Source organism: Eptesicus fuscus, chromosome 1 (assembly GCF_027574615.1).
Source record: "Eptesicus fuscus isolate TK198812 chromosome 1, DD_ASM_mEF_20220401, whole genome shotgun sequence".
Taxonomy (NCBI): Eukaryota; Metazoa; Chordata; class Mammalia; order Chiroptera; family Vespertilionidae; genus Eptesicus; species Eptesicus fuscus.
In genome coordinates, this window is record NC_072473.1 from 2,070,584 (window position 1) to 2,212,313 (window position 141,730).

At 59.4% G+C, this 141,730-nt stretch overlaps 1 protein-coding gene across 1 annotated transcript; it reads right to left on the reverse strand.

Annotated features, from left to right (window-relative positions):
• Positions 1-35,681: 35,681 nt before the first annotated feature.
• On the reverse strand, positions 35,682-114,904 carry ANOS1 (anosmin 1). The gene is made up of 14 exons (XM_054715401.1): positions 114,618-114,904; positions 88,591-88,638; positions 70,108-70,170; positions 68,484-68,706; positions 67,407-67,591; positions 64,206-64,335; positions 59,455-59,660; positions 56,123-56,267; positions 49,216-49,365; positions 47,206-47,303; positions 43,955-44,120; positions 41,361-41,581; positions 37,724-37,862; positions 35,682-35,840 (listed from the first exon to the last, which is right to left on the reverse strand). Exons 1-14 carry the CDS (start codon positions 114,819-114,821, stop codon positions 35,782-35,784), a joined length of 2,037 nt encoding a protein of 678 aa, XP_054571376.1. The 5' UTR covers positions 114,822-114,904; the 3' UTR covers positions 35,682-35,781.
• Positions 114,905-141,730: the final 26,826 nt, after the last annotated feature.

Here is a 141,730-nt window from a genome sequence, read left to right on the forward strand (position 1 = left end):
TATATCTATATCTATATCTATATATATATCTATATACTGAGTGGCCAGGTTATTATGCATTCAGAGATCATAATAATCCAGCCACTCAGTGTATATATTTTTTAAAAAAACGTCTGACTGTGAAACACGTCGGATTCCTACCAGATGAAAATCCACTGACATCATAGGACAAACATGCCTGGGCACCGCGATCACGTGGAATTAGAACATGTTATTTCTCTAAGGAGCCCGGTCTTTACTGTGGCCCGAAATCTCCGAGAACTGTCTTGCATTCCTAAGGAAATACAATCCCTCGGCTATTCCTACGTCCTGTGGCTATTGCCGTGTGTGTGTGTGTGTGTGTGTGTGTGTGTGTGTGTGTGTGCGTGTGTGTGTGTTAAGCAACCTCCGTGTTCTTCTTAGGCTGGTCCGGAGAGCCGCGTGGTTTTCCTACCTGGATGCCGGGCTCTATCAGACGTGTTACGAACGTGTCATCTCCTGGAAACGCAGAAAGAGCTGGGACGAACTCCCGGGCCCTGACCCCCAGCCCCCCCGAGAGCCGAATGAGTTTTCTTCGGGGTCTTGAAAGCGAGTGAAAACGCCTGCCGTGTGCTGGCGGGGGTATTTGTTCTAGATGTAATCTCACGTCCCCTGAGGGGAAGAGTGAACTCGGCGGGAACATGTCACCCGATATACACGGAGGGGCCAGATGACTATGACCTCTGAACGCATAATCATCTGGCCACTCAGTGTGTGTATATATATTCATGCACCGGGCCTCTAATATATATACTAGAGGCCCATTGCACAATATTCGTGCATGAGGCGGGGGGAGGTGTCCCTCAGCCCAGCCTGCACCCTCTCCAATCTGGGACCCCTCGAGGGATGTCCAACTGCCCGTTTAGGCCCGATCCCACCGGGAATCCTGTCCCCAACTTTGCTGAAAAGAACGACGCAACTTGAGAGGGGCAGAGACAGAGGAGTGGGGACCAGCTAGAACTGTGAGACATAGGAGTCCTGCCCTGTGAGCCGGGGCAGTGTTGTTCTGATGCAAGAAGGCACCTGCTCACCTGGCTGGGAGTGGCACGTGGGACCTGGGAGCTCACCTGGACATGCGGCCCAGCCTCCCCATCCGGCCGCTGCCTCTTAGGACAGAAAGATTGAAAAACCTTGTTGCAGAAAACGGAGCCACCAGCCCTTTGCAAACCCCCAGCCCTTTGCAAATCCCCAGCCCTTTGCAAACCCCCAGCCCTTTGCAAACCCCCAGCCATTTGCAAACCCCCAGCCCTTTGCAAACTCCCAGCCCTTTGCAAACCTCCAGCCCTTTGCAAACTCCAGCCCTTTGCAAACCCCCAGCCCTTTGCAAACCCCCAGCCCTTTGCATACCCCCAGCCCTTTGGGGTCCCCACCACCAGGCCACCATTGTCAGCCACGGCCGAGTTCCGTGAAACGCTGGCTTCCAACATTCCCAGTCAAAATCCGTCCGGAGCCCGGGACGTTGGCAGGCGCCTGATGAATGGGACCGGGACAGAGACAATGCCCGGGCGGCCGAGAGCCGGGGACGCGTGGAAAACGAAGGAGAGCTGAAACAGGCGGGCGGGAGCCAAGGCCAAGGACGCCGGAGCGTACCCAGCAGAACAAGGCCATCATCCCGGGAAGAAAATACAGCTGGGCCGCAAAGTGCTCGGGGGGGATTGAAGAGAAAACCCTTAGCGACGTCCTCATAGGAGAACCAAGAGGTAAAAAGTTAGAGTCCTCATTCTCAGAATTGGAGCGCGTGGAATTGTGACCGGACAGTGAGTGGATCCGGGACAGTGAGTGGATCCGGGACAGTCAGTGGATTCGGGCCGCCTGTCGCTACCTGAGACGATTCAGCAGAGACGGGGTGCAGTCCTATAGGAGCGTTGATTCCACTCCTGCCGGCAGCTGGGAGAGCAGCAGGTCACCCACAAACACCTGCTCTGCAGCCCCCCCATAAGCCAGCTGCTTATATGGGTAGAAGGAGAAAGATGACATGGGGAAGTGGGCCAAAGGGATAGGAATGGGTATGCAAAATGGGCAGTTTACAGGGAATGCGGGGCTGTGGTATGCAAAGGGCTGAGGGTTTGCAAAGGGCTGAGGGTTTGCAAAGGGCTGGGGGTTTGCAAAGGGCTGGGTGTTTGCAAAGGGCTGGGGGTTTGCAAAGGGCTGGAGGTTTGCAAAGGGCTGGGGGTTTGCAAAGGGCTGGGGGTTTGCAAAGGGCTGGGGGGCACGTTGGCTCCCACCTCACAGGGCACCACCAAGCTCCACAGCCCCCCCCCCCCCCCCGCCTCAACTCCCAGCCTCCCAGCCAGCACGTCGGCCTCCCATTCCGTTGGCCTGAACCCCAGAAGTCTGACTCCCGGCCAGCGGGGCTGAATGGGCCCTGTGTCCGGGTGCTGGCCTGCTCCCCAGCATGCTGACACGCCGGTGAGGGGTGCAGACAGACGCCCCTTTCATTCACTACCAGGGTGGGCATGGGGTGCGGGAACACGGCTGGGTGGTACCACACAGTACGGGTGGTGGGCCCTGGAGGTGAGCGAGGCAGGGAGGCGGGGGCGGGGGGGGCAGGTGCATGAGAGAGAGGCTGCAGGTGGCTGCGAGGTGGGCACGAGGGCCAGGCACGGGCCACCTCCTGGGAGTCACGGCTGAGACACAGGCGTGCGTGGGCATCTCCGAGGGCAGGGTGGTGAGCCTGGCAGAGGCTGTTGGGTGGCTTTCTTTGCTAAATATGTTTTTACTAGAGGCCCGTTGCATGAAAATTCGTGCAAGAATAGGAATTCCTTGCCCTGGCTTTGCTCCCGGCTGCCCCGGAGCCTGCAAGTCCTCGTTCCCAGCCGGACTGCCATTCCTGTAGCTCCCTCCGCAGCCCCCCAACCCTCCCCCTCATAGCAGGTGTCCCGCCCCACCTGGCTGCTCCGTGCCTGTGTATGCAAATTAACCCGCCATCTTTGGTGTGTTAATTTGCATACTCACTCCTGATTGGCCGATGAATGTCGTGGAGGTATGGTCAATTTGCATATTTCTCTTTTATTAGTGTAGATTGATTCCAGAGAGGGAAGGAGAGGGAGAGAAACATCCATGATGAGAGAGAATCTTAGATTGTCAAGTAAAAATATGACAACAGCCCGGCCGGCGTGGCTCAGCGGTTGGGCATCGACCTAGGAACCAGGAGATCCCGGTTCGGTTCCCGGTCAAGGGCACATGCCCGGGTTGTGGGCTTGATCCCCAGTAGGGGGCGTGCAGGAGGCAGCTGATCCATGATTCTCTCTCATCATGGATGTTTCTCTCTCTCTCTCTCTCTCTCTCTCTCTCTCTCTCCCTCTCTCCTCTCCTTCCTCTCTGAAATAAATTAAATAAATATATTTTAAAAGATGACAACAGCCCTAGCCAGTTTGGCTCCATGGATAGAGCGTCAGCCTGCAGACTGAAGGGTCCTGGGTTCGATTCCAGTCAAGGGCACATACCTCGGTTGCAGGTTCGATCTCCGGCCCTGATCGGGGCCAGTGCAGGAGGCAACCAATCAATGTGTCTCTCTCTCATCAATGTTTCTCTCTCTCTCTCTCTCTCTCTCTCTCTCTCTCTCTCCTCTGTCTAGATGCAAACATCATCCCTGAGACAAGGGCATAGGCCATCCGTGGAGGTCCCTGGAGGTGGCCCTGAGAGCCATGGACTGTGTGTGGGTTTTTCTCTTTCTCACACGTCACTTTCCCAGGAATTTATGTGTCTGGATCCATTCGGGTATTTTGTTTGCGTTTCATTCTTGTTCCTCTTCTTTCTCCAAAGGGAGGGAACACAGGTAGGTCTCTCAGGAGGGTTTTTTTTTTTTTTTTTTTTTAATATATTTTATTGATTTTTCACAGAGAGGAAGAGAGAGGGATAGAGAGTCAGAAACATCGATGAGAGAGAAACATCGATCAGCTGCCTCTTGCACACCCCCTACTGGGGATGTGCCCGCAAAGGTACATGCCCTTGACCGGAATCGAACCTGGGACCCTTCACAGGCCGACGCTCTATCCACTGAGCCAAACCTCTCAGGAGGGTTTTGATGAGACGCAGAATCAGTCAAGAAATACCGTGGGGCCCTGACCGGTGTGGCTCAGCGGATAGAGCATCGGCCTGCGGACTGAAGGGTCCCGGGTTCGATTCCAGGTCAAGGGCATGTACCTTGGTTGCGGGCACATCCCCAGTAGGGGGCATGCAGGAGGCAGCTGATGGATGTTTCTCTCCCATCGATGTTTCTAACGCTCTATTCCTCTCCCTTCTTCTCTGTAAAAAAAAATAATAATAATAAAATATATTTTTAAAAATAAATTTTAAAAAATTTTTTTCTTTTTTTTAAATAAGGAAGAACGAGTTTCCAAGCAGGTTGGGCATGGAAACCCAACCCACACCGTGGGCCGTAGCTTTGGATGGATTCCTGGCAAACGGAACCCGCCATCTGTAATAAATCACATGCGGACAATTTTTGGACATTGAGCCGCTTATAAAAATATATATATTTATTTTTTCTGAGCCGGGCGGAGGAATGCGTGCCATCCGATATACATTTCCCGAAAGCCCTCTCCGGTCCGAAGTCCAAGCAATGCCGACATGGGCACCACGCGTCTCAGAGCTGGCTGAGCCGAGCGCGGTTCAGAGACAAATTCCGAAATAGTCCTGACACGGGTGGGTTTTTCTGCTTCTTTCCGCCAGCCTTAACAGCGTGTCTTCGTTTTCTCAGACGTTTTAATGCTTTTTTTTTTTTTTTTAAATATATCTGTATTGATTTCAGAGAGGAAGGGAGAGGGAGAGAGAGAGAAACATCGATGAGGGGAGAGAATCGTGGACCGGCTGCCTCCTGCACGCCCCCCACTGGGGACTGAGCCCGGGACTCAGACCCTGACCCCCTGGTTCACAGGTCTGGGTCCCGTGGAATCAGGGTTGGTCTGTCTATATAAGGGACGAACTCTTGCCCGGCCAGTGTGGCTCAGTGGTTGAGCATCGACCTATGAACCAGGAGGTCACGGTTCAATTCCCTGTCATAGCACATGCCCCAGTTGCAGGCTCGATCCCCAGTAGGGGGCGTGCAGGAGGCAGCCGGTCCGTGATTCTCTCTCCTCATGGATGTTTCTCTCGCTCTCCCTCTCCCTTCCTCTCTGAAATCAATAAAGACATTTTTTTTTTTAAGTTTGGAACTAGCTTAGCCCGTGGCTGGCCAAGGCGAGGCAGGCCGCTGTGCCCACTGGAATGGCGGCTCAAAATGCTCTCTCGATGCCGAGGAGCCAGACTTCTCGGGGAGGCAGCCTTGTTTCGAGGAAAGGGCTTAACGTTCCAACTTTTAAACATATTTCAAGTGTCACATCTAACAACCTTCAAAATTCATTGCACTTTTTTTTTTTTTTAAAATGAGTGCAAGAAGCAAAACACAACGTGAGCTCATGGGAGCATTGCCTGCAGTGATCAGCTGCCCCGGCAGCAGCGAGAAGGATCTTTTTAGAATATGACTTGGGGGTGGGGGTGGGGGTGGGGGTGGGGGGCAGGTTGAGCCAGCCGAGAGAGCACAGGGGACTCTTAGGGCGGGGGGACGACTGGTGAAGCTGAAAGGTTGGGTGTTTGCTCCCACCCCTCGGGGTCAGCTGTGGGCTTGGGGTGAGGGGGACGTGTCCCTGCAGGGGCGGCCTTGGTCACCAATGTGCCATGTGGTGGGGGTGCTGATTGTGGGGGAGTTGTGCATGCGTGGGGGAGCTGCTGGGCATGAGTGGGGAGGGGCTGTGCATGAGCGGGAAGGGGCTGTGCATGAGTGGGGGAGGGGCTGTGCATGGGTCGGGGAGGGGCTGTGGGTGAGTGGGGGAGGGGCTGTGCATGAGTGGGGGAGGGGCTGTGGGTGAGTGGGGGAGGGGCTGTGCATGAGGGAAGGAGGGGGCTGTGCATGAGTGGGGGAGGGGCTGTGCATGAGTGGGGGACGGGGCTGTGCATGAGCGGGAAGGGGTTGTGCATGCATGGGGGAGGGGGCTGTGCATGAGTGGGGGAGGGGGCTGTGCATGAGTGGGGGGAGGGGCTGTGCATGTGGGGGAGGGGGCTGTGCATGAGTGGGGGAGGGGCTGTGCATGTAGGGGAGGGGCTGTGCATGTGGGGGAGGGGGCTGTGCATGTGGGGGAGGTGGCTGTGCATGAGTGGGGGAGGGGGCTGTGCATGAGTGGGGGAGGGGGCTGTGCATGAGTGGGGGAGGGGGCTGTGCATGAGTGGGGGAGGGGCTGTGCATGAGGGAAGAGGGGGCTGTGCATGAGTGGGGGAGGGGCTGTGCATGAGGGAAGGAGGGGGCTGTGCATGAGCAGGGGAGGGGGCTGTGCATGCCTGAGGGAGGGGGCTGTGCATGAGTGGGGGAGGGGCTGTGCATGAGTGGGGGAGGGGATGTGCCTGAGTGGGGGAGGGGGCTGTGCATGAGTGGGGGAGGGGCTGTGCATGAGGGAAGAGGGGGCTGTGCATGAGTGGGGGAGGGGCTGTGCATGAGGGAAGGAGGGGGCTGTGCATGAGCAGGGGAGGGGCTGTGCATGAGCGGGGGAGGGGGCTGTGCATGAGTGGGGGAGGGGCTGTGCATGAGTGGGGGATGGAGCTGTGCATGAGTGGGGGAGGGGCTGTGCATGAGGGAAGGAGGGGGCTGTGCATGAGTGGGGGGGCTGTGGATGAGCAAGGGAGGGGCTGTGGATGAGCGGGGGAGGGGCTGTGCATGAGTGGGGAAGGGGGCTGTGTATGAGTGGGGGAGGGGGCTGTGCATGAGTGGGGGAGGGGCTGTGCATGAGGGAAGAGGGGGCTGTGCATGAGTGGGGGAGGGGCTGTGCATGTGGGGGAGGGGCTGTGCATGTGGGGGAGGGGGCTGTGCATGTGGGGGAGGTGGCTGTGCATGAGTGGGGGAGGGGGCTGTGCATGAGTGGGGGAGGGGGCTGTGCATGAGTGGGGGAGGGGGCTGTGCATGAGTGGGGGAGGGGCTGTGCATGAGGGAAGAGGGGGCTGTGCATGAGTGGGGGAGGGGCTGTGCATGAGGGAAGGAGGGGGCTGTGCATGAGCAGGGGAGGGGCTGTGCATGAGCGGGGGAGGGGGCTGTGCATGAGTGGGGGAGGGGCTGTGCATGAGTGGGGGATGGAGCTGTGCATGAGTGGGGGAGGGGCTGTGCATGAGGGAAGGAGGGGGCTGTGCATGAGTGGGGGGGCTGTGGATGAGCAAGGGAGGGGCTGTGGATGAGCGGGGGAGGGGCTGTGCATGAGTGGGGAAGGGGGCTGTGTATGAGTGGGGGAGGGGGCTGTGCATGAGCGGGGGAGGGGCTGTGCATGAGGGAAGAGGGGGCTGTGCATGAGCGGGGGAGGGGGCTGTGCATGAGTGGGGGAGGGGCTGTGCATGTGGGGGAGGGGCTGTGCATGAGTGGGTGAGGCACTGTGCATAAGGGGGATGTGCATGAGTGGGGGAGGGGCTGTGCATGAGTGGGGGAGGGGGCTGTGCATTAGTGGGGGAGGGGCTGTGCATGTGGGGGAGGGGGCTGTGTATGAGTGGGGGAGGGGGCTGTGCATGAGTGGGGGAGGGGCTGTGCATGAGTGGGGGAGGGGGCTGTGCATGAGTGGGGGAGGGGCTGTGCATGAGTGGGGGAGGGGGCTGTGCATGAGTGGGGGAGGGGGCTGTGCATGAGGGAAGGAGGGGGCTGTGCATGAGTGGGGGAGGGGGATGTACATGAGTGGGGGAGGGGCTGTGCATGTGGGGGGAGGGGGCTGTGCATGAGTGGGGGAGGGGCTGTGCATGTGGGGGGAGGGGCTGTGCATGTAGGGGAGGGGGCTGTGCATGAGTGGGGGATGCGCTGTGCATGAGTGGGGGAGGGGCTGTGAATGAGTGGGGGAGGGGGCTGTGCATGAGGGAAGGAGGGGGCTGTGCATGAGTGGGGGAGGGGCTGTGAATGAGTGGGGGAGGGGGCTGTGTATGAGTGGGGGAGGGGGCTGTGCATGAGTGGGGGAGGGGCTGTGCATGAGGGAAGAGGGGGCTGTGCATGAGTGGGGGAGGGGCTGTGCATGAGTGGGGGAGGGCTGTGCATGAGTGGGGGAGGGGGCTGTGCATGAGTGGGGGAGGGGGCTGTGCATGAGTGGGGGAGGGGCTGTGCATGAGTGGGGGAGGGGCTGTGCATGAGTGGGGGAGGGGCTTGCATGAGGGAAGGAGGGGGCTGTGCATGAGTGGGGGAGGGGCTTGCATGAGTGGGGGAGGGGCTGTGCATGAGTGGGGGAGGGGGCTGTGTATGAGTGGGGGAGGGGGCTGTGCATGAGGGGGGGAGGGGGCTGTGCATGAGTGGGGGAGGGGGCTGTGCATGAGGGAAGGAGGGGGCTGTGCATGAGTGGGGGAGGGGCTGTGAATGAGTGGGGGGAGGGGGCTGTGTATGAGTGGGGGAGGGGGCTGTGCATGAGTGGGGGAGGGGCTGTGCATGAGGGAAGAGGGGGCTGTGCATGAGTGGGGGAGGGGCTGTGCATGAGTGGGGGAGGGGCTGTGCATGAGTGGGGGAGGGGCTGTGCATGAGTGGGGGAGGGGGCTGTGCATGAGTGGGGGAGGGGGCTGTGCATGAGTGGGGGAGGGGCTGTGCATGAGTGGGGGAGGGGCTGTGCATGAGTGGGGGAGGGGCTGTGCATGAGGGAAGAGGGGGCTGTGCATGAGTGGGGGAGGGGCTGTGCATGAGTGGGGGAGGGGCTGTGCATGAGCGGGGGAGGGGGCTGTGCATGAGCGGGGGAGGGGGCTGTGCATGAGCGGGGGAGGGGCTATGCATGAGGAAAGGAGGGGGCTGTGCATGAGCGGTGGAGGGGGCTGTGCATGAGCGGGGGAGGGGGCTGTGCATGAGCGGGGGAGGGGCTGTGCATGAGTGGGGGAGGGGGCTGTGCATGAGTGGGGGAGGGGGCTGTGCATGAGTGGGGGAGGGGGCTGTGCATGAGGGAAGGAGGGGGCTGTGCATGAGTGGGGGAGGGGGATGTGCATGAGTGGGGGAGGGGCTGTGCATGTGGGGGGAGGGGGCTGTGCATGAGTGGGGGAGGGGCTGTGCATGTGGGGGGAGGGGCTGTGCATGTAGGGGAGGGGGCTGTGCATGAGTGGGGAAGGGGCTGTGCATGTAGGGGAGGGGCTGTGCATGTGGGGGAGGGGGCTGTGCATGAGTGGGGGAGGGGGCTGTGCATGAGCGGGGAGGGGCTGTGCATGAGTGGGGGAGAGGATGTGCATGAGTGAAGGAGGGGCTGTGTATGAGTGGGGGAGGGGGCTGTGCATGAGTGGGGGAGGGGGCTGTGCATGAGGGAAGGAGGGGGCTGTGCATGAGTGGGGGAGGGGGATGTACATGAGTGGGGGAGGGGCTGTGCATGTGGGGGGAGGGGGCTGTGCATGAGTGGGGGAGGGGCTGTGCATGTGGGGGGAGGGGCTGTGCATGTAGGGGAGGGGGCTGTGCATGAGTGGGGGAGGGGCTGTGCATGTAGGGGAGGGGCTGTGCATGTGGGGGAGGGGGCTGTGCATGTGGGGGAGGTGGCTGTGCATGAGTGGGGGAGGGGGCTGTGCATGAGTGGGGGAGGGGGCTGTGCATGAGTGGGGGAGGGGGCTGTGCATGAGTGGGGGAGGGGCTGTGCATGAGGGAAGGAGGGGCTGTGCATGAGTGGGGGAGGGGGCTGTGCATGAGTGGGGGAGGGGGCTGTGCATGAGTGGGGGAGGGGCTGTGCATGAGTGGGGAGGGGCTGTGCATGAGTGGGGGAGGGGGCTGTGCATGAGGGAAGGAGGGGCTGTGCATGAGTGGGGGAGGGGCTGTGCATGAGTGGGGGAAGGGGCTGTGCATGAGTGGGGAGGGGCTGTGCATGAGTGGGGGAGGGGGCTGTGCATGAGTGGGGGAGCGGGCTGTGCATGAGTGGGGGAGGGGCTGTGTATGAGTGGGGGAGGGAGCTGTTCATGTGGGGGAGGGGCTGTGCATGAGGGAAGGAGGGGGCTGTGCATGAGTGGGGGAGAGGGGGCTGTGCATGAGTGGGGAGGGGCTGTACATGAGTGGGGGAGGGGCTGTGCATGAGTGGGGGAGGGGCTGTGCATGAGTGAAGGAGGGGCTGTACATGAGTGGGGGAGGGGGCTGTGCATGAGTGAAGGAGGGGCTGTACATGAGTGGGGGAGGGGGCTGTGCATGAGTGAAGGAGGGGCTGTGCATGAGTGAAGGAGGGGCTGTACATGAGTGGGGGAGGGGCTGTGCATGAGTGGGGGAGGGGCTGTGCATGAGTGAAGGAGGGGCTGTACATGAGTGGGGGAGGGGGCTGTGCATGAGTGAAGGAGGGGCTGTGCATGAGTGGGGGAGGGGCTGTACATGAGTGGGGGAGGGGGCTGTGCATGAGTGAAGGAGGGGCTGTGCATGAGTGAAGGAGGGGCTGTACATGAGTGGGGGAGGGGGCTGTGCATGAGTGAAGGAGGGGCTGTGCATGAGTGAAGGAGGGGCTGTACATGAGTGGGGGAGGGGCTGTGCATGAGCCGGGGAGGGGCTGTGCATGAGCCGGGGAGGGGCTGTGCATGAGTGGGGGAGGGGCTGTGCATGAGCGGGGGAGGGGCTGTACATGAGCGGGGAAGGGGGTGTGCATGAGCGGGGGAGGGGATGTGCATGAGTGGGGGAGGGGGCTGTGCATGAGCGGGGAGGGGCTGTGCATGAGGGAAGGAGGGGGCTGTGCATGAGCGGGGGAGGGGATGTGCATGAGTGGGGGAGGGGCTGTGCATGAGTGGGGGAGGGGCTGTGCATGAGGGGGGGAGGGGCTGTGCATGAGCGGGGAGGGGGCTGTGCATGAGGGAAGGAGGGGGCTGTGCATGAGCGGGGGAGGGGATGTGCATGAGTGGGGGAGGGGCTGTGCATGAGTGGGGGAGGGGCTGTGCATGAGCGGGGAGGGGCTGTGCATGAGGGAAGGAGGGGCTGTGCATGAGTGGGGGAGGGGGCTGTGCATGAGCGGGGAGGGGCTGTGCATGAGGGAAGGAGGGGGCTGTGCATGAGCGGGGGAGGGTTCCATGGGAAATCTCTATTTGCCGCTCCGTTCTGCTCTGAGAGCTAAAACTGCTGTAAACATAAAGCGCATTTATACGTGTGTGCGTGAGCGGGGGAGGGGGGGTGGGGGTGAGGGGCCAGGACCGCTCTGTCTGTGAAGCCCCAGACCCGCCTTCCGTCCTCCCTGCTCCGTCTTCCACGGACGCAGGCGCAGCTCCAGCGCGTGGGGCCCTGAAATTATTCCGTTTCAGGATCGAACGTTAAACGCAGCATCTGAACTTGGGGTGGGGGTCGGGGGCGGGGGTCGGGCAGGTCTCGGCCTGGGAGGAGTCCGGAGATCCTGGGTTTGTTTTAACAGCTGATCTCGGGCCAGAAAGGCCGTTTCCGTCCACGGAGCAGCCAACCGATGGAGGCAGGTGCCCCCAGCTCCGGGCAGCACCCGCTCCTCCTGCGCCTGAAGGTCCCCGTGCCCAGAGCCGGGCCCGGGCGCACCCAATGCACCCACACCCAGTGCACCCTCACCCAATGCACCCACTCAAAATGCACCCTCACCCAGTGCACCCTCACCCAATGCACCCTCACCCAATGCACCCTCACCCAATGCACCCACTCAAAATGCACCCTCACCCAATGCACCCTCCCCCAATGCACCCTCACCCAATGCACCCAGCCCCAATGCACCCTCACCCAATGAATGCACCCACACCCAATGCACCCTCACCCAATGCACCCTCACCCAATGCACCCTCACCCAATGCACCCACACCCAATGCACCCTCACCCAGTGCACCCTCACCCAATGCACCCACACCCAATGCACCCTCACCCAATGCACCCTCACCCAATGCACCCTCACCCAATGCACCCACACCCAGTGCACCCTCACCCAATGCACCCTCACCCAATGCACCCTCACCCAATGAATGCACCCTCACCCAATGCACCCTCACCCAATGCACCCTCACCCAGTGCACCCTCACCCAGTGCACCCACACCCAATGCACCCTCACCCAATGCACCCTCACCCAATGCACCCACCCCTAATGCACCCACACCCAATGCACCCTCACCCAGTGCACCCTCACCCAATGCACCCTCACCCAATGCACCCACACCCAATGCACCCTCACCCAATGCACCCTCACCCAATGCACCCACCCAATGCACCCTCACCCAATGCACCCTCACCCAATGCACCCTCACCCAATGCACCCAGCCCCAATGCACCCTCACCCAATGCACCCTCACCCAATGCACCCTCACCCAATGCACCCACACCCAGTGCACCCTCACCCAATGCACCCACACCCAATGCACCCTCACCCAATGAATGCACCCTCACCCAGTGCACCCTCACCCAATGCACCCTCACCCAATGCACCCACACCCAGTGCACCCTCACCCAGTGCACCCTCACCCAGTGCACCCTCACCCAGTGCACCCTCACCCAATGCACCCACACCCAATGCACCCTCACCCAGTGCACCCTCACCCAGTGCACCCTCACCCAATGCACCCTCACCCAATGCACCCTCACCCAATGCACCCTCACCCAATGCACCCTCACCCAATGCACCCACACCCAGTGCACCCTCCCCCAATGCACCCTCACCCAATGCACCCTCACCCAATGCACCCACACCCAATGCACCCTCACCCAATGCACCCTCACCCAGTGCACCCACACCCAATGCACCCTCACCCAATGCACCCTCACCCAATGCACCCTCACCCAATGCACCCTCACCCAATGCACCCTCACCCAATGCACCCACACCCAGTGCACCCTCACCCAGTGCACCCTCACCCAGTGCACCCTCACCCAATGCACCCTCACCCAGTGCACCCTCACCCAATGAATGCACCCTCACCCAGTGCACCCTCACCCAATGCACCCACACCCAATGCACCCTCACCCAATGCACCCTCACCCAATGAATGCACCCTCACCCAGTGCACCCTCACCCAGTGCACCCTCACCCAATGCACCCTCACCCAATGCACCCTCACCCAGTGCACCCTCACCCAATGAATGCACCCTCACCCAGTGCACCCTCACCCAGTGCACCCTCACCCACTGCACCCTCACCCAATGCACCCTCACCCAATGCACCCTCACCCAATGCACCCTCACCCAATGCACCCTCACCCAGTGCACCCTCACCCAATGCACCCTCACCCAGTGCACCCACCCCTAATGCACCCTCACCCAGTGCACCCTCACCCAATGCACCCTCACCCAATGCACCCTCACCCAGTGCACCCTCACCCAATGAATGCACCCTCACCCAATGCACCCTCACCCAATGCACCCTCACCCAATGCACCCTCACCCAATGCACCCTCACCCAATGAATGCACCCTCACCCAATGCACCCTCACCCAGTGCACCCTCCCCCAATGCACCCTCACCCAATGCACCCTCACCCAATGCACCCTCACCCAATGCACCCACCCCTAATGCACCCACACCCAATGCACCCTCACCCAATGCACCCTCACCCAATGCACCCTCACCCAATGCACCCTCACCCAATGCACCCACACCCAATGCACCCTCACCCAATGCACCCTCACCCAATGCACCCTCACCCAATGCACCCTCACCCAATGCACCCTCACCCAATGAATGCACCCTCACCCAATGCACCCACACCCAATGCACCCACACCCAATGCACCCACCCCTAATGCACCCTCACCCAATGCACCCTCACCCAATGCACCCTCACCCAATGCACCCTCACCCAATGCACCCTCACCCAATGCACCCTCACCCAGTGCACCCTCACCCAATGCACCCTCACCCAGTGCACCCTCACCCAGTGCACCCTCACCCAATGCACCCACACCCAATGCACCCTCACCCAATGCACCCACACCCAATGCACCCTCACCCAATGCACCCTCACCCAGTGCACCCTCACCCAATGCACCCACACCCAATGAATGCACCCTCACCCAATGCACCCTCACCCAATGCACCCACACCCAATGCACCCTCACCCAATGCACCCTCACCCAATGCACCCTCACCCAATGCACCCTCACCCAGTGCACCCTCACCCAATGCACCCTCACCCAATGCACCCTCACCCAATGCACCCTCACCCAGTGCACCCTCACCCAATGCACCCTCACCCAGTGCACCCTCACCCAATGCACCCTCACCCAATGCACCCTCACCCAGTGCACCCTCACCCAATGCACCCTCACCCAATGCACCCTCACCCAATGCACCCTCACCCAATGCACCCTCACCCAATGCACCCTCACCCAGTGCACCCTCCCCCAGTGCACCCACCCCCAATGCACCCTCACCCAATGCACCCTCACCCAGTGCACCCACACCCAATGCACCCTCACCCAATGCACCCACACCCAATGCACCCTCACCCAGTGCACCCTCACCCAATGCACCCACACCCAATGCACCCTCACCCAATGCACCCTCACCCAATGAATGCACCCTCACCCAATGCACCCTCACCCAATGCACCCTCACCCAATGCACCCTCACCCAATGCACCCACACCCAATGCACCCTCACCCAATGCACCCACACCCTATGCACCCACACCCAATGCACCCTCACCCAATGCACCCACCCCCAATGCACCCTCACCCATTGCACCCACACCCAATGCACCCTCACCCAGTGCACCCTCACCCAATGCACCCTCACCCAATGCACCCACACCCAATGCACCCTCACCCAGTGCACCCTCACCCAATGCACCCTCACCCAATGCACCCTCACCCAATGCACCCTCACCCAATGCACCCACACCCAATGCACCCTCACCCAATACACCCACACCCAATGCACCCTCACCCAGTGCACCCTCACCCAGTGCACTCTCACCCAATGCACCCTCACCCAATGCACCCTCACCCAATGCGCCCTCACCCAATGCACCCTCACCCAATGCACCCTCACCCAGTGCACTCTCACCCAATGCACCCTCACCCAGTGCACCCTCACCCAATGCACCCACACCCAATGCACCCTCACCCAATGCACCCTCACCCAGTGCACCCTCACCCAATGCACCCTCACCCAATGCACCCTCACCCAATGCACCCACCCCTAATGCACCCACACCCACCCCGTGCCCTGGCCACCTGGGGGACCCTGGGTGATTCTGCAACCTGTTCCCAGCACATTAATTAGCTTTGGTCACGTTCCGCCACTTACGTCACTATTATTTAGATTAGGTTGCCTTACTTCAACTAGATTACATTATGTCAGGTTCTAACAAGTTACATTATGTTAATTAATTACGTTAGGTCACTTTAATTAGATTACCTTACGTCATGTCACGTCATTTTACGTTAGTTTCTCTGCGTTATACCACATCGCTTTACGTTAAAATGGTTTCATTTACGTCACGCACGTCATCTTACGTTAAGTTACTTTACGTTAAAGCAGGTGTATTTACGTTGTGTCACGCCACTCTGCGTTAATTAGGTTACTTTACGTTAAGTCACGTCACTTTACGTTAATTGGATTGCTTTTACGTTAAGGCACGTCATTTTATGCTAAGTAAATTCCGTCATACTACATTGCTTTACGTGAAAGTAGGTTCATTTACGTTTTGTCACACCAATTTGTTAATTTATTACTTTACGTTACCATACCACGTCACTTTACGTTAAAGTAGGTTTATTTACATTGTGTTACGTCACTTTACGGCAATCAGATTACTTTTTCATTAGGTCCCGTCATTTTACATTAATAAGATTACTTTTACGGTATGTTCTATCACTTTACGTTACGTTATGTTAATTAAGGTCATTTACGGCATGTCACGTCATTTTACGTGGATTATACTCCTTTACGTTATGCCACATCGCTTTACGTTAAAGCGGGTTCATTTACGTTGTGTTACGTCACTTTACGTCAATTAGATTACTTGTCCTCAGGTCCCGTCATTTTACGTTAGATTACTTTTACGTGTTGCTATATATATCACATGGCTTTAGTTAGGTTGCATCACTTTACGTTTAAGTCACATCGCTTTACGTTAATTAGTTGCATCACTTTACATTAAGTCACATCGCTTTACTTTACGTTATGTTACGTCCCCTGAAGTTACTTTACGTTATGTTAATTAGATGGCATCAGGTTGCGTTACGTCTCATGCGGTTGGTTAGGTTGCATTGCGTTGCATGGCGTCCCCACGTTGCATGACCTCCTATTGCATGGCGTCCCCATGTTGCACGACCCCCCATTGCATTGTGTCACCACATTGCATGACCTCCCATTGCATTGTGTCACCACGTTGCATGACCCCCCATTGCATGGCGTCACCACGTTGCATGACCTCCCATTGCATTGTGTCCCCACGTTGCATGACCTCCCATTGCATTGTGTCCCCACGTTGCATGACCTACCGTTGCATGGCGTCCCCACGTTGCATGACCCCCCGTTGCATGGCGTCCCCACGTTGCATGACCTCCCGTTGCATGGCGTCCCCACGTTGCATGACCTCCCATTGCATTGCGTCCCCACGTTGCATGACCTCCCATTGCATGGTGTCACCACGTTGCATGACCTACCGTTGCATGGCGTCCCCACGTTGCATGACCTCCCGTTGCATGGCGTCCCCACGTTGCATGACCCCCCATTGCATGGCGTCCCCACGTTGCATGACCTCCCGTTGCATGCAGGCCTTGGGATGGAACCGTGTGTGCAGGTGGCCACGTCAATGCCGGATGCACCTGCCTGCCCGTTCACACCCCACCCCCACTGCCCGCTGTGCAGACCTAGGAGGGTCCGGATTAACGTCGGTCCACAGGTTGGGGAGGCTGGCCCTGAGGACCCCATCAAGGCCACCAGCTGCGGTCGCCCCTGCGCACCGTGACCTCGGGGAGAGGCCGGCGCTGGTTGGAATAAAGTCCTGGGTGAAATCAGAGGGGATTCCTGCTTCTTCATCGGGGAGGTGCCCGGGCCTGGAGCTGGGCCGGCAACAGCGGCCGTGGAGCTGAGAAGGTCCGAGGAGACCTGCCCGGTGGTCACCCCAGGGACGAGCGTTACTCCCACAGCCCCGGGGAGGAGCCGCCACCACACAGTGTCACAGAGGGGTGCGAGGGGTGAGAAAAACACAAGAACTCGCTCCTGAGCGGAATCCACGAAATAAAAGTTTCCAGGCCCAAATCACACTCAGGAACAGGATGCAGGCAAGAAACACTGCTTTCCTAGCAGAAAGCACAACCGAGGCATTTCCTGGGTTACACCTGGCAAGTTCCACGAATGAAAAGGAGGGTTGGGGCAGAAATGGAATATTGGGGACGAGCTAGGAAGTGAAATAAGATGTGTCAGGCCTGCTCTGTTCACCCGGATTGCCCCGTGCTGGTTAGAGAGGGCATATTCTGGCCTGGGAGTTGTACACCCCGAGGCCTGGGAGTCAGCCTCGGACCTGGGAGTCAGCCTTGGACCTGGGAGTCAGCCTTGGACCTGGGAGTCAGCCTTGGACCTGGGAGTCAGCCTTGGACCTGGGAGTCAGCCTTGGACCTGGGAGTCAGCCTTGGACCTGGGAGTCATCAGCCTTGGACCTGGGAGTCAGCCTGGGACCTGGGAGTCATCAGCCTTGGACCTGGGAGTCAGCCTTGGACCTGGGAGTCAGCCTCGGACCTGGGAGATAACCTCAGACCTGGGAGTCAGCCTTGGACCCGGGAGTCAGCCTTGAACGCGGGAGTCAGCCTTGGACCCGGGAGTAAACTTCTGACTTGGGAGCCAGCCTCTGACCTTGGTGTCAGCCTTGGACATGGGAGTCATCAGCCTGGGACCTGGGAGCCATCCTCAGACCTGGGTTCAGCCTCGGACCTGGGAGTTAACCTTGGACCTGGCAGTTAGCCGTTGACCTGGGAGTCAGCCTTGGACCTGGGAGTCATCAGCCTTGGACCTTGGAGTCAGCTTTGAACCTGGGAGTCAGCCTCGGACCAGGGAGTCAGCTTCTTACCTGGGAAGCCAGCCTTGGACACGGGAGTCATCAGCCTCGAACCTGGGAGCCGGGCCTTAGACCTGGGATTTAGCCTGGGATCTGGGAGTCAGCCCTGGACCTGGGAGCCAACCTCAGACCCGGGAATCAGCCTTGAACCTGGGAGTCAGCCTTTGACCTGGGATTTAGCCTTGGACCTGGGAGTCAGCCTTGACCTGGGAGTCAGCCTTGGACCTGGGAGTCAGCAGCCTCGGACCTGGGAGTCAGCCTCAGACCTGGGAGTCAGCCTTGGACCTAGGAGTCAGAATCATAGACCTGGGAGTCAGAGACTAGTACCCGGGAGTCAGCCTTGGACCCGGGAGTAAGCATCTGACCTGGGAGTCAGCCTTGAGCCTCGGACTCTGGAGTCATCTTCTGATCTGGGAGTCAGCCTTGGACCGTGGAGTCATCAGCCTTGGACCTGGGAGTCAGCCTTGGACCTGGGAGTCAGAGTCTCGGACCTGAAAGTCAGTTGGACCAGGGAGTCGGCCTGGACTGGGAGTCATCAGCCTTGGACCTGGGAGTCATAGCCTTGGACCTGGGAGTCAACCATGGACCTGGGAGTCAGCCTTGGACCGAGGTGCCATCAGCCTCGAACCTGGGAGCCAGCCTCGGACCTGGGAGTCAGCCTCGGACCTGGGAGTCATCAGCCTCGGACCTGAGAATCAACCTCAAACCTTAGAGTCAGCCTTGAACCTGAGAGTCAGCCTTGGACCTGGGAGTCAGAGCCTTGGACCTGGAAGTCAGAGCCTTGGACCTGGGAGTCAGAGATTTGGACCTGGGAGTCAGTCTTGGACCCCAGAGTCAGCATTGGACCCGGGAGTCAGAGTTGGACCTCAGACCAGGAGTCAGCTTCTGATCTGGGAGTCAGCCTTGGACCATGGAGTCCTCAGATTTGGGCATGCGAGTCAGAGCCTTGGACCTGGGAATCAGCATTGGACCTGGGAGTCAGAGTTGGACCTCGGACCAGGAGTCAGCATTGGACCTGGGAGTCAGCCTTGGACCTGGGAGTCATCAGACTCATACCTGGAAGTCAGAGCTCGGGCCTTGAGTCAGAGCCTTGGACCTCGAAGTAATCATCCATGGACCTGGGAGTCAGAGATTTGTACCTGGGAGTCATCAGCCTTGGACCCTGGAGTCAGCATTGGACCCGGCAGTCAGCTTCTGATCTGGGAGTCAGCCTTGGACCATGGATTCTTCAGCCTTGGACATGCGAGTCAGAGCCTTGGACCTGGAAGTCAGAGCCTTGGACCTGGGAGTCAGCCTTGGATTTTGGAGTCATCAGCCTTGGACCTAGGAGTCAGAACATTGGACCTGGGAGTCAGAGCCTCGGAGCTGGGAGTCAGCCTGGGAACTGGAAGTCATCCTCGGACCCAGGAGTCATCTTCTGATCTGGGAGTCAGCCTTGGACCTCGGACCCAGGAGACATCTTCTGATCTGGGTGTCAGCCTTGGACCATGGAGTCCTCAGCCTTGGGCATGCGAGTCAGAGCCTTGGACCTGGAAGTCAGTTGGACCTGGGAGCCAGCCTCGGACTTGGGAGTTGGTGTCGGACCTTGGAGTCATCAGCCTCATACCTGGAAGTAAGAACTCGGGCTTGGGAGTCAGCCTTGGACCAGGGATTCAGCCTTGGACCTGGGAGTCAGCCTTGGATTTTGGAGTCATCAACCTTGGACCCTGGAGTCAGCATTGGACCCGGCAGTCAGCTTCTGATCTGGGAGTCAGCCTTGTACCATGGATTCTTCAGCCTTGGACATGCGAGTCAGAGCCTTGGACCTGGGAGTCAGAGCCTTGGACCTGGGAGTCAGAGCCATGGACCTGGGAGTCAGCCTTGGATTTTGGAGTCATCAGCCTTGGACCTAGGAGTCAGAACATTGGACCTGGGAGTCAGAGCCTTGGACCTGGGAGTCAGAGCCTTGGACTGGGAGTCAGAGCCTTGGACCTGGGAGTCAGAGATTTGGACCTGAAAGTCAGTTGGACTAGGGAGTCAACTTTGGACCTGGGAGTCATCAGCCTTGGACCTGGGAGTCATCAGCCTCGGACCTGGGAGTCATCAGCCTCGTACCTGGAAGTCAGAGATCGGGCTTGAGAGTCAGCCTTGGACCTGGGAGTCAGAGCCTTGGACCAGAGATTCAGCCTTGAACCTGGGAGTCAGCCTTGTACCTTGGAGTCAGAGTTGGACCTCGGACCAGGAGTCAGCTTCTGATCTGGGAGTTAGCCTTGGACCATGGAGTCCTCAGCCTTGGGCATGCGAGTCAGAGCCTTGGACCTGGGAGTCAGAGCCTCAGACCTGAAAGTCAGTGGGACCAGGGAGTCGGCCTTGGACCTGGGAGTCATCAGTCTTGGACCTGGGAGCCAGCCCCGGACCTGGGAGTTGGCCTCAGACCTGGGAGTCATCAGCCTCAGACCTGGGAGTCATCAGCCTCAGACATAGGAGTCATCAGCCTTGTACCTGGAAGTCATAGATCGGGCTTGGGAGTCAGCCTTGGACCTGGGAGACAGCCTTGGATCTTGGAGTCAGCCTTGGACCTGGGAGTCATCAGCCTTGGACCAGGAAGTCATCAGCCTTGGACCTTGGAGTCAGCCTTTGACCTGGGAGTCATCAGCCTCGGACCTAGGAGTCATCAGCGTCGTACCTGGGAGTCAGCCTCTGAGCTGGGAATCAACCTTGAACCTGAGAGTCAGCCTTGGATATGGGAGTAAACCTTGGACCTGTGAGTCAGTGCCTTGGACCTGGGAGTCAAAGCCTTGGACCTGGGAGTCAGAGCCTTGGACCTGGGAGTCATCAGCCTTGGACCTGGGAGTCAGATCCTTGGACCTGGGAGTCATCAGCCTTGGACCTGGGAGTCAGCTTTGGACCTGGGAGTCAGCCTTGGACCTGGGAGTCAGCCTTGGACCTGGGAGTCTTCAGCCTTGGACCTGGGAGTCAGCCTTGGACCTGGGAGTCATCAGCCTTGGACCTGGGAGTCTTCAGCCTTGGACCTGGGAGTTAGAAATTTGGACCTGGGAGTCAGGCTTGGACCCAGGAGTCAGAGTTGGACCTCGTAACAGGACTCAGCTTCTTTCTGGGACTCAGCCTTGGTCCATGGAGTCTTCAGCCTTGGACATGCGAGTCAGAGCATTGGACCTGGGAGTCAGAGCCTCAGACCTGAAAATCAGTTGGACCAGGGAGTCATCACACTTGGACCTGGGCGTCAGCCTCTGATTTTGGAGGCAGCCTCAGACCTGGGAGCCAGCCTGGGACCTGGGAGTTGGCCTCGGACCTGGGAGTTGGAGTCGGAGCTGGGAGTCATCAGCCTCGGACATGGGAATCATCTGCCTCATACCTGGATGTCAGAGCTCGGGCTTTGGAGTCATCCTTGGACCTGGGAGTCAGCCTTGGACCACGGCGTCATCACACTTGGACCTGGGAGTCAACCTTGGACCTGCGAGTCAGCCTCGGACCTCAGAGTTGGCGTTGGACCTGGGAGTCAGCTTCTGGTCTGTGAGTCAGACTTGGACCTGGGAGTCAGCTCTGGCCTGGGAGTCAGTCTTGGACCTGGGAGTCAACAGTCTTGGACCAGGGAGTCAGCCTCAGACCCAGGAGCCAACCTCTGACCCAGGAGTAAGCCTCAGACCTAGGAGTTAGCCTTGGACCTCGGAGTCACCCTTGGATTTTGGAGTCATCAGTGTTCGACCTGGGAGTCAGAACATTGGGCCTACGAGTTAGAGCCTTGGACTGGGAGTCAGAGCCTCGGACCTGAAAGTCAGTTGGACCAGGGAGACAGCCTTGGACCTGGGAGTCATTTGCCTCGTACCTGGAAGTCAGAGCTCGGGCTTGGGAGTCAGCCTGGGACCTGGGAGTCAGCCTGGGACCTGGGAGTCAGGCTTGGACCTGGAAGTCAGCTTCTGGCCTGGGAGTCAGCCTTGGACCTGGAAGTCAGCTTCTGGCCTGGGAGTCAGCCTTGGACCTGGGAGTCATCAGCCTTGGACCTGGGAGTCTGCAGCCTCGGACCTGGGAGTCATCAGCCTCGGACCTGGGAGTCATCAGCTTCGGACCTGCGAGTCAGCCTCGGACCTGGGAGCCAGCCTTGGACCTGGGAGTCATCAGCTTCGGACCTGGGAGTCATCCCTGGACCTCGCAGTCAGCCTTGGACCTTGAAGTCAGCCTTGGACCTGGGAGTCAGCCTGGGACCTGGGAGTCATCAGCCTTGGACCTGGGAGTCATCAGCCTTGGACCTGGGAGTCATCAGCCTCGGACCTGGGAGTCATCAGCTTCGGACCTGCGAGTCACCATGAACCCTGGAGTCAGCCTTGGACCTTGAAGTCAGCCTTCGACCTGGGAGTCAGCCCTGGGACCTGGGAGTCAGCCTTGGACCTGGGAGTCAGCCTTTGACCTGGGAGTCAGAGCCTTGGACCTGGGAGTCAGAGTCACGGACCTGAAAGTCAGTTGGACCAGGGAGTCGGCCTTGGAGCAGGGGGTCATCACACTTGGACCTGGGAGTCAGCCTCGGAACTGGGAGTCAGCCTCCGACATGGGAGCCAGCCTCACACCTGGGAGTTGGCCTGGGACCTGGGAGTCATCATCCTTGGACTTGGGAGTCATCTTTGGACCTGGGAGTCAGCCTTGGACCTGGGTGTCATCAGCCTTGGACCTGGGAGTCCTCAGCTTAGGACCTGGGAATCAGCTTTGGACCTGGGAGTCAGCCTTGGACTTGGGTGTCATCAGACTTGGATCTGGGAGTCAGCCTCGTACCTGGGAGTCATAATCCTCATACCTGAGATTCAGCCTTGGACCTGAGAATCAACCTTGGACCTGAGAGTCAGCCTTGGACCTGGGAGTCAGAGCCTTGAACCTGGGAGTCAGAACCTTGGACCTGGGAGTCAGCCTTGGACCTGGAAGTCAGTTTCTGGCCTGGGAGTCAGCCTTGGACCTTGGAGTCAGTCTTGACACGGGTGTCATCAGCCTCTGACCTGGGAGTCAGAGCCTTGGACCTGAGAGTCAGAGATTTGGACCTGGGAGTCAGCCTTGGACTCCGGATCAGCATTGGACCCAGAAGTCAGAGTTGGACCTCGGACCAGGAGTCAGCTTCTGATCTGGGAGTCAGCCTTGGACCATGGAGTCTTCAGCCTTGGACATGTGAGTCAGAGCCTTGGACCTGGGAGTCAGAGTCTCGGACCTGAAAGTCAGTTGGACCAGGGAGTCAACCTTGGACCTGGGACTCATCAGCCCTGGACCTGGGAGACAGCCTCGGACCTGGGTGTTGGCTTCGGGCCTGGGAGTCATCAGCCTCGGACCTGGGAGTCAGCCTGGGACCTGGGAGTCATCAGCCTCAGACCTGGGAGTCCTCAGCTTAGGACCTGGGAATCAGCTTTGGACCTGGGAGTCAGCCTTGGACTTGGGTGTCATCAGACTTGGATCTAGGAGTCAGCCTCGTACCTGGGAGTCATAATCCTCATACCTGAGATTCAGCCTTGGACCTGAGAATCAACCTTGGACCTGAGAGTCAGCCTTGGTCCTGGGAGTCAGCTTTGGACCTGGGAGTCATCAGCCTTGGACCTGGGAGTCAGCCTTGGACCCCAGAGTCAGCATTGGACCCGGGAATCAGAGTTGGACCTCGGACCAACACTCAGCTTCTTTCTGGGACTCAGCTTTGGTCCATGGAGTCTTCAGCCTTGGGCATGCGAGTCAGAGCATTGGACCTGGGAGTCAGAGGCTCGGACCTGAACATCAGTTGGACCAGGGAGACAGCATTGGATCTGGGAGTCATCTGCCTCGTACCTGGAAGTAAGAGCTCGGCTAGGGAGTCAGCCTCAGACCTGGGAGTAAGCCTGGGACATGGGAGTCAGGCTTGGAATGGGAGTCAAATTCTTTACCCTTGAGTCAGCCCTGGACCTGAGAGTCAGCCTTGGATATGGGAGTCAACCTTGGACCTGTGAGTTAGTGCCTTGGACCTGGGAGTCAGAGCCTTTGACCTGGGAGTCAAAGCCTTGGACCTGGGAGTCAGAGCCTTGAACCTGGGAGTCAGAACCTTGGACCTGGGAGTCAGCCTTGGACCTGGAAGTCAGCTTCTGGCCTGGGAGTCAGCCTTGGACCTTGGAGTCAGTCTTGACCCGGGTGTCATCAGCCTCTGACCTGGGAGTCAGAGCCTTGGACCTGAGAGTCAGAGATTTGGACCTGGGAGTCAGCCTTGGACTCCGGATCAGCATTGGACCCAGGAGTCAGAGTCGGACCTCGGACCAGGACTCAGCTTCTGATCTGGGAGTCAGCCTTGGACCATGGAGTCTTCAGCCTTGGACATGCGAGTCAGAGCCTTGGACCTGGGAGTCAGAGTCTCAGACCTGAAAGTCAGTTGGACCAGGGAGTCAACCTTGGACCTGGGACTCATCAGCCCTGGACCTGGGAGACAGCCTCGGACCTGGGAGTTGGCTTCGGGCCTGGGAGTCATCAGCCTCGGACCTGGGAGTCCTCAGCTTAGGACCTGGGAATCAGCTTTGGACCTGGGAGGCAGCCTTGGACTTGGGTGTCATCAGACTTGGATCTGGGAGTCAGCCTCGTACCTGGGAGTCATAATCCTCATACCTGAGATTCAGCCTTGGACCTGAGAATCAACCTTGGACCTGAGAGTCAGCCTTGGTCCTGGGAGTCAGCTTTGGACCTGGGAGTCATCAGCCTTGGACCTGGAAGTCAGCCTTGGACCCCAGAGTCAGCATTGGACCCCGGAGTCAGAGTTGGACCTCGGACCAACACTCAGCTTCTTTCTGGGACTCAGCTTTGGTCCATGGAGTCTTCAGCCTTGGACATGTGAGTCAGAGCATTGGACCTGGGAGTCAGAGCCTCAGACCTAAAAGTCAGTTGGACCAGGGAGACAGCCTTGGACCTGGGAGTCATCTGCCTCATACCTGGAAGTCAGAGCTCGGCTTGGGAGTCAGCCTCAGACCTGGGAGTCAGCCTGGGACCTGGGAGTCAGGCTTGGACCTGGAAGTCAGCTTCTGGCCTGGGAGTCAGCCTTGGACCATGGAGTCTTCAACCTTGGACTGGGAGTCAAATCCTTTACCTGAGAGTCAGCCCTGGACCTGAGAGTCATCCTTGGACCTGGGGTCAGTGCCTTGGACCTGGGAGTCAGAGCCTTTGACCTGGGAGTCAGAGCCTTTGACCTGGGAGTCAGAGCCTTGGACCTGGGAGTCAGAACCTTGGACCTGGGAGTCAGCCTTGGACCTGGAAGTCAGCTTCTGGCCTGGGAGTCAGCCTTGGACCATGGAGTCTTCAGCCTTGGACTGAGATTCAAAGCCTTTACCTGAGAGTCATCCTTGGACCTCGTAGTCAGCCTTGGACCTGAGAGTCATCAGCCTTGGACCTGGGAGTCATCAGCCTTGGACCTGGGAGTCATGAGCTTCAGACCTGCGAGTCACCATGAACCCTGGAGTCAGCCTTGGACCTTGAAGTCAGCCTTGGACCTAGGAGTCAGCCCTGGGACCTGGGAGTCCTCAGCCTTGGACCTGGGAGTCAGCCTGGAACCTGGGAGTCATCAGCCTTGGACCTGGGAGTCCTCAGCCTTGGACCTGGAAGTCAGCTTTGGACCTGGCAATAAGCCTTGGATCTGAGTGTCATCAGCCTTGACCTGGGAATCAGAGATAGAGATTCCCAGGTTGTCAGCCTCGTACCTGGGAGACATTAACCTCATACCTGGGATTCAACCTCGGATCTGAGAGTCAACCTAGGTCCTGAGAGTCAGCCTTGGACGTGGGAGTCAAAGCCTTGGGCCTGGGAGTCAGCCTTTGACCTGGGAGTCAGAGCCTTGGACCTGGGAGTCATCAGCCTCGTACCTGGAAGTCATCAGCCTCTTACCTGGAAGTCAGAACTCGGGCCCCAGAGTCAGAGTCTTGGACCTGGGAGTCAGCCTTGGACCTGAGAGTCATCAGCCTTGGACCTGGGAGTCAGAGATTTGGATTTGGGAGGCAGCCTTCGATCCCGGAGTCAGCATTGGACCCGGGAGTCAGAGTTGGACCTCGGACAAGGAGTCAACTTCTGAAATGAAAGTCAGCCTTGGACCATGAAGTCTTCAGCCTTGGACATGTGAGTCAGAGCCCTGGACCTGGGAGTCAGAGCCTCAGACCTGAAAGTCAGTTGGACCAGGGAGTCAAAGCCTTTACCTGAGAGTCATCCCTGGACCTCGGAGTCAGCCTTGGACCTGGGAGTCATCAGAGTTGGACCTGGGAGTCATTAGCCTCATACATGGGATTCAGCCTTGGATCTGAGAGTCAACCTTGGTCCTGAGAGTCAACCTTGGATCTGGGAGTCATCAGCCTTGGACCTGGGAGTCAGAGCCTTTGACTTGGGAGTCATCAGCCTTGGCATGCGAGTCAGAGCCTTGGACCTGGGAGTCAGAGTCTCAGACCTGAAAGTCAGTTGGACCAGGAAGTCAACTTTGGACCTGGGAGTCATCAGCCTTGGACCTGGGAGTCAGCCTCGGACCTGGGAGTCAGCCTGGGACCTGGGAGCCAGCCTCGGACCTAGGAGTTGGCCTCGGACTTGGGAGTCATCAGCCTCATATCTGTAAGTCAGAGCTCGGGCCCCGGAGTCATAGCCTTGGACCTGGGAGTCAGCCTTGGACCTGGGAGTCATCAGCCTTGGACCTGGGAGTCAGCCTCGGAACCGGGAGTCAGCATCTGACCTCGGAGTCAGCCTTGGACCCTAGAGTTAGCCTTGGACCTGGAACTCAGCCTTGGACCTAGGAGTCAGAACCTTGGGCCTGGGAGTTAGAGCCTTGGACATGAGAGTAAGAGCTTTGGACCTGGGAGTTAGACTCAGACTCAGGAGTCAGCCTCTGATCTGGGAGTCTTCAGCCTTGGACTTGTGAGTCAGAGCCTTGCACCTGGGAGTCAGAGCCTTGAACCTGGGAGTCAGCCCTGTTCCTGGGAGTCAGCCTTGGGCCTGGGACCCAGGAGTCAGCTTCTTATCTGGGAGTTAACCTTGGACCATGGAGTCTTCAGCCTTGGGCATGCGAGTCAGAGCCCTGGACCTGGGAGTCAGAGCCTCAGACCTGAAAGTCAGTTGGACCAGGGAGTCAAAGCCTTTACCTGAGAGTCAGCCCTGGACCTCGGAGTTAGCCTTGGACCTGGGAGTCATCACTTTGGACCTGGGAGTCATCAGCCTCGTACCTGGGAGTTATCAGCTTCGGACCTGGGAGTCACCATGGACCCGGGAGTCAGCCTTGGACCTTGAAGTCAGCCTTGGACCTGGGAGTCAGCCCTGGACCTCAGAGTCAGCCTGGGACTTGGGAGCCATCAGCCTTGGACCTGGGAGTCATCAGCCTTTGACCTGGGAGTCAGCCTTGGACCATGGAGTCTTCAGCCTTGGGCATGCGAGTCAGAGCCTTGGACCTGGAGACAGAGTCTCAGACCTGAAAGTCAGTTGGACCAGGAAGTCAACTTTGGACCTGGGAGTCATCAGCCTTGGACCTGGGAGTCATCAGCCTCGGACTTGGTAGTCAGCCTCGGACCTGGGAGTCAGCCTCAGACCTGGGAGCCAGCCTCGGACCTGGGAGATGGCCTCGGACCTGGGAGTCAGCCTTGGACCTGGGAGTCATCAGCCTTGCACCTGGGAGTCAGCCTCACACCTGGGAGTCATTAGCCTCTTACCTGGGATTCAGCCTCGGATCTGAGAATCAACCTTGGTCCTGAGAGTCAGCCTTGGACCTAGGAGTCAGAGCCTTTGACCTGGGAGTCTTCAGCCTCGGACCTGAGAGTCAGCCTCGGACCTGAGAATCAACCTTGAACCTGAGAGTCAACCTAGGATATGGGAGTCAACCTTGGACCTGTGAGTCATCATCCTTGGACCTGGGAGTCAGAGCCTTTTACCTGGGAGTCAGCCTTGGACCATGGAGTCTTCAGCCTTGGGCATGCGAATCATCACACTTGGACCTGGGAGTCAGCCTCAGACCTGGGAGTCAGCCTCAGACCTGGGAGTCAGCCTCAGACCTGGGAGTCATCAGCCTCAGACCTGGGAGTCAGCATCTGACCTCGGAGTCAGCCTTGGACCCTAGAGTTAGCCTTGGACCTGGGAGCCAGCCTTAGACCTGGCAGTCATCAGCCTCGGATCTGGGAGCCAGCCTCGGACCTGCGAGTCAGCCATGGACCTGGAACTCAGCCTTGGACCTAAGAGTCAGAACCTTGGGCCTGGGAGTTAGAGCATTGGACATGAGAGTAAGATCCTTGGACCTGGGAGGCAGCCTTGGACCCGGGAGTCAGCTTCTGACCTGGGAGTCATCAGCCTTGGACCTGGGAGTCAGCCTTGGACTTCAAAGTCATAATCCTTGGACCTAGGAATCAGAACCTTTGACCTGAAGGTCAGAACCTTGGACCTGGGAGTCAACCTCGGACCATGGCGTCAGCATTGTACATGGGAGTCATTCTTGGACCTGGGAGTCATCAGCCTTGGACCTGGGAGTCATCAGCCTGGGACCTGGGAGTCAGAGCCTCGGACCTGGGAGTCAGCCTCGGACTAAGGAATCAGCCTTTGACCTGGGAGCCATCAGCCTCGGACCTGGGAGTCAGCCTCGGACTAAGAAGTCAGCCTTGGACCTGAGAGTCATCAGCCTCAAACATGGGAGTTAGCCTCTTACCTGGGCATCATCTTCGGATCTGGGAGTCAACCTCGGACCTGTGAGTCAATCTTCGACCTGGGAGTCATCAGCCTCGCACCTGGGAGTCAGCCTTGAATCTGGGAGTCAGAGCCTTGGACCTGGGAGTCAGGGCCTTGGACCTGAGTGTCGGGGCCTCGGACCCGGGAGTCAGCTTCTGACCTTGGAGTCAGCCTTGGACCAGGGAGCCAGCCTTGGACCTGGGAGTCAGCCTTGTACCCGGGAGTCAGCCTTGGACCTGGGAGTAATCAGTGTTGGACCTAGTAGTCAGAACCTTGGACCTGGAAGTCAGCCTTGGACCTGGGATTCAGACTTGGATCTTGGTGTCAGCTTTAGACCAGGGAGTCAGCATTGGACCTGGGAGTCAGAGCCTCGAACCTGGGAGTCAGCCTCTCACCTGGGAATCAGCCTGGGACCTGGGAGTCATCAGCCTTGGACCTGGGAGACAGCCTGGGACCTGGGAGTCTGCCTCGGACCTGGGAGCCATCAGCCTTGGACCTGGGAGTCAGAACCTTGTATCTGGGAGTCAGAGCCTTGGACCTGAGAGTCAGCCTCGGACCTGGGAGTCATCAGCCTTGGTCCTTGGAGTCAGCCTCTTACCTGGGAGTCAGCCTCTCACCTGGGAGTCAGCCTGGGACCTGGGAGTCATCAGCCTTGGACCTGGGAGTCAGCCTAGGACATTGGAGTCAGCCATGGACCTGGGAGTCATCATCGTGGGACCCAGGAGTCAGCCTAGGACCTGGGAGTCAGCCTGGTACCTGGGAGTCAGCCTGGTACCTGGGAGTCATCAACCTTGGACCTGGGAGCCAGCCTTGGACCTGGGAGCCATTAGCCTAGGACCTGGGAGTCAGCCTAGGACCTGGGAGTCAGCCTTGGACCTGGGAGCCATCAGCCTAGGACTTGGGAGTCATCAGCCTTGGACCTGGGAGTCAGCCTCCAACCTGGGAGATGGCCTCTTACCTGGGAGTCTGCCTCGGACCTGGGAATCATCAGCCTTGGACCTGGGAGTCAGAACCTTGTATCTGGGAGTCATAGCCTTGGACCTGGGAGTCAGCCTCGGACCCAGGAGTCAACTTCGGACCTAGGAGTCAGCCTTGGACCTGGGTGTCAGCCTTGGACCTGGGAGTCATCAGCCTTGGACCTCAGAGTCAGCCTCTTACCTGGGAGTCAGCCTCTTTCCTGGACAGCCTGGACCTGGGAGTCATCAGCCTGGGACCTGAGATTCAGTCTGGTACCTGGGAGTCATCAACCTTGGACCTGGGAGCCAGACCAGGACCTTGGAGTCAGCCTTGGACCTGGGTGTCATCAGCCTTGGACCTCAGAGTCAGCCTCTTTCCTGGACAGCCTGGGACCTGGGAGTCAGCCTGGGACCCGGGAGTCAGCCTGGGACCTGGGATTCAGTCTGGTACCTGGGAGTCATCAACCTTGGACCTGGGAGTCAGCCTTGGACCTGGGAGCCATCAGCCTAGGACCTGGGAGTCAGCCTGGCACCTGGGAGTCAGCCTTGGACCTGGGAGTCAGCCTGGCACCTGGGAGTCATCAGCCTGGGACCTGGGAGTCAGCCTGGGACCTGGGAGTCAGCCTTGGACCTGGGAGCCAGCCTGGGACCTGGGAGTCAGCCTCGGACCTGGGAGTCAGCGCCTCGGAATGTTGTCCATTCTCACTCCAGAGCTGCCTGTTGTCATGGGAACAGTAACCTTGTTGCCCAAACAATGGAATCGGGCCCCAGCCCCATAGCCTCCTTCCCCAGGCCTGTGATTCCTGCTTCCCCGTGTAATCTTTGTCCTGCTGCCCAATATAAGCAGCTGGCTTATGGGGTGGGGGCGCGGGGAGACCAGATTTTGTGGGTGAATCAACACGCGTCTAGGATCCCACCCTGTCTCTGCTGAATTGTCTCAATTCGTGACAGGCGCCCCCCCCCCCCCGCCGCCGCCCCCTAAAGTGAGGAAAAGCGAGGTACCTCGGGGAATGGAGGCCTCGTTGTCACAGAGAGGGCTCCTTGCTATAAAATGCGGATGCTCCCTGAATTAATTTATAAACACCCCAAACCATGGCAGCAGATTCCCTTTGTGGATTTTTTAAAATTCATCTGGAGGGAAACAGACAGCTGGAAAAATACTGACAAGGGAGGTGAGGGGGCATTGCGACCCTCAGGGGTGTACACCTGAAGCCATAAACTCAGGCCAGAATAGACGGGTGAGGAAACCGAGAACGGACCCGCCGGCGTGGCTCAGTGGTTGAGCGTCGACCTGTGAACCCAGAGGTCAGGGTTCGATTCCCGGTCAAGGGCACATGCCGGGTTGCAGGCTCCATCCCCAGTCGGGGGCGTGCAGGAGGCGGCTGATCCATGATTCTCTCTCATCATGGATGTTTCTCTCTCTCTCTCTCTCTCTTCTCTCCCTTCCTCTCTGAAATCAATACAAATATACACTGAGTGGCCAGATTATTATGATCTCTGAACACATAATAATCTGGCCATTCAGTTTATATATATATATATATATATATATATATATATATATATATATAGAGAGAGAGAGAGAGAGAGAGAGAGAGGAGAGAGAGAGATAGATATAAAGATATAGATGATATAAATATAGATATAGATGATATAGATATAGATATAGATGATATAGATATAGATATAGATGATATAGATATAGATATAGATGATATAGATATAGATATAGATATAGATATAGATATAGATATAGATATAGATATAGATATAGATATATAGATATATAGATATATAGATATATATATAATAGAGGCCCGGTGCATGAATTCGTGCATGGGTGGGGTCCGGCCAGCCTGGCCAGGGGTAGGGGACATGGGCAGTTGGCCGGCCTGCCTGCTGGTCGCACTCCTGGTCGAGGGGACCATTTGCATATTAGCCTTTTATTCTACAGGATAGACACCGAGCGGCCAGATGATTATGCGTTCAGAGATCATCATCATCGGGCCACTCAGTGTATTTTTAAAAAATATATATTTTATTGCTTTTTTTACAGAGAGGAATAGAGAGCTAGAAACATCGATGAGAGAGAAACATCCATCAGCCGCCTCCTGCACACTCCCTACTGGGGATGTGCCCGCAACCAAGGTACATGCCCTTGACCGGGATCGAACCCGGGACCCCCCCAGGCCCCAGGCCGACGCTCTATCCACTGAGCCACACCGGTCAGGGCTATTTTTGTTTTTTTTAAAAAATAGAACAGACCGATCGCCGAGGAGAGCGGGCTGGGGAATCAAAGAGGTGCGGAGAGAACAGGGACCCAGACAAGGGGGTGGGGAAGGCCTGGGGCGGGCTCGGCGTGGGCTAGAAGGGCCTCATGCGGAAACACCTGCCATCCTATCAGGATAAAGACACATGTTTTAAAGACTGGAACATCCGAGCCTGCCTTTGACTGGCCCCCGCGTGTCCGCATGCCCCCCGATCCATTCCACCCGCAGGGACACGGAGTGGCCATGTCTGTGTCCGCACTCAGAGCCACAGCTGGATCCGGAGGCATCGTCTGGTGGAGCCCACGGCTGGGGCTGGGGGGGCGAGGGGCGGGGGGGAGGTCCAGGTCCCTGGGGCCCAATGAAACGGCCGCTTCCGTGCGACACTGAGCCTCCTCGGTCTGCAGGGGGGACGTGTGTGCCGGACCGTCCGCCCCGTATCTCTTTGCGGTCTGCAGCCCTGCCCGCGTGTCCCAATTACCCTGGACCAGCGGTCGGCAAACTCATGAGTCCACAGAGCCAAACATCAACAGGACAACGACTGAAATTCCTTTTGAGAGCCACATTTTTTAAACTTAAACTTCTTCGAACGCCACGTCTTCAACACAGACTCGCCCAGGCCGTGGTCTTTTGTGGAAGAGCCACACTCCGGGGGCCAGAGAGCCGCATGTGGCTTGCGAGCCGCGGTTTGCCGACCACGGCCCTGGACCCTTCAGGACAGCGAGGGCTCCACGCGTCACTCAGAGCCGGAGGAGGCGGGAGTCACGGCTCTTCCTCAAAGCTCCCGGACCCGGGCACTGGGCACGGAGGGGCCGCGGTTTGGGGAGCCTCTGACCTGCCCAGTCTCCCAGCGTCACATGAATGGGAGACTCCGGACCGAGTCCCAGCAGCAATGAACGATCTTCTTTCCTTCTTCCTCCCACCCACGTCTCCGGGGTTTCTCACGGGGTCTTGGTTTGTTAGATGTTACCGCTTTTTAAAAACACGTTTTTATTGATTTCAGAGAGGAAGGGAGAGGGAGAGAGAGAGAAACATCCATGAGGAGAGAGAATCATGGCCCGGCTGCCTCCTGCACGCCCCCTGCTGGTTGGGGATCGAGCCTGCAACCCTGGCGTGTGCCCTTGACCGGGAATGGAACCTTGACCTCCTGGTTCACAGGTCGACGCTCAACCGCTGAGCCTCACCAACCGGGCTATAGATGGTAATTTCTTTTCTTTTTCTTTTTTTTAACACATTTGTATTGATTTCAGAGAGGAAGGGAGAGGGAGAGAGAGAGAAACATCCATGAGGAGAGAGAAGCATGGCCCGGCTGCCTCCTGCACGCCCCCTCCTGGGGATCGAGCCCACAACCCGGGCCTGTGCCCTGAGCGGGAATCGAACGGTGACCTCCTGGTTCCGAGGTCAATGCCCAACCACTGAGCCACGCTGGCCGGGCGTTTTTTGTGGGGTTTTTTTAGCCAATAAATGGACACAGCCCACCGTGCGTTGCAGGAGACTTTATTGAGGCGTCCGTATGTACAAACTCTCCAACGTGAAAATAACGTATCAGAGCACATTGGGTTATTTACAATCACTTTTTGGGTTGTTGTGGGTTTTTTTTTTTTTTTACAATTTTTTTTTTACAAGATGACGTCTCTAGATAACATGACACACACACACACACACACACACGCCCACGCACACGCACACACACGAAACATCCTAATTACAGACATAAATAAATTATGGGGTTTACGTGGCCCCTGGGAGGGACGAGAGTCCCATGGACGCTCTTGGTGAGCGGTGGCCGGCGGTGACCTGCGCACTACGATTAAGTGACGTTTAAGGCTGGGTTCGCCGCTCCAGCCGCGGGGGGACGTGCCGAGATATTCGTTAGACGGGAAACCGGGAGTCTGGCCAACGGAAGCTCATAGGAAGTCGCCGTCTGAGTTTGGTGGTGTTTTTTTGTTGTTGTTGTTTAATATACACGGAGTGGCCAGATGATGATGATCTCTGAACGCATAATAACCTGGCCACTCAGTGTGTGTATATATATATATTAGAGGCCCGGTGCATGAGTTCGTACATGGGTGGGGTCCGGCCAGCCTGGCCAGGGGGAGGGGACGTGGGCGGTTGGCCAGCCTGCCTGCTGGTCGAACTCCTGGTCGAGGGGACCATTTGCATATGAGCCTTTTATTCTATAGGACAGACACGGAGTGGCCAGATGGTTATGCGTTCAGAGATCATCATCATCTGGCCACTCAGTGTGGACATGTGTATATTAGAGGCCCAGTGCATGAATTTGTGCGTGGGTGGGGTCTGGCCAGCCTGGCCAGGGGGAGGGGACATGGGCGGTTGGCCGGCTTGCCTGCTGGTCGCACTCCCGGTCAAGGGGACCATTTGCATATTAGCCTTTTATTCTATAGGATAGACACTGAGTGGCCAGATGATTATACGTTCAGAGATTATCATCATCTGGCCCCTCCGTGTATTTTTTTTAAATATATTTTATTGATTTTCCACAGAGAGGAAGGGAGAGGGATAGAGAGCTAGAAACATCGATGAGAGAGAAACATCGATCAGCTGCCTCCTGCACACCCCCCACTGGGGATGTGCCCGCAACCAAGGTCCATGCCCTTGACCGGAATCGAACCCGGGACCCTTCAGTCCGCAGACCGACGCTCTATCCACTGAGCCAAACCGGTTTCGGCTCACTCCGTGTATTTTTTATTGATCTCAGAGAGGAAGAGAGAGGGAGGGAGAGAGAGAGAGAGAAACATCAATGATGGAGGGAATCATGGATCGGCTGCCTCCCGCACGCCCCCCACTGGGGATCGAGCCCGCAACCCGGGCATGTGCCCTTGACCGGGAATCGAACCGTGACCCCCTGGTGCAGGAGGCAGCCGGTCCCTGATTCTCTCTCATCATGGATGTTTCTTTCTCTCTTTCTCTCTCTCTCTCTCTCTCCCCGTCTCTGATCAATAAAAATATATTTTTTTTAAAAAGAACAGGGCCATCCCAGTAGAGATGTGAGAGCATGCATTCCCTGGGAGGCTTTCCATTCCGGCGAGAGTCTGGGTGGATTCTTAAGAGTCACGTGAGCGCGTGAACAACACCCAGCGGCCGGGGCCTCGTGGAGGAAAGGGGGAGATCTAAATAAGAAACCGGGACCCTCTCTCGCCGCACTCTAGGGTGCAATTGTAAAAATGCAGCCGGGAAAGGAGTTTTCGTTCCTCCAGGGGGCGCTGTGGGGAGCAGCGTGGCGTGAGCGATCGTGTACCGGCCGAACCCTCGCTTGTCTGGGCATGAAATGAATCTGACGGGACGTCACGTGGGGGCCCCTGCAGGTGGGTGTCCACTGGGTGTATTTCAGGTTAAAATGTCCAGCTGGAATTCACACGCCATAAAAAAAAAAATCATCTTGTGCAGGATTTCAACTACGGGAGCCTACGCGTAGTGGGCTTTGCGAATGGAATCGGTCATTTAGTGTAAGACGTTCCATCGGGGCCCGGCCGGCGTGGCTCCGTGGTTGAGCGTCGACCTGTGAACCAGGAGGTCAGGGTTCGATTCCCGGTCAAGGGCACGTGCTCGGGTTGCGGGCTCGATCCCCAGTAGGGGGCGTGCAGGAGGCAGCCGGTCCAGGATTCTCTCTCCTCATGGATGCTTCTCTCTCTCTCTCTCCCTCTCCCTTCCTCTCGGAAATAAAGGAATATGTTAGAAAGTAAATGAAAACATTGCCCTGGAGGGAGGGTGAGCTGGATGTGGGTCCCAGGAGCCCGCGGTTCTGTGACGACACGGTGTCGGCTGGCCACGCCACGCGTGGACACGGAATTCGCAATTGGCTGGGCCGCGTGTTCGTCCTCTCCGCTGCCGTGGGCGGTGGCTGACGCCGACGCAGGCCTCCGTGGGGCGCTGGGTCCCGAGGCCTCGGGTGGAGAGCGGGTGCCTGGGGGTGAGGCCGGGGCACACCTGTGGCTACGGGCCCAGGGCGGCTCAGGGCCTCCGGGGAGCCGAGCGGTGGTGGTGTGGGTGGCGGTGTTTAAGGGGGGGCCCTGGGGAGAGACGGAAACACCTGTGAGTCCCTGCGCCGCCCCCCTCGGTTCCCGCCTGACCCCGAAAGGACGCAGACCGCTCCGTCCCCTCTCTCCCTGCCCCCGGGTCTCCCCTCGTCCCTTCTTTGTTCGGTAAAAGCATGAGTCGCAGGAAAGGGGAGACCAGCTCCTTCCCGGGACCCTACACTTCCGTCAGCGACCCCCCAAATTCTGCGTCCGGCTCAGACGTTTAAAAAATGAACCAATTTGCAAAAAGCAAATGCAAATTCTTTTAATAAAAAAAATTTTTTTTATTTCAGAGAAGAAGGGAGAGGGAGAGAGAGATAGAAGCAGCCATGATGAGAGAGAATCATGGACTGGCTGCCTCCTGCACACCCCCCCGACCTGGGGATGGAGCCCACAACCCGGGCGTGTGCCCTTGACCAGGAATCGAACCGTGACCCCTTGGGTCATAGGTCGACCCTTAACCACTGAGCCACGCCGGCCGGACTGATCCGTCATTTTTAAAACATCGGGAGTTAATCTAGGATTACTTCTCCATGATTTTAAACTGGAGGCCCGGTGCACGAAATTCGTGCACTCGGGTGGGGGGGGTCCCTCAGCCTGGCCTGCACCCTCTCGCAGTCCGGGAGCCCTCGGGGATGTCTGACTGATGGCTTAGCCCCGCACCCCCCCGGGCACCAGCTCAGGGCTTCTGGCTGAGGGGCGCTCCCCCTGTGGGAGCGCACTGACCACCAGGTGGCAGCTCCTGCACTGAGCGTCTGCCCCCTGGTGGTCAGTTCATGTCGCAGCGACCGGTCGTTCTGCCATTCAGTCGATTTGCATATTAGCCTTTTATTATACAGGATCGACACACACCTTTAGACATGGTTCTTTATATATATATATATTTTTTATTGATTTCAGAGAGGAAGGGAGAGGGAGAGAGAGAAATATCAATGAGGAGAGAGAATCATTGATCGGCCTGCCTCCTGCACGCCCCCTACTGGGGGTCGAGCCCGCAACCCGGGCATGTGCCCTTGACCGGAATCGAACCCGGGACCTCTCAGTCCGCAGGCCGACGCTCTATCCACTGGGCCAAGCCGGCTAGGGCTAGACATGGTTCCTAAGGTTACCTGGATGACAGCAAAATGGTATTGGAAAATCAGCAAGATGCTCATTAAATAGTCGGTAACACTATTTCACGACACTGTCACTAGATTCGGCTAATTCAATTGGGGTCGTATTTTGAAGAAAACGCACATCATATATTACAGTAAAATGTACATAATAAAAAAATAAGCTTCCTCGCCGAATATTATCTCCTGTACTTCATATGTGAAAATCTTAATTTCGAGAACATTTCTGATTCCTATTGATTATAGATTTTTTTCCATATGTATTTATGGTTTAAAAGACAGACAAGCCCTGGCCGGTGTGGCTCCGTGGATAGAGTGTCGGCCTGCGGACTGAAGGGTCCCGAGTTCGATTCCCGGTCAAGGGCACATGCACAGGTTGCGGGCTCGATCCCCACTAGGGGGCGTGCAGGAGGCAGCCGATCCGTGATTCTCTCTCATCGTGGATGTTTCTTCTCTCTCTCTCTCTCTCCCTTCCTCTCTGAAATTAATAAAAATATATTTTAAAAAGACAAAGAAAAGCATGCATTCTATGTAAAATAAAAGGAAGGTAAAAGGGAGAAGAAAGGAAGGAAGAAGACGAAGAGGGCGGGGGGAAAAGGAGTTAAACTTCGACCCTACGATGGATGCTAGAATAAACCCCCGTGAGCAGACGTGAATGCAGAGGACGACTCCCGGGGGACTCGAACCCCATCTCACAGGCCTGCTGCGATGGGTGATGGGTTTCCCCCAGGACTGTCCCGTGTGGGGAAGGGAGGCGGCTCTTACCGTGCACCGGGGGCGGGCGGTCGGGCGTCCGGAAGGTCCGCAGGGAGGCCGGCCCCTCCCCCGCGGCGGTCAGCACCTGGACCTCCAGCCGGTACAGGGTGGACGGCCTCAGGTTGGGCACCGTGAGGCGGGGGTGGCTCTGAGGGGGACACCAAGCGAGAGGCTCGTCAGAGATGACCGGGAAGGAAGACACCCCCCACGGCCCGCCCGGCTGGTGCGGCTCAGTGGGTTGCGCACCGACCTGGGAACCGGGCGGTCGCGGCTCGACGCCCACGTTGTGGGCTCGGCGCCCAGGAGGGGGCGTGCAGGAGGCAGCCGACCCATGATTCCCTCTCCTCGTGGATGTGTCGCTCTCTCTTGCCCTCTCCCTTCCTCTCTGCAATCACATTTAAAAGAAAAAGAAGAAGCCCTCACCGGTGTGGCTCAGTGGATAGAGCGTCGGCCTGCGGACGCAAGGGTCCCGGGTTCGATTCCGGTCAAGGGCATGTACCTGGGTTGCGGGCACATCCCCAGTGGGGAGCGTGCAGGAGGCAGCTGGTCGATGTTTCTCTCTCATCGATGTTTCTAACCCTCTCTCCCTCTCCCTTCCTCTCTGTAAGAAATCAATGAAATATATTTTAAAAAATAAAATAAGAAGACACGCAATGCCAGTGCACGCTGGGGGCCTATGACCTCCCCATAGCACATGGTCTGAGGCGTCTGGCTCCCCAGGTGACGGAGAGTCTGGCCCTGGTTTCTGGGGTCCCCTGCTGAGAGGTGACCCCCCGCATCCGGCTCACACTCTGGCAGCCCAACACCCTTGGCAGAGCTCACCCCTGGGGCCAGTCCCGGGTCACCCTTGGACCCCACGGCCCAGCCCTGGACCGGAGGCTCTGCCACGGCCTCTCGCGATCACGGGCAGGTCTCGCCATGGGAATTCCTGACCATCCCGACTTCCGGGAGCCAGCCAACTGCGTTCCTCAGAACACACGATTCCCATCAGCCCCCAGGGCCAAGGGGGTGTATTTTTATGTCAACACGTGCTTCTCAAACTCACCCACACCCAGCCCACTCCCAGCATCCCTTTCTCATGCCTCACCCACACCCAGCCCACTCCCAGCATCCCTGGTTTCTCATGCCTCACCCACACCCAGCCCACTCCCAGCATCCCTTTCTCATGCCTCAGCCACACCCAACCCACTCCCAGCATCCCTTCCTCACGCCTCACCCACACCCAGCCCACTCCCAGCATCCCTTTCTCGTGACTCATCCACCCCAGCCCACTCCCAGCATCCCTGGTTTCTCATGCCTCACCCACACCCAGCCCACTCCCAGCATCCCTTTCTCATGCCTCACCCACACCCAGCCCACTCCCAGCATCCCTTTCTCATGCCTCACCCACCCCAGCCCACTCCCAGCATCCCTTTCTCATGACTCACCCACACCCAACCCACTCCCAGCATCCCTTTCTCGTGCCTCACCCACACCCAGCCCACTCCCAGCATCCCTGGTTTCTCATGCCTCACCCACACCCAGCCCACTCCCAGCATCCCTTTCTCATGCCTCACCCACACCCAGCCCACTCCCAGCATCCCTTTCTCATGCCTCACCCACACCCAGCCCACTCCCAGCATCCCTTTCTCATGCCTCACCCACACCCAGCCCACTCCCAGCATCCCTTTCTCATGCCTCACCCACCCCAGCCCACTCCCAGCATCCCTTCCTCCTGCCTCACCCACACCCAGCCCACTCCCAGCATCCCTTCCTCATGCCTCACCCACACCCAGCCCACTCCCAGCATCCCTTCCTCCTGCCTCACCCACACCCAGCCCACTCCCAGCATCCCTTTCTCACGCCTCAGTCACACCCAGCCCACTCCCAGCATCCCTTTCTCATGCCTCACCCACACCCAGCCCACTCCCAGCATCCCTTCCTCATGTCTCACCCACACCCAGCCCACTCCCAGCATCCCTTTCTCATGCCTCACCCACACCCAGCCCACTCCCAGCATCCCTTTCTCTTGACTCACCCACACCCAGCCCACTCCCAGCATCCCTAGTTTCTCATGCCTCACCCACACCCAGCCCACTCCCAGCATCCCTGCCTTCTCACGCCGTGGGACTTTCCTTCCGGGATTTGGGTTCTTTCTTTTCATTTGGACCTGGCGTTGGCAATCATGAGGGCATTTGAGAAGAGGGTGAAAGCCCACAGGGGGGTTGGGGGGTGTTTTTCACGCCAAGTCACCGAGTGTGCGGGAGACGGGCCAGCTCATTAGGGGCCTGAGCGGATCGGAAGGCGGCACAGGAAGAGGGACGACAGCTTCTTTTTGCTCTTTTCTCCCCAATTAAGACCACTCGCTGTGCGTGTGCACTGGGGCGAGAGCGACACGGGAGAGTGACGGTAGTAAGAAAGGGTCTAACACTCGTACAGTCACGATGGGAGAAGGGGCTCGGGTCCCAGAACCTGTCTAGAGGGCAGTTTATTCTTTTTTAAAAATATATACATATTTTTATTGATTTCAGAGAGGAAGGGAGAGGTAGAGACATCAATGATGAGAGAGAATCATGGGTCGGCTGCTTCCTGCACGCCCCACACGGGGGATCCAGTGTGCCCGGGCATGTGCCCTGACATGGAATCAAACCGTGACCTCCTGGTTCATGGGTAGATGCTCAAGCCCTGAGCCACGCCGACCGGGTTGACCGTTTTCTTGCAAAATAAAACACTCATGCCCCGGATAGTGCTGCTCCGTGGTTAGAGCATTGGCCCGTGCCACCAAGGGTCTTGGGTTCTACCTCCAGTTAAGGGCACGTGCCTGGATTGCAGGGTCCAGAGCCGGCCCCGGTTGAGGTGCATTTGGGAGGCCACCAATCCATATCTCTCTCTCTCTCTCTCTCTCTCTCTCTCTCTCTCTCTCTCTTTCTCTCTCTCTCTCCCCTTTCCACTCTCTCTAAATATCAATGGGCTTGGCAGACTCAGCTCAGTGGTTGAGCATCAACCTAGGAACCAGGAGGTCATGGGTTCGATTCCTGGTCAAGGACACATGCCTGGGTTGCAGGCTCGATCCCCAGTAGGAGGCGTGCAGGAGGCAGCTGATCCATGATTCTCTCTCATCATGGATGTTTCTCTCTCTCTCTCTCCCTCTCCCTTTCTCTCTCTAAAATCAATAAAAATATAGATTTTTAAAAAATCAGTGGAGCCGAGACCGGTTTGGCTCAGTGGATAGAGCGTCGGCCTGCAGACTCAAGGGTCCCGGGTTCGATTCCGGTCAAGGGCATGTGCCTTGGTTGCAGGCACATCCCCAGTAGGGGGTGTGCAGGAGGCAGCTGATCGATGTTTCTCTCTCATCGATGTTTCTAACTCTCTATCCCTCTCTCTTCCTCTCTGTAAAAAATCAATAAAATATATTTTTAAAAAAATTAAAAAAATCAATGGAAAAATACCCTTGGGTGAGGATTATCAACAATAAATAAATAAATAAGTAAACGAAACATTCAGAAGGAGAAAGGTGGGAATAAGACTCTGTCATACAGCACGAGGCGTGGCGGACATGCCTAACCCTGGCTGCCATTAGAACCGCGTAGTGAGTGTGGGGGGGCAGAGAAATGGAGGGAACACGGACATGGCGGGGTGGGGACACGGACATGCCGGGGGCACCTACCGCGGGCAGGATCTGGGACTGCGAGATGATGCTGTTGGGCAAGCTGTTCTGCCGGCTCTCCGTCGTCACCTCGGCCCACGTGACCTGGAAGCCGGTCACGGGCTGGTGGAGGTTGGCCTTGGCCGTCTTCCAGGCGAAGTGGCCCGTGACGTTCCCGTCCTGGACCGTGAAGGAGGCGGAGAGGTCCTCGGGCGTGGCCAGCACTTTGGGGAGGACGTGACCTGTAGGGGTGGGGAGGTGGAGGGTGTGGGAAGCCACCATTGTCTTCACTATCAGAGAAGTGTAGACAAGGATCCCGGAGCGCTGGTGGACCTTAAGCCCCTGGCAAGGGCCGGAGCTATGCACCGATTGTTTAGTCGTCCAGACAATGGGGCTCAAGTTATTTCCTGACCAAACAGGATCGCTGGTGGACCTTAAGCCCCTGGCAAGGGCCGGAGCTATGCACCAATTGTTTAGTCGTCCAGACAATGGGGCTCAAGTTATTTCCTGACCAAACAGGATCGCTGGTGGACCTTGAGCCCCTGGCAAGGGCCAGAGCTATGCACCGATTGTTTAGTCCAGACAAAGGGCTCAAGTTATTTCCTGACCAAATAGGATCGCTGGTGGACCTTGAGCCCCTGGCAAGGGCCAGAGCTATGCACCGATTGTTTAGTCGTCCAGACAATGGGGCTCAAGTTATTTCCTGACCAAATAGGATCGCTGGTGGACCTTGAGCCCCTGGCAAGGGCCGGAGCTATGCACCAATTGTTTAGTCGTCCAGACAAAGGGCTCAAGTTATTTCCTGACCAAATAGGATTGCTGGTGGACCTTGAGCCTCTGGCAAGGGCCGGAGCTATGCACCGATTGTTTAGTCGTCCAGACAATGGGGCTCAAGTTATTTCCTGACCAAACAGGATTGCTGGTGGACCTTAAGCCCCTGGCAAGGGCCAGAGCTATGCACCGGTTGTTTAGTCGTCCAGACAAAGGGCTCAAGTTATTTCCTGACCAAATAGTCTCAGAGTAAATCTTTCTAATATTTACTGATCTTTAAGATAGTCTGTCTGTTACCGAAATTTCCTCCCTAAGAGAGAGATGCGCATCCAAAATTGAATAAGAGGTTGGTGAGGCCTGGGCACTGGTGAAAGTCCTTTCTCTTGCACTGGGCTTGCCCGTCTGGCCCCTAATATTTCCAAATTATTATTTCTTTTTTAAAATATATATATATTTTATTGATTTTTTTACAGAGAGGAAGGGAGAGGGATAGAGAGTTAGAAACATCGATGAGAGAGAAACATCGATCAGCTGCCTCCTGCACACCTCCCTACTGGGGATGTGCCCGCAACCAAGGTACACGCCCTTGACCAGAATCGAACCCGGGACCCTTCAGTCCGCAGGCCGACGCTCTATCCACTGAGCCAAACCGGTCAGAGCCAAATTATTATTTCTTGTCTCATCTCTGTCATTGGCGTGCGGCCCCTTCTCCAGATCCCGAACCCCGAACCACGCGGGACGTGGGTCTTCGCAAGGGGGACCGGGCACAGCGGGTGCCTTTTGGATGGGGGTGTGTAGGCAGCCTTATGTGGGGAAGGCTGATGTGGTGTGAGCTGCATCTCGGCTCGTCTCTAAGCGCGGTCTCCAAGGACCAGCTCTGTGATGGACAGGGATTGCGATGGAGCCGGCCCCGAGTCACGCCACCCCGTGCAAAGGTCAGAGCAATGGTCAGAACCTCTCAATGGTCAGAATAACCCCTGGAGGTTATTCTCAGAATCCGGGGATGGGAGACGGAGGAAGGATTTTGAAATCGGTGAGGAGGTGGCCGTTTCTCAGAGAAGAGAAGGATTGCCATGGAGAGGGTCAATGTGGAGATTGTTAGAAGCTTCTAGAAGGAGGTTAGGGGACTGCATGGGAGAGGCCTGGGATGGTTGTCTGCCTACAGGACATATGCCCTGGTTGAAGGCTGCATCCCCAGTAGGGGGCGTGCAGGAGGCAGCCAATGCATGATTCTCTCTCATCATGGATGTTTCTATCCCTATCTCCCTCTCTCTTCCTCTCTGAAATCAATATATATATATATATCTTCCTCTCTGAAATCAATATATATATATATATATATATATATATATATGTATACATACTAGAAGCCGACTGCATGAAATTCGTGCACTGGGGTGGGGGGTCCCTCAGCCCAGCCTGCACCCTCTCGCAGTCCGGGAGCCCTCGGGGGATGTCCGACTGCCACGGAGGCGGGAGAGGCTCCCGCCACCACCGCTGTGCTCGCCAGCCGTGAGCCCGGCTTCTGGCTGAGCGGCGCCCCCCCCTGTGGGAGTGCACTGACCGCCAGGGGGCAGCTCCTGTGTTGAGTGTCTGCCCCCTGGTGGTCAGTGCGCGTCATAGCGACCGGTGGTTCTGCCGGACGATCGATTTGCATATTAGCCTTTTATTCTATAGGATATTTAAAAGTGTGTGTGTGTACATTTTCGGGACGGCCTGTACACGGTACGTCCCGGGTAGACAGAGGATGCTGCCGGGGTTGAGGGCTCTGTGCGGAGCAGCTTGGAAACACGCGCAACGTGGCCGACCTCGCGGCCTGCGCCTGGGAGCTCCGGTCCCCGCACCTGCTTCCCCGGGGCAGCTGGCGTGCGAGCGGCTCTTCCCCCGCAGCGCGGCGCAGGGCGGGGTCCGGAAGAACAGCGTCTCGGCGTGGCCCCGCGGCCGCGCCGGCTGCACGGTCACCTTGTACTTGCAGGCAAACGCCAGGTCTCGGAGGATCATGTAGTTTTCCTAGAGCGAGAGAGAGAGAGGAACGTGGCGGCGAGACCGCTCGCCGGACGTGGGAACCGCGGCAGGAGACGAGAGGGTCCCCCCGCCGGGGTGTTGCCAGACATCGGCGGGGGGTGGTGTCATGTGGCTTCTGCAAGGAGCACCGGGCATCCTGTCCAGGCTTTTTATTTTATGAACTAGAGGCCCGGTGCACGAAATTCGTGCATGGGGGGGGTGTCCCCCAGCCCAGCCTGTGCACTCCCTCAATCTGGGACCCCTCGGGGGGATGTCTGACTGCCGGTCAGACATTCCTCTTGCAATCTGGGATGCTAACTCCTAACCGCCGGCCTGCCTGCCTGCCTGATCGCCCCTAACCGCTCACCTGCCTGCCTGATCGCCCCTAACCGCTCACCTGCCCGCCTGATCGCCCCTAACCGCTCACCTGCCCGCCTGATCGCCCCTAACCGCTCACCTGCCCGCCTGATCGCCCCTAACCGCTCGCCTGCCTGCCTGCTCAGTGCATGTCATGGCAATCGGTGGTTCCACCGTTCAGTCTACTTGCATACTACCCTTTTATTATATAGATATACTAGAGGCCTGGTGCACGGATTTATGCACTGGTGGGGGGCGTGGCCTGCAGGGATCGGCGCGCCGTGGGAGAGCCACTCATCCCTGTCAGCCGAGCAGGGCTCCCGCTGTGGGAGCGCACTGACCACCAGGGGGCAGCTCCTGCGTTGAGCGCCTGCCCCCTGGTGGTCGGTGCGTGCCATAGCGACTGGTCCACCGGTCGTTCTGGTCGTTCCACCGTTCTGTCTCTGGGCTTTTATATAGAGAGACTAGAGGCCCGGTGCACAGAATTCGTGCAGGGAGGGAGGGGTTGTCCCTCAGCCCAGCCTGCACCCTCTCCAATCTGGGACCCCTCGAGGGATGTCTGGTGGGATCGGGCCTAAACGGGCAGTCGGAAATCCCTCTCACAATCCAGGACTGCTGGATCCCAACCGCTCGCCTGCCTGCCTGCCTGATTGCCCCTAACCGCTTCTGCCTGCCAGCCTGATCACCCCCTAACCACTCCCCTGCCAGCCTGATTGATGTCTGACTGCTCCCCTGCCAGCCTGTTTGCCCCTAACTGCCCTCCCCTGCAGGCCTGGTCACCCCTAACTGCTCTCCTCTGCAGGCCTGGTCCCCCACAACTGCTCTCCACTGCAGGCCTGGGTCACCCCCAACTTCCCTCCTCTACCGGCCTGGTCACCCCTAACTGCCTTCCCTTGCAGGCTTGATCGCCCCCAACTGCCCTCCTTGCAGGCCTGGTCCCTCCCCTGCTGCCCATCTTGTGGTGGCCATCTTGTGGTGGCCATATCTTGTGTCCACATGGGGGCAGCCATCTTGTGTGTTGGAGTGACGGTCAATCTGCATATTACTCTTTTATTAGATAGGACTTTTATTGATCTCAGAGAAGAAGGGAGAAGGAGAGAGAGAGATAGAAACCTCCATGAGGAGAGAGAATCATGGATCGGCTGCCTCCTGCACGCCGCCTACTGGGGATGGAGCCCGCAACCCGGGCAGGTGCCCTTGCCCGGAATCGAACCCGGGTCCCTTCGGTCCGCAGGCCGACGCTCTATCCACTGAGCCACACCAGCCGGGGCCCTGCCCAGGCTTTGAGGAGTCACCGCGGAGCCCTCCCGGGCCTGGGCAGCCGCCTCTGGAATCGCACGGAAGCAGCCGCCGCGCACCTTCCCGCGAGTGTGGGCTGTGGACGCTGACCCTTTGGAATGGACGAGAGCTCACGCGGCGCCTCCGGGACCCAGGCCGCGTGCACGCATGTGCTTCTTATTTTTTAAAAAGTGAGGACCTCTCCCGTCCTATTTTTCCCCCTTTCCGGAGCTCTGCTACTACTTCCTGTCCAACGTGGCGCTGAAACAGTAACACGGGCAGCAGCTGACGTCCCGGGGAAGGAGAGGCTCGGAGGTGACCGTCCGGCCCCAGGACAGGGGACCCCGAGGGCTCCCACGGGCGTGGGTGACGCTCGCCCTCTCTCGTCGGCGGTCCCCAGGGCTGGGGCGTGGAAGAGGCGGGTGGGAGGGTCAATCCATGATTCTCTCTCATCCTGGATGTTTCTCTCTCTCTCTCTCTCTCCCTCTCCCTTCCTCTCTGAGATCAATATATATATATATTATCTATTGATTACATTTTATACTAGAGGCCCGGTGCACGAAATTTGTGCAAGGGGCTCGGCCCTCACAGCTGCGGCTTCATCCAGAAGGTCGTCCGGCTTCCCAGTTTTGTTAGCATATTATGCTTTTATTGCGATAGGTATGACATATATACATAATAAACAAATAATCCTATATAATAAAAGCCTAATATGCAAATCGACCAAATGGTCGCTATGACACTCACTGACCACCAGGGGGCAGACGCGCAATGCAGGAGCTGCCCCCATCCCACAAGCCCCAGGCTGGCCAGGGCGGGTGCCAATGGGGGGAGCCCCGATTACACCAACGGTCACCCCGCAGAATGGCCTTGATCACTGGCCAGGCCTAGAGACTCTACCTGTGCACGAATTTCGTGCACCGGGCCTCTAGTAGAGATTATAAGTAAATAAATAAAGTTAAGGGCCACGTCACCGATGCGTGGCATGGACGGGTAACGCCTGTTGCTGCTGGGTGACTTGGTGGCACGTAGGGACGCAGCCGCGTGAGGCACTCAATCAGAGGACCGTATAGAAGGTCCCTTCGAAGGCAACACCTTTAGACGTGCAGCCAAGTCAGCATTCAGAGGACAATTCAAAGCTTTTGTCCAATTACATGGAACGCCGAGCCCTTCCAGGTGGGGTGGGTGTCCCTGAAGGACGGACGTCGCGCCTGCCCGTGGACCGGCATGAGTGACATGTCGGCGAGCTCTCGAGGGGACGCGGTGTCGGGTGAGAGGAGGCGTGAACGGGGACCCTTACCTGGTCGGTCTTCGCCCGGCATCTGCTCGATAGGGGATTTGTGAGAACAACGTACCCACAAGACAGATGACTTACACATCTCTCGGTCCAATTCTATAGACACGTTGGGTGAGTCTAATGTCTATTCGGGATGGAGCCGCGGGGTCGCGGACTCACCTGCGTCGTGGCGGATGCCGCCGCCGCTGGCCGGGCGGTGTCATTGTGGGCACAGGCTTCCGGGACCCACTGCACGTGGTAGCCACTGGCGCCGGGGTCTGTGATGGAGAACAGTCCGGGGTCACATTGAGAACAGACCCAGGTCCCCAACATGTGGCCAAACAGGAAGGAAGGAACTGAAATTGCACAGGTGACCCCCAAATGCATGCAAAGGGGGCACGTGGGTAGTGCAGATCCCGACTATTATTTCAGGATATAGTGGTTGAGTATCGACCTAGGAGCCAGGAGATCAGGGTTCTATTCCCGGTCAAGGGCACATGCCTGGGTTGCGGGCTCGATCCCCAGGAGGGGGCGTGCAGGAGGCAGCCGATCCATGGTTCTCTCTCCTCGTGGGTGTTTCTCTCTCTCTCTCTCTCTCTCTCTCTCTCTCTCTCTCTCTCTCTCTTTTTTCTGCCAGAAGCCAATTCCAGCATGTCATAATTGCAAGAGTTTCATTGAAAGATTGATGGAACTTGGGGACTCAACAAGGGCTGAGTCACATATGTTATCGCCTGCTGGGAATGGCTAAAGGCATTTCCCCAAACCTGAAAAGGATGATTGTTTGCTGCCAGACAGCTCAGGGCATCTCAATCTACATGTTACTGCCTCCTGCTGGCCAAACACCTGAACAGCCGTAGGCTATTCCCCAATCTGACAATGACTCTGTATGAAACCCTACCCTTTGAAGTGTATTATCTCCACCTTGCCTTGGGACAAATTGTGTTAATAAAAAGCAAGGGGTCCTGAGACAAGGAGAACTTAGCTCCTTCAGCTAGGCTCCTCTGACCCCCAATGCCTTTCAAAATTACCTTTCATCACTGGACTCTTTCTTAATCTACGCACAGCCTTTCTCCAGATTCCAGAACCCTTCTAGATGCCGGATCAAGACCCACCGGTGTTAAATGATGCCCCAATATCTGACACCCTTCCTCTCTGAAATCAATTTAAAAAAAATTTTTTTAAATTGACGTGCAGCCAAATCAGCATTCAGAGGACAATTCAAAGCTTTTGTCCAATTACATGAAATGCCGAGCCCTTTCAGGTGGGGTGGGTGTCCCTGAAGGACAGGCATCATGCCTGCCCAGCCTGCTCTCTGGGGTCACACATGTGATGAACTCAGCCCTAACTTGACTTCCCTGGGCCTCTTATGGCTGGAGAGCTGGACCTGCCCCGCCCCTGCTCTGTACACCCGCATGTTCTGATCGGGGCCTCCAAGGGGGCGTCGGGAGGAAAGAAGAGGGGGTGGTGAAGGGGGCAGGCAGCCCCCCGGGTGCGAGTTGCCCCAAGGCATCGAGGGGAAGGGGGGGGGCCTTCCGCGCTCACGCCCAGTGTCTGACGGGGCTTCCGAGGGGAGAGTGTTTGATGGAATTGGGTGTCTGACTGGGACCTGGGAGCTTGCCCTGGGCACTTTGGGAGGAAAAAAGAACTCCCATCAGAGAATTAAAGGGACAGCAGGCAGACACCGATGGTGCTGGGTTCGAGGGGAACCGCCGAGGGAGCCTTTATTTTGTGGTGGTTGTATTTTTCTTTTGATTCTTTTAGAGAGAGTGGAAGGAGGGGGAGAGGGGCAGAGAGAGAAACATCGATGAGAGAGACGCATCGGTCGATGGGTGGCCTCCTGCACGCGCCCCGCGACCGGGGCCAGAGATCCAGCCTGCCACCGAGGTGCGTGTCCCTGGCCAGAATCGAACCCGGGACCCTTCGGTCCTCAGGCGGACGCTCCTTCCGCTGAGCCACACCGGCCAGGGCAGAAGGCTTGGCTCTGACGCACACACCTCCAGGGCGGTTGGCTGGTTTTTTTCAAGAAAGGTTTCCGGACTACGCACCAGCAAGGAGCGAGTGCAGGTCCCTCCCCTCAGCGATGCTGTTCCAGGATGAGAAGGAAAAAGGCAGTACCGTGAGGAGCACCCGTGCTCCTCGAAAGCCGCCCTGCGGGACGGGGAGCACGCGGCCCCGAGCCGGCCCACGCACCTGCCGTCCTTTTCCAGTAGACCTTCGCCTGCAGCCGGCCGTCCTGGTAGAAGGGGGCGCCGATCTCCAGCAGGCGGGCGGGCCGGCGCCGCTCAGGGGCAGGGGGCTGCGGCCGAGTCTCCCCTTCTCCGCTCTTCCCAAGCGGCTCTTCTGCAACCGAGGACAACGGTCTACATCAGGGGTCGGCAAACTCTGGCAAACCAGGACGCCACACAGAGCCACACAACAACAGGACAACGATCGAAATTCCTTTGGAGAGCCACATTTTTTTTAAACGTAAACTTCTTCGAACGCCACGTCTTCAACACAGACTCGCCCAGGCCGTGGTGTTTTGTGGAAGAGCCACCCTCCAGGGGCCAGAGAGCCGCCTGTGGCTCGCGCGCCGCGGTTTGCCGACCACGGGTCTACGTTATGCGTCAGGAATTACGCTGAGCCCGGCCGGCGGGGCTCAGGGGGCGAGCGTCGGTCGACCTAGGAACCAGGAGGTCACGGGTTCGATTCCCGGTCAAGGGCACAGGCCCGGGTTGCGGGCTCCATCCCCAGTCGGGGGGCGTGCAGGAGGCAGCCGGTCCATGATTCTCTCTCTCCCTCTCCCTCCTTCTCTCTGAAACGAATTAAAAATATATAGTTTGTCCCTAACTGGTTTGGCTCAGTGGATAGAGCGTCGGCCTGTGGACTCAAGGGTCCCGGGTTCGATTCCAGTCAGGGGCATGTACCTTGGTTGTGGGCACATCCCCAGTAGGGAGTGTGCAGGAGGCAGCTGATCGATGTTTCTCTCTCATCGATGTTTCTGACTCTCTATCCCTCTCCCTTCTTCTCTGTAAAAAATCAATAAAATTAATAAAATATATATATATATAGTTTGTATTTATTTTTATAAAAATATGATGCCCGGCTGGTGTGGCTCAGTGGTTGAGCGTCGACCTAGGAACCAGGAGGTCACGGTTCGATCCCCGGTCAAGGGCACAGGCCCGGGTTGCGGGCTCAATCCCCACTAGGGGGCGTGCAGGAGGCAGCCGGTCCATGACTCTCTCTCATCATGGATGTTTCTCTCTCTCTCTCTCCCTCTTTTCCTCTCTCTCTAAAAATGAATGAAAATATATTTTTAAAAGCAAACAAAAACAGATGCGGGGGGGGGGGCAGGGTTTGGCCTGAGGGCACAGCTTGGAGAGAGAGAGAGAGAGAGAGAGAAGCAATATTGAGGTTCCGTTCCAGCTTCCCCAATGGAGGCAGAAATGCATCTGGGACTAGGCCCCTGGCTCCAGGCCCCCAGCATGTTCCTGCTGACCTCGCTCCCTTCCTTTCGGGGGTCCAGGTGGGCTCAAAACCAGGACGCCAGCAAGCGCCCCGGCCTTCCCCCCTCTCCCCACGCCCGCCCCCCTCCGCCGGGTGATGTAAGACGCGTCTGGCGGCTGGGCCCCACGTGGCCCTTGGAGAGGTGAGGGGTTGCGCCGTGTCGATCGAATGCTGATAAGAAGTGGGCTGTGGAGCCCGGCTCGGGGGCTGAGCGCCAGCAACGAACCAGGAGGTCAGGGTTCGAGTCCCGGGCAGGGCCCACGTCGGGTCCCCATGGTTGTCTGGCATCATTTAAGGTTCTGTCTCTCTCTCTCCCTCGCCCTTCCTCTCCGAAGTCAATAAAAATATTAATAAGAGCCCTGGCCGGCGTGGCTCAGTGGATAGAGCGTCGGCCTGCGGACGGAAGGGTCCCGGGTTCGATTCCCGGTCAAGGGCATGTACCTTGGTTGCGGGCACATCCCCAGTAGGAGGGTGTGCAGGAGGCAGCTGATCTATGATTCTCTCTCCTCATGGATGTTTCTCTCTCTCTCTCCCTCTTCCTTCCTCTCTGAAATCAATACAAATATACTTAAAACATAAATAAAAATAGCCCTAGCTGGTGTGGCTCAGCGGATAGAGCGTCGGCCTGCGGACTGAAGGGTCCCGGGTTCGATTCCAGTCAAGAGCATGTACCTTGGTTGCAGGCACATCCCCAGTGGGGGGCGTGCAGGAGGCAGCTGATAGATGCTTCTCTCTCATCGATTTTTTTTTTTATCATTGATTTCTATAACTCTCTCTCCCTCTCCCTTTCCTCTCTGTAGAAAATCAATAAAAATATATTTTAAAAAAGTAATTTTGCCCTGACCGGTGTGGCTCAGTGGATAGAGTGTCAGCCTGCGGACGGAAGGGTCCCGGGTTCGATTCCCGGTCAAGGGCGTGTACCTGGGTTGCAGGCACATCCCTGATGGGGGGCGTGCAGGAGGCAGCTGATGGATGTTTCTCTCTCATCGATGTTTCTGACTCTCTATCCCTCTCCCTTCCTCTCTATAAAAATCAATACAATATATTTTTAAGATATTAATAAGAAAAGAGAAGGGGGCTGTGGGAATTTTCTGATGGAGCTGAGAGGGTGGCCTCGCCCGGGTGGTGGTGGTGGTGGGAAGAGGGAAAGGGGGGTGAGGGGGAGCCGCCCGCCCTGGGGGAGGCCGGAGGCGGCGGGGAATCTGGGGGGAGACGGGAGGAGCCCAGGAGAAAACCCGCAGACGCATACTTGGGATATTTCAGCCTCAATAGCTGGCAGGCGCGTTTGCAGAGCCGAGGAGCGTGTGTTCGGCTTAAGGGCCCTTCACCTGAACGCTGGGTGTGACGGGGAGTCTCCCGCACCCCCCCCCCCCGGGCGGGTCTGCACCCCAGCTGATGCCCTGCCAGTCACCTCAGCTCTGACGTGTCCCCCCACCAGTGAGGGGCTGGATCCCCATCCCACACCACCACCACCCCCATCCTGGGACTCAGGGCCGTCAATCAGAGGCCCCCAGACCTGGGGCGCTGGACCCCACGTCCCAGAACCGGGGGACCCTTTCCTCACCAGGGCACAGGTTTATTGTAAAGGAGAAAGCTCCGTGGGTGAGCATCGACCTAGGAACCAGCAGGTCAGGGTTCGAATCCCGGTCAAGGGCACAGGCCCGGGTTGCGGGCTCCATCCCCAGTAGGGGGCGTGCAGGAGGCAGCTGATGGATGTTTCTCTCTCTCATCGATGTTTCTCACTCTCTATCCCTCTCCCCTCCTCTCTGTAAAAATCAATAAAATATATTTTTTTAAAAATTTAAAAAAATGAAATAAAAAAATAAAACCTTAGGAACAGGCAGATGGGAGAGACATATAGCCAATGTGGTAGGGAGCGGGGAGTGGGGGTGTGGGGGGGGGAAGAGGCAGGGAGTACAGCTCCTCGTCCTCGCCAGGCACCCCACGGGCCCCCAGTCGGCTCCCGGGCACCCACCCCCAGCTCTCCAACCCCCCCCTCTGCTGGGTGCATAAGGAGGCTGTCGAATGCAGGTGCGACTGGTTGCCATTGGTCATCCGAGGTGCCACTCACGACGGAGCCCCGCCCCCCTGCCCCCAGCTGGGGAGGGGAGGGGAGGGGAGGGTGGGGCTGACAGTCTGGATCCTCTAAGGCCCAGGTGGGTGCAGACCAGCCCCCCCTTTCCCCTCACCCCCCACCCCCCCAGATCCAGAATTCCCGGCATTAACACCACAAAGGCCCCTTCACCCCCCCTCCTCTCACCCCTTAGGGCATTCCAGGAGTTGCTGGCACAGAGTTTCTCATTCTAAGTCACAGCCTGGCAGGTGCTCCCTGCAAACAGCTGGGGAGCCAGCAGCTGGGCCAGAGGAGGCTGGGGGGTGGGGGGTGGGGGCTGAGGCCTGGGCGGGGGGAGGGCAGACCAGCACCCAGCTCAGTGCCAAGGGCAAAGGGGAACCCTCTCCCCAGCCTCCGAGGAGGAGAGTGAGTCCGCCCGCCCGCCCCGGGGTGTCCGCCTGGGTGCACCCAAGCCTGCTTTTCGGATACGGGGCCTGTGAGGGGCACCCGGGTTTTGGGGGGGGGTGTGTCAGACCACCCTGCTCAGCGTGGGTGAAGGTGGGGCAGAGACGGGAGGGACCTCAGGGGCTCCCGGGCTGTGAGGAGCTCCGATGGGCTAGGACCGTGGCCGGCAAACGGCGGCTCGCGAGCCACAGGCGGGCGGCTCTCTGGCCCCCGGAGGGTGGCTCTTCCACGAAACACCACGGACCGGCCCGGGCGAGCCTGTGCTGAATGAAGACGTGGCGTTCGAAGAGGTCTACGTTTAAACAATGCGTCTCTCCAAAGGAATGTCCGTTTTCCAGTGGATCGTATGTACGGCCTGCGAACGGGGTTATAAAGACCCAGGGGCCCCCGGCCGGTGTGGCTCAGTGGGCAGCGCGCCGGCCCTGAGGCTGAAGGGTCCCCGGGTTCGATTCCGGTCAAGGGCGGCGGGGACCTTGGTGGCAGGTCCCCCCCCCCCCCGGCCCTGGTCGGGGTGCATGCCGGAGGCAACCCATTGACGTCTCTCTCACATCGATGTCTCTCTGTCTGTCTTTCCCTCTCTCTTCCACTCGCTCTAAAAAAATCAATGGAAAAATATCCTCGGGTGAGGATTAAAAACAACAAAAACAAATTTAAATATAAAAAAGCCTAAGTGACTGTCCGACCGTTTGACCGTCCGACCGGCAGCTATGACGTGTACTGACCACCAGGGGGCAGACGCTCCGACCGGTAGCTGTGACGCGCACTGACCACCGGGGGGCAGACGGTCTGACCGGCAGCTGTGACGCGCACTGACCACCAGGGGGCAGACGCTCCGACCAGTAGCTATGACACTCACTGACCACCAGGGGGCAGACGCTCCGACCGGTAGCTGTGACGCGCACTGACCACCAGGGGGCAGACGCTCTGACCGGTAGCTGTGACGCGCACTGACCACCAGGGGGCAGACGCTCCGACCGGCAGCTGTGACGTGTACCGACCACCAGGGGGCAGACGCTCCGACCGGCAGCTGTGACGTGCACTGACCACCAGGGGGCAGACGCTCCGACCGGTAGCTGTGACGCACACCGACCACCAGGGGGCAGACGCTCCGACCGGTAGCTGTGACGCACACTGACCACCCGGGGGCAGACGCTCCGACCGGTAGCTGTGACCCTCACTGACCACCAGGGGGCAGACGCTCCGACCAGTAGCTGTGACACACACTGACCACCAGGGGGCAGACGCTCCGACCGGTAGCTGTGACCCTCACTGACCACCAGGGGGCAGACGCTCCGACCAGTAGCTATGACACGCACTGACCACCAGGGGGCAGACGCTCCGACCGGTAGCTGTGACGCGCATTGACCACCAGGGGGCAGACACTCAACGCAGGAGCTGCCGAGCTGCGGTGACGTGGCAGCTGTGGTTCTCGGGTGACGCACCCGGAACCAGAGAGGAGGGAGCCCGATTCTGGGGGGTGCGTCCCCCTGAGAACCGCCCTCTCATAATCCGGGACCCCTCGGGGGATGTCAGAGAGCCGGCCAGGCCGAGGGACCCCACCAGTGCACGAATCCGTGCATCGGGCCAATAATCATTATATATAAAAGGCTAATATGCAAATTGTCCGCTCGGGAGTTCGACCGGGAGAGCGGGAGTTCGATCGCTCGCTATGACGTGCGCTGGCCACCAGGGGGCGGCGCAGACCACGGCGGGCGACCAGCGGCGGTGGCGGGGTGCTGAGGGAGCGAGGGAAGGAGGAGGCGGGGAGACGGGGTGGCCCGGCCTCGGGACCCTGCCCTGCACGGATTTCACGCACCGGGCCTCTGGTACATAAATCAGAAATGCACTGGGTCCCCATCCCCCCGCCGGCTGCTCCAGGTGACGAGCCTCAGCAAGCGGAGGCGGTTTTCCCTCCTGGCTCCTGGCTGCGGGAAGAAATACACGACATGATGGGAGTCTGCACTCCCATCCCAGTCTCTCAGCGGGAAGGAATGTGGTTTGTTTGTTGGAAAAAAGGCAGAAGGAGAGGAGAAGGCGGCCTTGTGTCCCGCCCCGTGAACACCCAAGCAGGGCTGGGGCCTCAGGGGCTGAGAGGGCGGGTCTGAGGAGGAGGCGGGCGGAGGGAGGGCGCGCAGTGAGGCGGGAAGACGGACAGGTGGGGACGTGGTGGTGGGCGGGACTCGAAAGAGGGAGAAATCTCCTGGACGATTCACGTCTCCCCAAAGGACACTGGCTCCCAAATGGGTATTTGAGAACCAATAGACACAGAATTCCTAGTTTGGATGTTACTTTAATTTTACAAGAGGTCGAGCGTCGACCTAGGAACCAGGAGGTCACGGGTTCGATTCCCGGTCGGGGCAAATGCCCGGGTTGTGGGCTGGATCCCCAGTAGGGGGCGTGCAGGAGGCAGCCGGTCCATGATTCTCTCTCTCCCTCTCCCTTCCTCTGTGAAGTAAAAAATATATACACTGAGTGGCCAGATGATGATGATCTCTGAACGCATAATCATCCGGCCACTCCGTGTCGATCCTATAGAATAAAAGGCTAATATGCAAATGGTCCCCTCGACCGGGAGTTCGACCAGCAGGCAGGCCGGCCGACCGCCCATGTCCCCTCCCCCTGGCCAGGCTGGCCGGACCCTACCCATGCACGAATTCATGCACCAGGCCTCTAATACACACACACACACACACACACACACACACACACACACACACACTGGCCAGATTATGATGATCTCTGAACGCATAATCATCTGGCCACTCCGTGTCGATTCTATAGAATAAAAGGCTAATATACAAATGGTCCCCTCGACCAGGAGTTCGACCAGCAGGCAGGCCGGCCAACCGCCCACGTCCCCTCCCCATGGCCAGGCTGGCCGGACCCCACCCATGCACGGATTCATGCACCGGGCCTCTAATATATAATATAATCTGAGTGGCCAGATTATTATGTGTTCTGAGATCATCATCATCTGGCCACTCAGTGTATATATATTATAAAAAATTGGCCAAGGGCAGGGTGCAAATGAAATACTCTCCCGTGATTGCTGGGCAGGTGGGCGAGTGGCTGTTGAGCCCGGGAGACACTTACTCTTGCTGGCGGCGGGCGTGGGGGTGAAGTGCAGGCGGACCTTGGCGCTCTTGAGGCGCGTCTGCCCCCAGTAGGCCACGGCCTGCAGCTCCACGCTGTAGTCGGTGTCTGGCTGCAGGCCCTCCAGGACCACGGAGTTCTGGGACTGGGGACAGAGGGAGGGGCACCCCGGTCACGGGCCGCCCCCGTCACATGCCACCCCGCCTCCCGGCGCCCCCTGCAGGATGCTGCTCCTCCATCCCCGGAGTCCGACCACGGTCTCCTCACGCTCACGGATAACTGTCTGAGCTCACTCCTGTCTTCCTCTTTTTTTTTTAATTTTTATTTTTAACTAGAGGCCCGGTGCACGAAGATTCCTGCAATAGCCCTTCCTTCCCCTGGCTGCTGGCACCGGTTTTCCTCCGGCACCCGGGACCCAGGCCTTCCCTCCGGCCGCAGCGGAGAAGCCAGGCCTCTTCAGTCTTCAGTCTTCACTCTTCGCTCCACGCCTGCGTATGCAAATTAACCCGCCATCTTTGTTGGGTTGATTTGCATACTCACTCCTGATTGGCTGGCGGGCGTTGTGGAGTTACAGCCAATTTGCATATTTCCCTTTTATTAGTGTAGATGTACATATTTTTTAATCCTCACCCGAGGATATTTTTCCATTGATTTTTAGGGAGAGAGTGGAAGAGAGAGGGAGAGACAGAGAGAAACATCGATGGGAGAGAGACACACTGATCGGCTGCCTCCTGCACACGCCCCGACCAGGGCCCAGGCCGGGGAGGAGCCTGCCACCGAGGTCCGTGCCCTCGAGCGGGAATCGAACCCGGGACCCTGCAGGCCGCAGGCCGATGCTCTATCCACTGAGCCACACCAGCCAGGACCGTTTTCCTCTGTAAGACCTGCAAATCCAGCTGGACTGTGGGGCAAAGTAGCATTCTGGGAAATCCCCAAACCCGTCCGCTGGCTCGTTCGAGGCCGTGTCCCCGATCCTCCCGGGGGCTCGGACATGAACGATGGTGCCCCCACCCTGTCCTAGATCCCGGCTCGCGGAGAACACGGGGCCGCAAGAGAGGGAGCTGCCAGGCCGGTTCTTAAAAGTAACGGAGGGAGAGCCCTGGCCGGGGGCTCGGTCGGTTGGAGCGCCATCCCGAGCCCCCAAAAGGCTGCGGGTTTGATTTCCCGGTCTGGGCGCCTGCCCAGGTTCCGGGTTCAATCCCTCGTTGGAGCAGGCACGGGAGGCAACCCATCGATGTTTCTCTCTCTCTCCTTCCTCCCTCTCTCAAAATCAACAAACGTATTTATTTTTAATAATAATTATTATTATTATGAACTAAAATTAAAATAAAATAAAATAGAATAAAATAAAAATAATATAACACCCAAAGGGTATCTAAATATCAATGATGGCTTTGGGGGACATAGTTTATAATTCTAAATGGCACAGATGCCCGGCCGGCGTGGCTCGGTGGTTGAGCGTTGACCTATGAACCAGGAGGTCACAGTCCGATTCCCGGTCAAGGGCACATGCCCTGGGTTGCAGGCTCCATCCCCACTAAGGGGCGTGCAGGAGGCAGCCAGTCCATGGTTCTCTCTCCTCATTGATGTTTCCTCTCTCTCTCTCTTCTCTCTCTCTCTCTCTCTCTGCCTCTCTGAAATCCATAAAAATGTATTTAAAAAGATAAATAAACACATGGCACAGATCATGCATCTTCGGTGCAAAAAAAAAAAATAAAGAAAATAGAGAAACGGTGTCGCTCTCCTGGTTGAAAGACTTTCACACGTGCATGTGTTTACTTACGGAGTGCGGCTTTGTAGCCATGGCAACCGCGTTGAGGCAACTTTGTAACAACTCGATGCAACATTGTATCGGCCGATGCAACATTGTATCGGCCGCAAGGACAGGAAGTGACGGGCTAACAACTCGATGCAACATTGTATCGGCCGATGCAACATTGTATCAGCCGCAAGGACAGGAAGTGACGGGTAACAACTCGATGCAACATTGTATCAGCCGCAAGGACAGGAAGTGACGGGCTAACAACTCAATGCAACATTGTATCGGCCGCAAGGAAAGGAAGTGACGGCTCTCGCCAGGCACTGGGTGGGAGAGCAAGCACCGCCCCCCCGCTGTCCCCCTCGAGGAGGCGACTGAGCCGTGGCACCTGCGTGGGCTCCGCTCCGCACTGGCCCACGGACGGGGTTCGAGGTGAGAACACCTGGCCCAACGCACAGACCTGAGCGAGCGTAAGGGACACAGAGGGGGGCCTTTTGGGCACGAGCGGCTCCCTGGGCGAAATCCAGGCGTTTGCACCTGTGACGTCCAAGGCATCGTCCTGGCCGTGAGCAGTGGCTGTGCCGTAGCCGAGGAGGTTTATCCGAGGAGGCACGGTTACTGCTAATTGTTTAAAAATAATAATAATAAGGCATCGGGGCTCTCTGACGCCCCCGGGTGAGAATATAAGGGGGGCGGGGGAGTCCTCCCTCCATCCGCCCTTCTCTCTCTCTCTCTCTCTCTCTCTCTCTCTCTCCCTCCCTTTTTTTTTTTTTGCTGTAAAAATATATACACGGAGCAGCCAGATGATGATGATCTCTGAACGCATAACCATCTGGCCGCTCCATGTCTGTCCTATAGAATAAAAGGCTAATATGCAAATGGTCCCCTCGACCGGGAGTTCGACCAGCAGGCAGGCCGGCCCACCGCCCACGTCCCCTCCCCCTGGCCGGGCTGGCCGGACCCCACCCATGCACGGATTCATGCACCGGGCCTCTAATCTATATATATATATATAAATATATATACTGAATGGCCAGATTATTATGCGTTCAGAGATCATCATCATCTGGCCACTCCGTGTCTATCCTATAGAATAAAAGGCTAATATGCAAATGGTCCCCTCGACCGGGAGTTCGACCAGCAGGCAGGCCGGCCAACCGCCCATGTCCCCTCCCCCTGGCCAGGCTGGCCGGACCCCACCCATGCATGGATTCATGCACCAGGCCTCTAATATATATATATACTGAATGGCCAGATTATTATGCGTTCAGAGATCATCATCTGACCCCTGAGTGTATTTTTTCCTTTAGTCTTTGTTGCTGAAGGTATTACACAGGCCGTCCTCCTTCTCCCCCCGTTGGCCTCGTCCAGCCGCTCCTGTCCCCGTCCCCCTCCCCCGGCCCTCCCCACCCCATCGTCTGTGTCCACGGCGATGCATCCACGCACACACCTTCATTGGCTGACCTCCGCCCTCCCACCCGCCCCCGCCTTCCCTCTGATGATCAGAAATAGACCCCGGGGCCTAGAGGCACGAACGGACGGTGGGACGCCCGCCGGGCAGGGCCCCCCTTACCCCGTCCGCCGTCTTCCTGCGCTTCCTCCTCGCGGGGACGGGCGAGCCGCGGGCGGCCCAGCTCCAGAAGACCCTGTAGTGATGCACGGGGACATCCGGCTCCTCGGGCCCGTCCCAGGCCAGCGTGACCGTCACGCTCCCGTCGTCGCCGTGGCTGGTGGCGTTGGCGAGCCGGAGGTGGGCGGGAGCCGCGGGGGCCGATGGGTCTAGAAATCCCGGGAGAGGGGCGGCACCGGGTGGGACACGGAATGGCGGATCTGAGCGCCCGTGCTGACTATACGGTGTGCCCCCGCCAAAATGTGTCCACACGCGTGGAATAATTAGGAAGGTCGTGCTTATTAAAACTAGAGGCCCGGTGCATGAAATTCGTGCACTCAGCGGGGGGAGGTCCCTCAGCCCGGATTGCAAGAGGGCGCAGGCCAGGCCGAGGGACCCCACCGGTGCACGATCGGGGCCGGGGAGGGACGCGGGAGGTTGGCCAGCCGGGGAGGGACCGCGGGAGGACTCCAGGGCGTGTCCGGCCCGTCTCGCTCAGTCCCGATCGGCCGGATCCCAGCAGCAAGCTAACCTACCGGTCGGAGCGTCTGCCCCCTGGTGGTCAGTGCACGTCATAGCGACTGGTTGACCTGTCAACTGTCTGCCCCCTGGTGGTCAGTGCACGTCATAGCAACTGGTCGACCGGTCAACTGTCTGCCCCCTGGTGGTCAGTGCACATCATAGCGAGCCGTTGAGCGGCATTAGCATATCATTAGCATATTACGCTGTGATTGGTTGACCGGCCGACCGGTCGACCGGACACTTAGCATATCAGGCTTTTATTCTATAGGACACATTTCATTCTCAGCATTGAACTCACGGCTGTGAAAGTGTGTGTGCCTTTTGGGGGGCCACCCTGATTGTTCAATACCAGCTGGAAACCAGTAATAAATAAGACCCCTCGTGCCCGGCCGGCGTGGCTCAGGGGTTGAGCATCGACCTAGGAACCAGGAGGTCAGGGTTCGATTCCCGGTCAAGGGCACAGGCCCGGGTTGCGGGCTCGATCCCCAGTAGGGGGCGTGCAGGAGGCAGCCGGTCCGTGATTCTCTCTCCTCATGGATGTTTCTCTCTCTCTCTCCCTCTCTCTCCCTTCCTCTCTGAGGCCAATAAAAATATATATATATTTTAAAAACATCCACACACGGTATTCACCTCGAAAAAGATAAGGCGTGAAACCGGCTCACCAATCTGTGGCAAGCGAGACGTTTCTGTAAAAACAGGTGGTCTCTGTTTGGGGAAGGAAACGTTAAAAGGGAACCGAGTCGCCCCCGTGAAGGAGGGAGCTACGGGGATCTGGGGCTTTTCCGGGAAGATCGGGGTTGGGGCCCAGCAATGCCTGAGCTTAACGAAAGCCCTTTTATCCAGTTGCTTTTTCCTTTTCTACGTAATCTCAGGGTTATTTTCAGGGCTGTTCGGGGGTAGATGGCAAAACCCTTCCCTCTCCCTCCGCCTTCAAGGCCAGGCAGGCCGCCCTCTGCCGGGCCGCGGCTCGAGCTGTGGGCAGAGACGGGGGCTGGGGGATGAGCCCTGTGAGAAGGCCTCTCAGAAAAAGGGGAGATGCCCCGACCCCGCGGCCCGGCAAACCGCGGCGCGCGAGCCACGGGCGGCTCTCGGGCCCCTGGAGGGTGGCTCTTCCACAAAACGCCACGGCCCGGGCGCGTCTGTGCTGAAGACGTGGCGTTCGAAGACGTTTAGGTTTAAACAATGTGGCTCTCAAAAAAAAATAATAAATAAAAAATTAAAAATATAAAAAAATAAAATAAAAAATGTGGCTCTCCAAAGGAATTTCAATCGTCGTCCTGTTGATGTTTGGCTCTGTGGACTCATGAGTTTGCCGACCATGGCCCTGGCCGGTGTGGCTCAGTGGATAGAGCGTCGGCCTGCGGACGCAAGGGTCCCGGGTTCGATTTCCGGTCAAGGGCATGGACCTTGGTGGCGGGCACATCCCCAGGTGGGGGGTGTGCAGGAGGCGGCTGATGGATGTGTCTCTCTCTCATCGGTGTTTCTAACTCTCTCTCCCTTTCCCTTCCTCTCTGTAAAAAAATCATAATATATAAAATAAAATAAAAATAATTTTTAAAAAAGAAAGAAAAGGGGAGAGGGACATCTCTGGGCAAGAGGGATGCCTGGGAAGGGATCCCTGCCCCGGAACCTCTGCCTGACCCCTCCCCACCGCCCCCGCCCTCCCACGGACCCTAAAGGCATCCAGAGGTACATCTGCCCACAGCCGCCCGGCCGCCTGGGAACCGGGCCTCCGGGGTGACCTGTTCCGGGGCCTTTTGTGGATCCGGGCGGCCGGCCGGGCGGCTGTTCATGGTTTAATATTTCCCGAGCCCCGGGCAGTGACCAGACCGGCTGGAGACGGGCTGACGGCCAGGTCTGGCTGTCCCTGTACCGTCCCTTTAACGCTTTCTCCGCGTAGGGGCCCCGTGCAGGGAACATGCACCTGTTTTTTAAAAGAAAAAACCTTTTTCTGTTGTTGTTAATCCTCAGCCGAGGATAGTTTTCCCCGTTGGTTCTTTTAGAGCGAGAGGGAGAGAGAGAGAGAGAGAGAGAGAGAGACGCATGGATGGATTGACTCCCACACTCGAACCCGCAGCCCAGGTACATCCCCTGGACGGGGAATCGAACCCGCAACCCTTGGGGGCGACACTGTAACCGCCGTACAGCTCCGGCCAGGGCTCAAAGGACTTTTTTTTTTTTTATATATTTTATTGATTTTTTTTTACAGAGAGGAAGGGAGAGGGATAGAGAGTCAGAAACATCGATGAGAGAGAAACATCGATCAGCTGCCTCCTGCACGCCCCCCACTGGGGATGTGCCCACCACCAAGATACATGCCCTTGACCAGGAATCGAACCCGGGACCCCTCAGTCCGCAGGCCGACGCTCTATCCACTGAGCCAAACCGGTTTCAGCTCAAAGGACTTTTTTTTAAAAAAAGAGTTAAAAGTCCACAACATGCCCTGGCCGGTGTGGCTCAGTGGATAGAGTGTCGGCCTGTGGACTGAAGGGTCCCGGGTTCGATTCCGGTCAAGGGCACATGCCCGGGTTGCGGGTTTGATCCCCAGTGGGGGGCGTGCAGGAGGCGGCCGATCCATGATGCTCTCTCATCGTGGATGTTTCTCTCTCTCCCTTCCTCTGTGAAATCAATAAAAATATATGTATATTTTTAAAAAGTCCACATCCTACTTGCCGTGGCCCCGTGGCTCACTGATTTTCCCTTAGGGTCCCTCTGGGCGGAGAGTGGGGTGCAGAAAGGGGTTACAGCACATGCCTAGGTTGTGGGTTCGAGGCCCAGTCAGGGCACGTGCAGGAGGCGGCTGATCGGTGTGTCTCTCTCATCGATGTTTCTAACTCTCTATCCCTCTCCCTTCCTCTCTGTAAAAACATCCATAAAATATATTTTTTAAAAATAAAAAATATAAATAAATAAATTGCCCGGCCGGCGTGGCTTACCGGTTGAGTGTCGACCTAGGAACCAGGAGGTCAGGGTTCGATTCCCAGTCAAGGGCACATGCCCGGGTTGCGGGCTCCATCCCCAGTGGGGGGCATGCAGGAGGCAGCCGATCCATGATGCTCTCTCATCATGGATGTTTCTCTCTCTCTCTTTCTCTCTATGAAAAAAAAAAATATACACGGAGTGGCCAGATGATGATGATCTCTGAACACATAATCATCTGGCCACTCCGTGTCGATCCTATAGAATAAAAGGCTAATATGCAAATGGTCCCCTTGACCGGGAGTTCGACCAGCAGGCAGGCCGGCCAACCGCCCATGTCCCCTCCCCCTGGCCAGGCTGGCCGGACCCCACCCATGCACGGATTCATGCACCGGGCCTCTAATATATATATTTTAAGCAATTTTAAAACCACCTATATTAGCATTCCTGAAGAGGCTGGCGCCCGCTGAGTGAGTGAGTAGGGGGCTGAGCTACGTCTGAGAGACGGGAATTCACGGGGGGCGGGCCGACGTGGGCCTAACCCACGGGGAAGCCCCCGGCGCCCAGCGCAGTGACACGAACGTGGACATGCGTGTGCACCCAGTGAGATCTGTCCCGCTATCACGGACCGGCACACGGGAACGGGGCGTCAGGCCTTCACGGCCATGGAGGCCGGAGAAGGGCCAGGACCCCGGGCCTGGAGGAGGGGGTGGGCGGGGAATGGCTCCCAGGACTCCGTTCCGGGGGGGGGTGGTCCCCAGACACGCGTGAATGCACAGTCCCCGTGCCCGCCCTTCACGGAGCCGCCACGGGCCCAGCGAGACCTTCCTCCCCAGGTTCACCGGCCGCCGCCTGACGCAGGCTGCCCACAGCTGGGCACGGACACCCCGCGTCAGCGCCCAGAAACCCAGGACGCTGTGTCCTGGGACGTCTCAGAGGAGGCCAGGATGGGGGACTCCCCGGCACCCGCAGACACCCGGGCCATCGCCGGGACAGCCGGCCTGTCGGCCGCCCCTAAGCACGGCACGCAGGGCCATGAGTGGGTCCCACATGTGCAGGGAGGAGGGGGGGTGCAGGACGGGGCACACTCACCCCTGGAGGAGTGGAAGTGCTTGCTGGGGGCCCCCGGGAGGATGGGGGGTGCAGGAGGAGGAGGGGGTGCAGGAGGAGGAGGGGGTGCAGGAGGAGGAGGGGGGTGCAGGAGGGGGAGGGGGTGCAGGAGGAGGAGGGGGTACAGGAGGAGGAGGAGGGGGTGCAGGAGGGGGCACACTCACCCCTGGACGAGCGGAAGTGCTTGCTGGGGGCCGTGAAGCCCCGGGTCCCGTGCACGTTGACGGCCGCCACGCGGAACTGGTACCACCGGCCGGGCCGCATGTCCACCAGCCGCGCCCGCTCCTCCGTGGTCTGAGGGCCAAGGCACGGGGGCCCCGTTATTCTCCACGACACGGGGTCCGTTTTCAAAGACAAACTCGGGGGCCCCCGCCCACCCCGGCTCCGGGGAAGGGTGTCCGATGGCCCCCCCTCGCACCCCGACTCTGGGGAAGGGTGTCCGATGGCCCCCCCTCGCACCCCGACTCTGGGGAAGGGTGTCCGATGGCCCCCCCTCGCACCCCGACTCTGGGGAAGGGTGTCCGATGGCCCCTCGCACCCCGACTCTGGGGAAGGGTGTCCGATGGCCCCCCCTCGCACCCCGACTCTGGGCCCCTCTGCTGTGTTAAGGCCATATTTTCATTTTTTATGTCTGTTATTTTTAGGGAGAGGAGAGAGAGAGAGAGAGAGAGAGAGAGAGAGAGAGAGAGAGAGAGAGAGAGAGAGAGAGAGAAACATGGATGTGAGAGAGACACAGCGATGGGCTGCCTCCCGCTCGCACCCCAACCGGAGCCGGGGGTCGAGCCCGCAGCCAAGGTCCGTGCCCCTGACCGGGAATCGAACCCAGGGCCCTTCGGTCCGCAGGCCGGCGCTCTAACCACTGAGCCACACCGGCCAGGGTCTCTTTTTTTTTTTTTTTTTACAAAATGGGTGTAGAATAGAAGGACTAGTCCCCGGCGGAGGTGCCCGCCGGGACAGCGAGAGTGGGCTTTTGTAAGCACGTGAGCTGTTTTGGATGGAGGCTTTATTCTCCTTTCTTTTCCTTTTTTTAAAAATATACACGGAGTGGCCAGATGATGATGATCTCTGAACGCATAATAACCTGGCCACTCAGTGTGTATATATATATATTAGAGGCCCGGTGCATGAATCTGTGCATGGGTGGGGTCCGGCCAGCCTGGCCAGGGGGAGGGGACGTGGGCGGTTGGCCAGCCTGCCTGCTGGTCGAACTCCTGGTCGAGGGGACCATTTGCATATTAGCCTTTTATTCTATAGGACAGACACGGAGTGGCCGGATGATTATGTGTTCAGAGATCATCATCATCTGGCCACTCAGTGTATATTTTTATTGATTTCAGAGAGGAAGGGAGAGAGAGAGAAAAACATCCATGAGGAGAGAGAATCACGGATCGGCTGCCTCCTGCACGCCCCCTACTGGGGATCGAGCCCACAACCCGGGCCTGTGCCCTTGACCGGGAATCGAACCCTGACCTGCTGGTTCAGAGGTCGATGCCTAACCACTGAGCCACCCGGCCGGCCTCCTTTATTCTCTCTCTATCTCAGGGTGTTTGTCTCGCACCCGGCATCCGTTGAACAGCTTTAGGAAGAAAGGGGATATTGTGCCTCCGCCGCCCGGGACAGAGAGGCAGGGGCCGGGCCGAGATAAACGCGGCCGATCGATCGCCTTGTCACTGGACCAAGACGGAGCAGACAGCACTCGGCAGGGTTGGTGAGCCGTCGCCGCTCACCGCCCCCAGCCCAGCCGGCCGCTCCCTCCCCGAGCCGGTCGATAGGCGTCTGCCCGGGGCCCTCGGGTCCGGGTGGAATAAAGGCTCACATTCAGGAGACACGGGGAGAAGTCACTTCCTGATCGCGTATCGGGTGAACGGGTCCTGGCCGGCGGCCTGGCCTGGCTCTCGGCGGCCGCCGGCTTATCTCGAGGAAAGGAACCGCTTGGAGGAAGTGTCCGTACTTGGATGAGGACGTTAACGCCGTCCACCGGGGTTTGGGGCGGAGGGAGCCCGGCGTCCAGTTTCGAGAGGAACTGGCCGCCCCGTCTCCGGCAGACGCACACGCTAGGCCCACGCGGACGCTACTGCGGGCTGCTGGGCGGCAGCGTGGCTCGCTGGTTTACAAAAACACTAGAGGCCCGGTGCACGAAATTCATGCAAGGGGGGAGGGGTCCCTCAGCCCAGCCTGCACCCTCTCCAATCTGGGACCCCTCGAGGGATGTCCGACTGCCCATTTAGGCCCGATCTTGGCTGTCGGACATCCCTCTCACAATCCAGGACTGCTGGCTCCCAACCGCTCCTAACCGCTTCTGCCTGCCAGCCTGATCACCCCCTAACCACTCCCCTACCAGCCTGATTGATGCCTAACTGCTCCCCTGCCAGCCCGATTGTCCCTAACTGCCCTCCCCTGCAGGCCTGGTCACCCCTAACTGCCCTCCCCTACAGGCCTGGTCCCTCCCAACTGCCCTCCCCTGACGGCCAGGTCACCCCTAACTGCCCTCCCCTGAGGCCTAGTCACCCCTAACTGCCCTCCCCTGATGGCCAGGTCACCCCTAACTGCCCTCCCCTGATGGCCTGGGTCCTCCCCAACTGCCCTCCCCTGCTGGCCCAGTCACCCCTAACTGCTCTCCCCTGCTGGCCTGGTTGCCCCAAACTGCCCTCCCCTGCGTGCTTGATCGCCCACAACTGCCCTCCCTTGCAAACCTGGTCCCTCCCAACTGCCCTCTTCTGCTGGCCATCTTGTGATGGCCATCTTGTGTCCACATGGGGGCAGGATCTTTGACCACATGGGGGTAGCCATCTTGTGTGTTGGAGTGGCGGTCAATTTGCATATTACTCTTTTATTAGACAGGATATATTTCTACTAGAGGCCCGATGCACGAAGATTCGTGCAAGAATGGGCCTTCCTTCCCCTGGCTGCCAGCACCGCCTTCGCTCCAGCCCAGAGCCGCCTTTCCACCTTCCCACGCTGCCCAGAGGCCCGGAGTGGCTGGGGAGGTGCAGAACGCCTGCTTCGTCACCATGGCGAGGGCGCAAGCGTCCTGCATATGCAAATTAACCCGCCATCTTTGTTGTGTTAATTTGCATACTCACTCCTGATTGGCTGGTGTGCGTCGCAACGGCACGGTCAATTAGCATGTTACTCTTTTATTAGTGTAGATTGATTTCAGAGAGGAAGGGAGAGGGAGAGAGGGATAGGAACATCCATGAGGAGAGAGAATCATGGACCGGCCGCCTCCTGCACGCCCCACACTGGGGATCGAGCCCGCAACCCGGGCACGTGCCCCGACCGGGAGTGGAACCCTGACCTCCTGGTTCACAGGCCGACGCTCAGCCACCGAGCCCCGCCGGCCGGGTGTTCGTGTGTGCACTCACCTGCGCCACCGTCTGCCAGGGCGTGGCGTCGTCCTCGCTGGGGTGCGGGCCCGAGTTCCACCTCCTCTGCACCACGTAGGTCACCGGCTCGATGGAGATGTTGAACCTGGACGACCACCTGACCTCCAGGTGCCCCGAGGGCAGTTCCGCGAACCGCAGCTCCTTCCTCGGCTTCAGGGGGACCCCTGCAACGGGACCACGCCCATGACCGCCGGCTGCGGGGGGCTCAGACCGAGGCCAATGGGGGGGCGGGCGGGGGAGGAGGGAGGAACCAGAGGCAAATCTCGTCTGCCTCCTTTCTTTAAAAGAAAATACTTTTTTAAAAATTGATTTCAGAGGGGAAGGGAGAGGGGGAGAGAGAGAGAGAGAGAAACATCCTATATCGTAAAAGCCTAACATGCAAATCAGCCGAATGGCGGAACGACCGGTCGCTGTGGCACACACTGGCCACCAGGGGGCAGACACTCAATGCAGGAGCTGCCCCCAGCCCGCAGGCCCCAGGCCGGCCACGGCAGGTGCCAGCGGGAGCCCCCCAAACGCCCCGCCGGCCGCCCCCACCGTTCGGCCCTGATCGCCGGCCAGGCCTAGGGACCCTACCAGTGCACGAATTTCGTGCACCGGGCCTCTAGTCAATGATGAGAGAGAATCGTGGATCGGCTGCCTCCCTGCACGCCCCACACCGGGGATCGAGCCCGCCACCCGGGCGTGTGCCCTGGGCGGGCATCGAACCGTGACCTCCTGGTTCCTAGGTCGACGCTCAACCCCTGAGCCACGGGGGCCGGACTCAGGTCTTATCTTGTTGGCTGATTCGTTTCGTTAGTGGATTCTCTGAGCACATTTCCCTTAAGGTTTTTATCTTTCTTTTCTTTTTTTCTTTAAAGAAAATTATACTTTCTTTCTTTTTTCTCTAGGGTTTTGTCTTTCTGCGTATGCAAATGAACCCGCCATCTTTGTTGGGTGGATTTGCATGCTCACTCCTGATTGGCTGGTGGGCGTCGATCGGGCCCCTCCCCAGCACACGGGGACCCCAGTGGGGGGCCGGGAAGACGGCACCCTCCCCTACCCACAGGCCCCTACCTCTGTACAGTGCCTTGGGCACCTGGCAGGTGTGCCCGCAGCCATTGGAGCAGCACTTCTTCACGCCGGGGCACTCGCCGTCCCGCTCGCAGCTCTCCACGCAGGCGGCCGCGAAGCCGCTGGCCCTCTCGGGCGGCGGGCAGTCCCCCTGCTTGACCGCCAGCACGTGCTGCAGGAACTCGCAGCTGGTCAGGCACTCGTGGCTCCGCTTGGGGAACAGACGCTGCGAGGGAGACCGGGACAATTCCGCTCAGCCCCGCCCACGGCGGCGCGGCCAAGCCGGGTCAGAGGTCAGAGCGGCCCTTCTGTCCACATGGCCCCTCGAGGGGGTGGACCAAGCCGATGAGCTCCCTTCCTTCCCACTTGCAGACGTCAGAGGTAGCCCTGGCCGGCGTGGCCCCGTGGATAGAGCGCCGGCCTGTGGGCCGAAGGGTCCCGGGTTCGATTCCAGTCAAGGGCATGGACCTTGGTTGCGGGCACATCCCCAGTGGGGGGTGTGCAGGAGGCAGCTGATGGATGTTTCTCTCTCATCGATGTTTCTAGCTCTCTATCCCTCTCCCTTCCTCTCTGTAAAATATCAATAAAATATATATTTTTTAAATATATATATATATATTCGTAAAACGTGGTCGGGACCCTTCGGTCGACAGCCCCCTTGGACGGCTGTATGAACACGCACAATCTCATTCTCTCGGTTGTTTTTTTTTTTTTTTCTGTACGCCGTCAGCACCAGTGACAACAGGTCAGAGGTCACCCCAGGGAGCCCTGGCCACTGCAGGAACCCTGAGCGCTCTGGTCAGCTGGGGACTGGGGTCCCCTCCCCACATCGAAGTTCCCGATGCCAGGCCACGGCCAGCCGTGGAGAGGAGAGGCCTCAGGCTCGCACGCCAGCCCCCCGGGGCGACTCTGGACCCAGAATTGGAGGTAATCGTTTTTTTCTTTTTTTAAAAAAATATATATATATATATTGTATTGATTTCGGAGAGGAAGGGAGAGGGAGAGAGAGAGATAGAAACATCCACGAGGAGAGAGAATCATGGATCGGCTGCCTCCTGCACGCCCCCTACTGGGGATGGAGCCTGCAACCCTGGCATGTGCCCTTGACCGGGAGTCGAACCCGGGACCCTTCAGTCCGCAGGCCGGCGCTCTATCCACTGAGCCACACCGGCCGGGGCATACTAACTTCTTTTTAATCCTCACCCGACGCTATATTTTTCCACTGATTTTCAGACAGAGTGGAAGGCGGGGAGGGTGGGGGCGGGAAGAGAGAGAGAGAGAGACACATCGATTGGTTGCCTCCGGCGTGAGCCCTACAGGGGCTGGGGATCGAGCCCGCCACCCGGGGCACGTGCCCTTGACCGGGACTCGAACCCGGGACCCTTCAGCCCGCAGGCGGATCGATGCTCTATCCACTGAGCCACACCGGCCAGGGCCGTATTTTTCTTTTTTATCTGCATTCTCTCTCATTATCTCCGCCCCCCCCCCCTCTTCTCTCTCTCACACACACACACACAGACACACACAGTAACTGACCCCCCAGCTGCAGAGGGATGGGGACCCCCGGTTGGTCCCCGTCAGCCGGGGCGCAGGCCCACGCAGGCCGCTGGGCGCCCGCTCCGCTTACCTCGCAGAAGCTCAGACACCCCTCCTTCCGCAGGTCCCCGGTCTCCCTGCAGGGCGCCAGGCACTGGGAGGCGGACAGGAAGAGCCATTAGCCACGCGGGGGGAGACGGGGCAGGGGGCAGGTCGAGGATGAGCTATGAGCAGGGAAGTGTTGGCGTTTCTTATGGCCCTGGGGGCCCCCTAGGCAGTATCCCATACGATAACAGCGTCGTATGCAAATTGTCCCCTCGACCGGGAGGTCGTCCGTCCGGGAGTTCGACCAGGGGGCGGGGCCGGCCGGGGGAAGGGAGGGAGGCCCTGGTCGGCAGCCGGCAGCCGCTAGGGAGCCTTCCAGTGCACGGATTTCGTGCACCGGGCCTCTAGTGTATACGTACACGGAGTGGCCAGATGATGCTTTGCACCCCATAGACCTCTTCCAACATCGAAGGAAAGCCTTTCCCGCCGTGAAGGGAGGGAATGAGTCTCCCCTCCCTCCCTCCCCCCCTCCCTCCTCTGCAGGGAGATGGGCCTCCCTCCCTCCCTCCTCCCTCCTCCCTCCTCTGCAGGGAGATGGGCCTCCCTCCCTCCCTCCCTCCTCTGCAGGGAGATGGGCCTCCCTCCCTCCCTCCTCCCTCCTCTGCAGGGAGATGGGCCTCCCTCCCTCCCTCCCTCCCTCCTCTGCAGGGAGATGGGCCTCCCTCCCTCCCTCCCTCCCTCCCTCCTCTGCAGGGAGATGGGCCTCCCTCCCTCCCTCCCTCCCTCCTCTGCAGGGAGATGGGCCTCCCTCCCTCCCTCCTCTGCAGGGAGATGGGCCTGCCTCCCTCCCTCCCTCCCTCCCTCCCTCCCTCCCTCCCTCCTCTGCAGGGAGATGGGCCTCCCTCCCTCCCTCCTCTGCAGGGAGATGGGCCTCCGTCCCTCCCTCCCTCCCTCCCTCCCTCCCTCCTTCCTCTGCAGGGAGATGGGCCTCCGTCCCTCCCTCCCTCCTCCCTCCTCTGCAGGGAGATGGCCCTCCCTCCTCAGTCTGCCTTTACAAACCAGTGGGCAGCAGGCCCTGGGGAATGATTAGCTGAGGTGTTGTCCGCAGGCCCCGCCTCCCCCCACACATGAATGCTGACATCCGGGAGCCGCTCCCGGCTGTGTCTGTCCCTCCATCCGGGTTCCCAGCCCAGGGGGGGAGGCGAGGGGAGCAGAGGGTGTGGCTGGCCGGCCCAGGAGAGCGGTCAGGGGGGCGGTGCCCTCCCTCCAGCAGGAACATCTGCCTACAGACACCTAAGGACCGGCCAGTGTGGCTCAGTGGGTTGAGCGCCGACCTGTGAACCAGGAGGTCACGGTTGTATTCCCGGTCAGGGCACAGGCCTGGGTTGCGGGCTCGGTCTCCCGTAAGGAGCAGGAGGCAGCTGATGCATGATTCTCTCTCCCTCTCTCCCTCTCCCTTCCTCTCTGAAATCCATAAAAGTATATTAAAAAGGAGGAGGAGGAGGTGGAGGAGGAGGAGGAGGGCACAGGTGGGCACGCGCTGCCGACTCCCTGTCCCGGGAAATTAAAGGCGGGCGCCCAGGCGGATCCCAGCAAGTCGGGGTGCGGACACGGGTCCGACAGGACCCAGGGAGGCCCTGAGCGCGGGGAGCCGGGAGCTGGGAGCCGCGGCCGCGTGCTGCCTGCCAGCCCCGCAGCCCTCAGTGCAACCCTGACCGTCCCGTCCCCACTGAGCTGGGCCTGTGCGGCCGGCCGGCTCCAGGAAATGGGGCGTCCTCCCCACGGCTCCCCAGAAACTGGGCGGGACAGGGGGTGGCGGGGACGTGTGTGTGATGGATGGGGAGCCTGCTCAGGGGCGATCCTGAGCTGCCGGGGGGCAGGGCCACCCCAGGATCGGCCGCCCGCCGCCGCTGGGGCTGTGTGGGGGCCAGCAATTGCTTTTTTTCTTTTTTTAAATATATTTTATTGATTTTTTTACAGAGAGGAAGGGCGAGGGAGAGAGAGTTAGGAACATCAATGAGAGAGAAACATCGATCAGCTGCCTCCTGCACGCCCCCCACCTGGGGATGTGCCTGCAACCAAGGGACGTGCCCTTGACCAGGAATCGAACCCGGGACCCTTCAGTCCGCAGGCTGACGCTCTACCCACTGAGCCACCCGGCCAGGGCTGACTCAGCAAGATCGCCTCCGAGCACAGGGCGTTCCAGGCCCCGGAAGAGCTGCAGGAGCGGGTCCGAGACGGCGGGAACTGGACACCCCCCCCCCCGCCCCCCGTGTTCCTTCAACGGGAAAGTGAGCCGCTCCCCTGAGCAGGAGGCCACGCGTGTTCGCAGACTCCACGCGTGACCCACGGGCCAGGCCGTCCGTGAGGGGGCGAGCCTCTCCGTGCGCGTATCTCCCAGGCGCGAAGCCAGCGGCCCCTCCGGGCCCAGAGGCCCGCCCGGGCCCCTCGCCGGCGTCCCCACCAGAAGATGGGGTGGTTACAGGGGAGGGGGGGTCCCAGAGCCCCTGAGAGTCCCCCACGGAGGGGCCTTCGTGAACGCTTTGCTGCCTCTCCTGTGGGCTCTGTGCCCTCCCAGCACCCCATTGCCGCAGGGCTCAGCCCCCCTCCCCAGAGCTCAGCCCCCCTCCCCAGAGCTCAGCCCCCCATTGCCGCAGGGCTCAGCCCCCCTCCCCAGGGCTCAGCCCCCCTCCCCAGGGCTCAGCCCCCCTCCCCAGGGCTCAGCACCCCTCCCCAGAGCTCAGCACCCCTCCCCAGAGCTCAGCCCCCCTCCCCGGGTCTCAGCACCCCCTCCCCAGGGCTCACCCCCCTCCCCAGGGCTCAGCACCCCTCCCCAGGGCTCAGCACCCCTCCCCAGGGCTCAGCACTCCTCCCCAGGGCTCAGCACCCCTCCCCAGAGCTCAGCACCCCTCCCCGGAGCTCAGCCCCCCTCCCCGGAGCTCAGCCCCCTCCCCGGGGCTCAGCACCCCTCCCCAGAGCTCAGCACCCCTCCCCGGAGCTCAGCCCCCTCCCCGGGGCTCAGCACCCCTCCCCAGGGCTCAGCACCCCTCCCCAGGGCTCAGCACCCCTCCCCAGGGCTCAGCACCCCTCCCCAGGGCTCAGCCCCCTCCCCAGGGCTCAGCCCCCCTCCCCAGGGCTCAGCCCCCTCCCCAGAGCTCAGCCCCCTCCCCAGGGCTCACCCCCCTCCCCAGAGCTCAGCCCCCCTCCCCAGGGCTCACCCCCATCCCCGGGGCTCAGCACCCCTCCCCGGGGCTCACCCCCCTCCCCGGGGCTCAGCACCCCTCCCCGGGGCTCAGCACCCCTCCCCGGAGCTCAGCCCCCCTCCCCAGGACTCAGCACCCCTCCCCGGGGCTCAGCACCCCTCCCCGGGGCCCAGCCCCCCTCCCCAGGGCTCAGCACCCCTCCCCGGGACTCAGCCCCCCTCCCCGGGACTCAGCCCCCCTCCCCAAGGCTCAGCACCCTTCCCCGGGACTCACCCCCCTCCCCAGGGCTCAGCACCCCTCCCCAGGGCTCAGCCCCCCTCCCCAGGGCTCAGCCCCCCTCCCCAAGGCTCAGCACCCCTCCCCGGGGCTCAGCCCCCCTCCCCAGGGCTCAGCCCCCTCCCCAGGGCTCAGCACCCCTCCCCGGGGCTCAGCCCCCCTCCCCAGGGCTCAGCACCCCTCCCCAGGGCTCAGCACCCCTCCCCAGAGCTCAGCCCCCCTCCCCAGGGCTCAGCCCCCCTCCCCAGAGCTCAGCACCCCTCCCCGGGGCTCAGCACCCCTCCCCGGAGCTCAGCACCCCTCCCCAAAGCTCAGCACCCCTCCCCAGGGCTCAGCCCCCCTCCCCAGGGCTCAGCACCCCTCCCCAGGGCTCAGCCCCCCTCCCCAGGGCTCAGCACTCCTCCCCAGGGCTCAGCACCCTTCCCCGGGGCTCAGCACCCCTCCCCAGAGCTCAGCCCCCCCTCCCCAGGGCTCAGCCCCCCTCCCCAGAGCTCAGCACCCCTCCCCGGGGCTCAGCCCCCCTCCCCGGGGCTCAGCCCCCCTCCCCAGAGCTCAGCCCCCCTCCCCAGGGCTCAGCACCCCCTCCCCAGAGCTCAGCCCCCTCCCCAGGGCTCACCCCCCTCCCCAGAGCTCAGCACCCCGCCCCAAGGCTCAGCACCCGTCCCCAGGGCTCAGCCCCCCTCCTCAGAGCTCAGCACCCCTCCCCGGGGCTCAGCACCCCTCCCCGGGACTCAGCCCCCCTCCCCGGGGCTCAGCCCCCCTCCCCGGGGCTCAGCCCCCCTCCCCCGGGCTCAGCCCCCCTCCCCGGGGCTCAGCACCCCTCCCCGGGGCTCAGCCCCCCTCCCCGGGGCTCAGCACCCCTCCCCAGGGCTCAGCCCCCTCCCCGGGGCTCAGCACCCCCAGGACTCAGCCCCACGCCCCACCCCCACCCCCCAGGGTGCAGCCCCACCCCCAGAGCTCAGCATGCCCCCCAGGACTCAGCACCCCCAGGGCTCAGCCCCACGCCCCCACCCCCACCCCCAGGGCTCAGCACCCCCACCCCCACCCACCCAGGCAGGGCCTCAGAGCGATTTCACGCTGAGATGAAAGGCAGGCTGCTGCCTGGGGACCTGAATGCCCGGCTTTGTCAGCAGGTGGAGGGCCCGCCGCCCCGGGGAGGCCTGCATTGGGGGGCGGCATCTGTCTGCCTCCGGCCCAGGTCTCCTCCCGGGAGGGAGGGAGGAGGGAGGAGGGAGGAGGGGACACAGAGCGGGGCCTGTTCCAGCCATGGCCCTCCAGGCGTGTCCCTCCCCGCCCTCCCCGCCCCCCCGGGCTGCCCGCCGCCCTGATGCCCCCCCATCCATTCCCCAGAGCCCGGCCGCCCCCTCCTGCTGGCTTGTCTCAGTTGCTGCTCAGCCAACAACATAAAAAAAAAAGAAAAAAAGAACAGGTTAAATCAGCAGGTGCCCGACCGACCGACCAATGACCGACCGACCGACCGACCAGGAATCCAACTGGCGACCTTATGACCCTCAAATAAACAGAGCCACCGGCTGCGGAGTCAGCGTCAGTTTGTTTTTTAATATATTTTTTATTGATGTCAGAGACGAAGGGAGAGGGAGAGAGAGAAACATCCATGAGGAGAGAGAATCATGGATCGGCCGCCTCCTGCACGGCCCCCACTGGGGATGGAGCCCACAACCCGGGCCTGTGCCCTTGACCGGGACTCGAACCCGGGACCCTGAGCCTGTCTGCCGACGCCCCGCCTGCCCCGGGGGCACATCCCGGAGGCTCCCTGGAGGAGGAGGCCTGGGAGCCGGAGCGGCAGGTCCCGCTCCGTGTGGGTAAGTGAGGACAGCGCCGGGGAGGGGTGGGGGCGGGTGTGCACACCCCACGCATCGGGCTGAACTCGACAAAGAGAAACGCGGCCGGCCGGGGTGGCCCAGGGGCTGAGCGTCGACCTAGGAACCAGGAGGTCAGGGTTCGAGTCCCGGTCAAGGGCACATGCCCAGGTTGCAGGCTCCATCCCCAGTGGGGGGCGTGCGGGAGGCAGCCGATCCATGATTCTCTCTCCTCATGGATGTTTCTCTCTCTCTCTCTCCCTTTCTCTCTGAAATCAATAAAAATATATTTGATTTAAAAGTCAGCAGGGTCCTAGCTGGTGTGGCTCGGTGGATAGAGCGTCGGCCTGCGGACCGAAGGGTCCCGGGTTCGATTCCGGTCAAGGGCATGGACCTTGGTTGCGGGCACATCCCCAGTGGGGGGCGTGCAGGAGGCGGCTGATCGATGTTTCTCTCTCATCGATGTTTCTAACTCTCTCTCCCTCTCCCTTCCTCTCTGTAAAACATCAATAAAATATATTTTTAAAATATTTTATTGAGCTGGTGTGGCTCAGTGGGTACAGCGTCGGCCTGCGGACCGAAGGGTCCCGGGTTCGATTCCCGGTCAAGGGCACAGGCCCGGGTTGCGGGCTCGATGCCCAGTAGGGGGCGTGCAGGAGGCAGCTGATCCATGATTCTCTCTCGTCACGGATGTGTCTATCTCTCCCTCTCCCTTCCTCGCTGAAATCGATAAAAGTATTTTTTTTTAAAGAAAAGTAAAAAGAGGGACAACAGCACAGGAGGGACGAAGAAATGCCGGTAACAGTCGGACAAGCAGGCCCAGGCCGTGGGGGCACGGGTCAGGTCTGCACGTGTATTTTGGAAAGAACTCGGCTTCATCTGGAAAAGCTGGATATTTTCTCTTGTTTGTTATGAAATATTTCCCAAGGATGTAAAAAAGCAGGAAAAATAGAGCAAACACCTCTGTCCCTCCCACCCCATGTGAAAAAGGCACATGAAAATACCTCGTTTCGCCTTCTTTTTTTAAAAAATATATTTTATTTTATTTGTTTATTTTTTAAATGTATTTTATTGATTTTTTTTTTTTTACAGAGAGGAAGGGAGAGGGAGAGAGAGTTAGAAACATCGATGAGAGAGAAACATCCATCAGCCGCCTCCCGCACGCCCCCACCTGGGGATGTGCCTGCAACCGAGGTCCATGCCCTTGACAGGAATCGAACCCGGGACCCCTCAGTCCGCAGGCCGACGCTCTATCCACTGAGCCACACCGGCCAGGGCCAGCTCGTCATTCTTACCAGATTCCCGTGGGCAGGGCCGTTTGCCTCACCTCTGGCAAACCAGCCGCCTTCCCTCCAACGCCATCCCGCGCCCCCCCAACCCCCCATCACTCTGCCCCCTGGCTCTCCTCGCCGAGGACCCCAACCCCCCAACCCCCAGGCACCCAGCTCCGTGGCCGCGTCCACTTATCCTCCTGGCATCGCCCGGATCCGTCCGTCACAGTCCTGGGCACACAGTAGGCGCTCAGAAAAACGCGCAGGGCGTGAGGGAAGGAGGGGCCGAGGCCGCGGCCCAGTTCGGCCCAGTTCCCAGGGGAATGGCCCGGTGCCAGGTGTGGGGGGTCGCTGTTGCCCCAAACAGAGCGGCTGTTGCCTCGGGGATTAGGCGGCAAAATCCCTTGGCCTTGGCCTTGACCTTGGCCTTGGCCGTGAAGGGAAGGAACTGGGTGGCCATGGGCCTGGGCTTCAGCCTCAGACCCTGCCCGGCCCCCACTGGCCCGCACAGCCCCAGGGGGGGAGCGGATGCGGCTCTGGAGCCCACACCGCGACCTTGAACCTGACCCCTTGGCCTGCGGCAGGAGGTCTGAGTTGGCGGGTCGGTTATCAGCCAACACTATTTCTATCAGGGAGCACGCCGTCCGTCCGTCCGGTCCAGAGCCTCCCCTGCGCCGGGGAGCTGTGCCTGCGCTAGGAGACACACCGCCACGGAGTCCGGTGCTCGCCAAAGGCCGTCCCCGCCATCCACAGACGGGGGCGCCTGCACGGACAATCGTTCTGACCGGCGGAAACCTCGCCACGCCGGGGACGGGATCCGTGTCCTCCTCCAGCAAGCGAAGGGACTGACCTGACATTCCTTGCTTCCTGCGTTATCGGCCCTGATCCACCCGGGCCGGCCTCCAGGGCCCTGCCCAGGACTGCAGCTCCCCGCGCCCCCCCCCCCCGCAACCCCCACTCACACGCGCCCCGCAGGCCCAGCCAGCAGCAGCCGCTGCAAAGTGACCCCGGGACACCAAGGGGGGAGACTGGGCCCTCTGGGGGGGGAACTGGGCCCTCTGGGGGGGACTGGGCCCTCTGGGGGAGACTGGGCCCTCTGGGGGGGGAACTGGGCCCTCTGGGAGGGACTGGGCCCTCTGGGGGGGGGACTGGGCCCTCTGGGGGAGGACTGGGCCCTCTGGGGGTGAAACTGGGCCCTCTGGGGGGGGAACTGGGCCCTCTGGGGGGAAACTGGGCCCTCTGGAGGGGGGGACTGGGCCCTCTGGGGGGGGACTGGACCCTCTGGGGGGGGACTGGGCCCTCTGGGGGAGGACTGGGCCCTCTGGGGGGGACTGGGCCCTCTGGGGGAGGACTGGGCCCTCTGGGGGGGGACTGGGCCCTCTGGGGGGGGACTGGGCCCTCTGGGGGAGGACTGGGCCCTCTGGGGGGGACTGGGCCCTCTGGGGGAGGACTGGGCCCTCTGGGGGGGACTGGGCCCTCTGGGGGGGGACTGGGCCCTCTGGGGGAGGACTGGGCCCTCTGGGGGGGGACTGGGCCCTCTGGGGAGGGACTGGGCCCTCTGGGGGGGACTGGGCCCTCTGGGGGGGACTGGGCCCTCTGGGGGAGGACTGGGCCCTCTGGGGGGGGACTGGGCCCTCTGGGAGGGACTGGGCCCTCTGGGGTGGGGGAACTGGGCCCTCTGGGGGGGACTGGGCCCTCTGAGGGGGGACTGGGCCCTCTGGAGGGGACTGGGACCTCTGGGGGGGGGACTGGGCCCTCTGAGGGGGAGACTGGGCCCTCTGGGGGGAGACTGGGCCCTCTGGGGGGGGACTGGGCCCTCTGGGGGGGGAACTGGGCCCTCTGGGGGAGACTGGGCCCTCTGGGGGGAGACTGGGCCCTCGGGGGGGGACTGGGCCCTCTGGGGGAGACTGGGCCCTCTGGGGGGGAACTGGGCCCTCTGGGGGGGAACTGGGCCCTCTGGGGGGGGGGACTGGGCCCTCTGGGGGAGACTGGGCCCTCTGGGGGGAGACTGGGCCCTCTGGGGGGGGTGACTGGGCCCTCTGGGGGGGACTGGGCCCTCTGGGGGAGAACTGGGCCCTCTGGGGGGGGACTGGGCCCTCTGGGGTGGGGACTGGGCCCTCTGGGAGGGACTGGGCCCTCTGGGGTGGGGGAACTGGGCCCTCTGGGGGGGGAACTGGGCCCTCTGGGGGGAAACTGGGCCCTCTGGAGGGGGGGACTGGGCCCTCTGGGGGGGGACTGGGCCCTCTGGGGGAGGACTGGGCCCTCTGGGGGGGACTGGGCCCTCTGGGAGGGACTGGGCCCTCTGGGGGGGAACTGGGCACTCTGGGGGGGGACTGGGCACTCTGGGGGGGAACTGGGCCCTCTGGGGGGGACTGGGCCCTCTGGGGGGGGACTGGGCCCTCGGGGGGGGGGACTGGGCCCTCTGAGGGGGGAACTGGGCCCTCTGGGGGGGACTGGGCCCTCTGGGGGGGGGGGACTGGGCCCTCTGGGGGAGACTGGGCCCTCTGGGGGGAAACTGGGCCCTCGGGGGGGGACTGGGCCTTCTGGGGGAGACTGGGCCCTCTGGGGGGGAACTGGGCCCTCTGGGGGGGAACTGGGCCCTCTGGGGGGGGGACTGGGCCCTCTGGGGGAGACTGGGCCCTCTGGGGGGAGACTGGGCCCTCTGGGGGGGGTGACTGGGCCCTCTGGGGGGGGGACTGGGCCCTCTGGGGGGGGACTGGGCCCTCTGGGGGGAGACAGGGCCTTCTGGGGGGGACTGGGCCCTCTGGGGGGGACTGGGCCCTCTGGGGGTGGACTGGGCCCTCTGGGGGGAGACTGGGCCCTCTGGGGGGGAACTGGGCCCTCTGGGGAGAGACTGGGCCCTCTGGGGGGGAACTGGGCCCTCTGGGGGGAGACTGGGCCCTCTGGGCGGGTGACTGGGCCCTCTGGGGGAGACTGGGCCCTCTGGGGGGGGGACTGGGCCTTCTGGGGGAGACTGGGCCCTCTGGGGGGGAACTGGGCCCTCTGGGGGGGAGACTGGGCCCTCTGGGGGGGACTGGGCCCTCTGGGGGGGACTGGGCCCTCTGGTGTGGGGGAACTGGGCCCTCTGGGGGGGAAACTGGGCCCTCTGGGGGGGACTGGGCCCTCTGGGGGTGAACTAGGCCCTCTGGGGGAGAACTGGGCCCTCTGGGGGGGGGACTGGGCCCTCTGGGGGGAGACTGGGCCCTCTGGGGGGGACTGGGCCCTCTGGGGGGGGGACTGGGCCCTCTGGGGGTAGACTGGACCCTCTGAGGGGAGACTGGGACCTTGGGGGGGGGACTGGGCCCTCTGGGGGGGGACTGGGCCCTCTGGGGGTAGACTGGGCCCTCTGAGGGGAGACTGGGATCTTGGGGGGGGACTGGGCCCTCTGGGGGTGGACTGGGCCCTCTGGGGGGGACTGGGCCCTCTGGGGGGGACTGGGCCCTCTGGGGGGGGGGGACTGGGCCCTCTGGGGGGGACTGGGCCCTCTGGGGGGGGACTGGGCCCTCTGGGGGGGACTGGGCCCTCTGGGGGGGGACTGGGCCCTCTGGGGGGGACTGGGCCCTCTGGGGGGAACTGGGCCCTCTGGGGTGGGGGAACTGGGCCCTCTGGGGGGGACTGGGCCCTCTGGGGGGGACTGGGCCCTCTGGGGTGGGGGAACTGGGCCCTCTGGGGGGGACTGGGCCCTCTGGGGGGGACTGGGCCCTCTGGGGGGGACTGGGCCCTCTGGGGTGGGGGAACTGGGCCCTCTGGGGGGGAAACTGGGCCCTCTGGGGGTGAACTAGGCCCTCTGGGGGAGAACTGGGCCCTCTGGGGGGGGGACTGAGCCCTCTGGGGGGGGACTGGGCCCTCTGGGGGGAGACTGGGCCCTCTGGGGGGGACTGGGCCCTCTGGGGGGAGACTGGGCCCTCTGGGGGGGACTGGGCCCTCTGAGGGGAGACTGGGACCTTGGGGAGGGGACTGGGCCCTCTGGGGGGGGACTGGGCCCTCTGGGGGTAGACTGGGCCCTCTGGGGGGGGACTGGGCCCTCTGGGGGTAGACTGGGCCCTCTGAGGGGAGACTGGGCCCTCTGGGGGGGACTGGGCCCTCTGGGGGTGGACTGGGCCCTCTGGGGGGGACTGGGCCCTCTGGGGGGGACTGGGCCCTCTGGGGGGGGGAGACTGGGCCCTCTGGGAGGAACTGGGCCCTCTGGGGTGGGGGAACTGGGCCCTCTGGGGGGGACTGGGCCCTCTGGGGTGGGGGAACTGGGCCCTCTGGGGGGGACTGGGCCCTCTGGGGGGGACTGGGCCCTCTGGGGTGGGGGAACTGGGCCCTCTGGGGGGGACTGGGCCCTCTGGGGGGGACTGGGCCCTCTGGGGGGGACTGGGCCCTCTGGGGTGGGGGAACTGGGCCCTCTGGGGGGGAAACTGGGCCCTCTGGGGCTGAACTAGGCCCTCTGGGGGAGAACTGGGCCCTCTGGGGGGGGGACTGAGCCCTCTGGGGGGGGGGGACTGGGCCCTCTGGGGGGAGACTGGGCCCTCTGGGGGGGACTGGGCCCTCTGGGGGGGGGACTGGGCCCTCTGGGGGGGACTGGGCCCTCTGGGGGTAGACTGGGCCCTCTGAGGGGAGACTGGGACCTTGGGGGGGGGACTGGGCCCTCTGGGGGGGGACTGGGCCCTCTGGGGGTAGACTGGGCCCTCTGAGGGGAGACTGGGATCTTGGGGGGGGACTGGGCCCTCTGGGGGTGGACTGGGCCCTCTGGGGGGGACTGGGCCCTCTGGGGGGGACTGGGCCCTCTGGGGGGGAGACTGGGCCCTCTGGGGGGGACTGGGCCCTCTGGGGGGGACTGGGCCCTCTGGGAGGAACTGGGCCCTCTGGGGTGGGGGAACTGGGCCCTCTGGGGGGGACTGGGCCCTCTGGGGGAGACTGGGCCCTCTGGGGGGGGAGACTGGGCCCTCTGGGGGAGACTGGGCCCTCTGAGGGGGAGACTGGGCCCTCTGGGGGGAGACTGGGCCCTCTGGGGGGAGACTGAGCCCTCTGGGGGGAGACTGGGCCCTCTGGGGGGGACTGGGCCCTCTGGGAGGAACTGGGCCCTCTGGGGTGGGGGAACTGGGCCCTCTGGGGGAGACTGGGCCCTCTGGGAGGAACTGGGCCCTCTGGGGTGGGGGAACTGGGCCCTCTGGGGGGGGAAACTGGGCCCTCTGGGGGGGACTGGGCCCTCTGGGGGAGAACTGGGCCCTCTGGGGGGGGACTGGGCCCTCTGGGGGGGGGACTGGGCCCTCTGGGGGGGGACTGGGCCCTCTGGGGGGGAGACTGGGCCCTCTGGGGGGAGACTGGGCCCTCTGGGGGGGGGACTGGGCCCTCTGGGGGGGGACTGGGCCCTCTGGGGGGGGGGACTGGGCCCTCTGAGGGGGGACTGGGCCCTCTGAGGGGGGACTGGGCCCTCTGGGGGGAGACTGAGCCCTCTGGGGGGAGACTGGGCCCTCTGGGGGGGGACTGGGCCCTCTGGGGGGGAACTGGGCCCTCTGGGGGGGGGACTGGGCCCTCTGGGGGGGACTGGGCCCTCTGGGAGGGACTGGGCCCTCTGGGGTGGGGACTGGGCCCTCTGGGGGGGACTGGGCCCTCTGGGGGGGGGACTGGGCCCTCTGGGGGGGAGACTGGGCCCTCTGGGGTGGGGAGACTCCCACTCTTCACCCTCCCACACTCCCCCTCGGGCAGGATCCCAGCGGCACCCACAGACAGACGCCCACGGGTGACACGGAGACGGATCCTGTGCTACCACAGTTGCCGTTAGCGACGCGGTGAGGGTGATGTCACGTGACTGTAGGGGGAGCCCGTATTTTATCGTTGATACCGGCCCCTCCAGCAGGGCTTTCCTCCCCCTGACCTGGTGGTGCTGATTCTGGGTTTGTTTTTTAATATATTTTATGGATTTCAGAGAGGAGGGGAGAGGGGGAAAGAGAACCATCCATGAGGAGCGAGGACCACAGACCGGCCGCCTCCCGCACGCCCCCCACTGGGGATGGAACCCCCAACCCGGGCCTGTGCCCCTGACCGGGAATCGAACCCTGACCTCCTGGTTCCCAGGTCGTCGCTCGACCCCTGAGCCTCACAGGCCGGGCACGGGGTCTTCTCCCTCCGTCCGCGTTTCCAGAGACGGAGCAGCCGGCCCCTTGGTGAGGGTCGGGGCCCGATCGGCCCGCGGTGGAGGGGCCGAGGTTTCCAGCTAAGGGACGGACGGACGGACGGACGGACGGACGGACGAGGCCACACACGGGGGCCCCCTCTGCAAAGGGCCTGGGAAGGCGGACTCCGGACACTGTGCTCACTGAGGCAGATAAACCCCTGAAAAGGCCCGTTCAGTTCCCAGGAGGCGGCCCGTGACGTCTGGGGGGGCGGAGAGCCGGGGGGGGCGGAGAGGGGGAAGCGAGGACGGGACAGTGTGATTCCCGTGGGACCCAAAACGCCAGCACCCATGAGGACACCCCCCCCCAGGAGACGGTGCACCCCCGCCCCCCTCCACCCACCTCCCCCCGCAGCCCAGGGCCTGGATCCCCCAGCGTCCGGCCCCCCGTCTTTTGTGCGTTTCCTTTCTCCCGGGAAACAGCTCCCAGGCAGGCACCCAAGTGCAATCCACGTCTCAGCGGGAGACGCAGCGGCTCCCCCGCCCCCTGGGCCGGCGGTCGGCAAACTCATGCGGCCACGGAGCCAAATATCAACAGGACAACGATTGAAATTTCTTTGGAGAGCCACGTTTTTTAAACGTAAACCTCTTCGAACGCCACGTCTTCGACACAGACGCGCCCGGGCCGTGGTGTTTTGTGGAAGAGCCACCCTCCGGGGGCCAGAGAGCCGCAAACTCGCAAGGGAGCCGCGGTTTGCCGACCACGGGCCTGGCCCGTGCCCTGCAGGCCTGCGAGGGGTGACGGGCCACGTCCGCAGGTGCCCACTCCCGGCCCGGCGTCCGGCTGCCGGCCGCACGCTCCCCGTGGGGGGACCCGCCCCGGAATCAGGGATGGGGGCCTGCCGTGGCCGCGTGGAGCGCGTGCCGGGTCAGGAGGCCACGCGGGGACCCCCGTTCCCGACCCCGGCCGAGGTCTCCTGCGCACCCCGCTCGCTCGTGCCCGGCGTCCTGCACACGGGAGGCTGAGCCCCGGGGATGGGGGTCTGGGGGGGCGCGGAAATCACCCCGTCACGGCCCCTGAGGCGCTGGCCTGGGCGGGGAGGGCCGGGAGCCGGGATCCCCCACCTGGCTGTGTCCGGGCGCCCGGCTCCCAAGGCCAATGGGAAGGGGCTTCGTAGAAATCAGGGTCGAGGTTTACGGCCAGTGACGATGATGGTGATGAGAGTGAGAGAGAGAGAGAGAGAGAGAGACCTGGCCGGTGTGGCTCAGTGGATAGAGCGCCGGCCTGCGGACTGAAGGATCCCGGGTTCGATTCCGGTCAAGGGCATGGACCTTGGTGGCGGGCACATCCCCAGTGGGGGGCGTGCAGGAGGCAGCTGATGGATGTGTCTCTCTCATCGATGTTTCTGACTCTCTGTCCCTCTCCCTTCCTCTCGGTGAAAAATTAATAAAATTTATTTTTTAAAAAAGAGAGAGAGAGAGAGAGAGAGGGAGCGAGGGGGGGTGTTTCCACGCTGAACCCGGTCAGGGCCCCTTCGCTGAACAAACGGAAAATGAACCCTCCCGCCCGCAGCCCCGCGCTGACTCCGAAAGGCGCCCCGGAGAGCGGCCGCTCCATTGTCCGCCGTGAAAGCCCGGCCCCGACCCCGACCCCGACCCGGCTCCCGGGGCTGAAGGGCGGTGAGGACCCGGCCGACCCGGCTCCCGGGGCTGAAGGGCGGTGAGGACCCGGCCCACCCGGCTCTCCGGGCTGAAGGGCGGTGAGGACCCGGCCGACCCGGCTCTCCGGGCTGAAGGGCGGGGAGGACCCGGCCGACCCGGCTCCCGGGGCTGAAGGGCGGGGAGGACCCGGCCGAACCCGGCTCCCGGCGCCGCACGCGGACAAAGGCCGTTCACCCTGTGGCCCGGCCGTCTCATCCCCAAAACCCGCACCCCAGTCTGTCAAATAGCATTTTCCTGCCTCGGTGCCCATCACAGCCTAAATGATGGGGTCCCCCAGGCCCCCCTATAACCCTGTGTGATGTGAGGGTCCCCCAGGCCCCCCTATAACCATGTGTGATGTGGGGTCCCCCAGGCCCCCCTATAACCCTGTGTGATGTGGGGTCCCCCAGGCCCCCCTATAACCATGTGTGATGTGGGGTCCCCCAGGCCCCCCTATAACCCTGTGTGATGTGAGGGTCCCCCAGGCCCCCCTATAACCCTGTGTGATGTGGGGTCCCCCAGGCCCCCCTATAACCCTGTGTGATGTGAGGGTCCCCCAGGCCCCCCTATAACCATGTGTGATGTGGGGTCCCCCAGGCCCCCCTATAACCCTGTGTGATGTGGGGTCCCCCAGGCCCCCCTATAACCATGTGTGATGTGGGGTCCCCCAGACCCCACTATAACCCTGTGTGATGTGGGGTCCCCCAGGCCCCCCTATAACCATGTGTGATGTGGGGTCCCCCAGGCCCCCCTATAACCCTGTGTGATGTGGGGTCCCCCAGGCCCCCCTATAACCATGGGTGATGTGAGGGTCCCCCAGGCCCCCCTATAACCCTGTGTGATGTGAGGGTCCCCCAGGCCCCCCTATAACCATGTGTGATGTGAGGGTCCCCCAGGCCCCCTATAACCCTGTGTGATGTGGGGTCCCCCAGGCCCCCCTATAACCATGTGTGATGTGGGGTCCCCCAGGCCCCCCTATAACCCTGTGTGATGTGGGGTCCCCCCGGCCCCCCTATAACCCTGTGTGATGTGGGGTCCCCCAGGCCCCCCTATAACCCTGTGTGATGTGGGGTCCCCCAGGCCCCCCTATAACCCTGTGTGATGTGGGGTCCCCCAGGCCCCCCTATAACCATGGGTGATGTGAGGGTCCCCCAGGCCCCCCTATAACCCTGTGTGATGTGAGGGTCCCCCAGGCCCCCCTATAACCATGGGTGATGTGAGGGTCCCCCAGGCCCCCCTATAACCCTGTGTGATGTGAGGGTCCCCCAGGCCCCCCTATAACCATGTGTGATGTGAGGGTCCCCCAGGCCCCCCTATAACCCTGTGTGATGTGGGGTCCCCCAGACCCCCTATAACCATGGGTGATGTGGGGGTCCCCCAGGCCCCCCTATAACCATGTGTGATATGGGGTCCCCCAGGCCCCCTATAACCATGGGTGATGTGAGGGTCCCCCAGGCCCCCCTATAACCCTGTGTGATGTGAGGGTCCCCCAGGCCCCCTATAACCCTGTGTGATGTGGGGGTCCCCCAGGCCCCCTATAACCCTGTGTGATGTGAGGGTCCCCCAGGCCCCCCTATAACCCTGTGTGATGTGAGGGTCCCCCAGGCCCCCCTATAACCCTGTGTGATGTGGGGTCCCCCAGGCCCCCCTATAACCCTGTGTGATGTGAGGGTCCCCCAGGCCCCCCTATAACCCTGTGTGATGTGGGGGTCCCCCAGGCCCCCCTATAACCCTGTGTGATGTGAGGGTCCCCCAGGCCCCCTATAACCCTGTGTGATGTGGGGTCCCCCAGGCCCCCCTATAACCATGTGTGATGTGGGGTCCCCCAGGCCCCACTATAACCCTGTGTGATGTGGGGTCCCCCAGGCCCCCCTATAACCCTGTGTGATGTGAGGGTCCCCCAGCCCCCTATAACCCTGTGTGATGTGGGGTCCCCCAGGCCCCCCTATAACCATGTGTGATGTGGGGTCCCCCAGACCCCCCTATAACCCTGTGTGATGTGGGGTCCCCCAGGCCCCCCTATAACCATGGGTGATGTGAGGGTCCCCCAGGCCCCCCTATAACCCTGTGTGATGTGAGGGTCCCCCAGGCCCCCCTATAACCATGTGTGATGTGAGGGTCCCCCAGGCCCCCCTATAACCCTGTGTGATGTGGGGTCCCCCAGGCCCCCCTATAACCATGGGTGATGTGGGGTCCCCCAGGCCCCCCTATAACCATGGGTGATGTGAGGGTCCCCCAGGCCCCCCTATAACCCTGTGTGATGTGAGGGTCCCCCAGGCCCCCCTATAACCCTGTGTGATGTGAGGGTCCCCCAGGCCCCCCTATAACCATGTGTGATGTGGGGTCCCCCAGGCCCCCCTATAACCCTGTGTGATGTGGGGTCCCCCAGGCCCCCCTATAACCATGTGTGATGTGAGGGTCCCCCAGACCCCACTATAACCCTGTGTGATGTGGGGTCCCGCAGGCCCCCCTATAACCCTGTGTGATGTGGGGTCCCCCAGGCCCCCCTATAACCCTGTGTGATGTGGGGTCCCCCAGGCCCCCCTATAACCATGGGTGATGTGGGGTCCCCCAGGCCCCCCTATAACCATGGGTGATGTGGGGGTCCCCCAGGCCCCCCTATAACCATGGGTGATGTGAGGGTCCCCCAGGCCCCCCTATAACCATGTGTGATGTGAGGGTCCCCCAGGCCCCCTGCCGTGATGGGCGATGCCCGTGGGGTGTTGTTTTCTGGTCAAAGTGGGTCCCGGAGTCCAGGGAATTGATTAACTGCCCGTTCGATGAGCTTCCCACAATAGGATCTCTCCCGGCCACCGACCTCAGCCGCTCAAAGATGGCAGCGCCCACAGCCAATGAGGAGGGAATATGCTAATTGACTGCCCCGCCCTCAAAGATGGCAGCGCCCACAGCCAATGAGGAGGGAATATGCTAATGGATGCCCCGCCCTCAAAGATGGCACCACCCACAGCCAATAAGGAGGGAATATGCTAATTGACTGCCCTGCCCTCAAAGATGGCGGTGCCCACAGCCAATGAGGAGGGAATATGCTAATGGACTGCCCCGCCCTCAAAGATGGCGGCACCCACAGCCAATGAGGAGGGAATATGCTAATTGACTGCCCCGCCCTCAGAGATGGCAGTGCCCACAGCCAATGAGGAGGGAATATGCTAATTGACTGCCCCGCCCTCAAAGATGGCAGTGCCCACAGCCAATGAGGAGGGAATATGCTAATGGACTGCCCTGCCCTCAAAGATGGCGGCGCCCACAGCCAATAAGGAGGGAATATGCTAATGGACTGCCCCGCCCTCAAAGATGGCAGTGCCCACAGCCAATGAGGAGGGAATATGCTAATTGACTGCCCCGCCCTCAAAGATGGCGGCACCCACAGCCAATGAGGAGGGAATATGCTAATGGATGCCCCGCCCTCAAAGATGGCGGTTCCCACAGCCAATAAGGAGGGAATATGCTAATTGACTGCCTCGCCCTCAAAGATGGTGGCGCCCACAGCCAATAAGGAGGGAATATGCTAACTGACTGCCCCGCCCTCAAAGATGGCGGTGCCCACAGCCAATGAGGAGGGAATATGCTAATTGACTGCCCCGCCCTCAAAGATGGCACCGCCCACAGCCAATAAGGAGGGAATATGCTAATTGACTGCCCCGCCCTCAAAGATGGTGGCGCCCACAGAGGTGTGATTGATGGGGCGTCGCCTTCCCCTGATCGCCGGGTCGCCTCCCGCCCTGAGGGCTCCCGGATGTGAGAGGGGGCAGGCCGGGCTGAGGGACCCCCCTCCAGCGCATGAATTTTCACGCACCGGCCTCTAGTAAAAGTGTATTTTTAAAAAGTATGGAATGCAGAGAGAAATAAATATGTCGACACATGGATCTTGATTTCAGCGGGGGCCACGCTAATGGAGACTGCACGTGTGATAAACCCCATAGACACGTGTGTGTGTGCGTGTGTGTGCGTGTGTGTGTACACACTGCACCAGTGTCCGTTTTCGGCGTTCACCACGCTCTACAAAAGCATCCAGCGTAACGCTGGTGGGCGCCGGGCGGAGAGGGCCCGCGATTTCTCGCTGCCACAGACGTGCTGCGGGGTCCGGGGAACCTCGATCATCGCAAACCCGGCCGTTCTGTGCGGGAACACGGCACGTACCTTGGAACACTGCTTGTGGTTCTGGCACCAGTCCAGGGAGCCGTTGTTCTGCAAAGAGAAAAAAGACACGGGGGCAAGTCACACGACCGTCTGACCGGAACCGCGCAGATTTTTTAAAAATATATATGTTTTTATTGATTTCAGGGAGGGAGAGAGAGAGAGAGAGAAACATCTATGATGAGAGAGACTCATCCGTCGGCTGCCTCCTGCACGCCTCCTACCGGAATCGAACCGTGACCTCCTGGTTCATGCGTCGACGCTCAACCACTGAGCCACGCCAGCCTGGCTGCATTATTATTATTTTTAATATTTTCATTGATTTCAGAGAGGAAGAGAGAGAGAGAGAGAGAGAGAGAGAGAGAAACATCCATGATGAGAGAGAATCACGGACCGGCTGCCTCCTGCACGCCCCACACTGGGGATCGAGCCCGCAACCCGGGCACGTGCCCTTGACCGGGAATCGAACGTGACTTCTTGGTTCCCAGGTCGACGCTCAGCCACTGAGCCACGCCGGCCGGCTCATCTGTCTCTTGAACTTATTCAAGGAGCTTTTCCATGCAGAAATTTTCTACACGCACGCACACACACACACACACACACACACACACGCATCCCGAAGGTGTCTGCCCTGGAGGCTTCCAGCTTCCTCACATCAGCCCCTCCCCCTTCAGCTCCTGCAGCCGGCCAGGCCTGCGCCTCCATCACTCAGCGGCCTCCTGCTGTTTGCCGCTGGGGACGAAAGGAGCCACATGCCGACCTGACACGCTCAGGGGAGGCCTGCGTGGCAGTCTTGCAAACGAAGAGACCTTAACCTCACCACAAAAGATGGTCTGAAAATTAAATATTCAACTACGGACAGAGCTTGTAACTTCCTCGTTACCCCGGACCCCTCAGGGCACCGGGACATTCCCTCGTTGTGATTGTGATCAAGTTAATTGTCAGCCGTTCCATCCCGGGTCGTCTCTGTAAGAGAAGGTACCTGTCCATCATTTCCCGTTTCACCTCATCCCAGAGGTCTCCCCGCTTTGCTTCGTCCCACCTCCCTAATCTGTCACCAATGGGTTTCGTGTCACCCGCCTACGTCCCTTTCCTTTGATTTCAATGTATAAACACAGACGTAACCCGACATTCTCCTGAGCATCATCTCCATTCGTGGAGGTTCTGCTTCCCGGCATCTGTCCACCGTTTGGCTCCAATAAACTCATAAAAAGTTGTTTACAGGTTTCAATGGTTTTTTGGGTTTTTTTTTTTTTTTCGTTAACACCGCCACAAAGGACTTCTGAGGGGGCTGCCTGCCTGACGCCCTCGAGGATGTGGGTGAGCCCCGGTGGATGAACGGGCCGCCGTGGGGAGGCCAGGTGTGCACACCGCCCCTCACTGCCCCTCACCGCCCCTCACCGGAGCGGCTCACCTGGCCTGCTCCTGGGGCTGGGCCAGGTGGGGCTGGAAAAACACCAGAACCCAATGCATTGCAGCCTCCCGCCCCGGGGAGGGGCGGGGGAGAGGGGGGTGGCTCTTAAGACGCAGCACAACCCCTTCACCAGGGAAGCCGCCCACCACAGACGGACAAAAAGCTCAGCGTTTGGGGTAAAGTCTAGCTCTGGCCCAGAGCCAGCCACATCCAGGGGCCGATCGCCTCGGGCAGGGGAGACGCTGGCCTCAGAGGATCATCCCTGGCCCCCCCCCCCCGCCGAGGGGATCAGACGGCGGGGCTCCCGGCTCGGACGCGGTAACGAGGACGGGCCGTCTCTCATCAGTGTTACCAGATCAAACGAGGACGCTGCCCGCCGGCCTTCAGAGAGCTGACAGAGCGCCATCGCCCGCCCCCCACGCCCTCTGCACGGCGCGTCCCGGCTTCCCCCTTCCCGGCCTTTTGGTGTTTCTCCCCTGAAAGCAAAAGGAATTCTTCAAAGAGCTCCAGGGAAGGGCACCGAACAACAGCCCTGGCCGGTGTGGCTCGGTGGATAGAGCGTTGGCCTGCGGATTGAAGGGTCCCGGGTTCGATTCCCGGTCAAGGGCACAGGCCTGGGTTGCGGGCTCCATCCCCAGCAGGGGGCGTGCAGGAGGCAGCCGGCCCATGATTCTCTCTCATCATGGATGTTTCTAACTCTCTCCCTCTCCCTTCCTCTCTGACATCAATAAAAAATATTTTAAAAATTCATTATACACCGAGTGGCCAGATTATTCTGATCTCTGAACACATAATAATCTGGCACTCAGTGTGTGTGTGTGTGTGTGTGTGTATATATATATATATATATATATATATATATATATATATTAGAGGCCCGGTGCATGAATCCGTGCATGGGTGGGGTCCGGCCAGCCTGGCCAGGGGGAGGGGACATGGGCGGTTGGCCGGCCTGCCTGCTGGTCGCACTCCCGGTGGAGGGGACCATTTGCATATTAGCCTTTTATTATATAGGATAGACACTGAGTGGCCAGATGACTATGCGTTCAGAGATCATCATCATCTGGCCACTCCGTGTATATTAAAAAAATAATAATAGTGTGGCCCTACCTGGTTTAGCTCGCTGGGTAGAGTGTCAGCCTGCGGACTGAAGGGTCCCGGGTTCGATTCCCGGTCAAGGGCACATGCCCGGGTTTCGGGCTCGATCCCCAGTAGTGGGGCGTGCAGGAGGCAGCCGGTCCATGATTCTCTCTCCTCGTGGATGTTTCTCTCTCTCCCTCCCTCTCCCTTCCTCTCTGAGATCAATAAAAATATATGTATTTTTTTTTTTTTTTAATGTACACGACCAGGAGACAATGCCAGTCAATCACGCCGGCTTCACCAAAGGCGTTTTGCTGAAACACACACACACACACACACACACACACACACATACCCCGCGCCCCCCACCCGGTCGGCTTGGCGTGTTAAGTGTAACCGCTAACCTTTCCCACGGGACTCAGGTTACACGGGGGAGGAAGCCCGGGCCGTTAGGGCGGCTGCTCGGAGCGGAACCGCCGAGGCCTGGTTCCCGGGACGTCATCAACAAAGTCACGTCCAGCTCGCCCCTCACGCGGAAATTCTCCACCCGCCTGGTGAGGGGGGTTTGGGTGCCCACCGTGCCGGGGACCTCCTCCCCCCGCCCCCGTCGCCCCATCTGCTCGTGTAAGGAAAGCCATGGCCGGCGTGGCTCAGGGGTTGAGCGTCGACCTAGGAACCAGGAGGTCACGGTTCCATTCCAGGTCAAGGGCACACGCCCGGGGTTGCGGGCTCGATCCCCGGTGTGAGGCGTGCAGGAGGCGGCCGGTCCGTGATTCTCTCTCCTCATGGATGGTTTTTGCTTTATTTTTAAAAATAAATTCTTTATTGTTTAAACTATTACAGATGTCTCCTATTCCCCCCCACACACACACTGACCTCTCCCCGGCCACTCCCACCCCCCAGCACATGCCCTCACCCCCCCATTGTCCGTGTCCACGGGTCATGCTCCCGGGCATGCATACAAGTCCTTTGGGCGATCTCTTACCCCCTCCCCTAAACCCCCTCTCCCCCCTGCCTTCCCTCTGAGGTTGGACGGTCTGTTCGATGCTTCTGTCTCTGGATCTATTTTTGTTCATCCGTTTTTGTTGTTCATCAGAATCCACACATGAGTGAGATCATGGGATATTTCTCTGCCTGGCTTATGTCGCTCAGCATGATGCTCTCCAGGTCCCTCCGTGCTGTTGCGAATGGTAAGAGTTCTTCCTTTTTCAGGGCTGCGTAGTATTCCATTGGTATAGATGGACCACAGTTTTTTAATCTGCTCGTCTGCTGATGGGCACTTGGGCTGTGTCCAGATCTCAGCTACGGTGAATGGTGCTGCTGTGAACATAGGGATGCATATATCCTTTCTGATGGTGTTTCTGGTTTCTTGGGATTTATTCCTAGGAGTGGGGTCACTGGGTCCAATGGGAGTTCCATGTTTAGTTTTTTGAGGAAACTCCATACTGTTCTCCACAGCGGCTGCCCCAGTCTGCATTCCCACCAGCAGTGCACGAGGGTTCCTTTTTCTCTACGTCCTCGCCAGCCCTTGTCGTGTGTTGATTTCTTGATCTTTATTCTCTCTTTTTTTAAAAAAATATATATTTTATTGATTTATTTACAGAAAGGGAGAGAGAGTCAGAAACATCGATGAGAGAGAAACATCCATCAGCTGCCTCCTGCACGCCCCCCACTGGGGATGTGCCCGCAACCAAGGTCCATGCCCTTGACCGAGAATCGAACCCGGGACCCTCAGACCGCAGGCTGACGCTCTATCCACCGAGCCACACCGGTCAGGGCTTTTTCCTCTTTTTTAATATGTTTTTATTGATTTCAGGGAGGAAGGGAGAGGGAGAGAGAGAGAAACATCCGTGATGAGAGAGAATCATGGATGGGCTGCCTCCTGCATGCCCCCCACTGGGGATGGAGCCCACAATCCAGGCATGTGCCCCTGACCGGGAATCGAACCTGCAGGAGGCAGCCGATCCATGATTCTCTCTCATCCTGGATGTTTCTGTCTCTCTCTCCCTCGCCCCTCCTCTCTGACATCGATAAAAATATAATTTTAAAAAATAAAATAGATAAATAAAAGCAGCTTGAGTAGGAAGCTGTGCACCCAACAAGTGGTGTGTTTTGTAAAAAAAAAAAAAAAAAGAAAGAAAGAAAGAAAACCAGGTCAGCGCCATTGCAGAGTTTCCGCGAGGAACCGAAACGGTGATGGGAGCAGAGAAAAATGCATGAGCGACACGGAAAGGAAAACCACGCAGAGACGTAACCGACACGGGTCTTAATGGGCACCCCCCCCCCCATGCTGTCATTGTCTGAAAAGATACAATGTGGCCAATTCGCATGGCGTTGTCTGGAAAGATACAATGTAGCCAGTTTGCATGGCATTGTCTGGAAAGATACAATGTAGCCAATTCGCATGGCGTTGTCTGGAAAGATACAATGTAGCCGATTCGCATGGCATTGTCTGGAAAGATACAATGTAGCAATTCGCATGGTGTTGTCTGGAAAGATACAATGTAGCCGATTCGCATGGCATTGTCTGGAAAGATACAATGTAGCCAATTCACATGGCGTTGTCTGGAAAGATACAATGTAGCCAATTCGCATGCATTGTCTGGAAAGATACAATGTAGCCAATTTGCATGTCACTTTCTGGAAAGATACAATGTAGCCAATTCGCATGGCGTTGTCTGGAAAGATACAATGTAGCCAATTTGCATGTCACTTTCTGGAAAGATACAATGTAGCCAATTCGCATGGCGTTGTCTGGAAAGATACAATGTAGCCAATTCGCATGGCGTTGTCTGGAAAGATACAATGTAGCCAATTTGCATGTCACTTTCTGGAAAGATACAATGTAGCCATTTGCATGGCGTTGTCTGGAAAGATACAATGTAGCCAGTTCGCGTGGCGTTGTCTGGAAAGATACAATGTAGCCAATTCGCATGGCGTTGTCTGGAAAGATACAATGTAGCCAGTTCGCGTGGCGTTGTCTGGGAAGATACAATGTAGCCAGTTCGCATGGCGTTGTCTGGGAAGATACAATGTAGCCAGTTCGCGTGGCGTTGTCTGGGAAGATACAATGTAGCCAGTTCGCATGGCGTTGTCTGGGAAGATACAATGTAGCCAATTCGCATGGCGTTGTCTGGGAAGATACAATGTAGCCAATTCGCATGGCGTTGTCTGGAAAGATACAATGTAGCCAATTCGCATGGCGTTGTCTGGGAAGATACAATGTAGCCAATTCGCATGGCGTTGTCTGGAAAGATACAATGTAGCCAATTCGCATGGCATTGTCTGGAAAGATACAATGTAGCCAGTTCGCCTGTCGTTGTCTGGAAAGATACAATGTAGCCAATTCGCATGGCGTTGTCTGGGAAGATACAATGTAGCCAATTCGCATGGCGTTGTCTGGGAAGATACAATGTAGCCAATTCGCATGGCGTTGTCTGGGAAGATACAATGTAGCAATTCACATCCCGCCACTGTTGACTGTAACCCTGAGTGAGGAGCGATATTTAGGCGTGGCCTCAGGTCTTTCCTTTCCCTCATTGTTGCCGTTGCTATTTTGTCTCCGTGGATGTGTGTTTTATAAATGAACGAAATGGAGAAGTAACCCGGGGGGTGGGGGGGGGAATGTTAGCAAAAACCAAGGCAGACGGCCAGCCGCTGGGACTGCGTTCAGGCGGTCGCTTAGCTCCCTGGGGCCGTTCCACCTCGTCCGTCCGGCCTGGGAAGGCGGACGACAAAAACTGTTCCTACGCGTAAGCCATCAGCAGGAGCGATTAAAACGCAGTTTACGTTATGGAATGCGTAATCGGCTTTGTGGAATGACTGTGTTCCATGAAGACTGTCTGAAGTGTGTCTTCATCACCGAATGCGGTGTCAAGAATTAATCACTACACTGGTTTAGGGAAAGGTTGCTTAAACTGTATAATCAATCATGATTTCAATAGGGCATTTCCATTTAGTCAATTGTGATTATAATTTCTAGTTAAACTAAATTATTGGCTTGTCTAGTAGTATATTCTGCTTCAAAATAAACCATTATGTTTGGGGAAAAAAAGCTGTTTTTTAAATCCTCACGCGAAGATCTGTTTTCCACTGATCTATTTTTTTTTTTTAATATGTTTTGATTGATTTCAGAGAGAGGAAGGGAGTGGGAGAGAGAGAGAAACATGCATGATGAGAGGGAATCATGGACCGGCTGCCTCCTGCATGCCCCCCGCTGGGGAATCGAGCCCACAACCCAGGCATGTGCCCTTGCCCGGGAATCGAACCCTGACCTCCTGGTTCCTAGGTCGATGCTCAACCCCTGAGCCACGCCGGCCGGGCGTGATCCCAAACCCCCCCGGGAGAGGTTTGCAAACCGTGGCATTCTGAGTCGATGACACCATGTAATTACCCGTCAGAGGAGAGCGGCGAGGGCCATTGGATCCACCTCCCCGCCGAAATCAAGACGCGCGGAACGCACTGACGACATGTCATTGTCTTCGAACACACGGGGGTCCCCAAGGAGAGGGGGGCAGAGTGTCCCCGGGGCACGGGACCCGGATGTACTGGCATTTCCACCCCCGGGTTCCTAGCAAACCTCTCCAATCCAGGGCGGAAGGTGGAGCGTCGACCTAGGAACCAGGAGGTCAGGGTTCGATTCCGGGTCAAGAGCACATGCCCGGGTTGCGGGCTCCATCCCCAGGAGGGGGCGTGCAGGAGGCAGCCGGTCCGTGATTCTCTCTCCTCATGGATGTTTCTCTCTCTCTCTCTCCCTCTCTCTCTCTTCCACTCTGAAATCAATAAAAATAAATCCATCTATATATATAAAAGCCTAATATGCAAATTGTCCCCTTGGAGAAAGGCCGACACCCAAGGAGACACGCACGCCGTCCAGAGGATCGGAAGGAAGGCCAGATATGACTCGGTTTCCTAACATGCGACGGAGGGACACGGAGCCCCCCCCCCCCCGGGGGGCCTCGCTGACATTCCTGCCCTGACCCGGAATCGAACCCTGACCTCCTGGTTCCTAGGTCGGCGCTCCACCCCTGAGCCACGCTGGCCGGGCTCAGAGTATTTTTTTTAAATATATTTTTATTGATTTCAGAGAGGAAGGGAGAGGGAGAGAGAGAGAGAGAAACATCCATGAGGAGAGAGAATCATGGATCGGCTGCCTCCTGCACGCCCCCTACTGGGGATGGAGCCTGCAACCTGGGCCTGTGCCCTTGACCGGGAATCGAACCCTGACCTCCTGGTTCATAGGTCAAGGCTCCACCACTGAGCCACACTGGCCGGGCTGAGAGTATTTTTTTTTAATATATTTTTATTGATGTCAGAGAGGAAGGGAGAGAGAGAGAGAGAGAGAGAGAAACATCAATGATGAGAGAGAATCATGGATTGATCGGCTGCCTCCTGCACGCCCCCTACTGGGGATGGAGCCTGCAACCCGGGCCTGTGCCCTGACCGGGAATCGAACCCTGACCTCCTGGTTCACAGGTCGAGGCTCCACCCCCGAGCCACGCTGGTCAGGCTGTACCGAAGGTTTTGGCAACGCATCCTGGGACACACCCCATAAACGCTTTGCTAACGTGAGAGCGAAATCTGCCACCTTGTTAGACCCATTGAGGCTGCAGAGTCCAGGGTTAGTCGAGCTGCGTTTCACGTGCATGAGGGGGTGGGGTGTGAGCAGGTGAAAGAACAGCTAGAAACACCCGATTTCCCCATTTTCGTGGCCCCGACTGCGTGAGGATTTCCGTCCCGCCGTTTCCCGGCGACGCGTGCCTCCTCCTGGCGCTGATGGATGGGATGTCCGTTGGGGAGTGCGGGACCATCCATCACACCCACACGGCTCCACGTGACCTTCACGTGACCTTCACGTGGGAGCGTGTCTTGACGAGCGGCCGCTGGGGGACACATGATGAATGGAAGGTGACAGGGGAGAGAGAGAGACGCCCCCGGGCCGGGGACAGGCCACGCCACGGACACCGTGTTCCCTGCAGAGCCCTGAGCGGACGGCGGCGTGCGGGAGGCCAGGGATGGGACACGGCCAAGCAGACCAGGAGGACCTGGCCGTCTGGCCTCCTTGCCCGCACGCGATCTGGGGCTGCAGGCTTCGACCAGACATCCCGCCTCCTCAGAGATGTTCTGGGGGACGAGGGTGTCAGGACTGATACACCCAATCCATGAAAGCAAAAAGCAAACCCAACCCCAGGCGACATTTACAGGAAAAAAGGCAGCATGAAGGATTCTACCATCGTCCGCTCGGGGGGGGGAAAAACACAGCGTTTCTATGTGACCACACACACAGACCACCCCCGCCCCACCCGCCCCCCGACGTGCCTTCTGAGTCGGCTGCAGACAGAGAGGCGGGCCCGGCCGGCGGGGCTCAGGGGTGGAGCGTCGACCTAGGAACCAGCAGGTCAGGGTTCGATGCCTGGTCAAGGGCACCTGCCTGGGTTGCAGGCTCGATCCCCAGTCGGGGGCGTGCGAGAGGCGGCCGGTCCATGATTCTCTCTCTCCTCATGGATGTCTCTCTCTCTCTCTCCCTCTCCCTTCCTCTCTGATTGGTGGGTATATTGGAGTTTATTCTTTCAAAGAATAATCTGACTATGTAATAAGAGTCATAGGTAGGTAGGTAGGTAGGTAGGTAGGTAGGTAGGTAGATAGATAGATAGATAGATAGATAGATAGATAGATATGTATACATATCTAAATACTAGAGGCCCAGATAGATAGATAGATAGATAGATAGATAGATAGATAGATAGATAGATAGATAGATAGATAGTAGATAGATAGATAGATAGATAGATAGATAGATAGATATGTATACATATCTAAATACTAGAGGCCCAGATAGATAGATAGATAGATAGATAGTAGATAGATAGATAGATAGATAGATAGATAGATAGATAGTAGATAGATAGATAGATAGATAGATAGATAGGTATGGTATTTAGATGGATGTATACATATCTAAATACTAGAGGCCCAGATAGATAAGATAGATAGATAGATAGATAGATAGATAGATAGATAGATAGATAGATATGTATACATATCTAAATACTAGAGGCCCAGATAGATAGATAGATAGATGATAGATAGATAGATAGATATGGTATTTAGATGGATGTATACATATCTAAATACTAGAGGCCCAGTGCACAAATCTGTGCATGGGTGGGGTCCCTCGGCCTGGCCGGCGATCGGGGCTGATCGGGGCCACAGGAGGTTGGCCGGGGAGAGGGCCTGCGGGAGGTTGGCTGTGGGGGCGCACTGACCACCAGGGGGCAGCTCCTGCATTGAGCGTCTGCCCCCCGGTGGCCAGTGCACGTCACAGCGACCGGTCATTCAGTCGCTTAAGCTTTTATGTATCTACGAGAGGCCCGGTGCACGAAATTCGTGCACAGGGGGGGAGGTGGGGGGGGAGGGTGTCCCTCAGCCTGGCCTGCACCCTCTCCAATCTGGGACCCCTCAGGGGATGTCCGACTGCCGGTTTAGGCCCAAAACCACAGGGATCGGGCCTAAACCGGCAGTCGGACATCCCTCTCGCAATCCAGGACCGCTGGCTCCTAACCGCTCACCTGCCTGCCTGATCGCCCCTAACTGGCCCCCCCGCCAGCCTGCTCTCACCCCCAACTGCCCCCCCCTGGCCTGCTCACCCCCAGCCCTCCCTGCCAGCCTGCTCACCCCCAACTGCCCCCCCCCGCCAGCCTTCTCACCCCCAACTGCCCCCCTTGCTGGCCTGATCGCCCCCAAGTACCTCCCCTGTTGGCCTGCTCACCCCCAAATGCCCCCCCTGCCAGCCTGATCACCCCCAAATGCCCCCCCGCCAGCCTGATTGCCCCCAACTTCCCCCCCTGCCGGTCTGCTCACCCCCAACTGCCCCCCTGGCCTGATCACCCCCAACTGCCCCCCACTGCCGGCCTGCACGCCCCCATCTGCCCTCCCCTGCCGGCCTGATCGCCCCTAACTGCCTCTGCCTCGGCCCCGCCACCATGGCTTTGTCTGGAAGGACGTCCGGAAGGTCTCCCGGTCTAATTAGCATATGACCCTTCCATTAGTATAGACATCTGCGTGGTGCTCAGATGGAGGTAAACGCATCTAAATGCCAACACTGAACTCGAGACAGCCCGGTCGAGAGAGAGATGTAAAGCAGAATGAGAGAGAAGCAGGCCAGGGGCGATCTGGCCCCCCCCCGGCACCCACGACCCCGTCTGTTTCACTCCCGGGGGTGGCAGGGACGCTCTTGGCATCCAGAGGCTGGGACCAGAGGCACTGCGACGCACCCCACAGGGCACATAAAAACACGTTAAATATATCACACAAGCCTGATCAGTGTGGCTCCGTTGAGTGTCGACCTAGGAACCAGGAGGTCACCGTTCGATTCCCGGTCAAGGGCACATGCCCGGGTTGCAGGCTCGATCGCCAGTAGGGGGGGGGGGGGGCGTGCGGGAGGCAGCCGGTCCAGGAATCTCTGGTGATGTTTCCATCTCTCCCTCTCCCTTCCTCTCTGAAATCCATCTACACGAATAAAAGAGAACTATGCAAATTGGCCATACATCCGTGACACCCATCAACCAATCAGGCGTGCGTATGCAAATCAACCCAACAAAGATGGCTGCTTGATTTGCATACGCAGGCGCAGAGCGGCCGGGCGGGGCAGGATGCCTGCGATGAGGGGGAGGGCGGGGGCTGGAGGGAGCTACAGGGGAAGGAAGTCCTATTTTTGCACGAACCTAGTGTATGTGTATTACACAAGGTCATGCCTCCCGAACAACAGGAAGATGAACGTGCAGACAGATCTGTGTTCCCGTGCAGCGCCCCCCTCTAACCACGCGTGTCCATGGTCCAGGGGGCGCTTGGCCCGTGAAACCATCCTGCCCGGCGTTCCTCCCTCCTTCCCCTGCAGCTGCGAGGACTTCGTCTCCTGATTCCGGACACAGAAATGCGGACGCCACCGCGGAGGGGGCATTCCCTACTCTCTCTCGGGTCCCGGCCCCGTGGGAAAAGGACTTCCCCGGCGTGAGGGCCCTCTCCGGAGTCATCAGCCCGTGAGACTGGCCTTTGAGATGACACGGCCGGCCAGAGTCCAAATGCAAAGAGAGGGGAGCGGGAGGGAGGGCCGGGGACGGGGCAGGGAGGGAGGGAGGGAGACGGGGGCGAGACACGGGGACAGAGGAGGCGTTTGTATTTGTGGGCGTGTGGGCCCGTCCCCCCAACGTCGGCGGAGGCCTACCCCTGCCTCAGGAGCGAGGAAGGACCGTCGGGGTTGACAGCTGAGACCGTGGAGGCCAAGTTCTCACTCTAAAAGGCCGAAGCAGCCCACAACGCGGCGGGGAGAGAATGGGACGCAGACAATGACGGTTTTAATGGGGGCATCGCCGCCCTTCCCGGCTGCTGGAGAAACTGAAAGGGATGGTGGTTGCCTCCGCGTTGTCAGGGCAACCGCCTCCGACTTCCTTCCCCCCCTTTTCCTGATGGCAGCCACTCCTCCTCCCCTCGGCATACACTTGGCCTTGTCCTCTCAGCTCAGCCCCGGAAGGCAGCCCCTCGCGGATGGCCGGACGCGGCCTGGGGCTCAGTCTCCGTGGGAGCCGTCCGTCCGTCCGTGCGTCCGTGGGGCAGACGCCGGAGCAGGAGTGGGTCGACCAGATGTCCGTCCGACTGGCGGTGGGCGGCTCCCCGCCGCACGGTGGGTCCCTCGTGCGCGGCGCACGGGACGCTGGTCGTGGGGCACAAGCGATACCCGGGTTTTTGGGTTTGCAGGTCTTGCTCCATCTTCTCTCCGGGCCGCAGTGTGACCCGCCGTATAGAAAGCGTGCAACAGCCCAGCCGGCCTGGCTCAGGGGTTGAGCGTCCACGTACGAACCAGGAGGTCATGGTTTGATTCCCAGTCCGGGGGACATGCCCCGGATGCAGGGGCTCAAACCCGAAGGGCCACGGGTTCGATTCCTAGTCAAGGGCATGTGCCTGGGTTGCAGGCTCGATCCCAAGCCTGGTTGGGGGGGGGGGTGGGAGGAGGAGGAGGAAATCAAGAAGGAGAGGGAGGAGGAGGATGAGGAGGAAGAGGAGGAGGAGAAGAAGGAGGAGGAGGACGAGGAGAAGGAAGAGGAGGTGAAGGAGGAAGGAGTAGGGGGCGTGCAGGAGGCCGACGGATGAGTCTCTCTCATCGTGGATGTTTCTATCTCCCTCCCCGTCTCCCTTCCTCCCTGAAATCAATACAACTATATTTTTTAAAACGTGCTGCTGCTTCCTGGGCCAGAGGCTCGCAGAGGCAGGAGGGGGTTGAGACCCGTGCTTCAGTCCAGGAAGGGCGGTCTCTCTCAATTGTAACACACTAGAGGCCCGGTGCATGAAGATTCGCGCAAGAATAGGCCTTTTTTCCCCAGGATTCGCTCCCAGCCGGAGCGCCTCTCCTGTAGCTCCCTCCACCCTCCACCCTCCTTCTCATAGCAGGCATCCTGCCCCACCACCCGGCCGCTCTGCGCCTGCATATGCAAATTAACCCGCCATCTTTGTTGGGTTAATTTGCATACTCACGACTGATTGGCTGGTGGGCCTCACCGATGCACGGTCAGTTTGCATATTTCTCTTTTATCAGTGTAGATTAGCCATGGGATTTAAAATGGTAGCAAGGTTCAATCGCTGGGTATGACAGGGAGAGAAACTTGCTTTTTAAGAAATTTTCCTATTGCAGCCCTAACCGGTGTGGCTCAGTGGATAGAGCATCAGCCTGCCAACTCAGGGGTCCCAGGTTCGATTCCGGTCCAGGGCATGTACCTTGGTTGCGGGCACATACCCAGGAGGGGCCGTGCAGGAGGCAGCTGATTGATGTTTCTAACTCTCTATCCCTCTCCCTTCCTGTCTGTAAAAAATCAATAGAATATATTTAAAAAATAAAAAATTTGTAAATAAAATTTTCCTATTGCAGCTTACCGTCAATATTATTCTGTGTTGGCTTCAGGTGTGCAGCCAAGTTGTTAGAAAATCGTGTACTCTGCAAAGTGGGGCCCCCACCGCCCCAAGACCCCCCTGCCCGGCCCCCACATCCCCTCACCCTGTGCACACCAATTCGGAAAGGGCACGTCCCTAGAGCAAAGACTGCGATCCCCAGATGTTGTGTGACTTATTTTATTTTTTAACTAGAGGCCCGGTGCACGAAGATTCGTGCAAGAATGGGCCTTCCTCCCCCTGGGTGCAGGCACCGCCTTCGCTCTGGCCCGGAGCCGCGTTCCCGCCTTCCCACGCTGCCCAGAGGCCCGGAGCGGCTGGGGCGGTGCGGAACGCCTGCATCATCGCCATGGTCGCTCGGCGCCTGGTCATGCAAATTAACCCGCCATCTTTGTTGGGTTCATTTGCATACTCACTCCTGATTGGCTGGTGGGTGTCGCGAAGGTATGGTCAATTTGCATCTTACTCTTTTATTCGTGTAGATGTGTTTTTATTGATTTCAGAGAGAGGAAGGGAGAGGGAGAGGGAAAGGGAGAGAGAGAAACACCAATGAGGAGAGAGAATCATGGACCGGCTGCCTCCTGCACGCCCCCTAGTGGGGATCGAGCCTGCAACCCATGCGTGTGCCCTTGACCGGGAACCGAACCCTGGCCGCCTGGTTCCTAGGTCGACACTCAACCATGGAGCCACACTGGCCAGCTGTGTGCCTTTTTTAGTGGTGACAATGTATGCGCCTTAGCTTTCCAAGAAAAAAAGGTGATAGGAAAAATTACATTTTTTCTAGGCCACTGTAACGGAATACTATTCCCCACGTGGGCGGCGTGGTAATCACTTGGAGGGCAAAACGCAGCCTATCAAATGACAAAAGCTGCGACAGGAAACAAACGGATAAGCAGGATGTGAGTTAAGAGCGGCCGTTAGCTTTTCTTTCCATCTCGGTGGGGTGTCCGTTCTCAGATCCGCCTGAGGGTCGAGGTTAGCACTTGTGGGATTAAGGATCCCCATTCCTCTCTCTGAGTGCAGCCTTGAGAACTGTCTAAACTCTCCTTTTCTCAGAATCACCCAACGTTTCCATCGCTCGGAGACGCCGGAAGAATCGTGACATGTAAACACACACTCACACGCATGCGCGGACATACACACACACACACACACACATACACTCCCAAACCCAAACACAAGGTTAGGAAACTGCCGGGGTTCCTTGTTCCAGCCTTACAAAGGGTTCAGGAATCTGGAGCAAGGCTGTGCGTAGATTCAATAAGAGTCCAGAGACGAAAGATAGTTTTGAAAGGCATTGGGGGTCAGAGGAGCTTCAGCTAAAGGAGCTAAAGACTACCCCTTGTCTCAGGACCCCTTGCTTTTTATTAACACAATCTGTCCTAAGGCAAGGCGGAGATAATACACGTCAAAGGGTAGGGTTTACAGAGGCATCGTCAGATTGGGGATTAGCATTCGGCTGTTCAGGTGTTTGGCCAGCAGGAGGCGATCACATGCAGATTGAGATGCCCTGAGCTGTCTGGCAGCAAACTGTCATCCTATTCGGGTTTGGGGGAAGTGCCTCTCAGCCATTCCAACAGGTGATTACGTACGTGACTCGGCCCTTGGTGAGCCCCCAAGTTGCATCGACCTTTCGATGAAACTCTTGTAATGATGACATGCTGGAACTGGCTTCCGGCAGAAATGTACAAGCACGGGTATGCTTCTGTACCCCACACACACACGCCACAGTCAGCGGCCGCGGGAGCCAAGGAGGAGGTCAAGGTTCAAGGACTGCCGTTCCCCGAAGACACCCTCGTCCCCTCTGGCGTCCAGGAGGCCCGCCTTCCCGGTGATTCCTGCACGGGCCCACTCTGTGAGGCACACGGGAAGGTGGGGAGCCTGCACCCCGTCAGTTCGTGAAGGGGAGAAAGCGCTCGCCAGGAACTCGCGCCGCTGAGTTGACGGGACGGTACACATCTGAAGGGAGAGTCGTCCTAGCAGGTGCCGGTCCGTGGTGAGCGTGTCTGCCTATGGACCGAAGGGTCGCCGGTTCGATTCCTAGTCCAGGGCATGTACCTGGGTTGCAGGCTCCATCCCAAGCCCTGGTTGGGGTGTGTGGGGGAGGAGGAGGAGGAGGAGGAGGAGGAGGAGGAGGAAGAAGGAGGACGAGGTGGAGGAGGAGGAGGAGGAAGAGGAGGAGGAGGAGGAGGAAGGAGGACGAGGAGAGGGAGTTGATGATTTTGTGTGGCCCGAGAACGCTGTAATAAATATCGAACGGCCCTTGGCGGGGGGGGGGGGGGGGGGGGGCCCCGCCCTGCTGTAGGACGGGGTACAGTCTCTGCTCACGCTGGGGATTTTGTTTGAAGGGTCAGTGAGGGAAGCCCCACTGAGGGGTGGGAGCCCGGGGTGTGAGTCCTGCTGGTCTCTGCATGTGCCCGAGCGAGCCGGCTCTGCAGCAGCAGCCGCCTGACCCCAAGCACACACACGGGGACCCCATCAGGTGCCTCTGAGGGCAGGCGGCCGGGTGCGTTTCCCCCACGGAAGGGCATCTGCGTGTGATGTAGGGGGTGCAGCTCGGGGATGGGGGAGGGCAGGAGAGGAGGCGGGGAGCTGACAGGGGTGAGCCTCAGCCACAGCCCTGCCTGAGCCGGTCCCAAGCCATGGTCAGGGGCGTGGAGCTGACCGGCGAGCTGGCCGCCCTCTGCCCTCGGCAGCGACCCTGCCCCTGAGCGGCCCTCACCCAGGACGCCACGCATCCCGGGAGCAAAGCTCCATCCCGACGGAGAGGCGGCATCTGCAAGCCATCAGCGGCCACGTGGGGGCCAGGGCCAGAGGTCACCACATCTGGCTGCGGGGGACCCTGCCTGGACCTGTCTCCACCGTCTCAGCGAATCCAAGGGAACCCCACTTCCTCCTAAGACGACGGTGCAGAGAACGGGAACCTCAAGAATCCTCGTCACATCCCTTCACCCCGAAGACGTGGCGGCCGGACACGGGCCTGGGCTGGGGAGCCCTGTGGGGATATCTGATGGACGGCTGGGGAGCCCTATGGGGATATCTGATGGACGGCTGGGGAGCCCTGTGGGGATATCTGATGGACGGCTGGGGAGCCCGATGGGGATATATGATGGACGGCTGGGGAGCCCGATGGGGATATCTGATGGACGGCTGGGGAGCCCTGTGGGGATATCTGATGGACGGCTGGGGAGCCCTGTGGGGATATCTGATGGACGGCTGGGGAGCCCTGTGGGGATATCTGATGGACGGCTGGGGAGCCCTGTGGGGATATCTGATGGACGGCTGGGGAGCCCTGTGGGGATATCTGATGGACGGCTGGGGAGTCCTGTGGGGATATCTGATGGACGGCTGGGGAGCCCGATGGGGATATGTGATGGACGGCTGGGGAGCCCTGTGGGGATATCTGATGGACGGCTGGGGAGGCCTGTGGGGATATCTGATGGACGGCTGGGGAGCCCTCTGGGGATATCTGATGGACGGCTGGGGAGCCCTGTGGGGATATCTGATGGACGGCGGGGGAGCCCTGTGGGGATATCTGATGGACGGCTGGGGAGCCCTGTGGGGATATCGGATGGACGGCTGGGGAGCCCTGTGGGGATATATGATGGACGGCTGGGGAGCCCGTTGGGGATATCTGATGGACGGCTGGGGAGCCCTGTGGGGATATCTGATGGACGGCTGGGGAGCCCTGTGGGTTATCGGATGGACGGCTGGGGAGTCCTGTGGGGATATCTGATGGACGGCTGGGGAGCCCTGTGGGGTATTTGATGGACGGCTGGGGAGCCCTGTGGGGTATTTGATGGACGGCTGGGGAGCCCTGTGGGGATATCTGATGGACGGCTGGGGAGCCCTGTGGGGATATCTGATGGACGGCTGGGGAGCCCTATGGGGTATTTGATGGACGGCTGGGGAGCCCTGTGGGGTATTTGATGGACGGCTGGGGAGCCCTGTGGGGATATCTGATGGATGGCTGGGGAGACCTATGGGGATATCTGATGGACGGCTGGGGAGCCCTGTGGGGATATCGGATGGACGGCTGGGGAGCCCTGTGGGGTATTTGATGGACGGCTGGGGAGCCCGGTGGGGATATCTGATGGACGGCTGGGGAGCCCTGTGGGGATATCGGATGGACGGCTGGGGAGCCCTGTGGGGATATCTGATGGACGGCTGGGGAGCCCTGTGGGGATATCTGATGGACGGCTGGGGAGCCCTGTGGGGATATCTGATGGACGGCTGGGGAGCCCTGTGGGGATATCTGATGGACGGCTGGGGAGCCCGATGGAGATATCTGATGGACGGCTGGGGAGCCCTGTGGGGATATCTGATGGATGGCTGGGGAGCCCTGTGGGGATATCTGATGGACGGCTGGGGAGCCCAATGGGGATATCTGATGGACGGCTGGGGAGCCCAATGGGGATATCTGATGGACGGCTGGGGTGCCCTGTGGGGATATCTGATGGACGGCTGGGGAGCCCTGTGGGGATATCTGATGGACGGCTGGGGAGCCCTATGGGGATATCTGATGGACGGCTGGGGAGCCGTGTGGGGATATCTGATGGACGGCCGGGGAGCCCTGTGGGGATATCTGATGGACGGCTGGGGAGCCCTGTGGGGATATCTGATGGACGGCTGGGGAGTCCTATGGGAATATCTGATGGACGGCTGGGGAGTCCTATGGGGATATCTGATGGATGGCTGGGGAGCCCTGTGGGGATATCTGATGGACGGCTGGGGAGCCCTGTGGGGATATCTGATGGACGGCTGGGGAGCCCTATGGGGATATCTGATGGACGGCTGGGGAGCCCGATGGGGATATCTGATGGACGGCTGGGGAGCCCTGTGGGGATATCTGATGGACGGCTGGGGAGTCCTATGGGGATATCTGATGGACGGCTGGGGAGACCTATGGGGATATCTGATGGACGGCTGGGGAGACCTATGGGGATATCTGATGGACGGCCGGGGAGCCCTATGGGGATATCTGATGGACGGCTGGGGAGCCCTATGGGGATATCTGATGGACGGCTGGGGAGCCCTGTGGGGATATCTGATGGACGGCTGGGGAGCCCTGTGGGGATATCTGATGGACGGCTGGGGAGCCCTATGGGGATATCTGATGGACGGCTGGGGAGCCCTATGGGGATATCTGATGGACGGCTGGGGAGCCCTGTGGGGATATCTGATGGACGGCTATGGAGCCCTGTGTGGATATCTGATGGACGGCTGGGGAGCCCTGTGGGGATATCTGATGGACGGCTGGGGAGCCCTGTGGGGATATCTGATGGACGGCTGGGGAGCCCTGTGGGGATATCTGATGGACGGCTGGGGAGCCCTGTGGGGATATCTGATGGACGGCCGGGGAGCCCTGTGGGGATATCTGATGGACGGCTGGGGAGCCGTATGGGGATATGTGATGGACGGCTGGGGAGCCCTATGGGGATATCTGATGGACGGCTGGGGAGCCCTGTGGGGATATCTGATGGACGGCTGGGGAGCCCTGTGGGGATATCGGATGGACGGCTGGGGAGCCCTATGGGGATATCTGATGGACGGGTGGGGAGCCCTATGGGGATATCTGATGGACGGCTGGGGAGCCCTGTGAGGATATGTGATGGACGGCTGGGGAGCCCGGTGGGTATATATGATGGACGGCTGGGGAGCCCGATGGGGATATCTGATGGACGGCTGGGGAGCCCGATGGGGATATCTGATGGACGGCTGGGGAGCCCTGTGGGGATATCGGATGGACGGCTGGGGGGCCCTGTGGGGATATGTGATGGACGGCTGGGAAGACCTATGGGGATATGTGATGGACGGCTGGGGAGCCCGATGGGGATATCTGATGGACGGCTGGGGAGCCCTGTGGGGATATCGGATGGACGGCTGTGGGGGGCCCTGTGGGGATATATGATGGACGGCTGGGGAGCCGTGTGGGGATATCGGATGGACGGCTGGGGAGCCCTATGGGGATATCTGATGGACGGGTGGGGAGCCCTATGGGGATATCTGATGGACGGCTGGGGAGCCCTGTGGGGGTATCTGATGGACAGGTGGGGAGCCCTGTGGGGATATCTGATGGACAGGTGGGGAGCCCTGTGGGGATATCTGATGGACGGCTGGGGAGCCCTGTGGGGATATCGGATGGACGGCTGGGGAGCCCTATGGGGATATCTGATGGACGGGTGGGGAGCCCTATGGGGATATCTGATGGACGGCTGGGGAGCCCTGTGAGGATATGTGATGGACGGCTGGGGAGCCCGGTGGGTATATATGATGGACGGCTGGGGAGCCCGATGGGGATATCTGATGGACGGCTGGGGAGCCCGATGGGGATATCTGATGGACGGCTGGGGAGCCCTGTGGGGATATCGGATGGACGGCTGGGGGGCCCTGTGGGGATATGTGATGGACGGCTGGGAAGACCTATGGGGATATGTGATGGACGGCTGGGGAGCCCGATGGGGATATCTGATGGACGGCTGGGGAGCCCTGTGGGGATATCGGATGGACGGCTGGGGGGCCCTGTGGGGATATATGATGGACGGCTGGGGAGCCGTGTGGGGATATCGGATGGACGGCTGGGGAGCCCTATGGGGATATCTGATGGACGGGTGGGGAGCCCTATGGGGATATCTGATGGACGGCTGGGGAGCCCTGTGGGGGTATCTGATGGACAGGTGGGGAGCCCTGTGGGGATATCTGATGGACAGGTGGGGAGCCCTGTGGGGATATCTGATGGACGGCTGGGGAGCCCGATGGGGATATCTGATGGACGGCTGGGAAGACCTATGGGGATATGTGATGGACGGCTGGGGAGTCTGATGGGGATATCTGATGGACGGCTGGGGAGCCCTGTGGGGATATCAGATGGACGGCTGGGGAGCCCTATGGACATATCTGATGGACGGCTGGGGAGCCCTGTGGGGGTATTTGATGGACGGCTGGGGAGCCCTGTGGGGATATTTGATGGACGGCTGGGGAGCCCTATGGGGATATTTGATGGACGGCTGGGGACAGTAAGATCGACTTTAAATCAGGTTTAAGGAGAAGCACTGTGTTAAAAACACAGAAACTGGCCGTGAGTGGCGTCGTGTGTAGTTTGGGTCAAATTCGGGAGTTTTTACTAACACGAACAGGAACACGTCCAGTTATGCCGAGGCCCCAGGCACGAATGCAAAGTGCACACACACCCGACGCCCCTCCCCCGGGGCTCCCCAAACACCTGGCCGGCCGCAGACACCCTCCCAGGCGAGGCCACGTCCTGGCTGAGCGCACTCCGCACAAACCGCTCCTGCAGACTGAGCCTGGCTCAGCTGGGCCTCCCCCCCTATCCTCCCCCCCAAAGGGCCTCCATATCTTAATTGTTTGTTTTCTTTTCCTGGGAGGAGCTAATCACCAGCTTAGCTGCCTTTTGCCAAAACAAACAGCTCCCAGTTCCTGCTGGGAGCTGCCTCCCTCTCTACCCTGAGACCTAGCCATCCCGGGAAGTAACTTTCTGGGGCCCTGGGGCAGCCCGCAGGGTCCCACCCGCCTCTCCCCCGGCTCGGCTCTCCGTCCGGTAGAGAAACTGTGCAATCTCCCTCCCACGGGTGGCCAGGTTATTAGGACCACGCCATCCACACTTCGTGGGGCCACCTTTTGCCTTCCGTACCGCGGCGATTCTTCTTGGCGTCGACTCCACGAGATGCTGAAAGGTGATGCGAGGGATCCGACGCCGTGCCTGATGGATGGCCCGGTCCGGTTCCGTGAGGTCGGATGGTGGTGGAACCAGCTGCCTGATGGCTCTTGGAACTCCGTCCCACAGATGCTCAACCGGATGGAGATCTGGTGATGGTGGGGCCACCTAAGCAAGGCAAAGTCTCCCTCATGTTCCTGAAACCACTCCTGCACAATACGAGCGCCGTGGCATGGCGCATTGTCTTGTTGGGAGCAGCCATCTCCACTGGGACACGCCATCCACATGATGGGATGAACTTGATCAGCAAGGACACTTGGGTATGTGGTGCTATTCAGACGTTGTTCCACGCGAATTAAAGGGCCCAGATCACGCCAGGAAAACGCGCCCCAAACCGTAACGCGGCCCCCCACCCCAGCTTGAGGGGTTGCACTCATGCATGCGGGGTGCATGCTTTTGTACTGCTTCCACGAAATTCTCCCTCTGCCATCTGCATGAGGCAACTGGACACGCGATTCATCGGACCACGTGACTTTTTTTCCAACGCTCGACTGTCCGATCCTCGTGTTCCTGTGTGAACTGGAGACGTTGTGTCTTGGTGACTGCGGGCAGCAGAGGTGTTCCAACAGGCCTTCGGCTTCCGTATCCCGTACGAGGCAGCGTACGGCTAATGTACCTACAAACGTCGGGTGGCCATAATGACCTGGCCACTCAGAGTATGTCCCCCTTTTCCCCCATGGACCCCTTCCAGCCGGCCCCCGCCCCGCACCCCAGGCCTTCACCCGCCCCCCGCTGTCTGTGTCCATGGGTCATGCATCTATCTATACACACAGGGTCTCTGCTTGATCCCTTCCCACCCACCCACCTCCCCGCCTTCCGGATGCTTCTGTGTCGCTCCGTCTGTTTTTGTTCATCCGTTGATGTTGCTCATTAGATTCCACGTACGCGTGAGATCCTGGGATACTTGTCTTTCTCCGACCGGCTTATTTCTCTCAGCATGATGCTCTCCAGGTCCCTCCCTGCTGTTGCGAATGGTGAGAGATCTTTCCTTTTTCGTGGGTGCGTAGTATTCCACGGTGTCGATGGACCACGGCGTTTTGGCCACGGGAGGCAGGCAAAGCTATGGAGCGTCCTTTGAGGAATCAGAGGCCAGGAAGGAGCGAACGGCAGGCATGCCCCTATCCACAGGTCCGAGGCTCAGCTGACCGCGGCCACCACCACCCGTGGTCTCCACGGCACCTCCCTCCCGCCCCCCGCAGCCTGCACAGGACAGGGAGTCTCTCTCCAGCGGAAGGAGAGCCACCTGAACGGGGATGGGCTGTCTTCAGCACGATCTCCCCCTTTCCCCTCTCCTTTGATCTTCCAGGGCCGTGGTCGGCAAACCGCGGCTCGCGAGCCACAGGCGGCTCTCTGGCCCCTTGAGTGTGGCTCTTCCACAAAATACCACGGCCTGGGCGAGTCTGTGTTGAAGACGTGGTGTTAGAAGAAGTTGAAGTTTAAAAATGTGGCTCTCCAAAGAGATTTCAATCGTTGTGCTGTTGATATCTGGCTCTGTTGACTCATGAGTTTGCCGACCACTGGTCTAGCTAGTTTAGGAAAGAGCATAGAGCCGGTTGGTGCCACATGAGCCAGGTCAAGTCACGTGATCCCATGTCAGTGCCACGTGAGCCCACGTGAGCATCATGGGCTGGCACACGACGGGCAGCCTCAGGCAGAACCCCCATGCCAGTGGGCTGACCCTGTCCCCGAACTCTGCACCCCAGATGTACAACACCCACCATGCCAGGGCCGTGGGCATCCCCCAGGGCCATGGCCGTGCTCCGAAGGGCACTGCGCCCGGGGCTCCGGCTCCCTCACCCCCAGGTTGAGGCTCCCAGTGGCTTCCCCTCTCAGTCTGGTGTGTGAAGCCCGGTGGATGCGGGAGCCTCGGATCCCACGATGCCCACTCGCCTGCCCAGGCAGGGTTCCCGGCTCCCCGCTCCTCGGCACCCCGGCACCCCAGTCCTCGCCCCACCTCTCCCTGCTCACGCCTCGCCCAAATCTCTGCCGCCTTCTGCCGCCCGCAGGGACCTGGGCGCGGGTGCACGGAGGGCCCGGGAGGAGAACGCCGCCCTGCAGGTTCCCAGAATGTAGCGGGGGGCTGTCCTCACCCCCCCACACACACCCCCGCCCGCTGCTAGCACCCAGCTGTGCTTGGCGGGTGGCCCGTCGGCGTGCAAGAGTCCACGGGAACTGGCCTGTCGCCCATCGTGCCCGCAGCCAGCCGCACCCAGGGAGGGGCTGCCGGGCCCCTGGGCGCCTGAAGCTCTGGGTGGAGAAGCAGGGGGGCAGGGCCTGGTGTGAGAAATGGGGGGTCAGGCCCTGATGGGGTCCTGAGGCTGTGTAAGAGAATGCCATGCTTGGCCAGCAGCAGGCGGGTGAGGGCGCGGGGCAAGAGTCGTGCCTGAGCACAGCCTACGTGGCTCCGTGGTTGAGCGTCCACCTAGGAACCAGGAGGTCAGGGTTCGATTCCCGGTCAGGGCACACGCCCGGGTTTGCAGGCTCCATCCCCAGGAGGGGGCGTGCAGGAGACAGCCGGTCCATGATTCTGTCTCATCATAGATGCTTCTATCTCCTTCTCCCTTCCTCTCTGCAATCTATAAAACTGTTTTGTTTTGTTTTTTAAATATTTTTTATTGATTTTTTACAGAGAGGAAGGGAGAGGGAGAGAGTTAGAAACATCGATGAGAGAGAAACATCGACCAGCTGCCTCCTGCACGCCCCCAACTGGGGATGTGCCCGCCACCAAGGTCCATGCCCTTGACCGGAATCGAACCTGGGACCCTTCGGTCCGCAGGCCGATGCTCTATCCACTGAGCCACACCGGCCAGGTTTTGTTTTTTTAAAGGGGAAGCAGCAAAGCTTGAGGATGTGTGAGCAGCGTGTGTGGAGCCGTCTCCCCGGGGGGTGGGTCAGCGGGCCGGGTCGCAGGTGCGGGGACCTCCCAGCGCGGTCCTTTGCGGGTTCGGAGCCCCGCCCGCCGGGCTGGGCTGGGCTCGGCTCATTAAAACGGGATCAGGACTCCCCGGGGCGAGGGGCGCGCTGCCCTGGTTCCACCGGCTCCTCCGGGGAGAACAGAACAAACGCGCCAGGGGGTGAAGGACCGCCTCCTCCAGGCAGTCCTCCCGGAATGCCCCCCCGCGGGAGAGGGGGCCCTGGGTCTTCCCTCCCCGGCATCCAGGGGGGGGCGGGGGAAGGGGGGCCGCGGGGCTGCCCAGGTCTCGGAAACCGTTACATGTTGCGGTTCTTGGAGAAGGAACAGACCCGCACCCTCACGCACACTTGGCGCGCTGGCTGGCTGGGTCTCCTAAAACCCTCCGATCGCCTCCCCTCCCGGCTTCACTCCCAGGCCCCTGGGGAGCCCCCTTCTCCACCCCCCCCCCCATCCAGTGGATTTTCTTCTTCTTTTTATTTTTTATTTTATTGTTGATTTTTTAGAGAGAGAGTGGGAGGGAGGGGGAAAGACAGAGAAAGACACATTGATGGATGGCCTCCCGCAGGCACCCCCCCGACCAGGGCTTGGGGATCGGGCTGCCACCCAGGGGCACGTGCCCTTGGCCGGAATCGAACCCGGGACCCTTCAGTCCCAAGGCCGATGCTCTATCCACTGAGCCACACCGGCTGGGGCCAGCCTGTTTCTTTAAGGGCAGAGGCTCATCTGAAACCCCCAAGGAGGGTCCCCCCCCCCCAGCCCGTCTCCTGGCCTCCGCGGGGTTCCCTGGGGCGAGGAGCTGGGTCCGCAACAGGTGGGAAGGGCGGGGCGGGGCGAGGCCAGCGATGGGCGCTGGAGAGAAGGGTTTGGGGGGGGGGGGGGGGGAAGGCAGCTGCGCGATGCGCCCCCGCCCAGCCCCTAGCGGCCGCCGTGCGCCCCCGCACCCTGCACCCGGGTCCCCACGGAGGTCCCGCCGCTGTGCCAAGCGTGCTTCCCCCGAACCTGCCCCCCACACGCACACACACTCCCACGCGCGCCCCACCCTCGGGGATGGGCTGATCATGATGGACCCCCGGGTCTTCTGGGGGCACCCCAACACCGCCCCTCTCCGGCCCCGCGTCCCCTCCAGCGCTTCCCTGTTCATGGACAAGACCGCCAAGCGCGGGGGCTCCGAGCTGGGGCGCGCACACCTCCGCGCCCGGCCCCACGCGCGCTCCGGACACCCGAGGCGGCCGGGGCGCCCTCCCCGAGGCTCCAAGGCTGGGCCGCCGGCTGGGGCCCGCCGAGTGCGACGGCTTCGGGCTTCGGGCTTCGGGCTTCGGGGCGCGCCGGCACCTGCGGGGCCGGGCACGTCGCGCGGGTCCCGGGCGCGCCTCCCGCCTCCCGCCTCCCGCCTCCCGCCTCGCTCGCTGCGCCCACGGCGCCGAGGCCCCCGGAGCACCCGGCCCCGCCTCGCACCCGCGCCGGGTCCGCGCGCCGCAGTCCCGGGAACCTACCGGCCCTACACACCCACCATCGGAATCTGCGAGGCTGCGCTCCCGCCGCCCAGGCAGCGCCCGTGGCGGGGCGCCGGGGGGGGTGGGGGGGTGGGGGAGGCAGGGAGCTGGGGAGGCGGGCGGCAGCCTCGCTTCCCTCCTCGGCGGCGGGAGGCGGCTGGAGAGCGGGTCCGAGCCCCCGGGCTGCAAGTCCACGCGGTGGGACCGCGGAGCTGCCGGCCGCGCCGGCGAGAAGTTGGGCGCCGAGGCCGAGGCGCGCGACCCCTCCGTGCGCCCCCCCCCCGGTGCGCCCCCTCCGGTGCGCCCCACCCGTGCGCCCCCCCGGTGCGCTCCCCCGTGCGCCCCCCCGTGCGCCCCCCCGTGCGCCCTCCCCCGTGCGTCCCCCCCCTGTGCGCCCCCACCCATGCGCCCCCGCGCGCCCGCGGCTGCGGAGGGAGGCCCGGCGCGACCCCGTACCTGGAAGAGCTGGAAGAAGGCGGAGAGGCGCGTGAGCTGCAGGCTGAGGCACCGGGAGGCGCAGCGGGCGCGCGGAACGCTGCCGGCCGCCAGCGACTCGTCCAGCCGCCGCGCCGCCGCCCCCGGGCCGGCCGCCAGGCTGCGCCCGCAGGCCGCCAGCCAGAGGCAGAGGGTCAGCGCCGCGCCGGGCGCCCGGGGCACCATGGCTGCGGTGGGGCGCGGGGCCGAGGCTCCCAGCTCCGCCGGGGACGGGCTGCGGTGCGCACCGCCCGGGACCGCGCGGCGCAGCGACTCGGCTGCAAAGTTCAATCATTCAACTCCAGCCCCGGCGCTCCCCGCCGGCCGGGCCCCGCCCCGCGCGGCCTCGGGGGCGGGGAGGAGGTGACAGGCGCCGCGCCATTGGCTGGGAGGGGCGTGAGTGGCAGGGGGGCCGGGGTGGGCGGGTCTGAGGGCCGCTGGCCTCGGCGCGCCCAGGGAGGGCGATGGTGACGGGTCCCCCCCCTCCCCCCCCCCGGCGCGCACTCGCCTCCGGGGGGCTCGGCCTCCCACGCAGGCTGCCCAGCCCGCCGCGCCCGCTCCGTCCTGCCGCGCCAGCCAGGTCAGCGTCAGGTGGGGACACGCCGGGGCCTGGGCAGGAGCTGCGGCCTTGGGAAGGGGGTTCATGCCCCCCCCCACCCTGCGTCCATCCTTTGCGCGTCTGGCTTCCCTTTCCAGGGAGTGGGCACGGGCTGGGCCAGCGCTGGAAAGGGTCCAGGTGCCCACGTGTGAGGTTTTCTTTCTTCCTCCCTCCCTCCCTCCCTCCCTCCCTCCCCCACCCTTTCTTCTCTCCTCCCTTCATTCCTCCCTCCTGCGTCCTTCTCCCCCCCCCCCCCGCCACCCCCAGCCAGGTGTGGTTTCTGGGAGCAATGCAGCCCACGGGAGCGAGCTATTCCCACCAGGAACCTGCCCAAACCCCCTCTTCCCCTGGCACCTGCCCGCGCCCCTCCATTCTGCCTTTTAGCAGAGAAACGGCCATGTTCCCCCTGCCAGACAGGCCGTGCCGGAGACGGGCCACGGGCATGTATCACACGCCCCCTGGGGCGCCGTCTCCCCTCCACCCAGCTCCGGGCTCCACGGGCAGTGGCCCTGCTGAGCCCTGGCAGCCAGGCCGGGAGCAGGCGCAGGCCCACGGGAGCAGGCAGGGACCTGGGCCTGGGTGTTTAGGCAGCACATGGAGCCAACAAGACGGATGCCCCCCACACACACACCCCATGTTCCATGTGGAACAACTGACCCAAGTCTCCCCATTCCCAGCCAGAGGGATTCCAGGTTCCAAGCTCAGGGCCTCTGTGGGCACCTGGCGGGCACCCAGCCTCACGGGGACACACCTCCCCGGGCCTCTGTGAGCTCCCCGCAGACACCCAGCCTCACGGGAGACACACACACACACACACACACACACACACACCCGGGTCTCCGTGGGCACAGCCAGGACCCCGGGCACCCAGCCTGCTCACGGACACAGCCCCGAGCTCAGGCCTCTTTGCGCATCTGTGGGGGTTGTTTGCAATGTACAAGGTGCACCTCTTTCCCCGTTCTGCCCCCCGCACTGTGGACCGGAGGCCCTCCCGCTGAGTGACAGGACGCCGCCTGCAGCTACGGCGTTACGCCGAGTCTGCTGCCCGGACATCAGCTCACCTGTCCGCCTTCACGTGGTCCAGGCAGCGCGGCCCGTGGAGGGGACGGCTCCGTGTGCTTCTCCGTGAACTTCTGAAACTGGAGCTGTTCTGTCCACCCGGGTCCCCAGGCACGAGCCCGTCTTAGAAGGGGCCGCGTGTAGTTCTCCGCTCCTCGGCCACCGCCTCGACCTTAATTTCTACGAAGGCCCGAGGGATGTGACGACTCAGTTAGCAGGACAAGGTCCCGCCCGCTGCAGCCGGGAACGTGAGGATGTCGGTGTGAGCTCACCTGAGCTCAAGTTTGTTTAGAAAGGTGCTCAGGCCCGGCCGCACGGCTCAGTGCTTGAGCGTCGACCTAGGAACCAGGAGGTCATGGTTCGATTCCCATCAGGGCACAGGCCCGGGTTGCGGGCTCCCTCCCCCAGTGGGGGGGCGTGCAGGAGGCAGCCGGTCCGTGATTCTCTCTCATCGTGGATGTTTCTGTCTCTCTCCCTCCCTCTCCCTTCCTCTCTGACATCAATAAAAATGTAACTATTAAGAAAGAAAAAAAAAAACGATGCTCAGAATTGCAAACAGCAATCTTTCAGACGTACCCTCGGCGTACTTACTATCCTATATAATAAAAGGCTAATATGCAAATCAACCAAACAGTGGAATCATCAGTGAAATGACCGGTCGCTAGGACGCACACTGACCCCCAGGGGGCAGACATTTTATGCAGGAGCTGCCCCCAGGCCAGCCAAGGCAGGTGCCGGTGGCGGCCCCTGATTGCCCCGCTGGTCACCCCACAGATCAGGCCTGATCGCCAGCCAGGCCTAGGGACCGTAGCCATGCATGAATTTCACGCGCCGGGCCTCTAGTCCCATATAATAAAAGGCTAACATGCAAGACCGGTTGCTATGACGTGCACTGACCACCAGGGGGCGGGCGCTCAGCCAGAAGTCGGGCTCATGGCTGGCGAGCACAGCATACAGCATGTCCAGTCGGACACCCCCTGAGGGCTCCCGTACTGCGAGAGGGCGCAGGCCAGGCTGAGGGTCCCCCGCCCCCCACCACCACCCCGAGTGCACAGATTTCGTGCACCGGGTCTCCAGTTGACTAACAGCCAAGACCCCCGCCACGGTGACCCCACGTGGGCAGGGTGCAAAGCCCCGTGTTCACGCCGGGGGGCCCTGCGGCCTGAACGCAGGGACGGGGTCCTGTCATCGCTCTCCGGGTCCTCCCAGGGCGTGTGTTTGCACAGGCACGGGAAGCAGACGCCCTCCCGCCCGGTGCCGGGGGAGGGGGGCGGGGGAGAGGGTGCGTGCCTGCCGCTGCGCTCGGCGCCTTTGATTTAGGGCGCTGCTTGTCGCATCCTGCCATGTGTGTTCTGGGGAGCGGACTCGTAAAGACGTTCAAAAACAGTCCGTCTGTGTTCAAAGGGATCCCTGTATATATATATTTTTTTTATTTTTTTTTAAAGCAATGTGTGTGCTACTTACACGGCCTCACCGCATATTCACTCCCATGCATGAGTACGTTTTATAATCGAACACACACACACACACGCACACACACACACACGCACACACACACACGCACGCGCACACACAGCCTCTGTGCCGAACAGAAAGTCCGCAGGCGTCAAAAGGGATCCCTGCCGTTGTATCGCCCTCCTCCGACAGAATCATCGCCACCATCACTAGGATCACGCCGGCCCTTTTCAAGGGTTGGTTTGCTTGTTAGCTTTTCAGAATATATTTTTATTGATGTCAGAGAGGAAGGGAGAAGGAGGTGGAAACATCCATGAGGAGAGAGAATCATGCATCGGCCGCCTCCTGCACGCCCCACCCTGGGGATGGAGCCCGCAACCCGGGCCTGCGCCCTTGACCGGGGATCGAACCGTGACCTCCTGGTTCCTAGGGCGACGCTCAGCCACGGAGCCACGCCGGCCGGGCCAGAGTTGCGTGGTTTGTAATGTGATTGCCACTTCACAAATGGAAGATGGAGCTTTTTGCATAGGAGCACTGAATAGACACACTATATATATATATTATATTTTTTTTTTTTTAGGAAAAAACAACAGCCACATCCGTTTTCAATCATCTGCTGCCTTTTATTCTCCGGCAGCGTGTATCGTCTGCTTGGGGCTGACGTCGGCATATGGCGCGCCCTTCACGCTGTAGCGCGATTATAAAAACGCAGGTGCAGCGTCTGCAGCTCTGAGAGAGTTATTTTTACGAGTCTCTTGGATGTGCGTGAGATTTTACAAAGGAGTGTTGAATATACGTTCGCTATGACATTTGCGCACTGAAAATATCTTCAGGAAATTTTAAAATTCATTTTTTCCCCAAAAAATATACACGGAATCGTCAAGCGACACCGTTTCAAGCGATTTCTTTTCAAGGTCGTGACCCCCAGTCCCTCCCCCTCCCCGCCCCCAAGGTCACCTTCAATCCGTCCGTTGGTGTTCCACGAGTTCCGAGAGCCGGTTCCACATTGGTCATCGCCAAGGTTTCGCTCTGTCACTGCCATCGTTACTAGGATCAGAGGGATGGCGGCCCTGCCCGGTCTGGCTCAGAGGACAGAGCGTCGGCCTGCGGACCGAAGGGACCCGGGTTCGACTCCGGTCAAGGGCGCGTACCTCGGTGGCAGGCTGCTCCCCGGCCCGGGCCCTGGTCGGGGCGCGTGCAGGAGGCCACCGGTCGATGGCGTGTCTCTCACATCGATGTTTCTCTCTGTCTCTCCCTCTCTCTTCCACTCTCCCTAAAAATCAGTGGAAAAATATCCTCGGGTGAGGATTAACAACAATCCTATATAATATGAGCCTACGTGGCGTCGCGAGCGACGTCATCACAAGATGGCCGGCAGGGGAGGGCAGTTGGGGGCGACCAGGACTGCAGGGGAGGGCAGTTAGGGGCAGGGGAGGGCAGTCGGGGGCGATCAGGCCAGCAGGAGAGCAGTTAGGGGGCGATCAGGCTGGCAGGCAGAAGCGGTTAGGAGCCAGCAGTCCTGGATTGTGAGAGGGTGCAGGCCGGGCTGAGGGACACCCCGCCCCCTGTGCACGAATTTTGTGCACCGGGCCTGCAGTAAAATGATAAAGGATGTTCGATGCCAGTAAAAGGGAGCACTTAGTCCCAGGGACGAGGCGACGGACTTTGCCTGAACTCCAGTGCTGGGCAAACCACCCGCATCAGGAGCCGGGGTCCTCACGTCCGGGTGCTCATGTAAGCTGTCGGTTTTGAAAAACATCCAAGGGACCATTAAAAAAATCTTACTTGATGGCCAAACGGCAAGAGACTATTTAAACCACACCGAGTGGCCAGATGACGATGATCTCTGAACGCACAATCATCTGGCCGCTCCGTGTCTATCCTATAGAATAAAAGGCGAATATGCAAATGGTCCCCTCGACCAGGAGTTCGACCAGCAGGCAGGCTGGCCAACCGCCCATGTCCCCTCCCCCTGGCCAGGCTGGCCGGACCCCACCCATGCACGAATTCATGCACTGGGCCTCTATATACACACTGAGTGGGCAGGTTATTTTGTGTTCAGAGATCATCATAATCTGGTATGTAATAAGTAACTTGTGTGTTTCTAGTTCTTTAACACGGCCCAAGCATATGTTTGGAGAAGCATAAGCAAATTGAATTTTAATTGTATCATTTTAATCAAATCGTACACGATATAACGTTAAAAACCTTATTTTTCACCCGGCCAGTGTGGCTCAGTGGTTGAGCATCAACCTAGGAACCCAGAGGTCACGGTTCGATTCCCGGTCAAGGGCACGTGCCCGGGTTTTGGGCTCGATCCCCAGTAGGGGGCGTGCAGGAGGCACCTGATCCGTGATTCTCTCTCCTCATGGGTGTTTCTCTCTCTCTCTCTCCCTCTCCCTTCCTCTCTGAAACCAATAACAAATTTTTTTTTTTTTTACTTAAAAAAACAAACAGCTTACTTTTCACTGGCGAGTGGCCTGCTTTTCACGTGAGATGAGTGAGTTTTTCCGGTAAGAACGTGTATTTACTTTTGTGTAAAACGAAGCCGGCCAAGGTGTTTTGGAAAGCAGGCGGGATGAAAGAATCCTGCTTTTGTTCTGATTTTTCATTCTGAAACATGAAAAGCTGCAGGTGCCCCTCGGAGATGTTCGAACCCGGCTCTGTTAAAAGGTGGGGCTGTCTTTGATGTTTTCCAGCCGCCGGCGTTTGCACTGAGCCCCGTAAAAACCCCCGACTTGGAGCGAAGCCTTGAAATGAAAATAAAAGGCAGCGTTTGATGGGAAACAGCGCCACATGCTGGCCGTCCGGGTGAAGTGCATAAAAGACTGAATTCTCCCTCTGTGATCCCCTGTTTTGGGGGCTCAGAGGGAGATGGCCATGCAGAAGTCTCCGGGCGCCTTCCCTGGGTGACTCTGAGCCTGCAGGTGCATGTCCATCTGCACGGCCCTTTGCATGTAGGGAATGGTCCCCGATTCCAGCACCCGCTGTTCACCGGGTGCCGGGCCGGGGTTCTTGTTCTGGCCTTCAAGAGGGTTCGGCAATCTGGAGAAAGGCGGTGTGTAACTTACGTAACGGTCCAGAGACAAAAGATAATTTCGAGAGGCCTATTGGGGGGGGGGGCGGGGAGGGGGGGGGGTCAGAGGAACCTGGCTGAAGAAACCAAGTTCTCCTTGTCTCGGGACCCCTTGCTTTTTATTGACACAGCTAGAGGCCCGGTGCACGAAATTCGTGCACAGAGGGCGGGGGGTGGTCCCCTCAGCCCCGATTGCACCCTCTCCAATCCAGGACCCCTTGGGGGATGTCCGACTGCCAGTTTAGGCCCTTTTGGACATCCATCTCACAATCCAGGACCACTGGCTCCTAACTGCTCACCTGCCTGCCTGCCTGCCTGATCGCCCCTCACTGCCCCCCCTGCCGGCCTGGTCGCCTCCAACTGCCCCCACTACGGGCCTGGTCGCCCCACGCAGCCTGTTCGGTCGTCTGTTTGGTTGCGACGGTCGCTTAGTCTTTTGTATATAGAGATTTGTCCTAAGGCAAGGTGGAGATACACACTTCAAAGGGTAAGGTTTCGTCTACAGAGTCATTGTCAGATTGGGGAATAGTCTACGGCTGTTCAGGTGTTTGGCCAGCAGGAGGCAATAACATGCAGATTGAGATGCCCTGAGCTGTCTGGCAGCGAACCATCAGTTTAACGCATCCTTTTCAGGTTTGGGGAAATGCCCTCCGCCATTCCCAGCAGGCGATGACCTGTGTGGCTCGGCCCTTGTTGAGTCCCCACGTTCCATCAGACTTTCGGTGACACGCTTGCGATAATGACGTGCTGGAACGGAAGCCCACACCACAGTCTGACGACCGCGCCCTGGGTTCCTCCATCGCTCTTGCACACACTGGGAGGAGATGATTTTTAGGCAGCAGCCCTGGGTCCCGTGTGCATGCGGAGTCGATCTCATTAAGTCGGGAAGTGAGCGTGGGGGTGTCTGCCGGCCTCGGGGAGAAGGTGACCCTCTGCGAGTCTGGGCAGGGCAGCCTGTAGGGGGAGCAAAAGCGTCCCTGATGCCTCTTAGCTTTGTGGCCTGTGCTAGCCGGTTATGCCTGGTGACTCTTATCTTTTTTAAAATATATTTTATTGATTTTTTTTTACAGAGAGGAAGGGAGAGGGAGAGAGAGTGAGAACCATCGATGAGAGAGAAACACCGATCAGCTGCCTCCTGCACGCCCCCCTCCTGGGGATGTGCCCGCCACCGAGGTCCATGCCCCTGGCCGGAATCGAACCCGGGACCCTTCCGTCCGCAGGCCGATGCTCTATCCGCGGAGCCACACCGGTCAGGGGGGTGCCTGGTGACTCTCGTGTCCAAACCCAGTGCTCTGTCCGGCGAACTGGCGGGTCCCGGCAGCCTCCTGGACATCCAGCACATGCTCGTCAGAGGGCGTCTGCGCCCCCTGTCTGTGTTGCTGTGGTTGACACGATTGCGTCTGACGGTCTCAGGAGCCGGAAGCGAATTCCAGCACATCATCGAGGCAAGAGTTTCGTCGAAAGGTTGATGGAGCGTGGGGACTCGGCCAGGCCTGAGCCACATAGGTTGTCGCCTGCTGGGAATGGCTGAGGGCATTTCCCCAAACCTGGAGAGGACGCACACGTGATTGCCCGGCTGCCAGGCCGCTGAGGGCGTCTTAGTCTGCATGGCATTGCCTCCTGCTGGCCAAACACCTGAACAGCCGGAAGCAGGTCCCCCAATCGGACAATGGATTCTGTGTACCAAACCTTACCCTTTGATATGTACACTGAGTGGCCGGATTATGATGATCTCTGAACGCATAATAATCTGGACACTCAGTGTGTGTGTGTGTATATATATATATGTTAGAGGCCCAGTGCATGAATTCGTGCATGGGTGGGGTCCGGCCAGCTTGGCCAGGGGGAGGGGCCATGGGCGGTTGGCCGGCCTGCCTGCTGGTCGAACTCCTGGTCGAGGGGACCATTTGCATATTAGCCTCTTATTGTATAGGAGATCCACTGTGTGGCCAGATTATTATGCATTCAGAGATCATAATAACCTGGCTACTCAGTATATATATATATATTAGAGGCCCAGTGCATGAATTCGTGCATGAGTGGGATCCGGCCAGCCTGGCCAGTGGGCGGGGACATGGGCGGTTGGCCGGCCTGCCTGCTGGTCGAACTCCTGGTCGAGAGGACCATTTGCATATTAGCCTCTTATTATATAGGAGATCCACTGTGTGGCCAGATTATTATGCATTCAGAGATCATAATAATCTGGCCACTCAGTATATATATATATATATATATTAGAGGCTCAGTGCATGAATCCGTGCATGGGTGGGGTCCGGCCAGCCTGGCCAGGGGGAGGGGCCGTGGGCGGTTGGCCGGCCTGCCTGCTGGTCAAACTCCTGGTCGAGGGGACAATTTGCATATTAGCCTTTTATTCTATAGGATAGACACGGAGTGGCCGGATGATGATGATCTCTGAACGCATAACAATCTGGCCACTCGGTGTGTATCTACCTTGCCTTAGGACAATTTGTGTGAATGAAGAGCAAGGGTCTGGAGCTGTGGGAGAACTTGGTTCCTTTAGCTAAGTTTTCTCTGGCTCCCCAAAATGCCTTCCAAAATTTTGTTTCGTCTCTGGACTCTTAATTTACACACAGCGCCTTCTCCCGATCCCTGAGACCCTTCCAGATGCTGGATTAAGACCCCCGGCCTTACTCAGAGACGGCAAACACCACCGTTGGGGTTTTTATGGCTTTCGCTAAACAGGGACAAGACTTGTGTCTCCCGCGTCCTCGGTGCCACCGCAGCCCTCAGGAACGACGAACTCCTAACGAGAAATAAACAACGGCTTCTCTTTGAATCACCTGGGAGCTTTGGGTCCAAGCCGATCCCGAGACTGAAGGCGCGGCAAAGGATCTTTGTAACATCTGACGGGACAGTTACAGAGAGCGGCCACGGTCATTAGTATCCTTCATCCTTGCTTAGCGATCATCTGACCACCAGGGGGCAGACATTCCGACTGGTCGACCAGTTGCTATGACGTGCACTGACCACCAGGAGGCAGATGCATCGACCGGTAGGTGAGCTTGCTGCTGGGGTCCGGCCCATTGGGACTGAGTGAGACGGGCCGGACACGCCCTGGAGCCCTCCCGCGGTCCCTCCCCGGCTGGCCAACCTTCCTCATCCCTCCCCGGCCCCGATCGTGCACCGGTGGGGTCCCTCGGCCTGGCCTGCGACCTCTTGCGAACCAGGACCCCTCGGAGGATGTCAGAGAGCCGGTTTCGGCCCAACGGCGGAACGACCGGTCGCTATGACTCACACTGACCTCCGGGGGCAGATGCTCAACGCAGGAGGGCTGAGGATTGCCCCTCAGCCAGAAGCCGCAGCTCCCCCAGGGATTGGGCCTAAGCCATCCGTCAGAGAATTCCTGCGGGGTCCCAGACTGCGAAAGGGCGCAGGCCAGGCTGAGGGACCCCCCTGAGTGCACCCTCATGACCTCGTCATGCCCCAAAGGACCTCCCCCAAATTCATATGCTGAAACGACACCCCCTAGCTTGGCCGGTGTGGCCCAGTGGTTGAGCACCAACCTATGAACCAGGAGGTCAGGGTTCGATTCCCGGTCAAGGCACATGCCCGGGTTGCAGGCTCCATCCCCAGTAGGGGGCATGCAGGAGGCAGCTGATCCATGATTCTCTCTCCTCATGGATGTTTCTATTTCTCTCTCCTTTCCTCTCTGAAATCAATAAAAGTATATATTTTTAAAAAGCAAAAAAACACACAAACAAACAAAACCCTCCCACTGAAGAGCTTTGTCTGGATTTTGAGAGAATTATTCAGGTGATGATGTCACACTGGATGTGTTTGAGAGAATGATGTCAGAGTTTTGTGCGTACACATCTGTATTTACAATAAGGTGGGAATCTCATCTTTTCCGTCTCATTAGAATGATGATGAGCCCTGACCGGTGTGGCTCAGTGGGTAGAGCGTCGGCCTGGGGACTGAAGGGTTCGATTCCGGTCAAGGGCATGTACCTTGGTTACGGGCACATCCCCAGTGGGGGGCGTGCAGGAGGCAGCTGATGGATGTTTCTCTCTCATCGATGTTTCTAACTCTCTCTCCCTCTCCCTTCCTCTCTGTAAAAAAATCAATAAAATATATTTGAAAAGAAAATGATGATGTAAAGTCTCTAAAACCCCAGGGGACTCCTCACGGACGGGCAGAGAACTCCCCTCCCTCGTACGTCCTGGCCCTTTTCTGCTCCTATGACTGTCCTGATAGCCCCAAACCGTGTGAACAGCCGCCTTTCGGATGCAGATACGCTGGCCATTCCGTGGGAGCCTGTACATGCTATTTCCTGAGTGCAGGGGTAACTCCATCGTGTCCTGATGCAGCGAGATCGAGGCAGGAAAATTCTGCGCTGCCGGACTTGAATGGTGCCTCATCCTATCCAATAAAGAGGGAATATGCAAATTGACCATCACGCCATCACGCAGATGGGCCACCACACAAATTGACTGTCACACCATCACAAAGATGGCGGCACCCATAGCCACAAGATGGCAGGACCCAGTCCCCTCAGCCCCGTCGGAGTCCCCCAGTCCTATAAGCCCACCTGGGGGCGCAGCAGGTGCACGGTGTGGCCGAACCCACCCTGAAACCCCCAGCCACCCAGGGCCGGCCTGAGGCTCAGGTAACCAGAGCCGGGCGAGGCGTGTGCTGCCGGCAGTGGCAGCAGCAGAGGTGTGATGGGGCGTCACCTTCCCCTAATCGCCGAGTCACCTCCCGCCCCTGAGGGCTCCCGGACTGTGAGAGGGGGCAGGCCGGGCTGAGGGACCCCCCCTCCCGTGCATGAATTTTCATGCACCAGGCCTCTCGTCCTCTGTATAAAGAGAAATGATCATGTGGATGCTCTGGGGAGGTTTCCTGTAAATATTCATCGAGTGGATTTAAAATGCATTTATAACCCCCCACCCTCTGGGGAGGAAAAGGAGACGCTCGTGTGAGACTCAGCGGTGTCCCTGCTTCGCGACACCCACGGCTGGAACTCCCAGGATGGGTCCCCTCTCTCTCCCGGGCAGTCGGGTCACTTTCAGAAATCACCACCAGGGGGCAGTGTTCTCAGCCTCTGAAGCAGGTAGGGCTGCAGCTTCTGTATCATTCCAGAGGGAGACGGACTTGATTATTCTCTTAAATATATTTTTATTGATTTCGGAGAGGAAGGGAGAGGAAGAGAGAGACAGAAACGTCCACGATGAGATGAGAATCACGGACCGGCTGCCTCCTGCACGCCCTCTATTGGGGATGGAGCCCGCAACCCGGCATGTGCCCTTGACCGGGAATCGAACCCAGGACCCTTCCGTCTGCAGGCCAGTGCTCTATCGACTGAGCCACATGGGCCAGGGCGGGAGGAGGGAGTTTAAAGGCAGCGTTTGCGATAGGCACAGATGTTGACATAGCAAGTTCTCTTTATATGTCAGCCGTGACTCACTGTCCCCATACGGTTCATTTAAAAAGCCGCTCACAGTGATTTTTTTCTTATTTACCAAGGCAGTATCTGAATAAACGTAGACTGCCTATAGCAATAGTTACGAGGAGAACAGGTCGATACACGGAAAAAATGGAGTAAAATTGCCAGTCGGCCTCACAATATCGGCACATTTCGGGGAATTGGAAGTGTTTCTTCTTCCCCCTTTAAAATAACAAGCCGTGTCACTTTACCTGAGCCTCATATATTTATATACATGGATAGCACGCCGGTGACTGTTTGCAGTCTTCTATACATGTCATGAACATTACACATGCGTTTGCCCGGACGGTGTGGCTCAGTGGATAGAGCATCGGCCTGCGGACGGAAGGGTCCCGGGTTCGATTCCCGTCAAGGGCATGGACCTTGGTTGCGGGCACATCCCCAGGTGGGGGCGTGCAGGAGGCAGCTGATGGATGTTTCTCTCTCATCGATGTTTCTAACTCTCCCTTCCTCTCTGTAAGAAATCAATAAAATATATATATTTTTTAAAAATTACACATGCATTTGCCCCGCCAGTGTGGCTCAGTGGTTGAACATCGACCCATGAACCGGGAGGTTCCGGGTTCGATTCCCAGTCAAGGGCACATGCCCGGGTTGCAGGCTCCATCCCCAGTAGGGGGCGTACAGGAGGCAGCCAGTCCATGATTCTCTCTCCTCATCGATGTCTCTCTCTCTCTCTCTCTCTCTCTCTCTCTCTCTCTCTCTCTCTCTGCCTTCCTCTCTGAAATCAATAAAAATATTTTTATTTATTTTTTTAGAAATGAGAGCTTCTCTTTTTTTAATATTTTTAAACTTTTTAAAATATATTTTATTCATTTTTTTATAGAGAGGCAAGGAGAGGGATAGAGAGTTAGAAACATCGATGAGAGAGAAACATCGATCAGCTGCCTCCTGCACGCCCCCTACTGGGGATGTGCCCGAAACCAAGGTACATGCCCTTGACCGGAATCGAACCTGGGATCCTTCAGTCCGCAGGTCGACGCTCTATCCACTGAGCCACACCGGCCAGGGCTAAAACATGTATTTTAAAAAAAGAATATGTCTATTCTCTCTGCCCTTTTGTAGGCCCTGAGATGGGTCTGTGACTTCTGTCGTCCTCATGATGGATGCTCTGTGCCTATAGGAGCCCATTTGCACACTCACGTCATTCACGCTCGCACCTGGAGGATACGTGGCTTTTGCACACTCAAAGCTGCCGCCCTCGCTTTTCCTCCCAGAGTTCCTGGCGGTCCAAATGGCGCCCCCCGGGTGAGCTGTCACGGACGCCCTGGGTGCTATTTAGAAGGATGTGTCTCTAAGGAATTACGTTCTCGCAGACACTGTATCAGCATAAACACTGCCAGCTCTCTCCTTCTGCAGAGTCCCCCTCATTCCTTCTCCGTTATCCATCTGCCGGTGGCTCGACACATCGATTGAAAAATATTAGGGCCCTAACCGGTGTGGCTCAGTGGATAGAGCATCGGCCTGCGGACTGAAGGGTTCCGGGTTCGATTCCGGTCAAGGGCATGTACCTTGGTTGCGGGCACATCCCCAGTAGGGGGCGTGCTGGAGGCAGCTGATGGATGTTTCTCTCTCATCGATGTTTCTAACTCTCTCTCCCTCTCCCTTCCTCTCTGTAAAAAATCAATAAAAATTTTTTTTTTAAAGAAAAATATTAGGGTTTGGTTTTGTTTTCTTGTGAATTCTCACGGGGGCGTATTTTCCTATCAGTTTTGAGAGAGAGTAGAAGGGAAGCGGGGAGAGAAACATCGATGTGAGAGAGACACATTGATTAGGTGCCTCCTGCACCCACCCCAACCGGGGACTGGGGACCAAGCCTGCAATGGAGGTACGTGACCGGAATCGAACCCAGGACCCTTCGGTCTGCAGGCCGACGCTGTATCCACTGAGCCCAACCGGCTAGGCCAGTGGTCGGCAAACTCATTCGTCCACAGAGCCAAACATCAGCAGGACAGCGACCGAAATTTCTTTGGAGAGCCACATTTTTTAAACTTAAACTTCGTCTAACGCCACTTCTTCAACACAGACCCGACCAGGCCGTGGTGTTTTGTGGAAGAGCCACACTCCAGGGGCCAGAGAGCCGCACGTGGCTCACGAGCCGCGGTTTGCCGACCACTGGGTTAGGAGGAAACATGTAGTTTTCACGCGTGCCCCGTCCGTCTCGATTGAAGCATATGAGCCGTCATGCTATGCACACGTCAATACTCTGTCACGCTGGCCAATGGCCTTTCTTGGCCCGCCGGGCCGTGTATGATCTCCAGGGGAAGAAGCCGACCGGCCGGCCGGCAGGGAGGATGAAATGACTTTTACCCGGTGACTGATGATGGGCAGTCCGAAGATCCTGCGTTTTTCTCCCGCAGGAGAGGAGAGGATTTAATGAGGCTGCTGTTGTTGATGCTCTGATTGGAATACCTGAGCTCTCAGGGGGCCCAGGGTTGCTGGGAGGGAAAAGGGAGAGAAATTAGCACTGAATCTTGGCTGTGGAACGCATGGAAGAAAATGCGTGATCCAGGCTCGGTGCTGCAGGGCCCCAGACTTTCTTAGGATGGATGATGTCATTGTTAGACGTCGAGTGTCCCCGCAGACAACCCCTGGCATTTCGGCTTCTTCGTGCTCACGGTTTTCTCTGATTTTCAGGCGGAAGAGTTCTGCAGCGACGGAATGCCGGTGAGGTACCTCCCTCGTGACAGCCTCGTGGGGATTCATGGGGGGCCAAGGCCAAAATAGACGGGAAGAGTGAGAGCCGGGCAGGCTGAGGCCCAGAGGTGGGGGGGCTGCCTTTTGCAGAACGGGGGCTGGGGGTGAGTTCCCGTGCCTCGCTGCTCACTCCCGGGGCCCCACGACGCCTTCCCTCAAGCTTCCCCCCCCCCCCGCCCCGGCCTTAATCAGTGACCCCGTTCTTTGCAGCGTGAACCGACTGTGTAACTCCAGAAGGAGGCAGGGGTCCACTCTCCCATGGCCATCGATAGGTGTGATAACTGAGGAGGTGTGTGTGTTCAATGAAATGAGTGCTGTATTCATCCCATCAGTGCCACGGGGAAGGTTTTTTGTCAATGTGATTAAGGTGCCTAATCAGTCGGCATTAAGTGAGGGAGATGTTCCTGGGTGGTCGGAGTCAGATCAACAGAAGGTAGGCAGGTGCCTGTCCACTAGAAGTGGGAAAGGTAGGTCTCGTCTCCCTGACAGGTTTGAAAACCTATGAAGGGGGAGGGTGGGGTGGAGTGGGGTGGGGGTAAGAGATCAACCAAAGGAGTTGTATACATGCATATTGGCACAACCAATGGACACAGACACTGGGGCCGTGGGGGCTTGTCGTGGGGGGTGGGAGTAGCCAGGGAGGAGTCAATCGTGGGGGGAAAAAAGAGACATATGTCATACTTTAAACCAGTGGTCGGCAAACTCATTCATCCACAGAGCCAAATATCAACAGGACAAGGATTGAAATTTCTTTGGAGAGCCACATTTTTTAAACTTAAACTTCTTCAAATGCCACTTCTTCGACACAGACTCGCCCGGGCCGTGGTGTTTTGTGGAAGAGCCACCCTCCAGGGGCCAGAGAGCCCTGGAGGGTGGCTCTTCACACGTGGCTCGCGCGCCGCGGTTTGCCGACCATGGCTATATAATAAAGATGTAACGCGCAAATGGTTGTTACGCCGTGAGACGTAATGACCGACCGTGTAACGACCGGATCACGGATCAGCAGGAGGTGGGGCAGCGAGCTACAAGCGGGCGGCGGAGAGCTACAGGAGGGGGCAGGGAAGCGGGGGGGGTGGGCGGAGAGCTACAGGAGGGCGGGGCAGCGAGCTACTGGCACACGGATTTGTGCGCAGGGCTACTAGTCAATGATGAGAGAGAATCGTGGATCAGCTGCCTCCTGCACGCCCCCTACCGGGGATCAAGCCCACAACCCAGGCACGCGCCCCGACCGGGAATCGAGCCCTAACCTTCTGCTTCACAGGTCGACGCTCAACCCATGTGCCCTCGACCGGAATCAACCCGGGACCCTCTGGTCCGCAGGCCGACGCTCTACCCACTGAGCCACACCGGCGAGGGGCAAAAAAAATTTTTTTTTGAAGACGTGCATGACTAAGCCCAGCGCCCGGGTCCACCACTCACATCAGCCTGTGAGCCTCTGCGGTGGCGTTACCGTGGGAACTGTGTCCACGTAAAGAGCCGCCACCCTCCGTGTAGCTCACGCGGTCCCTCAGCACGTGAAGCGTTCTTTCCAAGTTCCTGAGACGCAGTTTCTGAAATGAGGGTCACCTCTGCGGCGGGGCAAGGAGGAGTCGCATCCTCAAAGGGGACCAGCACGCCGCCTCCATCATCTCGCTTCTGAGCGATGCGCGACGGCACAGGGGGACGCGGGGGGCACAGCGGTGGATGCGCAGCCCGGGGTCCCAGTGACACAGACACACACGGGCACCTGTCGGGGGGGCGCTCCGTCGTGCCCGCAGCGTGATCGGGGCTTCTCTCGGGGCGGACCGGACCGTCCTGGTGCTGTTCGTCTCCCGCGTCCTGTCTTCAGTTTCCAAATGCCCTCCGTGGAACAGCGGATCGTCTTATCCTGTGTAGTGAAGAGGCGGTGTGCAAACTGACCATCACGCCCTCACAAGATGGCTGCCCACGGCCAGGCCGGCAGGGGGCTTAGTGAGGGACGGCCAAACGACTGAACAAGCAGGCTGCGTGGGGCGACCAGGCCAGCAGGGCTGGGGGGCAGCAGTTGGGGGCGATCAGGCCAGCAGGGGGTGCAGGAAGAGGCGACCAGGCCGGTGGGGGGGGGGGCAGTTAGGGGCAACCAGGCCAGCAGAGAGGGCCAGTTGGGGGTGATCTGGCCGGCAAGGGAGGGCAATACGGGGTGACTAGGCCAGTGGCGGGGGGGGAGTTAGGGGCGACCAGGCCAGCAGGGAGGGGGCAGTTGGGGGTGATCTGGCCGGCAGCAGGGGGCAGTAAAAGGGGCAACCAGGCCTGCAGGGGGGGGGCAGTTAGGGGCAACCAGGCCAGCAGGGAGGGGGCAGTTGGGGGTGATCTGGCCGGCAAGGGAGGGCAATATGGGGTGACTAGGCCAGTGGGGGGGGGGAGTTAGGGGCGACCAGGCCAGCAGGGAGGGGGCAGTTGGGGGTGATCTGGCCGGCAGCAGGGGGCAGTAAAAGGGGCAACCAGGCCTGCAGGGGGGGGCAGTTAGGGGCGATGGGGTCAGCATACAGAGGCAGTGAGGGGTGATCAGGCCGGCGGGTGGGGGGAGGCAGTTAGGGGCGACCAGACCGGCAGGCAGGTGAGCGATTAGGAGCCAGCGGTCCAGGATTGTGAGAGGGATGTCCGACTGCCGGTTTAGGCCCGATCCCCGGGGTCCCCAAGGGGTCCCGGATTGGAGAGGGTGCAGGCTGGGCTGAGGGGACCCTCTCACGCATGAATTCCATGCACCGGGCCTCTAGTCTGTAATAAAAGTGTAGTGTGCTCAATAGACCGGACGTCCTTCCAGACAAAGCCGGGGCTGCGAGGGAAGCCGGGTCCCCGGTGCCAGAGGGAAGCCGGTGCCGGCCGCCGGGGGGAGGAAGGCCTACGCTTACATGAATTTCGTGCATCGGGCCTCTCTCCATTTAAAAGGCCCGAACGTTCTGTAAAGGAGGCTGTGTATTCATCTGTCCAAGACGGAAATCAGAAGATGGATTCCCCAGCCCGGGGTGACTCGGGGGTTGAGGGGGCGGGTCGTCAATGCCCCAGGAACCAGGAGGTCACTGGTTTGATTCCCCGTCAGGGCACATGCCCGGGGTTGAGGGTTCGATCCAACACCCCGAGCAGAGAAGCTGAAATGAGCGGTGGCCGTCTGTTTACCAACCAGCTCCGTCTTCCCCGCAGGCAGGCCGGGACACAGCCGGGCATTGCTTTCCCGTCCGTGAGGTGCCAAATCTCTTCACTGCATTCTCGAAGTCAGCAGCGTTCCAGGAAAAAGACAAATCCTCCGGGACGAGGTAATTAACGCGCGAAGGTAACCATGCCAACAGGCGCCCTTTTCACGGCGGAAATTAATTCTTCTCAAGACAACGGTGTTTTGCCTTGTAAATTAGGACATCGCTCCCCTAATTAGCTGGAATGGCCCGCGGGAGATTACCGCCCCCGAGCTGCGGAATCTCCTCCGGCAGGAATGCCGGATGCGGAGGGAGGGCGCTAAGAGAGAGGGAATCTTGGCTCTCACCTCGCTTCTGTTCCGTGGGCTGTGGAATCGGAGCTGGAGAACCGCCGGCCGGCGTGGCTCAGGGGTTGGGCATCGACCTATGAACCAGGAGGTCCTGGTTGGCTTGTGGGCTCAACCCCCAGTAGGGGGCGTGCAGGAGGCAGCCGATCCATGAGTCTCTCTCACCATAGATGTTTCTCTCTCTCTCTCTCCCTCTCCCTTCCTCTCTGACATCAGTAAAAATATACCCTATATGATAAAAGCCTAATATGCTAAGTGTCCAATCGATGGGTCAGGCATTCAACCAATCAAAGCGTAATATGCTAATGATATGCTAAGGCCGCTCAACGGCTCGCTATGACATGCGCTGACCACCAGGGGGGCAGACGCTCCGACCGGTAGGTGAGCTTGCTGCTGGGGTCCGGCCGATCGGGACTGAGCGAGACGGGCCGGACACGCCCTGGAGCCCTCCCGCGGTCCCTCCCCGGCTGGCCGACCTCCCGCGTCCCTCCCCGGCCCCGATCCCTACACCGGTGGGGTCCCTCGGCCTGGCCTGCGCCCGCTCGCCATCCGGGCTGAGGGACCGCCCCCCGCCCAGTGCACGAATTTCGTGCACCAGGCCTCTAGTTTTAAAATAAAACAACGCACAGTAAGGGGAGGCTGGGCGGAGCGTGGGGAGCCGGGGGAGCAGAGAAAAGCACGCTGTTGGCTCGTGGAGAGAGAAGGAGAGGGCGGCAGATGAGAGGAGCCGGCGACCCATCCCTCGTGGTCTACACGCCACGGGCTGCCGTGTACTGGATGAGCACACGCATGCACACACAGACACACACACACACACACACACACACGGCATCCGTGGAACGCTCAGACACAACTCCTGGGCGGGGTTACCCAGACACTTGAGGACCCCCCCCCCCCCCACCGGAAAGCCAGCCTCCGAGCTGATGCCTGGAGCCCACGGTTCCTAAGACCCAGGCGGCCCGGACACAGGCGGGCAGGGCTGCACACCCGGCAGGCAGCGGGCAGCGGGCGCTCTCAGCTCAGCCAGCCCCTCTCCAAGAGGCGGGCATCCTCCTCGCTGGTCTTCTTTGCACAGTTGACTTCCTCCTCCGGCTCCTTTCTGCCGAGGCATCTGTGCGTGTGTGTGCAGAGGGCTCAGGGCCCGGAGCATGAGGAGCAGGCGTGTGGGCCCCACTGCCCCCAAGCCGGCCTCCGGAGCGTCCAAACCTCCCTCGCAGCTATCTGAGCCACGGGCATGCTCCTGACCCCGTTCCGAGCGCGAGGGGAGACGCTGGTGCACGGTATTTCTGCAAAAGGCGCAGGCTCAGGACCGGACGGACTCTACCTTTGTGTCGAATACGTGGTGAGCCCTGATGGGAAGCCGCCGCAGTGACCCCTGACCCAGCAGGGAAATACAGCCCTCCCTGCGGCGGGCACTGCTCCCCTCCTCACGCTAACTTCACCTCCCACCTCCAGCACATGACAATCATTTCCTTTCCTTTTCTTTCTTTTTTTAAATATATTTTTTATGGATTTCAGAGAGGAAGAGAGAGGGAGAGAGAGAGACATCCATGAGGAGAGAGAACCATGGATCGGCTGCCCCCTGCACGCCCCCCACTGGGGATCGAGCCTGCAACCCGGGCCTGTGCCCTTGACCGGGAATCGAACCGTGACCTCCTGGTTCCTAGGTCGACGCTCAGCCATGGAGCCGCGCCGGGAGGGCCGTTTTCTTCCCATTGAATGTGCAAGGTGTTCCTTCTAAAAATAAGTCGTCTGCGTCTGACTCCACAAACACTTCCTTCCTGCCGCTGGCTATATTTCAAGACTGTTGTTTTAACGGACGTTACCGTCAAGAATTAGACAGCCCTGGCCGGTGTGGCTCGGTGGATAGAGCGTTGGCCTGCGGACGGAAGGGTCCCAGGTTCGATTCCCAGTCAAGGGCATGTACCTTGGTTGCGGGCTCAATCCCCAGTAGGGGGCGTGCAGGAGGCAACCGATCCATGATTCTCTCTCATGATGGATGTTTCTCTCCCTCTGCCTTCCTCTCTGCAATCAATAAGGATATATTTTTTTAAAAAAGAATTAGATACAATCTCTTCCAAAATTCTCTTGAGGTTGTATGTGTGTGTGTGTGTGTGTGCAGTCTTCATGACATGAAAACTAATTGCCATTAGCTCTGTTCAAATTCTTAAACCAATTTAAGTATTACGTGAAGTAAATCAGATGTGTTTGCTGAATGATGAGGCCCCGGATGGACTGAGAGAGGACACGGGGCTGTGCTCACCCCCCTGGATGGAGGAGAGAGGACACGGGGCCTGCCTCCTAGATGCCTGCTCCCAGGACACGGGTCCCCTCCCTCTGCAGCCCTGACCGCGAGGCGTCACGGTAAAGAGCCTCTCTCCCCTCATCAGTGAGCTGCACCCGGCCTGTGAGTCCCGTGATGCTGCCGGCTACTGTCCAGGGCCTCAGCTCCTTTCCCTGCAGACAAACATTAGGGCGAGGGGCATTCGAGGGTATCAAACAAGGAACAGAGAGCTGGGGAAGTGAGCACAGGTCATAAACATGCAAGCGTCATGCGCACACATGTGCACACACGTAAGCACACCTGCACGCCACACATACATCTGCAGGCGTGCACACAGTGTATATGTGTGCACATGCGGCACACAGCACATGGGGACACGTACACAGAAACCTGTGGGCGCATGCATGAACACACATGTGCACACGCATGCATACACATGCATGCATGCACACTGTTAGAATAGCATAAATCGGAGCCATTGGACCGAGGTGGCTCTGAGGTGGAGGCCGACGGAAGCCCACGCCAGGCAGCGCTCAGGGTTACGGAATCAGAAAGCTAGGTTCCACCACTCCCAGCAGCCCCTGCACCCACAGGTGTCGCCGGTCCGCGTCTCCCTGGCTCTGCTTTTGCCGTTTCTCCATCAAAGTCTCTGCCCGCTCCTGACAGGGAGTGTCCTGGCCACTTGTGGTTGGGCCCTGCCCGGTGCACATCCGTTTTTGCTCCAATAAACTCAACGTGTTGAACATGCCTCGGTTTAGCCTTTAGCCACACGCATGCACACGCAGACACACCCATGCACCCATGCGCACACAGGCGCGTGCACATGCACCCCCCACACCCGTGAAAGCAGCAAATCTCTGAGGAAGGGGTGAGCTGCTGGCGTGGTCATGAGGCCCAGGCACTCTGCACACCCAGACGTTGCATCCCGGCCGCCCGTGCTCACCTGGCCCCGGGGGCAACCTGCCTCACGCTGATCCCTTCTGGGGACGCGGCCCCGGTGACCGCCAGGCCATGGCCGGCTCCTGGGAAGCCGGCCGTGCCCACGGCTCAGACCCAGCCAGAGGGAGCCGTGGCCACTGCGTCTCGTGGTGCCCACCGCGTCCACACATCCGCCGCAGCCTCAGGCCTCCTCGGGGCCGCTGCCGGACACGGGACCCGTCCGCTCTGCTTGAGTGGAAGCTAGAAAGGCATGAAGCAAAAACAACCCGGGAAAACGGTCAAATAAAACCGGGTCAGCCCCCCGGCAGGCGTGCCTCAGCGGTTGAGCGTCAACCTACGAACCAGGAGGTCACGGCTCGATTCCCAGTCCAGGCACATGCCCAGCCCTGGCTGGTGTGCTCAGTGGATAGAGCGTCGGCCTGAGGACTGAAGGGTCCCGGGTTCGATTCCGGTCAAGGGCACAGGCCTGGGTTGCAGGCTCGGTCCCCAGTAGGGGGCGTTCAGGAGGCAGCAGATCCGTGATTCTCTCTCCTCATCGATGTTTCTCTCTCTCTCTCTTCTCCCTCCTTCCCTCCCTCTCCCTTCCTCTCTGAAATCAATAAAAATATATTTAAAATTTTTTAAAAATAAGAAATATGCTATACATAAAACCAGGTCAGCCCAGAGAGCAGTGGCCAGAGCCCTCACTGCCCCTCCCCCTCCCCGCCAGGCCCAGGGGCCTCCCGGCAGGTAGGCAGGTGGCAGGGGCAGCCGACATGGGTGCCCTGTCCCTGTCTGTAGGCCAGAGGCCTCCCTGCGGGCTGGGGGCCACGCACAATTAATTCATCACAAGCTGTCAGGACGCCCGGCGGGATCCAGCTCTCACACGCAAACCGCCTTTCTCCGCGGCACTGGGTCTGCGCTCCGATGTCGACGTCTTCCCCGAACGCGTGTTTTCAGCGCCGGGCACGGTGAGCCTGCGGCATCGGCTGGCTGCCTGGGAGCCTGGCACACACCTCCGGCCTCCTTATCAGAACAGGCCCCCATCAGCCGGCCCCCCAGGAGGGATGAGCGTGAGGCAGGGTGCTGCTCTCCATTGGACTGCTCTCCATCAGACAAGGGGCAGCCGCCAGGACAGATTCCCAGTCCAGGCACATGCCCAGCCCCAGCCGGTGTGGCTCAGTGGATAGATCGCAGCGGTCAGCAAACTCATGAGTCCACGGAGCCCAATATCAACATCACAACGGTTGACATTCCTTTGGAGAGCCGCATTTTTTAAACGTAGACCTCTTCGAACTCCACGTCTTCAACGTAGCCTTGCCCCGGGGCGTGGTGTTTTGTGGAAGAGCCACCCTCCGGGGGCCAGAGAGCCGCCTGTGGCTCGCGAGCCGCGGTTTGCCGGCCACGGGGCTAGCCCATAAGGGAATTGTCGGAGTCCAAAGCTGAAAATGGAGAGATTTTTTTCCCCGTGGACTGGGTGGTTTTAACCCGGTGGGACATCCTGGTGAGGGATGTCTATCCATCGGCCCGATGCCTGACTCCGTCATTCCGTGAAGAGTGTCCTGTCGGTTTTAACACCTTTTTGGCCCACATTTTCACAAGAAGATAAGCACAGAGACGCTCATGGGGGGGTGAATGCTACATCGGGGGTTTTTAATCGGGGTGCCGGAGAGCGGTCCCCACCCTCCCCCCACCCCAGGCTGCCTCTGCCTGTGGCTGCCGTGAGGGGTGGCATGCGTGGTGACACCTCGTCCCAGCCTTCGTGGGAGTCGTCCGCGTGGTTTCCAGGTTCTCTGCTGAGGAAGCTGTTCTCAGCGGAACTCCAATACCACGTCCACGTAGCAGACGCCCAGGTTAATCTTCCCCGATGCTTTAAAACGCCACCAGAGACCCGGTGCACGAAATTCGTGCAATGGCCGGGGGTCCCCTCAGCCCGGATTGCGAGAGGGCACAGGCCAGGCTGAGGGACCCCACTGGTGCACGATCGGGGCAGGGAGGGACGCAGGAGGTTGGCCAGCCAGAGAGGGGCCACGGGAGGGCTCCAGGGCGTGTCTGGTCCATCTCGCTCAGTCCCGATCGGCCGGACCCCAGCAGCAAGCTGACCCACCGATTGGAGCGTCTGCCCCCTGGTGGTCACTGCACGTCATAGCAAGTGGTTGAGCCGCCTTAGCATGTCATTAGCATAGTACGCTTTGATTGGTTGAACGGCCGACCGGACGACCGGACGCTTAGCATATCGGGCTTTTAGTCTATAGGATGTCTATGCTATGACCGTGTGAGACCAGTGCCGCTTACCTTCCGAGCAGTTAGAATCCAAGCGGTCGGCCTGCAGAATCTCTGCTCTTATTTTGCATTCTCCTCCTCCTCCTCCTCCTCCTCTTCCTCCTTCTCCTCCTCCTCCTCCTCCTCCTCCTTTTTTTTTTTTTTTTTTTTGGTTAATCCTCACCTGAGGACATTTTTCCATTGATTTTTAGAGAGGGTGGGAAGGAGGGGGAGGAGAGACAGGGAGAGAAACACATCAGTGGGTTGCACGTGCCCTGACCGGGGCCAGGGATCAAGCCCGCAACCCAGGGCCATTGCCCTTCACCAGGAATCGAACCCGGGACCCTTCAGTCCATCCACCCACCGCCGCTCTACCCACTGAGCCATGGAAGCAAGGGTTGTGCTTTTACTTCTAAGCTGTCTCTCTGGGAAGGACGCATCGAGGGGCGTGTGGAACGTAGGGGAAATAGCCAATGGCAGTGGGTTGTGGGGGGAAAAGTATTCATTTCATGCAACACGGAGACGGAATTGGACATGGAGAATGGGGGCCGCCCCTGGGGTCCTGACCAGAAAGGCAAAGCACGGGAGCAGAAGGGAGTCTGTGGGTGCAGCAGGCGGGGTGGCGGGGGGGGCGTCTCAGGAGCAAAGTTCTTAGGAATTTTACAGAGTTAATCCCACAGTTGGGAACGGATGGCCTTGTCACCTCGGACCCTCTGGACTTCAACCCCCGGGAGGATATTCGAGGAGAAAGAATATAACACACAGAACAGCCAAACGCTTTTTATTTTTTTAAATATATTTTATTGATTTTTATTTTTTTTTACAGAGAGGAAGGAAGAGGAAGAGAGAGTTAGAAACATCCATGAGAGAGACACATCCATCAGCCGCCTGCTGCACGCCCCCCACTGGGGATGTGCCCGCAACCCAGGTACATGCCCTTGACCGGAATCGAACCCGGGACCCTTCAGTCCGCAGGCCGACGCTCTATCCACTGAGCCACGCCGGCCAGGGCTAAATTTATTTTTAATGGCTGTGTCCATTAGAAATGATTCCTATAAACAAAACAACGGCTTAAATAATCGCCGAGAAGTAAAAACTCCGCCCATTTTTCCCGGTTTCTCCCTCCACCCCTACCCCCCATGTCAGAGCTGCTTTTCGTACAATGAAACATGACGTGTTTCTGCGGTAATTTACGAGGTTCCCCCTAACGGAGTCTAACTCAAACTATTTTCGGAGGGCCCGGTTGGAAAATCGCTTCCGTCTCTATAAAAAGCATGAGTATTTTGAGAAATAGAAGAGGAGAAAGAAGAAAAAGATACTTTTTTTTAAAAAATGCTTCAGCCCGTCTGGTGAGCGCTGGGGCCAAGAATCTTGTCCTGAGAACACCATCCCCTCCGACGTTTTTAAAAAAGGAAGAACCCAGATCAGAATCAGCCTCCGGCCCTGGCCGGTGTGGCTCAGTGGATAGAGCGTCGGCCTGCGGACTGAGGGGTCCCGGGTTCGATTCCGGTCAAGGGCATGGACCTTGGTTGCGGGCACATCCCCAGTAGGGAGTGTGCAGGAGGCAGCGGATGGATGTTTCTCTCTCATCGATGTTTCTGACTCTCTCTCCCTCTCCCTTCCTCTTTGTAAAAAATCAATAAAGATATATATTTAAAAAAATAAAATAAAAGTTAGCCTCCGGCAAACGGAGCCTGGACCAGATTCCATCCCCCCCCCCAAAAAAAAAAAAAAAAAAAAAAACTCATTAAAAATATCACCTCATTTTCGCATCTTATTTTGGCTCCTCATAGACAAATGCTGCCCGGCCGGTGTGGCTCAGTGGATAGAGCGTCGACCTAGGAACCAGGAGGTCACGGTTTGATACCCGGTCAGGACACATTTCCGGGTTGTGGGCTCGATCCCCAGGAGGGGGCGTGCAGGAGGCAGCCGGTCCATGATTCTCTCTCCTCATGGATGTTTCTCTCTCTCTCTCCCTCCCTCTCCCTTCCTCTCTGAAATCAATAAAAATGTACATTTTTTAAAAAAAGAAAGTACAGCTCAGAATCACTACTTCCACGAACCATGAAAGCATCCTACGGCGATCTCCCGTTTCCCTGAAGAAACCTTCGTACCATTTCAGCCGCATGCGTTTCATTGTATGAGTCCATTTTTTTTTAAATATATTTTATTGATTTTATTACAGAGGAAGGGAGAGGGATAGAGAGTTAGAAACATCGATGAGAGAGAAACATCGATCAGCTGCCTCCTGCACGCCCCCCACCGGGGATGTGCCCGCAACCAAGGTCCATGCCTTTGACCGGAATCGAACCTGGGACCCTTGAGTCCGCAGGCCGACACCCTATCCACTGAGCCACACCGGCCAGGGGCATTTATTATTTTTTTTTATATATTTGTATTGATTTCAGAGAGGAAGGGGGAGGGGGAGAGAGAGAGAGAAAAACATCCATGATGAGAGAGAGTCATGGATCGGCTGCCTCCTGCACGCCCCCTCCTGGGGATGGAGCCCGCAACCCGGGCATGTGCCCTTGACCGGGAATCGAACCCAGGACCCTTCAGTCCGCAGGCCGACGCTCTAACCACTGAGCCACACCGGCCGGACTGTCTGAATTTTCAGCAACTGAGGTCAGTTCAGCCCACATGTCCCTGCACATATAAACACGGAAAACGCTGCAAACCGAAAAGACTCCGGAATGTTCCGTCCGCGCAGCTGTTGGGACTCACCCAACGACGTCATAGGTGTTAGGCACGCGAGCCATGGCCACGGCGGTGTCGTATATGTAACGCTCCGGGACGTCTCCGACCCCGGTCACCCGTGTGGTAGGGGGCGGTTGCGCACCGCTATTGGAGAACCGTCCCTGAGGACGGAGTAGGCATCCCTGCCCGTCCTGGGGTCGCTCCGTGGTTGGAGTATCGGCCCATGAGCCAAAGGGTTGTAGGTTCGATTCCTGGTCAAGAGCACTCTACCGGGTTTGCGGGTTCGATCCTGGGCCCCCCCTGGGGCGCGTGCAGGAGGTAGCCAATCTCTCTCTCTCTCTCTCTCTCTCTCTCTATCTCCTTTCGTCCCTCCCTCCACTGTCTCTAAAAAAAGAATCGATGGAAAAAATATCCATGGATGAGGATTAGCAAAACAAAACAATACAAAAATCCCTGCCCGGTTCAACTCAGACCCGCTCCCCCAAGGACGGTGAGAGAGAGGAGGTTTCGGGGGAGCTTGACCACGTGGCTGTCATTTTCTTATATAGACTAGAGGCCCGGTGCACGAAATTCATGCACTCGGTGGGGGGGGGGGGTCCCTCCGCCCGGCCTGTGCCCTCTCGCAGTTCGGGACGGGAGACCTCGGGGGATGTCTGACGGACGGGGAGGCGGGAGAGACTCCCACCACGGCCGCTGCAACCAACAGCCCGGCTTCTGGCTGAGCGGCACGCCCCCCCGTGGGAGCGCACTGACCCCCAGGGGGAAGGTCCTGCATTGAGCATCTGCCCCCTGGTGGTCAGTGCGCATCATAGCAACTGGTCGTTCGGCTGTTGGGCCGAAACCGGCTCTCCGACATCCCCCGAGGGGTCCCGGATTGTGAGAGGGCGCAGGCCAGGCCGAGGGACCCCACTGGTGCACGATCGGGGCCGGGGAGGGAGGTGGGAGGTTGGCCAGCCCGGGAGGGACCGCGGGAGGGCTCCAGGGCGTGTCTGGCCTGTCTCACTCAGTCCCAATCGGCCAGACCCCAGCAGCAAGCTAAGCTACTGGTTGGAGAGTCTTCCCCCTGGTGGTCAGTGCACATCATAGCAA

Bases quoted from the DNA above. Each gene is read 5' to 3' on its own strand.
- ANOS1 (XM_054715401.1), bottom strand. From the start codon at position 114,821: ATGGTGCCCCGGGCGCCCGGCGCGGCGCTGACCCTCTGCCTCTGGCTG. The intron at 70,171-88,590 runs GTACGTGCCGTG...TCCGCCTCCCAG, and splicing joins ACCACAAGCAGTGTTCCAAG to TGCCTGGCGCCCTGCAGGGA. The intron at 68,707-70,107 runs GTAAGCGGAGCG...TCTCCCTCGCAG, and splicing joins GGTGTCTGAGCTTCTGCGAG to CGTCTGTTCCCCAAGCGGAG.